Source organism: Tachyglossus aculeatus, chromosome 6, assembly GCF_015852505.1.
Source record: "Tachyglossus aculeatus isolate mTacAcu1 chromosome 6, mTacAcu1.pri, whole genome shotgun sequence".
NCBI lineage: Eukaryota > Metazoa > Chordata > Mammalia > Monotremata > Tachyglossidae > Tachyglossus > Tachyglossus aculeatus.
The window spans coordinates 44,462,899-44,602,573 of NC_052071.1; the positions used below are offsets into that span (position 1 = coordinate 44,462,899).

A 139,675-nucleotide genomic window follows, 5' to 3' on the forward strand; every position below is an offset into this window, starting at 1 on the left:
TTCCTATTTTGTCCCAAAAGGTAAAGCCGATCAAAATCAGTTCAGGCTGGGATGGAAAGGATGACTTTTTCTGGGGAAGGGAAAGACATTGTTCCTCCTATGAGAACGCAGATGCTACACCCTTCAAACCCCTTTTAGACTGTGAGCCCACTGTTGGGTAGGGACAGTCTCTTTATGTTGCCATCTTGTACTTCCCAAGCGCTTAGTACAGTGCTCTGCACACAGTAAGCGCTCAATAAATACAATTGATTGATTCAAACGATAGAGTACACTTCCCTTCAAAGCCTCTCAAGGGCCCATCTCCTCCAAGAGGCCTTCCCTGACTAAGCCCTCCGTTCCTCTTCTATTCCCTTCTGCATCACCCTGGACTTGCTGCTTCTATTCATCCCTTTATTCATAGAAGCAGCATGGCTTAGTGGAAAGAGCACATGCTGGGGAATCAGAGGATGTGGGTTCTAATAATAATAATAATAATAATAATAATGATGATGGCATTTATTAAGCCCTTACTATGTGCAAAGCACTGTTCTAAGCACTGGGGAGGTTACAAGGTGATCAGGTTGTCCCACGGGGAGCTCACAGTCTTCATCCCCATTTTACAGATGAGGGAACTGAGGCACAGAGAAGTGAAGTGACTTGCCCAAAGTCACACAGCTGACAATTGATGGAGCTGGGATTTGAACCCATGACCATTGGCTCCGAAACCCATGCCCTTTCCACTGAGCCATGCTGCTTCTCTAAATACCTGAGCTCTTTCCACTGAGCCACGCTGCTTCTCACACTGCTTCTAATCCCAGCTCTGCCACTTGTCAGCTGTGTGACTTTGGGCAAGGCACTTAACTTCTCTGTGCCTCAGTTCCCTCATCTCTAAAATGGGGATTATGATTTTGAGCCCCACGTGGGGCCACCTGATTACCTTGTATCTACCCCGGCTCTTAGAACAGTGCTTGGCACTTAATAAGTGCCGGCTCTTAGAACAGTGCTTGGCACTTAATAAGCGCTTCACAGATACCATCATTATTATTATTATCTCCACTCCCAGCCCCACTGCACTTACATCCATATCTGCAATTTATTTATATTAATGTCTGTCTACCCCTCTAGGCTGTAAGCTCATTGTGGGCAGGAAATGTGTTTGTTCATGGTTATATTGTACTTTCCCGAGTGCTTAGTACAGTGCTCTGCACAAAGTAAGCACTCAATAAATACAACTGACTGACTGACTGACTTCCTGCTATGTTTTAGTGGACAGGACCCCTCCTGGGCTCCAAAATTGCTGTGTCTCTGACCCTTTTGGGGGGTGAAGGCTGTGGGGTCTCCTATCTATAGAGAAGGCAGCAGGATACAGGGGGTGTAGCCAGATGCCACTGTGGGAAATGAAACTCTTCTGCTTTCTTATTTCTCCAATTGAGATGATACATGAGCCATTCTACTTCCTTATTTCACCAATTGAAATGATACACAAACCATCCTACTTCTCCTTTTTTTTTATTTTTGCTTTGAGCACTGTGGGGGATGTTAAGTGGACTAACAAGGAGACCCATGATCATATGGTTCCCAGAGGGGGCCCAGCCCAGGGTGGAGCAGAAGAGAACCAGGAAAGAGGCAAGGAGTGCATTGCCCTGGGGATTTTCCTGGAGGTCCTGTGCTCTATTACACTCTGGAGGTTGTATACCTGGAGGCTGAGCTAGCCTAGCTGCCTTTCAGACCTTAGGTCAGTGGCCTACTCCACTGGACTACTAGCCCTGAGTTTGTGTCTGTCCCGCTTTGCTCCAACTTACCTACCCAATTTTCTTCTAGAATCCTGCTCACTTCTAATGCCAACCTGCTCGCTGTACTGCCAATCTGTCGATCTCACTGCCAACCCCTCACCCACATCCTGCCTCTGGTCTGGAGCTCCTTCCCTTTCATATATGATTACACAAACTCTCCACCTTCAAAGCCTTATTAAAATCACGCCTCCTCCAAGATGCCTTCCCCATTTAAGGCCTCATTTCTCCTACTCCCTCTCCCTTCCATGGTCCTTCCACTTTGATTTGGACCCTTTACTCATCTTCACTTCAGCCCCTCAACACTTGCGCACCTATCCTTAATTTATTTTACTGCCTCTCTCCCCCTCTAGATTGTAAACTGCTTGTGAGCAGGGAACAGGTCGACCAACTCTGTTATATTGTACTCTCTCAAGGGCTTAGTACAGTGCTGTGCGCACAGTAAGTGCTCAATAAATATAATTGATCAATTGAAAGGCCTCTGACTTTTAAAGGCTTTCTGAAGTAGGTTATTTGTCGATCTTGGTTGTTAGATTTTTAGAGTTGGATTTTTTTTTTCTCCCACTGGTTGCTTTCTCTGCCAATTTCAAATTGTTAGAAGATTGGGCTATGCCTACTTTGTTGTGTATTCTCTAGTGGTATGGTGCTTCCTATATGCAGTGTGGTTAGTGATTATGCTGGGCAGATTATTCTTTTTCTCAATCAATCAATCGTATTTATTGAGCACTTACTGTGCATAGAGCATTGTACTAAGTGCTTGGGAGAGTACCATATAACAATATAACAGCCACGTTCCCTGCCCACAACAACTCAGTATAGCGGCACACAGCATCAAATATCAAGTCCCCTCTCCTCTCCTACACATCTATCTTGACTCTGCTTGATCCTTGTTATCTTCCAGAGGCTCCTACCCCCATCCCAGCCCCTCCTCTTTCCTTTTTGTTATGGTATTTAAGTGCTTACTACATGCTAAACACTGTACAAAGTGTCGGGGTAGATACAAGCTAATCAGGTTGGACTCAGTCCACGTCCCACGTGGGGTTCACAGTCTTAATCCCTGTTTTACAGATGAAGTAACTGAGGCACAGAGAAGTGAAGTGACAATAATGATAATAATGATGGCATTTATTAAGCACTTACTGTGTGCAAAGCACTGTTCTAAGTGCTGGGGAGGTTACAAGGTGATCAGGTTGTCCCACAGGGGGATCACAGTCTTAATCCCCATTTTACAGATGAGGTAACTGAGGCACAGAGAAGTTAAGTGACTTGCCCAAAGTCACACAGCTGACAATTGGCGGAGCCGGGATTTGAACCCCTGACCTCTGACTCCAAAGCCCGTGCTCTTTCCACTGAGCCATGCTGCTTCCCAAGGTCACACGGCAGACAAGTGGTGGAGCCAGGATTAGAACCCAGGCCAATCAATCAATCATATTTATTGAGCACTTACTGTGTTTCAATCAATCATATTTATTGAGCACTTACTGTGTTCAGAGCACTGTACTAAGGTCTTGGCAGAGTGCAAAATAACAAAGTTGGAAGACATGTTACCTACCCATAACAAATTTACAGTCTAGAAGGGGAGATGGATATTTATATAAATAAAGAAATTACCGATGTATATATATATATATATATATACATCGGTAATTTCTTTATTTATATAAATATCCATATTATATATTATCCATATCCACTTATATATATGTATATATATACATATATATAAGTGCTGTGCGGCTGTTGTGGCAAGACAGTGTTAAAAGGAGCCAATCCAAGCACAAGGGTGACACAGAAGGGAATAGAAGAAGAGGAATTGAAGTCATAGTCGGGGAAGGTCTATTGAACACAGGCCTGAGAGTCAGAAGGTCATGAGTTCTATTCCAGCCCTAGCCACCTGTAAGCGCTTAGTACAGTGCTAAGCACTTCGTACGGTGCTCTGCACACGGTAAGTGCTCAATAAATATGATTGAATGAATGAATGCTGTGTGACCTTGGGCAAGTCACTTTACTTCTCTGCTTCAGTTACCTCATCTGTAAAATGGGGATTAAGACAGTGAGCCCCAAGTTGGCCAGGGACTGTGTCCAAACTGATGTGCTTGTATCTACCCCAGAGCTTAGTACAGTGTCTGGTTCATAGGAAGTGCTTAACAAATACCATCATTATTATTATTATTATTATCATTAAGAAGTGTGGTGCCGGGGATGACTTTTGTCCCTATTTTTCTACTGAGTTTCCTCTAATTTGCCTAATCATCTCCTAATACACAGGTACTAGCTTTGTGTTTCCACATAATCATATCTCTGACCCTCCACCCATATTTTTACAGTTTCCCCATCTTGTTTTACTGTAGCCATTGTCATTCACTCCTCCTTCTCCATGGTCTCGCCTCTCCCACGACCCAACAGAGCTTATTTGTGGGGAATGGGCTACTCCAAAGACTAATCAGAACACTCCAGCACTTCAAACAGTGCTTTGCACATAGTAAGCGCTTAATAAATGCCATCATTATTATTATTACTTATGTGTGAATGAGTGGGGTTGCCCTCTGATTCCAAGACCTGACACTGTCCACTGCTCTGGGACTGCAAACTCGTTAGGGGCAGGGAATATTTCAGCTACTTCTGTTGCACACTCCCAAATGCTTAGTACAGTGCTCTGCACATAGTAAGCCATCAGTAAATACCACTGATTGATTTATTGTTCCGTTGGATCTGTCCTGGAGTAGCCACAGAGCCCAAGAAACAACTAGACAAAAGTTCTCCAAACATCAGGGCCACATTAGTGTCGGGGCCAGTGAAGGAAAACAGTACTTAACTGCTAGAGAGGTTGTTGTGTTAATTAGGGTATTGAGAATTAACAACCACATTGGTGGTTCAGTGGTAGATTTCTCACCTGCCACGTCGGAGGCCCAGGTTTGATTGCCAGTAATGCAAAGCATTTCATTTTCTCCCCCTCTAGACTGTAAGTTTGTTGTGTGCAAGTAATGTCTATTTATTGTTATATTGTACACTCCCAAGTGCTTAGTATGGTGCTCCACACACAGTAGGTGCTCAGTGAATATGATTGGATGAATGAGAATTAATGATTAATCAGGAGGGCTTCTGAAAGAGGAGGATTTTGAAGTTGGGGAATGCTGCAGGTTGGGAAGATTTGGGAAGATCTGGGCAGGGGAAACCCTATAAGGGAGGGATTGGAGGCAGAAAAATTGAGGGTGATTCACTTATAACCCATAAATTCATTTTTTTTAAGTAACTACTTTGGAGCACCCATCATTTAAAGAAGAAACCCCCATCCAATGAAAAAGAAAAATCATAGAATAAGGAATGATTCTAATGAGTGTTTAAATTAGAGAGGACAGTCTTAAATGTTCCCACCCACTCAAACATGGAGACTATTAATTCATTTCCTTTCCAGGAGGAATTTCATGCAATGCATTTTTACACTTAATCCTGCCATTGTGGCAATACTGTAGTTACCCGCTGTTATCAGGAGGTACAAAACAATAGCACCTCGGTGGATTGGCTCCAAGTCCTTGGAGACCGTTGTGAAAAGATTGCATCCAATGGGTAGATTGTAGGCCTGACAATAAGGTGAACGTAAAGTCTTTCCTTCACATTCAGTAGCAGCACCAAAGATGTGATCAGTTTCAACACAATGGCAAAATCATACGACTTCACTGGGGAAGTACAGTGGCAGCCTATTTATATAACCCTGAGCAAATAGAAATCTTGTTTTTTAAACATAATCCATTGCAGCCCAACTTTTGTTTACTCATTTTAGGGAAAGACTGTAACAGACTATACTCTCCGCATCACAAGTAGCTTGCATCAGAACCAGGCAAGTTCAGATTCAATCAGCTCTTTCATCCGGGCCCAGATTCACTTACCTTAGAGAAGCAGCGTGGCTCAGTGGAAAGAGCCTGGGTTTTGGAGTCAGAGGTCATGGGTTCGAATCCCGACTCCGCCACATGTCTGCTGTGTGACCTTGGGCAAGCCACTTAACTTCTCTGAGCCTCAGTTCCCTCATCTGTAAAATGGGGATGAAGACTGTGAGCCCCAAGTAGGACAACTTGATCACCTTGTATCCCCCCCAGCGCTTAGAACAGTGCTCTGCACATAGTAAGCGCTTAACAAATGCCATCATTAATTAATTAATTAATTACCTTCCTATTGACTCGTTTTCCTAGAATAAGTATAGATCTCGATCGTGCATACGAGAGAGAGGGAAGAGAAAAGGAAAGAAGCTTGGGGCAACAACTGGGCTGTTAATCTAGGTTTAATATGTCCTGAATGAAAAACAGCCATCCCACACCTCTTCTCCCGGTGCAGTTTTGAGAGCTGGAAGGGGACAGGGGAGGGGACTAGTGAGAGGAGGAGGAGGAGAGAAGTCGTTGAAGAGTGGAGGTTGTGTTACCACTACCCTCTGTGCTGGGTCTTCTTATTGAGAGGTCTAGAAACCTGGATGGGCATTTCAATTCTCCCTCCATCTCCCATTCCCCTTCGCCTGCCATGGATTTTTCCAAAAAGGTCCGGGGCTCTGGAGTAGGAGGCCTGAGGCTCTGAGGCTCTCCAGCACAAATTAAGCTCCAGCTGAAATGCCCAGGATTGGAATTACAAGCATTCCTGAGCAATTTCTTCATCTCAGCTTCCTTCCAGTAATGATAAACTAAATCTCACTTTTCTCTGATTTCCCTCTGGAAACTAATTACAATTTTTTCTTCACAAATCCAACCTTCTGGCTCCTGCAAGACATCCAGCTTCTTTTTTTACTTCTGAAAGTCAAGACTTTTCTCATCCACTGAGAACCAAATTGAAAACAAAATGGGTTCAAATGGTTGGTGCATGAAAAATCAACCTTAAAATGTTTGGGAGCGGGTTCCATTTGGACTGAAACAATAAGAAATAAAGCAATCACAAGTCAAGCAAACTCAGCAGAGTCTTGGAAACTTTAGAAATTAATTTCCTTCCTGTCTGTTAACGGCTGAGAACTTACGCCCATGACATTTCCACAGACAGGTATTCAAAACAACCCAAGCATTAAGACTGTAGCGAAGGAGCTGATGGAGTCTTTGCCTCATTGTTTGCGATGAAAATTCTGAACAGGTGACATTGTGGTATCACTGACTGATGAGTTTGATTCCAGAAGTGGTTCTGTTTGGACAGTCATTTAAAAGGGGTTTTCATTCGGGGCGGCAGATGTGATGGGAGGGGAGAACTGAGAGAGCATAAAAGAAGAAGAAAGAAGGAAAGTCAATTTTCATTTCAGGAAGAGCCCCCAGAAAGCATATCAGAGAACCCCAAGAGACAAGCTAATAACCCTTTCCCCCCGCTTTCAGAAGTTTTACCTGGGATTAGTAAGCACTAGAGAAAGAAGGTTGCTATTCAAGACCCTCTTTGTAAATATAATAATTAATTATTATGGTATTTATTAAGCACTTACTATGTGCCGGACACTGTACTAAGCACTGGCGTGGTGGATACAAGCAAATCGGATTGGATTCAGTCCCCGTCCCAAGTGAGGCTCACAGTCTCAATCCCCATTTCCCAGATGAGGTAACTGAGGCACAGAGGAGTGAAGTGACTTGTCCAAGGTCACACGGCTGACAAATGTTGTTGCCAGGATTAGAACCCATGACCTTCTGATTCCCAGGACTGTGCTTTATCCATTATGCCATGCTGCTTCTCCAGTGAGGATATAGTGAGGATAAAGTAGGTTAGATCTAAATAGTTTAGGTTGGCCTTCTATACTAATCTAATTCTTAGTATACTTACTAATTCTCCCCAGTGTAAACAGAGTTTGAGGAGGGAACTGGAATAGGAAACTTGTGGTGTAACTACACATTTTTGTACCCGATTCAGATTTCTCCCTGAATTTTCACACTTTCGCTGTCAGCTGGGGAACAGGGGAAGCAGAAACTGCTAAAGCAAGGGAGAATAGCATCTACGAGAGATGGGACATCTACAACCTGTCTGCTATGTGAGTTTGGGCAAGTCACTTCACTTCTCTGTGCCTCAGTTACCTCATCTGTAAAATGGGGGTTGAGACTGTCAGCCCCTCGTGGGACAAGGGATTGTGTCCAACATGATCCATCCCAGCGTTTAGTAAAGTGCCTGGCACATAGCGCTTAACAAATATCATTATTATTATCATCCCAGCTGTGACTCAAAATCACCTTGTAAACTCCCCAGCGCTTTGAACAGTGTTTGCATATAGTAAGCACTTAATAAATGCCATCGTTATTATTATTATTATTGTTATTATTATTTAGACATGCTATTCCCAGCTTCCTCTTCTTTCTACCACCACCCCAGATCTCACCTATGTTGCTCAGGCATAGAGAGGATGGGGGACTGATGCGGATGAGGGATCTTCAGCCCCTTTATGTCACTCTTCCATGTCAAATGCATTTCCCTTAAGCTCCCTCTCTAGCTGGCCCGGTAACTGGCAGCCCATTTAAGGGCTGATGGCTGGGAGAGTAATACCACTCTGTCCCTGATGATTGTATTTGGAGAAGAAACAGAATGTCATTCCTGTTTCCCAGTTGATAAGGGTGGCTAGATCTCCTACAGGAAACTGCATAGTGGAATATCCTCCCTCTATAAACTGCAGGTCAACAAGTGTCCGAGAGCGGATGGGGGTTTCATCGACTCGCCCAGTTAGATTGTCTCATCACTTAACGACACATATCAGGACATCGTGTGAGATTACAGACTCTTCAACTCTGGGCAACATAGGCCAGGGTCAAACTTCAAAGTCACCACCACGTTAAATGGCAGCACAAATCACTCACCCTTCATCTGAACCACGACTTAACTATGAGGAAAAGCACAAAGATAGATGGAGGTCTGTCTGTCCCAAGTCTTGGTGGGGAGCAGGTTGTGGTGGAATGATCCCACTCAAGGGGAAACAGGATTGGAGGAATGCCAGCAGGGAAGCGGTGAAACAATCGTGATGATTCCTAGAGACTGATGTGAATCTTGTGGTCCCGGGGGTTAGGTCCATAGGTGTGGTGAGAGGGTGGAGGGGGTAGGGAGGAAGGCCTTTAAGGGAGCCTCAGACCAAGAAAATGGCGGTCATTGGCTAAATGACCTCCAAGACCTCTCATGTTTCCATCCTACTTGCTAGATTTATCATGAAAATGCAGATGTTCAGCAATTAATTCTCCCTTTTATCATTTTCCCACTTCAGCGTTTCACCCTTTCACTTCCCCTGCCTATTCTGTTAATGTTTCATCTAGAAAAGCAATAAAGAGCTACTTCTCTGAGCCCACTAGCTTCTCACTGCATTGCGCGATGCAGGGAAATGCAGCCAAGCCCGAGGTAGCTTTGGGAGTCTAATGCAGTATCTGCAGACCTGCAGTAACATTAGGGATTCTGCTCCGCACCAGGTTCTGGCCAAAGGAACTGTCAGAAGGGAAAGGGCAATTCTGAAGAACCCACCATCTACCCCAGAACTTAGTATAGTGCCTGGCATGTATTTAAGTGCTTAGCAAATGCGAGAGAGAGAAAGGAAGAAAGAGAGAAAGAAAGAAAGAAAGGAAGGAAGAAGGAAAGAAAAGAAGAAACAGATAGAGAGAAATGAAGCCTAAGGCAGAGCTTGATGAAAACTGAGTCAACCGTAAACTAAGACCGTCTTTGTTGCTGCCCCAAACCTGGTCCAATCCTGATTCAAGTGGCGATTTTGCCTGCATGAAAGTAATAATAGTAATCGTGGGAGTTGTGTACCAGCAAAGGCCAGTGAGTTTCAGAGGAGTTCGCACTGTAAAAATAGGTTGTCAAATCACTGGGGTAAGATTTGTATTCTGCTGAGAAAGGAGGAAGTTGGATAGTGAACATTTTAGGAATGGATTCCCCTCAGTTGAGAGACCGACAGCTTCATTAACAACAGGAAAGCCTCTGGATGGGGGAGAAAGTTGGAGGGGAAATGGAATGTTTCGACTTTTGTGAAGAGCTTTGACAGTTGACCTTGATCTCACCTTCTGGTTTCTGGAGTCGTAGAAGTGGAAGAACTTGAACTTGTTATCAGAGATTGACAACCTCCCACATCACCTTAACAAGCAAAAGTCAAAAATATCCAGTGCAGTAGTGCCCGCGCCATTGCTAGAGAAACTCTCAGTTCTGTATTTGCTCCAGAATTGAAGTTCTGAACAGTAAGCATGCTTCAGTATTTTTTGCCCAAGTCAGATATTCTGTGACATCACAGCTCTTGGCTGGGAAATGTAGGTGGAGGGAGGATGCTACTCGAACCTGACTAAAATGTTGAACTTTTCTTCCAAGAGTCCACGATGTTAAAATAGGAAATCAGGCAACATCATGAAGAGGAGGAGGCCTAGTGAGTTCTCTGTTGGTAGCTTGGAACACCCTTTCTCTAAACAATGGTGGAATCTTGATTTTCCCCTGCTTAGGAAACTTCCAGGGAAACTAGTTGTTGGTGAAAATTCTTCCATTTTGGTCATTCCTCAGTCAGGAGGGCTAACAAGGTGGAAATAGTGGGAGCCCTTTTTCACAGAGACTGTTCCTGGAGGAGATAATAATAACAATAATGGTATTTGTTGAGCACTTACTATGTGCCACTATTCTAAGCACTGGGGTAGATACAAGGTAATCGGGTTGGACTCAGTCCTAGCCCCACATTGAGTTCACAATCTCAATCCCCACTTTACAGATGAGGTAACTGAGGAAATGCGAAGTGAAGTGACTTGCCCAAGGTCACACAGCAGTCAAGTGGGAGAGCCGGAATTAGAATCCAGGCCCTTCTGACACACAGGCCCGGGCTGCGTCCCTCAGTGCCACCACAAGCCAAGAATTCATGTACTCCTGGCTCAGATCGTGCAGATCTGTTTTACTCTCCCAAGTGCTTAGTACAGTGTTCTGCACACAGTAAGTACTCGATAAATACCACTGACTGATTGAGTCTTCTAAAGAATTCAGGGAACTTAACACATACTCCTATAGGTCCTTCTTAAAAGCCTCAGATCACGGGGTCCTTTCCACGATGCAGATCGTGGGTTCCTTCCTCTGGTGAGCAGCTCAGATTCCAGTTCACAGGATATATCTCCTTATACAGTCAGACATTAGTCTGTCTCCCCCTCTAGACTATAAACTCATCATAGTCTATCAACTCTGTTTTGTACTCTCCCAAGTGCTCAATACAGTGCTCTGCACATAGTAAGTTTTCAATAAAACATGTGAGCCCCATGTGGGACAACCTGATAACCTTGCCCCAGTGCTTAGAACAGTGCTTGGCACGTAGAAAGCACTTAACAAATACCATCATTATTATAAAGAAGCAGCATGGCTTAGTGGAAAGAGCACAGGCTTGGATGTCAGAGTTCATGGGTTCTAATCCCAGTTCTGCCATTTGTCAGCTGTGTGACTTTGGGCAAGTCACTTCACTTCTCTGGGCCACAGTTACCTCATCTGTAAAACAGGGATTAAAACTTGTGAGCCCCACGTGGGACAACCTGATACCCTTGTATCTACCACAGTGCTTAGAACCGTGCACAGAGCACATAGTAAGTGCTTAACAAATACCATCATTATTATTATTATTATTAATAAATGCCACTGATTGATTAATTGTTACAATTCTGCTTCAGCCTCAAAGGTTATACAAGCAGGAGTTTTCGTTGAAGATTTGCTCCACTCTTTTTACAGTTTGTGCAACTTCCATCTGGCTAGGAATTTCTTAGGAGCTGGCAATTTCACCTAAATTGCTATTTATGAGGGATCATTATTTTTAAAAACTGGTCTTCCAAGACGCATCTTGGTTGAAACTAACAATCCCGGTTTAGAGCCAATATCACATTGGATGTTATAATATCATTTTCACTAAGGCTTTTAAGAAGGACCTATAGGGGCATGTGTCAAGTTCCCTGAATTCTTTAGAAGACTCAATCAGTCAGTGGTATTTATCGAGTACTTACTGTGTGCAGAACACTGTACTAAGCACTTGGGAGAGTATTGTAAAACAGAGTTAGTAGACCTCTTCCCTGCCCTGAATGAGATTACAGTCTAGAAGAGACAGAGTTCTTTTATCACACAGTTTTCACTACACACTTTGGGTGGAACATGATATCTGGAACATAAGAACATGAGAACATGAGAAGCAGTGTGGCTCAGTGGAAAGAGCACGGGCTTGGGAGACAGAGGTTGTGGGTTCTAATCCCGGCTCTGCCACTTGCCTGCTGTGTGACCTTGGGCAAGTCATTAACTTCTCTGTGCCTCAGTTCCCTCATCTGTAAAATGGGGGATGAAGACTGTGAGGCCCACGTGGGACAACCTGATGACCTTGTATCTCCCCCAGCGCTTAGAATAGTTCTTGGCATATAATAAGCACTTAATAAATACCACCATTATTATTATTATTATATCTGAATTCAGTAGTGTTCTTCTGAAATGCACATTCATCTGAATCAAGTCTGAAGAGGTGTCCAGAGATGCAGCTAGACATGTACATGGGCTGCTTAAGTACCACAACACAAATTTTCCTCAAGACTTTACCGAAGAAGCGGTGTGACCTCATGGAAAGAGCACAGGCCTGAGAGTCAGAGGCCCTGGGTTCTATGCAGGCTCTGCCTTGGTAAGCAAGTTATTTAACTTCTCTGTGCCTCAGTTACCTCATCTGTAAAATGGGAATTAAAGCTGTGAACCCCATGTGGGACATGGACTGTGTCCAGCCTGATTAGCTTGTATCTACCCTGGCTCTTTGTACAGTGCCTGGCACATAGGAAGTGCCAAATAAATGCTACAAGAAAAGAGAGAACTGACTCTAATAATGATGGCATTTGTTAAGCGCTTACTAATCTATCAATCAATCAATTGTATTTATTGAGCACTTACTGTGTGCAGAGCACTGTACTAAGCGCTTGGGAAGTACAAGCACTACATGTGAGGCACTGTTCTAAGCGCTGGGGGGGATACAAGGTGATCAGGTTGTCCCATGTGGGGCTCACAGTCTTCATCCCCATTTTACAGATGAGGTAACTGAAGCTCAGAGAAGTTAAGTGACTTGCCCAAGCAGACGTAGTGGAGCCGGGATTAGAACACGACCTCTGACTCACAAGCCTGGGCTCTTTCCGCCGAGCCACGTTTGTGAAGTGTTTACTTTATGTGCTATCCACTGTGCAAAGTGCTGGGGTAGATACAAGCTAATCAGGTTGGGCATAGCCCTGACCCACATGGAGCTCCCAGTGGAAGTAGGAGGTTGAATGGGTATCACATCCCTATTTTAGAGATGAAGAAACTGAGGCTCAGATAATTAAATTGCACAAGGTCACACGAGAGGCAAGGGGCAGAGCTGTGATTAGCATCCCGGTGTCTTGAAGTCCTGTGCTTTTCCACTAAGCTGTTGCTCCTAATAGTAGCACTATTGACATCTTCAAGGACCCAGGCCTCAGCTCTGCAGCAAATGTTACCAACTAGCATCTGACAGGACCTAACTTGCAGGCTGTCTTATTTAGAGCTCTATTCTTTGTCAATCAATCAATCAATCATATTTATTGAGCGCTTAGTGTGTGCAGAGCACTGTACTAAGCGCTTGGGAAGTACAAGTTGGCAACATATAGAGATGGTCCCTACCCAACAGTGGGCTCACAGTCTAGAAGGGGGAGACAGAGAACAAAACCAAACATATTAACAAAATAAAATAAATAGAATAGATATGTACAAGTAAAATAAATAAATAAATAGAGTAATAAATATGTACAAACATATATACATATATACAGGTGCTGTGGGGAAGGGAAGTGTTTTGTACAATGCAAGACACCAAGCCAATAAATGATGATGGCATTTGTTAAATGCTTACTATGTGCAAAGCACTGCTCTAAGCGCTGGGGAGGATACAAGGTGATCAGGTTGTCCCACGTGGGGCTCACAGTCTTAATCCCCATTTTCCAGATGAGGTAACTGAGGCACAGGGAAGTTAAGTGACTTGCCCAAAGTCACACAGCTGACAATTGGTGGGGTCCGGATTAGAACCCATGACCTCTGGCTCTCAAGCCCGGGCTCTTTCCACTGAGCCACGCTGCTTCTCTTAAATCTGAAATGCTTCCACTACTGTTACTACTACAGGTGACTGAGGTTCTAACTTGTCTCCCCCCCTAAACTGAAAGCTCGTTGTGGGTAGGGAATGTGTCTGTTGTATGGTACTCTCCCTAGCACTTAGTACAGTGCTCTGCTCACAGTAAGCACTCAATAAATATGATTGACTGGCTGACTAGCTCTTCTGCTAATTCCTGCTTAGCTGTCTCCAATCCTGACTCTCCTGAAAGGCCTGTTCTGATTCTTCCACCTGCTGTACTGCTTGAAGCTAGACCAGACCACTCCATGTGTGACCACTTTTTTTATAATAATAATAATAATGGCATTTATTAAGCGCTTACTATGTGCAAAGCACTGTTCTAAGCGCTGAGGAGGTTACAAGGTGATCAGGTTGTCCCACGTGGGGCTCACAGTCTCAATCCCCATTTCACAGATGAGGTAACTGAGGCCCAGAGAAGTTAAGTGACTTGCCCAAAGTCACACAGCTGACAATTGGCGGAGCTGGGGTTTGAACCCATGACCTCTGACTCCAAAGCCCGTGCTCTTCTCCACTGAGCCACACTGCTGGTATTTGTTAAGCGCTTACTATGTGCCAGGCACTATACTAAGCACTGGGGTAGATACAAGCTAATCAGGTTGGGCACAATCCATGCCCCACATGGATCTCAAAATCTTATTCCCCATTTTACAGATGATGGAGAAGCAGTGTGGCTTAGTGGAAAGAGCCCAGGCTTGGGAGTCAGAGGATGTGGCTTTTAATCCCACCTCTGCCACATATCTGCTGTGTGCCCTTGGGCAAGTCACTTCACTTCTCTGGGTCTCAGTTACCTCATCTCTAAAATGGGAATTAAAAGTGTGAGCCCCACCTGGGACAACCTGATTACCCTGTGTCTACTCCAGCACTTAGAACAGTGCTTGGCACTTAGTGCTTAACTAATACCATCATTATGGAAGCAGCATGGCTCAGTGGAAAGAGCACGGGCTTTGGAGTCAGAGGTCAGGGGTCCAAATCCTGGCTCTGCCACTTATCAGCTGTGTGTCTTTGGGCAAGTCACTTAACTTCCCTGTGCCTCAGTTACCTCATCTGTAAAATGGGGATTAAGACTGTGAGCCCCCCATGGGACAACCTGATCACCTTGTGACTTCCCCAGTGCTTAGGACAGTGCTTTGCACATAGTAAGTGCTTAATAAATGCCATTATTATTATTATTATCATGTAACTGGAGCACAGAGAAGTTGAGTTGTCCAAGATCACACAGCAGACTTGGGACAGAGCCAGAATTGGAACCCAGGTCCTCCCATCTCCAGGTCTTTCTTTGTTCTGGCTACCCAACTCCACCAATGCCTCACTGCTCCAATTAGTGAGGGATGTCGGCTCCAGAAGGAAGTCAGAGTCCTTCTCGGAGTCTTTAACGTGATTCTCATTCTCATTTCTTTCATGTCATCAGGGCTTTGCTCTGACTCTGGGAGACTCATGGAATAAGATATGAAGAAGATGTATGACCTGTGATTACTGCCAAGCCAGCCCCGACTCACTGCAAGTTAGTTGCTGTTTGTTTTTCTTTACCAGGGCCTTTTTGAAGCCATAAACCAGGAAAGAAGATCTGTCTTGCTGTCAATGATGTGCCGGATTAGATGGCTATGAATCAAAAGGAGGAAAGTAAGGGGTTGAGAGACAGTCCAGGAATGAAAATGATTCAAAATGTCTGCCCGTGTTTCTGCCCAGCCTTAATGAAGTTGACAATGTAGCCCAGGTAATCAGCGGAAGGAACAGGAATCTTAAGTGCTAAGAATCCTGTTGTTTGAACTCTATAAAGGACTTGATACAGGATGGACAGTAGACTGATATCAGCCCCTTAGCCTTCCATGTTCCAGAATCTTCACGTTGGAGTAAATTTTTCCTTTTCTCATCTCCTCCTCTTATTTTCTTATGCTGCAAGATGGTAGAATCCAGGACAGTTGGAGTGGAGAAGGGGATAGGCCAAGAGGAAAAGAGCTCATACAAGTGAAACCATACAACCCTTCCCACCAGGGACATGGGTCCCCCACTTCCTCTCTCCTTAACTCCCTCTTCTTCCTGGTCACTACTACAGCTCAGAGTTGAGAAGCAGTAATGACTGGAGTAGATGTTTCCAGTCTTCCTCACCTCCTGGACAGACCCTAATTTGACTCATTAATCAATCAATCAATCAGTCGTATTTATTGAGCGCTTACTATGTGCATAGCACTGTACTAAGCGCTTGGGAAGTACAAATTGGCATCACATAGAGACAGTCCCTACCCAACAGTGGGCTCACAGTCTAAAAGGGGGAGACAGAGAACAGAACCAAACATACCAACAAAATAAAATAAGTAGGATAGAAATGTACAAGTAAAATAAATAAATAAATAAATAGAGTAATAAATATGTACAACCATATATACATATATACAGGTGCTGTGGGGAAGGGAAGGAGGTAAGACGGGGGGATGGAGAGGGGGACGAGGGGGAGAGGAAAGAAGGGGCTCAGTCTGGGAAGGCCTCCTGGAGGAGGTGAGCTCTCAGCAGGGCCTTGAAGGGAGGAAGAGAGCTAGCTTGGCGGATGGGCAGAGGGAGGGCATTCCAGGCCCGGGGGATGACGTGGGCCGGGGGTCGACGGCGGGACAGGCGAGAGCGAGGTACAGTGAGGAGATTAGTGGTGGAGGAGCGGAGGGTGCGGGCTGGGCAGTAGAAGGAGAGAAGGGAGGTGAGGTAGGAGGGGGCGAGGTGATGGAGAGCCTTGAAGCCCAGGGTGAGGAGTTTCTGCTTGATGCGCAGATTGATCGGTAGCCATTGGAGGTTTTTGAGGAGGGGAGTAATATGTCCAGAGCGTTTCTGGACAAAGATAATCCGGGCAGCAGCATGAAGTATGGATTGAAGTGGAGAGAGACACGAGGATGGGAGATCAGAGAGAAGGCTAGTGCAGTAGTCCAGACGGGATAGGATGAGAGCTTGAATGAGCAGGGTAGCGGTTTGGATGGAGGGGAAAGGGCGGATCTTGGCAATGTTGCGGAGCTGAGACCGGCAGGTTTTGGTGACGGCTTGGATGTGAGGGGTGAATGAGAGAGCGGAGTCGAGGATGACACCAAGGTTGCGGGCTTGTGAGACGGGAAGGATGGTAGTGCCGTCAACAGAGATGGGAAAGTCAGGGAGAGGACAAGGTTTGGGAGGGAAGACAAGGAGCTCAGTCTTCGACATGTTGAGCTTTAGGTGGCGGGCGGAAATCCAGATGGAGATGTCCTGAAGGCAGGAGGAGATGCGAGCCTGGAGGGAGGGGGAGAGAGCAGGAGCAGAGATGTAGATCTGGGTGTCATCAGCGTAGAGATGATAGTTGAAGCCGTGGGAGCGAATGAGGTCACCAAGGGAGTGAGTGTAGATTGAGAACAGAAGGGGACCAAGCACTGAACCTTGGGGAACCCCCACAGTAAGAGGATGGGAGGGGGAGGAGGAGCCTGCAAAAGAGACTGAGAAAGAACGACCGGAGAGATAAGAGGAGAACCAGGAGAGGACGGAGTCTGTGAAGCCAAGGTCAGATAACGTGTTGAGGAGAAGGGGGTGGTCCACAGTGTCAAAGGCAGCTGAGAGGTCGAGGAGGATTAGGACAGAGTATGAGCCGTTGGATTTGGCAAGCAGGAGGTCATTGGTGACCTTTGAGAGCGCAGTTTCCGTGGAATGAAGGGGACGGAAGCCAGACTGGAGGGGGTCGAGGAGAGAGTTGTTGTTGAGGAATTCTAGGCAGCGCGTGTAGACAACTCGTTCAAGGAGTTTGGAAAGGAATGGTAGGAGGGATATGGGACGATAACTAGAAGGTGAGGTGGGGTCAAGAGAGGGTTTTTTTTAGGATGGGAGAGACATGGGCATGTTTGAAGGCAGAGGGGAAGGAACCAGTGGAGAGTGAGCGGTTGAAGATGGAAGTTAAGGAGGGGAGAAGGGATGGAGCGAGAGATTTCATAAGATGAGAGGGAATGGGGTCAGAAGCACAGGTGGCCGGAGTAGCACTTGAGAGGAGGGAGGAGAGTTCCTCTGAGGATACCGCTGGGAAGGATGGGAGAGTAGCAGAGAGTGTTGAGAGCCGGGGGGTTGGAGAAAGGGGGGAAGAGACTTTGGGGAGGTCGGACCTGATGGATTTAATTTTGTTAATGAAGTAGGAGGCCAGATCGTTGGGGGTGAGGGAAGGAGGAGGCGGAGGAACCGGGGGCCTGAGAAGGGAGTTGAATGTACGGAAGAGCTGGCGGGGGTGATGGGCATGGGTGTCAATAAGGGAGGAGAAATAGTTTTGTCTGGCAGAAGAGAGGGCTGAGTTAAGGCAGGAAAGGATAAACTTGAAGTGAACGAGGTTGGCATGGTGTTTAGACTTTCGCCAGCAGCGTTCAGCAGCTCGAGCATAAGAGCGAAGGAGGCGGACAGTGGCAGTGATCCAGGGCTGTGGGTTAGTGGTGCGAGAGCGGCAAAGGGAAAGGGGAGCGAGCGAGTCTAGCTGAGTAGAAATTAATGTACCCCATGCATAATACAAAAGAGGTGGCATTTCATAGGGAAGCCACATGGCTCAGTGGAAAGAGCCTGGGTTTGGGAGTCAGAGGTCATGGGTTCTAATCCCAGCTCCACCACTTGTCAGCTGTGTGACTTTGGGCAAGTCACTTCACTTCTCTGTGCCTCAGTGACCTCATCTGTAAAATGGGAATTAAAACTCTGAGCCCCACGTGGGACAACCTGGTTACCTTGTATCCCCCCCCCCCCCAGCGCTTAGAACAGTGCTTGGCACATAGTAAGCACTTAACAAATGCCATCATTATTATTACTCCCCCTCCCCGCCTCACAGCACTTGATTGTATATATGTACATGTAATTCTATTGTATTAATGATGTGTTTATTATCTATAATTCTATTTATATTGATGCTATTGATGCCTGTTTACTTGTTTTGATGTCTGTCTTCCCCCTTCCAGACTGTGAGCCCATTGTGGGCAGGGATTGTCTCTGTTGCTGAAATGTACTTTCCAAGCACTTAGTACGGTACTCTGCGCACATTAAGCGCTCAGTAAATACGATTGAATGAATGAATGAATGAAAATGGGGATTAGGACTGTGGACCCCATGTGGGTCATAGACTGTGGAAAATTTGAGAATACTGCAGTTTCCCAAAACCCCTGGTCCAAAGAAAACTCATCTTTCCAAGGGCAGAGGAGGGGGAAGGAGAGAGCAACTTAAGACCTGATTTCCTTTGGCACAGCAACCCACGGAGATTTCTCACTGCTTCCATACCTCCAACTCCTTCAGAAAATAGACTGTGCCAACACAACTCAAACCCCCTCTTTTCTTCCGCCCTCTCCCACAGCTGATTTTATCTCTGGCCTGCCCACCTTCTCTGCTGTTTGTGAGCTGCACCTGTTTTCTGAAGCTCTGACTGGAGGTAAATGTCGGCAGTTTCCTGTCTCTGCCCACCCCCAGGACTTCTTTTCAGTTTCACCATTAAGAGACTTCAGACTTCCTGTTTGGTGGGTGTTTTGGTTTTTTCTTTTCTTTTAGTATAAATCTCTTAGGTTTTTTTTTAAAAAAAGCTATTTCCTGTATTCAGACTTCTTGCTGCTAAAAAAAACAAACCCAGTTCAATTCTCGGCAAGGCCCCGACTGGTAACATCTCCAAATCTTCTTCCAAATCTTGCCTTTTTATTTTCCCACTCTCCTCCCTATAAGCTTTCCACCTTCCCCTTCCCTCCCCACCACCCAGTTCTCCTTCCCCTTTTCCCTGTGTATTCAACTGACCTCTCTCCACCTGGTTTAGGGAGGAACCTGTCTGGCTTGTGCATGATAACTTCCTAAATGCTTATCTATTACGAGCAGGTATGTACAGTAGAGGTGACGTTTCGGTGATAGATTTAAAGCCTAATCCAGGTCACGTCAGTGAACAGACAGACTCCGTAAGGGTAAGGAAGTGTTAAAATAGCCCCAGTTTAGGTGGCTTTTGCAACGAAGACTTAGGATGCAGCCGAGAACTGTCTTGTTAGGCCGCTTCAATATAACTGCTTCTCTTTACTTTGCAACTAGGTGCCGGTGGGATGGATGGTGATCCGGTGCTTGAAAGCCATCCGAGGGAATAATCCATTTGGCCTGAAGCCTGACCTCTATGATGCCTTTGATAAATTACTGGAGAAGTCAAGGATAGAATAGACTGAAAGCAGGCTATCGAGGAGTCAGACTCATCCATAAATTGCGTCCCATAGGTGAAGGAATTTTTACCAAAGACAAGATTTCATCCTCGCTAATAGGCCCGAACTTAGCATCTCAGTATCTCTCCCAGATTGGCTTATGTTTAGAGTTTCATTTCAGATACTGCACGACAACTTAGATGCATGTTTCCCATTTAGCTTAAGAAATTGCCAAACCCTCTTGGGAAGCTAAAGAATATTCTAATTTGGAAAAAAAAATAGTTTCTGCCTCATCTATTTGCTAAATTTCTTCCCTGGTGTTTTTTTATTGCTAAAGTCATTTGCGTGAGGCATCATTTTGACTTTCTAAGTGTGCGTCGGCTTTTGCTGATTGTTCCCCTTTGGACGGCTGCACCCTCTATTTGTGCCATGACAGTTCCTTGCTGGAGAGATGATTGTGTTTCCACTAAGAGATTATGATTTCAGGTGGGAAGGAAGCAACGGGAGCAACAAAGAGATGAAGTTCTGGGGAAGTACAATTTATTTTCTTCCAGGGTCCCCAGTAACAAGAAAATTGAAGTCTTGAAAATGCAGGGCATAGAAGGAAGATTGGCATCCAAACAGGATGTTTTGCCAAGGAGGGATTTGCTCGCTACCTCCCTGCATTGATTATTCATCCTTAAATGCCCTGCTTTCAATGGTCACGTCGTAGAATTTCAAATGAACCGTTCTGATGTTGCCGTGGTTCTCATAACCATCACTCTCGGCTTTTGGGAGTGCTTAATCCATCCCGGCTCTGCCACTTGTCAGCTGTGTGACTTTGGGCAAGTCACTTAACTTCTCTGTGCCTCAGTTCCCTCATCTGCAAAATGGGGATGAAGACTGTGAGTCCCCCATGGGACAACCTGATCACCTTGTAACCTTCCCAGTGCTTAGAACAGTGCTTTGCACATAGTAAGTGCTTAATAAATGTCATCATCATTATTATTATTATCATCCCAAAAAACGATTTGAAATCCTACCCCAGGAACATATTTTAGCTTTGCTGTGTAGACATGGCTTGTGGAAGGATTGTTAAACTTGTTTTAATAACATTTAATCTCCTATCCTGTATTCCCTGCTGTGGTAATCTTTACTCCCTTCCCAGTGAATGTCTGAGAAACCCACTTTTTTCCTTAGCCAAGCACTGTTTCCCTGGGGATTTTTTTTATGGTGTTTGTTAAGTAATTACCATGCGTCAAGCACTGTTCTAAGTGTTGAGGTAGATTCATTCATTCATTCAATCAATCATATTTATTGAGCACTTACTGTGTGCAGAGCACTGTACTAAGCGCTTGGGAAGTACAAGTTGGCAACATGTAGAGACGGTCCTTAGGTAGATGCAAATTCATCAGGTCAGAGAGAATCCCTGTCCCACACAGGGCTCAAAGTCTAAGTATTGTTTTCTCTCTGGGGAATCCTGTGTCCTCTTTTCCTTTTTATTTGAAGTTGGTCAGGACTGTTTTCTTTGAATCATACTTTTTCAGGTTTGTGATTCCCCAATTAAGCCTTCTTTTCCAGACTCTTTCCTTTCTGCTTCATCTTGGATCTCTTGGATACCCTTGGATCTCTAACCTTTGGGCACTTGGTATTCATCCCACCCTCAGCCTCACAGCACTTATATACATATCTCTAATTTATTCATATTAATGTCTGTCTCCCCCTCTAGACTGTAAGTTTAATGTGGGCAGGGAATGTGTCTACCAACTGTACGCTCTCAAGTGCTTAGTACAGTACTTTGCACACAGTAAGAGCTCAATAAATACCATTGGCCGATCGATTGATTGGTTGACTAATTTGAGAGAGTGCTACTTGCTCTGAGGAAAGATAACATTTCCTCACCTACCTCATGAGTAGCAGGCCTGCCACATAACATCCTTTCTTATTTTTATTCTTCCAAGAAAAAAAGGATGACCTCTGAGACTCAAAGTGGCCTCTAACAGTCTCTTATGAAACAGCGAATGATTGGGGTCTTTTTCTGTAGAAAAGAATGGGGAAGAAGAGTGATAGGAGATATCACTAAGCAGTCAACAGTAAAGGAAGATCAGTCAGTGCTATCTACTGAGCATTTACTCTGTGAGAGTACTGGACTAAGCCCTTGGAAATGTACAAAGACTAAGCAGTAGCCTCAGGAAGAAGACATTTTAGAGAGTCAATCTGTCTCTGCCACTTCTGGGCCCCTTCTCTGCTTCTCCAGCCCTTTTCTCTGAGACCAGTATCATTAAGAAACCTCCAAACCCTTTCTTCTCATCCGCCCGTTTCCAGGCAGGCTCAGATGCGGATAGTAGAGGATCCAGGTCCTTTCTCTCCCCTCTCTGATCCTCTCTCTCCTCTTTCTTGTAGCCCATCATGGCTTCCACTTGGAATATACTACAGAGAGATGTCTTCACCCCTTCGGGTGAAAAACTTCTGGAAATAGCCCATGTTTGGAAGACTGGGAAGAAAAAAAAGACCGCGGTACTCTGTATCATAGGTAAGTATCCTGATGCATGGATGGAATGGAAAGTGCTCTGGTGCTTAGAGCAGTGCTTTGCACATAGTAAGAGCTTAACAAATGCCATTATTATCCTTATTATTATTATTATTATTAAAAAGTCAGCGGTGAGAGGGATGTTGCTTTAGAGACTTAGATCACTGTGACTGGGAAGTCAGCAAGGAAATATGAAAGCCACATAGCGTTGACAGAGTGAAGGAATGGGAGTCAAGAATGCTGACTGGTCACTATATGACTATGACCAAATCTCTTAATTTCTCTGGGCCTCAGTTCCCTCAACTATATAACAGGGATAATATATCCCTGCCTCTCCCTATCTCACAGGAATATCGAGAGGGCAAATGGTGAATGCAGAGCTTTGAAATAGGGAGGTAAAATTAATCGACCAGTCAGTGGTATTTATAGAGCACTTACTGTGTGCAGGGCACTGACTACGCATTTGATAAATGGTGAAGTTATTAATGAGAAACACTGTTATTAGTGATTATGACCATCTGATCTGGCCACCTTGATTTTTGCCTTGCTCTTTTTGAGAGTCAGTCTTGCCTCAGAGGCCTGGCTCATTTCCATTTGTCCCTCTGGATTTCCTAGGAGATCGTGCAGTGTTGCATCCCTCAGTTCAGTATACAACTCAGTTCAGGTAAAAGACTCAAGATTTTTCCTTTGGTAATAATAATAACAATATTAAAAATCACAGCATTCAAGTGCTAATTATGCACCACTTTACTTTGCACTGGAGTAGAAATGAAGTCAGGTGAGACACAATTCCTGTCCTGCATGGGGCTCGCTGTCTATGAGGAACTGAATCCCCATTTTACACATGAAGAAACTGAGGCCCAGAGAAATGATGAAGCAGGAAGGCCTCGTGGATAGAGGTTGGGCCTAGGAGTCAGAAGGTCCTGCCAATCCTAGTTTCACATCTTGTCTGCTGTATGACCTTGGAAAGGTCACTTAACTTCTCTTGCCTCAGTTCCCTCATCTGTAAAATAGAGATGCAGACTGTGAGCCCCATGTGGAACAGGGACTGTGTTCAACTTGATTACCTTGCAATCAAGTAGCAAAATAGCATGGTTCAGTGGAAAGAGCATGGGCTTAGGAGTCAGTGGTCATGGGCTCAAATCCCAGCTCCGCCAATTGTCAGCTGTGTGACTTTGGGTAAGTCACTTCACTTCTCTGTGCCTCAGTTCCCTCATCTGTAAAATGGGGATTAAGACCGTGAGCCCCCCGTGGGACAACCTGATCACCTGGTAACCACCCCAGCGCTTAGAACAGTGCTTGGCGCATAGTAAGCACTTAATAAATGCCATCATCATCATCATTATCTACCCCAGTGCATAGAGCAGTGCTTGACACATCATCATCAATCATATTTATTGAGCACTTACTGTGTGCAGAGCACTGTACTAAGCACTTGGGAAGAACAAGTTGGCAACATATAGAGACAGTCCCTACCCAACAGTGGGCTCACAGTCTAAAAGGGGGAGACAGAGAACAAAACCAAACATACTAACAAAATAAAATAGAATAGATATGTACAAGTAAAATAAATAAATAAATAAATAAATAGAGTAACAAATATGTACAAACATATATACATATATACAGGTGCTGTAGGGAAGGGAAGGAGGTAAGATGGGGGGGATGAAGAGGGGGATGAGGGGGAGAGGAAGGAAGGGGCTCAGTCTGGGAAGGCATCCTGGAGTAGGTGAGCTCTCAGTAGGGCCTTGAAGGGAGGAAGAGAGCTAGCTTGGCGGATGGGCAGAGGGAGGGCATTCCAGGCCCGGGGGATGACGTGGGCCGGGGGTCGATGGCGGGACAGGCGATAACGAGGTAAGACACATAGTAAGTGCTGAACCATACTTGACATATAGTAAGCACTTAACAAATGCTATTATTATTATTATTATTATTATTATTGTTATCTGCTTTTCCCATCTTCATCACTCCAAGTCACACATTCCCTGGTTTTTGACTTTCCTTCTTAGTGGGTGCCAGTCTGCCTATGCAATTGTTCCTGGTGAAAGTGAGAAGGGCAGATAGAGGTGAGCAGTATAAGAGGACTGACAAGTGGCCCTTGAAAGACCTGAAGCTGGTAGATGGAAAGCAAGCCAATCAGGTATTGTACCAGAGACAACTGTTTCTTAAATGACGAGGAGGAATGTAGAGTCCTCCAGAGGTAATGACTAGATTGAAAAGCAGCGTGGCTTAGTGGACAGAGCATAGAGGATAGTGGATAGTGGGAATCAGGAGGACCTGGGTTCTGCTGTGTGACCTTGGGCAAATCACTTAACATCTCTGGGCCTCAGTCACCTCATCTGTAAAATGGGGATTAAAAGTGTGAGCCCCAGGTGGGACAGGGACTGGGTTCAACCTGATTAACTTGTAGATACCCTAGTGATTAGAACAGAGCTTGGCACATAGAAAGTGGTTAACAAGACCTTCCCATTATGAGCCCACTGTTGGGTAGGGACTGTCTCTATATGTTGCCAACTTATACTTCCCAAGCGCTTAGTACAGTGCTTTGCACACAGTAAGCGCTCAATAAATATGATTGATTGATGCAGCGTGGCTCAGTGGAAAGAGCACGGGCTTTGGAGTCAGAGGTCATGGGTTCAAATCCCGGCTCTGCCACTTGTCAGCTGTGTGGCCTTGGGCAAGTCGCTTCACTTCTCTGGGCCTCAGTTACCTCATCTGTAAAATGGGGATTAAAACTGTGAGCCCCCTGTGGGACAACCTGATCACCTTGTAACCTCCCCAGCGCTTAGAACAGTGCTTTGCACACAGTAAGCGCTTAATAAATGTCATTATAAAAAAAAAGCCAGCCTGACCCTGCAGTGTGAATCTATAATAATGTGGATTATTATTAGTAATGATTATAATAATAATGACAATATTGGTTAAGTGCTTACTCCGTGGCAAGCACTATTCTAATATACAAATTAAACAGTCCCTGCCTCACATGGGGCTTATAGTCTAAGTAGGAGAGAACAGGCATTGAATCCCGATTTGACAGAAGAGGAAGATGAAGCCTGGAGAAGTTAAGTGACTTGCCCAAGGTCACACAGCAAACTGGCAGAGGCAGAATTAGAACTCAGATCCTCTGACTCCCAGGCCTGTTTTCTTTCTAGTAGGCTACACTGCTCCTGAGGAATTACATGGTTAGGAGAACTGAGGAGGGCTGATATGAGATGGGAGAGGAAATGTGGGTTCTCCCCACTGGCACACTTTTTCAGGTCTGGACCCTAATGCTCAGGCCCGTTCGGAGGTCTCATTAATGCAACAGACTGCAAATCAGCTTCAGAAATCTTTTGGGAATGGACCCACAGCTCCTTTCACTTCCTATGACTCCACTGCATGAGAAGAATCAGTCCACTCTGTTTGGACCTCCCTTTGATGAGTCTGTTGCTTCTGTGTGTGGAAACCACCCCCAAAATATTGTCTCCGGTCCTCCCTCATTGTAAAACACTCAGTGAGCCCATATTCTAAACTGCATCCTCCAGAGGAACCCATAAACCCAGCTAGGGTGGAATTGATACCTGGGTGAATTTCAGCTTCTTCAAAAGATGGGATTCATATTTATGAGGGGATTGGAAGCTGCAGGCCCCTGAGTCTTGCAAGCTCATTAAGCAACCTCCCAACAACCGTACTGGTGATAAATTCTCCCCAGGCCGGGAAGGATTAATCTATCCAGAAGCCCTTTGTCTCCACTATGTAAAACCAGGCGGGAGGCAGGAAGCATGCATCACTTAGTGGTGTTTGGACAGCCCCTGCAGTAAAGTGAAGGGTAACTGAGTCAATAAAGTGTTGGTAAATACGGCTTCATTAGGAATAAGAGAAAAAGACATGTTACCTCCAATAAAGCTTTTCCCCCTTTGACCAATAGGAACTTCCCAGAGGAAGATTTCAAGCTGTACTGAACGGCTAATGAGATAAGCATAAGCATAAGCAATGAGATAACGGCTTAGAGAAGCAGTGGAAAGGGCCCGGGCTTTGGAGTCAGACGTCATGGGTTCGAATTCTGGCTCAACCACAAGTCTGCTGTGTGACCTTGGGCAAGTCACTTAACTTCTCTGAGCCTCAGTTCCCTCATCTGTAAAAATGGGGATTAAGACTGTGAGCCCCACGTGGGACAACTTGATTACATTGTATCCCCCCAGCGCTTAGAACAGTGTTTTGCACATAGTAAGCACTTAACAAATGCCATCATTATTATTATTATTATTATAAGGACTATAAAATGAGGCTTCTATTCAGACATCTTCCCTCTGGAGTTCTGTCCTCTGCCTCCCTGCTCCTTCTGTTGACATGCCCATCAGCAAATTTCAGCTGCCGGGTTGGTTAAGAGAAGGAAGTGTGGCCTACTGGAAAGAGGATGGGCCTGGGACACAGAGGACACGGGTTCTCATTTTGGCTCTGCCGCTTCCTTGCTTTATGGTCTTGGACCACTCGGCTTCCCGTTGTCTCACCTTCCTCATCTGTAAAATGGGGATTCAAAACCTGTTCTCCATTCTAGACTGTGAGCCCCGTGCAGGAGAGGGCTGGATTGTCTTGTAAATCCTGTAAGATTGTCTTGTAAGTGCTTATGCATACCACTGCTTAGAAAAGCAGAGTGGTTCAGTGGAAAGAGCATGGGCTTGGGAGTCAGAGGTCATGGGTTCTAATCCTGGCTCTGCCAATTGTCAGCTGTGTGACTTTGGGCAAGTCACTTAACTTCTCTGTACCTCAGTTACCTCATCTGTAAAATGGGGATTAAGATTGTGAGCCCCCCGTGGGACAATCCGATCACCTTGTAACCTCCCCAGCGCTTAGAACAGTGCTTTGCACATAGTAAGTGCTTAATAAATATCATTATTATTATTCTCTGTGCCTCAATTACCTCATCTGGAAAATGGGGATTAAGACTGTGAGACCCATGTGGGACAACCTGATTACCTTATATCTCCCCCAGTGCTTAAAACAGTGCTTGGCACATAGTAAGCACTTAACAAATACCAAAATTATTATTAACAAGTACTATTATGATTATTATGCCCTAGTCTGTGCTGAAAAAGCAAAGTCTTTCCTGCTCTGGCATTGGCACGGTCAGAGGGTGGGAACTGGTGAGACTTAGGAGTCCTTTATGTGCTCTTTACTAGTCAAGATGGGAATACTGCAGAATCTAGCACATGCCAATGGTCTCTGGGCCCTTTGCCTTTCCTTGGGGAAAGGCCACGGATATAAAAACTTTAAAATATGAAAGCCCATAACCCAGACTAATAAAGGAAAAGGTCCCTGCAAATATATGCAGAACAATGAATCTCCTTCAGGAGCAGCTGGGATATGTTTTGCAAGATGCACCTTGTGTTTGGGCTTTCTACTTCCATCTTTAGAGCGATTTTCTTAAGATGTCCAGGGAGGGTACATAGCTCACTGTAAAGTGATTAAACTATTCAGGTTTTGAGACAGGTATTTGGAGCTTCTCTGAGGTCCACTAATTTTGAATCCAAAGTGGGAAACAGCGTGGTCTAGTAGAAAGAGCACAGGCCTGAGAGTTAGAGGACCTTGGTTTTAATCCCAGAAATGTTTTGTGACCCTGGATGGGTCACTTAACTTCTCTGGGCCTCGGTTTCCTTAGTGGTAAAATGGGGAATTCAAAACCTGTTCTTTTTTTATGGTATTTGTTAAGCACTAACTATGTGGCAAACACTGTTCTAAGAGCTGGGTTAGATACAACTTAATTAGGTCGGACATGGTCCCTGTCCCTTGGGGGGCTCACAGTCTAAGTAGGAGGGAGAACAAGAGAACTGAGGCACAGTAATTTGTTCTAGTCACACAGCAAGCAATTGGCAGAGCCGGGATTTTGAACCCAGATCCTCTGACTTCCAGGACCACGGTCTTTCCACTAGGCCATGCTGCTTCTTCCTACTTAGAGTGTGAGCCCCACGGGGGGGGGACAGGGACTGTGTCCAATCTGATTAACTCATATCTACCCCAGAGCTTATTTGACACATAATAAGTGCTTAACAAATATAATAATAATAATAATATTTGCATGAGGAACTTCAGTTTGGTTTCTCCGGCGGCCCATCTAGCAGCTGCTATCAGAAGCTCTCAGTCTTTGTTCATCTACACAGCTTGCCCAACCTTCATCAACATGCAGAGGATGCAGTTAATAGATGTGGGGGTCAGCCGCTGCCGTTTGCAGTGTCAGGTTAATTTCACCAAGAGGTTCTTTGGAAACAGAGAACTCTGAGGGGAAAAAAATCTGCTTTGGTTGCTGACAGCAAAAAAGCAGATCCGCCTATGACAAGAGGTCTCACGAGTATCTCTGAGGATGAGATTAAGTATTCAGGAGATTACACAGGGCTTGCTGGAGCCCCCTGGTAAAATGAAACTTGGGTGAAAGGGAGGGAGGAAAAATCCAGGTCATCATTTTTCTTTAAAGGACAGGGAGGAAGCACTGGGGAATATCTGCCTTTTTCCGGCTTCAGAGAGAGGTCAGATGACCTCACAAGTTATCTGGTGGGCGGGAGGGGGTTCGGAGGAACTTAAAGCCGGGGGATGTTCTTACCAGAACAACAGGCAGAGGATTAATATATGGACACAAAAGAAGATTTCCCAAAGACAGAAAAGATATATGAATCAGTAGTGTGTGTACCGAAGAAGCAGACCCTAGAGCTGAGACCATGTAGAAAGTAAATGCCTAAGGCTTATTAGTCAACCAGTCAGTGGTATTCACTGAGCACTTACTGTGTGCAGAGAACTGTACTAAGTGCTTGAGAGAATATAATAAAGTTGGTAGATGCGTTTCTTGCCCACAAAGAGCTTATAGCCGAGAGGAGGTTAACACAGTAGTGGCTAATCTACAGAGAAGGAGCTTAGCTTAGTGAAAAAGGCACAGCTTGGGAGTCAGAGGTCGTGGGTTCTAATCCCGGCTCTGCCACTTGTCAGCTGTGTGACCTTGGGCAAGTCACTTCACTTCTCTGGGCCTCAGTTATCTCATCTGTAAAATGGAGATGAAGATTGTGAGCCCCACCTGGGACAACCTGATTACCTTGTATCTACCCCAGCGCTTAGAACAGTGTTTGGCACTTAGTAAGCGCTTAACAAATACCAACATTATTATTATTAATCTGTGGTTTTTGTAGTGCTGAAGTGTGTCCCAGGAGAGGTAAGGCAACCTTGAATGTCTGCATCTTTCTCAGTCTCCATCCCACTTAGTTACACCCAGCTTTCTGGGGTTATGGGGTTAAGTCCCTGATGAACTCCACGATCAGCCAAAACTCATGTTTAGACCACAGACTTCTCCAATCCCTTGAGTGTGCTCAGAGCAGTTCTTCCAGCAACAGCTCTTGTTCTATCCAGGTATACAAACTTTGTTGCAAGAAAGTTCCCTAATTCTCAAGCAGCGTTTTATCCAAAACACCTCGTGATCATGTGGGTTATTGAAGACCTGAGTGCCCCAGTTCTAGGAGCAAGACACAGGGGAAAAAGAAAATGGGATAAAAACAGAAACTCTTCAATTCCCTTGATGGAGTGATCTGGTCTCAGATAGTCTATTATTCCTTCTCAAGTAGAGTAGAGGCAAGCGTGTAAAGTCCGTTAAGATTGCTGTTGGCTGGGAACATGTCTCCCTACTCTGGTGTATTATACTTTCATCATCATCATCATCAATCATATTTATTGAGCGCTTACTGTGTGCAGAGCACTGTACTAAGCGCTTGGGAAGTACAAATTGGCAACATATAGAGACAGTCCCTACCCAACAGTGGGCTCACAGTCTAAAAGGGGGAGACAAAGAACAAAACCAAACATACTAACAAAATAAAATAAATAGAATAGATATGTACAAATAAAATAAATAAATAGAGTAATAAATATGTACAAACATATATACATATATACAGGTGCTGTGGGGAAGGGAAGGAGGTAAGATGGGGGGAATGGAGAGAGGGGTGAGGGGGAGAGGAAGGAAGGGGCTCAGTCTGGGAAGGCCTCTCCCAAGAGTTTAGGACAGTTCCCTCAGAATTTAGTATAGTGCTTGGCACGTAGAAAGACTTTAACAAATACAATAATAATTATTATTATGTTATTCACTTTGCTCGTTGTGGGCAGAGAACGTGACTACCAGCTCTATTGTACCGCATTCTCCAAAGTGCTTAGGACAGTGCTCTGCACATAGTAAGTGCTCAGTAAATAGCATTGATGATGATGAGTTTCTTTTAAGGTTACCAGGAGTGGGTAGACTCAGAGCTCAGCACAGGTAAAAACTAACCGTTTACTTGTTCTGTTTTCCATACCCTTCCTGAAGCCAGCATTCTGTTGGCTTTTTCTGCCGCCACAATTCATGTTAGTTTCCTTGGATTATTGGCACCCAGGGAGCTGAGACTAAGCCTGTTTTATGTTATAGGTTCCATATGAGTCCCAGATAGTAGATATTTTTGATGATGATGGGTTGGTGACTAAGATCAACCTCTATTCTTTACCAATAACCTCAATGTCTCCCATTGGGATCTGTTGTTAGGGCCAAGTAACTACTACTACTAATAGTAATAATGATGGCATTTGTTAAGCACTTACTATGTGCAAAACACTGACTATCAGCAGCTCAACCTTCTGATGCCAATCTCATTCCAGATAAGCATGGTTTCTAAAATAAAATTTCATTTCTGGAGTTTCTCGTTTGATGGGGAAAAAAAGTCCTGATTTATGTTACCAAGTCCAGGTTTCTTAGACCGTATTGTCTTTTAGAACAGGTAGCAGGAATATAACTCATAACCTTTGTATGATTTAGTCACGGGAGAGATTCTGATTGTCTGAGTGACTTGGTAATGGTCTTCTGGCCACAACTTAATTTTCATCCAGTAGTTGTGAATTTTTTAGACTTATTTTCCTCAAAATTAAAATTATGACATCCCAAACCTGGAATTGAGTTATACTAGCCAGAGCAAGAAGGATTATTTTTCAAAACTAAATAAGGGCTATGGATCCTAAAATCCAGGGAAACCAAAAGTGGTATTCCTGCTTTCCACTGCCAAGGCCAGAAGAGTTTGTAGCTGGGGCTTTCTAGCTGAAAGGAAGGTAATCTCAGGACATATTTGAATTGAGGGGACTGGAGAAAGAATAGAACTCAAGTTCCCTTCCCTGACTGAAACTCAATTACATTCAGGTTTAGGAATGGAGGATAATTGACTAAACAATTTTTAATTACTCACAAGTGTCTAGGAAACTCTCTTGCCTGGTCTCATTAGTGCAGGAGGAAAAACAGGGATGTCACTTTCCTCACAGAATATTAATCACTTGAGTTTGTCCAGGGTGCTTTCTCCATCTCAGTACCTAACCTCCAGATTTATTCAATCGTATGCCAGCAATCTCTTCAATAGTGAACACCTGATGAAGCAGAGAGCAGCAGTGTGGCAGTCCAGCACTTAGAACAGTGCTTCCAGCGCTTAGAACAGTGCTTTGCACATAGTAAGCACTTAACAAATGCCATTATTATTATTATATTATAGTGGAAAGAGGAATCTCAGCTCTACCAATTTCTTGCTATGGGACCGTGGGCAAGTCACTTCACCGCTCTGTGCCTCAGTTGCCTCATCTGTAAAATGGGGATTAAACCCACCTCCCACCAACTGAGATGGTGAGCCCCATATAGGACAGGGATAGTGTCAAACCTGATCTACTGGTATCTACTCCACCACTTAGAATGGTGTTTGACACGTAGTAAGCACTTAACAAATACCATAAAAAAAAATGCCTAGGCCAGAAATTAACTTGTGGAGAATTTAATTTTTCACATTCCTATTGTTGAAAACTGGTTGGGCTGGGATGGTAAACCAAGATTTCAAGTTCAAACCACAGGTTTCAACTCCATCTTCAAGTTTAGAGTGAAATTGACTGCTTTCTTGCTGAAAGTCAGCTCCTCTCTCCTCCTGCTTCCCCTCCTTCCATTACCAAAATCTTCCATTTCCAAAACTGGATTTCTCTTGTATATTAAAAATGACAAGAAGCTCATAAACACCCCATCCAAACACCTTTGGGAGATATTACTGTAAATTAATCTCAAATATAGGGGAGTAGCATGGCTTAGTGAGGAAAGCACTTGCCTGGGAGTCAGGAGGACCTGGGTTCTAATCCCGGCTCCTCCGCTTGTCTGCTGAGTGAACTTGGGCAAGTCACTTCACTTCTCTGGGCCTCTGTTACCTCATCTGGAAAAATGGGGATTAAGACTTTGAGCCCCATGTGGGACAGGGGTAATGACCAACCTGATTAGTTTGTATCTACCCTAGCGCTTAGAATAGTGCTTGACACATAGCAAGAGTTTAACAAATACCATCATCATCATCATTACCCACCCAAGAGAGATAAGCAGGCTCTGACCTAGAGACACTTATTTGTGTTTTGGGGGAAGAAATAGAATTCAAGTTTTCCATGTGGTGTGAATTCAGAATGCCAACCGTGCTCTAACGAAGAAACGGGGACTCTTCCACAACTAGGATGACCCCATCAATGAGGCAGCTCAGATTTAAATTCTGCCCTGGGATAGACTAATGTTGACTCAGCTGACCCACTGAATGACATAACCTGAAGACTTCTTTTTTTTTAATGATACTTAATAACTTAATGAGTGCCAAGCACTGAACTAAGTGCTGGGGTAGATAGAAGGTAATCACGTTGGGCACAGTCTTTGTCCCACATGGGGCTCATGGTTTAAGTAGCAGGGAGTAGGATTTAATTTCCATTTCACAGATGAGGAAATTGAGACAGAGAGATGTTAAGTGAGCCCTGATGTGAAACAGGGACTGTGTCCAAACTAATTAGCTTATATTTGCCCCAGCGCTTAGTACAGTGCCTGGTATATATTAAGCACTTAACAAAAGCCACAATTATTATTATTATTATCAATATTGTCATTGTTACTATTATTTGCCCAAGATCACACAGCAGACAATTAGTGGAGCTGGAATTAGAATGTGCTCTTTCCACTAGGCCAAAGCAGAAATTAAATCTAAAACTCAGAGTGATGGGCTCATCCTCAGCGTGAAGAGTCCCCTTTGTTTTGTAGGAAGGGAACCTAGAAGAAGAAAACCGAATTTCTGTTGAAAGGGATGACTGTACATTAAAAATGAAATCTCCCACACCACCCAAACACTTACTCCTCACCCTCCTCCTCACCCTCGGCTTCCAGGCTGTCCATCACCTCGCCCCCTCCTACCTCACCTCCCTTCTTTCCTTCTACAGCCCAGCCCGCACCCTCCGCTCCTCTGCCGCTAATCTCCTCACCATGCCTCGTTCTCGCCTGTCCCGCCATCAACCCCCGGCCCACGTCATCCTCCGAGCCTGGAATGCCTCCCTCCGCCCATCCGCCAAGCTAGCTCTCTTCCTCCCTTCAGGGCCCTACTGAGAGCTCACCTCCTCCAGGAGGCCTTCCCACACTGAGCCCCTTCTTTCCTCTCCCCCTCGTCCCCCCCTCCATCCCCCCAACTTACCTCCTTCCCTTCCCCACAGCACCTGTATATATGTATATATGTTTGTACGTATTTATTACTCTATTTATTTATTTTACTTGTGCATATCTATTCTATTTATTTTATTTTGTTAGTATGTTTGGTTTTGTTCTCTGTCGCCCCCTTTTAGACTGTGAACCCACTGTTGGGTAGGGACTGTCTCTATATGTTGCCAACTTGTACTTCCCAAGCGCTTAGTACAGTGCTCTGCACACAGTAAGCACTCAATAAATATGATTGATTGATTGATTGATTTAGAAGGCCACTTTGTAGTTACAGATCTGACATCATCCTTCCTAGACTGGCATGGAGCAATCCCTTTAAGGTCTTAATTCTTCTGGACCTGGGAATGTGACCCAAAAATAGTGATTTGATATTGTCAAAATATCAACATTTACCAAGCAACAACACCAATAGCATTGGTTAAGCACTATGTGCCAAACACTATACAAAGAGCTGGGGTAGATACAAGACAATCAGTGGAGACACAGATTCTGCCTCACATGGAACTCAGTCTGAGGGTACAAGAACATGCTGCTCCTCTATAAATGAGATTAATTTTACAGTGATATCTCCTGAAGATGTTTGGGTGATGTGGGAGATGTTATTTTTAATGAGCTTCTTGTCATTTTTAATGTATAGTCATCCCGTTCAACAGAAATTCAGTTTTCTTCCTTTAGGTTCCCTTCCTCTCCCTCTGGACTAATGCCAGCCTTTGGGATGTGTACGCGTACACAATCTAACATATGTCGTCTCCCAAAAATATCCGTGTTACACGATGCGAGTGCGACTGGACTTTCCCAGTCACTTAATGTGGCTGCTTTGTGCCCAGGAGGATTCTGAGTTTTTGTGCTCCTTCCATGGCACCTAGGAAACTCCCGAATTTGATCTGCAGTTCGATAAGATCTACAAATGGACAGCCGGCAGCTCTGATGAGAAGAACACGCTCCTCCGCTGCTTGTGGAAGCTGAACAAGCGTCACCTCTCGGGCAGGATTGCATTTATCAATGTTCCCTTGGAATCGGTGGAAGGTAATTATGGCACGTTGCCACGAGGACGGGTGAGTGGCACTTTTCCAAAAGTCAAATGCGTTCTCTGATTCTCGCCCGTTTGCTGTGCTCGGAAAACATCTCCTTTGCCTTTCGATTAGCTCTTTCTCAATTCTGTCTGCAGCCAAAACAGGGGAAATAGAACTAGAGCTTCTGCTTTTTGATAATAATAATAATAACAATAATAATAATAATAATAATAATGTCATTTGTTAAGCGATTACTAGGTGCAAAACACTGTTCTAAGTGCTGGGGAGGATACAAGTTGATCAGATTGTCCCACGTGGGGCTCACAGTCTTCATCCCCATTTTACAGATGAGGTAACAGGCACAGAGAAGTGAAAAGTGATTTGCCCAAAGTCACACAGCTGACAAGTGGAGGAGCCGGGATTTGAACCCATGACCTCTGACTCCCAAGCCCATGCTCTTTCCACTGAGCCATGCTGCTCTGGGCTCCTTGGTGTCTGGAATCTGAGCTCAGAACTTTTGGATTCCTTTTGGAAAATCCTGGACACCAGTTGTGGTCCTAGCAGTGGTGATTGTCACTCAAATATGAGACAGTTTTGTATCCCCTCCCGGCTGGGAAAACAGGTCAAAGCATTGAAATAAGGGAGCAGCCCCATTCATTCGGTGTGTACTATGTATCCAGGAAACAGTGTGGTTAACTTATAGTTCATACTCTATCCTAATCCTCCTCGACCTCTCAACTGCCTTCGACACTGTGGACCACCCCCTTCTCCTCAACACGCTATCCAACCTTGGCTTCACAGACTCCGTCCTCTCCTGGTTCTCCTCTTATCTCTCCGGTTGTTCATTCTCAGTCTCTTTTTCAGGCTCCTCCTCCCCCTCCCATCCCCTTACTGTAGGGGTTCCTCAAGGTTCAGTTCTTGGTCCCCTTCTGTTCTTGATCTACACTCACTCCCTTGGTGACCTCATTCGCTCCCATGGCTTCAACTATCATCTCTACGCTGATAACACCCAAATCTACATCTCTGCCCCTGCTCTCTCTCCCTCCCTCCAGGCTCGCATCTCCTGCTGCCTTCAGGACATCACCATCTAGATGCCTGCCCACCACCTAAAACTCAACATGTCCAAGACTGAACTCCTTGTCTTCCCTCCCAAACCCTGCCCTCTCCCTGACTTTCCCATCACTGTTGACGGCACTACCATCCTTCCCGTCTCACAAGTCCGCAACCTTGTTGTCATCCTCGACTCCGCTCTCTCATTCACCCCTCAAATCCAAGCCGTCACCAAAACCTGCCGGTCTCAGCTCCGCAACATTGCCAAGATCCGCCCTTTCCTCTCCATCCAAACCGCTACCCTGCTCGTTCAAGCTCTCATCCTATCCCATCTGGATTACTGTATCAGCCTCCTCTCCGATCTCCCATCCTCCTGTCTCTCCCCTCTTCAATCCATACTTCACACCACTGCCCAGATTGTGTTTGTCCAGAAACGCTCTGGGCATGTTACTCCCCTCCTCAAAAATCTTCAGTGGCTACCAATCAACCTACGCATCAGGCAGAAACTCTTCACCCTCGGCTTCAAGGCTGTCCATCATCTCTCCCCCTCACCTCACCTCCCTTCTCTCCTTCTACAGCCCAGCCCACACCCTCTGCTCCTCTGCCTCTAATCTCCTCACCATGCCTTGTTCTCACCTGTCCCGCCGTCGACCCCTGGCCCACATCATCCCCCTGGCCTGAAATGCTCTCCCTCCCCACATCTGCCAAGCTAGCTCTCTTCCTCCCTTCAAGGCCTTACTGTTAGCTCACCTCCTCCAGGAGGCCTTCCCACACTGAGCCCCCTCCTTCCTCTCCCCCTCCTCCCTCTCTCCATCCTCCCCGCATTACCTTCTTCCCCTCCCCACAGCACCTGTATATATGTATATATGTTTGTACATATTTATTACTCTATTTGTTTATTTATTTTACTTGTACATATTTATTCGATTTATTTTATTTTGTTAATATGTTTTGTTTTGTTCTCTGTCTCCCCCTTCTAGACTGTGAGCCCACTGTTGGGTAGGGACCATCTCTGTATGTTGCCAACTTGGACTTTCCAAGTGCTTAGTACAGTGCTCTGCACACAGTAAGTGCTCAATAAATATGACTGAATGAATGAATGAACAAGTACCATTAAAAAAAACAAACTGGAGAAGGGAAAAGGTCAGATCATTAGATGATCTGCTCCTTGAGACAGGGACTACTTCTCTTCTAGTGTGTAAGTCACCAAGCACCTGCTTTGCTCAGTAAAGCTGTTGTCATGATGATAACCTTCTGAACTAAGATCCTTTGCTCATCAAATAATTTTAGCAACCTCTCTGGTCATCATTCTGCTTAAATTGCCCCAAAACTGCAGTGGACTGGATAATACGGTCCCAGGTCATAGAGTCTTGCACAGTCCAGGCCTTTGTTTTGAAAACTGAACCCAGGCTTTTTTTTTCCAACAGGAATGCATCAGAATAAAGGCTTGGTATTTCTCATAGCTGGGGAGATGATAAGCACCAGGCGCCAGTGAGAGTCAAAAAACAGGAAAGCAAAACCCCTAAACTAGGAAAGATAAGTGGAGGAAGGAGGCTTTTTTTTTTTGGTTTAAGGACTTTCACCTGCCTCTGCTACCACCACTTGTTTTGATTTCTAACACTACTAGTAAACTATCGCAGAGATGCAGCATGGCCTAGTGGAAAGAACATGGGCTTGGAAGTCTGACGGCCGAGGTTCTAATCCCAGTTCCTCCAACTGCGTGCTGTGTGACCTTGGGCAAGTCACTTTGCCATGCCTCAGTATCCTCATCTGTAAAATGGGGATTCAAAACCTGTCCTCCTTCCCCCTTAGGCTGTACCCCATGTGGGACAGAAACTGTGTCTGGTCTGATCAGCTTGTATCTACCCCCATTTTAGAACAGTGCTTGACACATAGTAAGCACTTACCAAATGCCATAATTAATTATTATTATAATTTTATAGTCGTTGTAGTAGTAGTCGTAATAACATTAATTAAATGCCCACTAAGCTCAATGCACTTTGATTAGCACTTGGAAAGTACCAAATGAAGATGTGACATACATGCTCCCTGCCCACAAGGCACTTAACAAGACTTGAACAGGGGGAGAAGGACATAAATTGAATTACAAATATTTAATTAACACCTATACATAAATCAATTGACCATATTGAGTCTTGGAGTAATAGTAGGGATGGTGTTTATTAAGCACTTACCATATGCAGAGCACTGTACTGAACGCTGGGAGAGAATACACAGGTGAGAATTACCCATGGCCCCTGTCCCTCAGGGTTGGGGGCAGGAGGGACTGTGAGCCAGCTGTTGGGTAGGGACCGTCTCTATATGTTGCCAACTTGTACTTCCCAAGCGCTTAGTACAGTGCTCTGCACACAGTAAGTGCTCAATAAATACGATTGAATGAATGAATGAGGGCTCACAGCCTAAGAAGGCTAAGAAGGACTGAAGTAAACAATTCTAGGACTTTTCCGTGAAAGAAAATAAAAAAAAAACCACCTCTGGCCTTAGAAATAGTCTACTCCCATTGCTTATATGTAGTCTAGGAAAATCACCATCAATCAATCAATCATATTTATTGACAGCTTACTATATGCAGAACATTGTACCGAGTACTTGGGAGAGTACAAAATAATAAACAAGACACATTCCCTGCCCACAGTGAGTTTAAAGTCTAGAGGGGGAGACAGACATTAATGTGAATAAATAAATTATGGATAGATACATAAGTGTTGAGGTGCTAAGGAGAGGTGAACAAAGGGTGAAAATCCAAATATAAGAGCAACACAGATGAACCATCCATCAGGTTCATTTCAAGGGAGACAATTTGTGAGCTAGGACAGGAGGTGGGGCAGAACAATAATAATAATGATTATTGTATTTGTTAAGCGCTTACTGTGTGCCAAACAGTGGGGGTACATACAAGGTAATCAAGTTGGACATATGGGGCTCACACTCTTATCCTTATTTTACAGCTGGAGTAACTGAGGCCCAGAGAAGTAAAGTGACCTTCCCCAGGTCACACAGCAGATGTGGAATTCATGTTGACAGATTTGGTCGCCCAGGCCACTACTTCTCAGTCACCATTCTAGTCCCATTTTGCATTTACCTAGTGCTTTGCACTCACATTGTACAACCTTTGACCCCATTAGCCCTTACAAGTTAGTTGGAAGTTATGTTATCAAGTGTAGCAGTGATGGAAATACTAATTTCTTACACCAGGAGTCTTGATTTTATACTGTTCCATAGACTTTATGGAAATCATAGAACAAGAAGCAGATGAAGCAGCAAGGCCTAGGGAAAAGAGCTCAGGCCTGGGAATCAGAGGCCCTGCGTTCAAAACCTGGCTCTGCCACCTACCTGCTGAATGATCTTGGGCAAGTCACGTATCTTCTTTGTGCTCAGTTCCCTCATCTGCAAAATAGGGATTCAATGCCTTTCTCCCTCCTACTTAGACAGTGAGCCCTATGTGGGACCTGATTATCTTATATGTACCCCAGCGCTTAGTACAGTGCTTGGCACATAGGAAACACTTAACATATACCACAATTATCATTATCATTACAATAATAGTGATTATTATTAGCGGCTAGGAGGACTCCAAATTTATTTGCAGCTGTTCCCTACCCAGAATCAGATTTCCATGTTGTCCACATTCCAACCCTCTTCCACTCAGTATTCCACCTGAGTGTATGTATGTGGGGGATACTGGAGTGTCCAGGGCTCTGTGGGGGGAATCCCTTGACCATAAAAATTGACCCCCTCAAAGTCCCAGGACCAAGGGGAAGTTTCCCCACCCACCCCAATATTTGTTTGGCCCCATTCTTCACTCTCATTTCCATCCCTATTATTTCCTAGATGTGGAACAAAGTCCGAGATATAAAGAATTTGTTCAAGGAGACAGAATTTGGATTGGAATTTAGCCCCGCTGAGCTGGTGGGGCTCCTAAACTAACGTCTTTTCTCTCTATGAATTTTGAGCACATCTGTACTTTCCTCCTTGCTCCCTTTATGCCTTCACCCAGTAGTCTGTTTTACTGAAATTATTTCAACTGCAAAGAAAACGAAGCACTCTCGAGAGACCGGGAAGAACATGTGAAGAACCGATCACCGCCCTGGTCTTTCCACAAGAATGAAAAGCAGAAGTCAGCTGGGTGGAAAGTTAATTTATTCCCTATGACAGTTCTACTTCCCAGAGGCAGAGAAGAACAGGGATGAGTTCTTTGGACAAGGTTTGGGGTGAAAGCCCCAGGGACATTGTGGTAAGTGGAGGAGTCGTTTGAGAAGAAAGAAGATGTAAAGATTAGGAAGTCTTCATCCCACGAAGGTCATGTTTACAGGAAGCTTTATAGAGCAGACTAATCTCACTGCCCTGACCTGTGCTACTTATGAACAACCTTGCCACTGCTGGCTGAGGTGAAAAACGGGCAGTTTAACTTGCCTTTAATAGCCGTAACTGTAAACCATAGGCTATTGAGGTGAGAAAGTATTGTGGCTTACAAATTGCTTGGCCTGAGAGCAGACTTCTAGTGGGGCATTGACCTATCATTGCTTCTGTTCCCCCTTTTGACAGGAAAAAGGAACTGATCCTGACTAGCTACCCTGTAAATATGCCACTAAAATGTCCAGTCTTTGACGAATTTGCCAAACTGGAAGTTCTCTGTCCGTAAAGTCAGATTGGCTTCTTGGCTCCTGTCCAGTCCCTAATTCAAGATCTTCATATGTGCTTTCCATAAATACTGCTATCTGTGGGCTAGGAAACATAATTTCCGAATTATTTCAGCTCCTCCTATAGCGCGTAAGCTCCTTTGTTTTTAATGGTATTTTTTAAATGGGATTTGTTAAGCACTTACTATGTGCCAGGCACTGTACTAAGCCCTGGTGTTGATACAAGCTAATCAGGATTATAATGATAATGATGGCAGTTATTAAGCGCTTACTATGTGCAAAGCACTTTTCCAAGCACTGGGGAGGTTACAAGGTGATCAGGTTGTCCCACAGGGGGCTCACAGTCTTAATCCCCATTTTACAGATGAGGTAACTGAGGCCCAGAGAAGTTAAGTGACTTGCCCAAAGTCACACAGCTGACAACTGGCAGAGCCAGGATTAGAACCCACGACCCCTGACTCCAAAGCCCATGCTCTTTCCACTGAGCCAAGCTGCTTCCCTGGGCACAGTCCATGTTGCACGTGGAACTAACAGTCTTAATCCCCATTTTAAAGATGAGGTAACTGAGGCACAGAGAAATTAAGTGACTTGCCCGAGGTCACACAGCAGACAAGTGACAGAGCCTTGTGGGCAGAATTCATGACAGTAAACACTATTGCACCGTACTTCCCCGTGCACTTAGTACAGTGCCCTGCACCCAATAAGCAATCGATAAATGCCACTGATTGACTTTTTTTCTGCTTTCAAAATGTTTTAATTTAATATCCAGCTGGACAGTGGGAAGCTGTTTTCAGTTTGCTTTTATTGCTGCAGGGTTGCTTCTTATATTTCTGTTTGAGGGTGGAATTGTGGATATAGCTGTCAGCATCCAAATGATAAGCAGGATAATTTTCTTACTGCCTACAGGGAGCACAATCCTGGATGAGGTGCTAGGGGATGGAGCGTTAAAATTCAGTCCCACAGGGCTCCATTAGTGCTTTCCCAGTGTACGAGGAAAACCTATAGAAAAATTAACAGCTCATCATTAGAGATGCACCTGTTGACAGTGAAAACAGTGCTACCTGATGAGAGCCCCCTGAACAGCAGGATAGATTTCCCTCCCTTTCTCATCCACAGCTCCATAGTCCAGGAAATAGAAGATCGTAGATTTATTGCACCTTTGTAAAGTTTATAAAGTAGTACTAATGGTGTTTATGCTGAATGTTATGCCTTGAACTGAGGGCTTGGGATGGTAGAGCACTGCTGTCTGACTTTGGGCAAGTCACTTCACTTTTCTGTCCCTCAGTTATTTCATCTGTAAAATGGGGATTGAGACTGTGAGCCCCACGTTGGTCAGGGGCTGCGTCCAACCCGATTTGCTTTGTATCCACCCCTTAAGCGCTTAGTACAGTGCCTGGCATAGTGTAAGTGCTTAACAAATACCATTATTATTATTATTTCCAAACCGTCTGTTCCTCTGGGGGGGAACTGGGGGGTGACCATCTAATGAGGGGAGGGGACCTTTACAGAACCTTTAGAGAAACAGCATGGCTCGGTGGAAAGGGCATGGGCTTTGGATTCAGAGATCATGGGTTCAAATCCTGGCTCCGCCAATTGTCAGCTGTGTGACTTTGCACAAGTCACGTAACTTCTCTGTGCCTCAGTGACCTCATCTGTAAAATGGGGATTAAGACTGTGAGCCCCCCTGTGGGACAACCTGATCATCTTGTAACCACCCCAGCACATAGGAGAGTGCTTTGCACATAGTAAGCACTTAATAAATGCTATCATTTTTATTATTATTACCTGGGGGTTCTTGTTTGTACTTCCCAAGCGCTTAGTACAGTGCTCTGCACACAGTAAGCCCTCAATAAATACGATTGATTGATTGATTCTCTGTGCCTCAGTTACCTCACTTGTAAAATGGAGACTTAAATGTAACCTTGGGCAAATCACTTCACTTCTCTGTGCCTCAGTTACCTCACTTGTAAAATGGAGACTTAAACTGAGCCCTAAGTGGGACAGAGACCATATCCAACCTGATTAACTTGTATCTACCCCAGCACTTAGTACAGTGCCTGGCACATAGTAAGTGCTTATCGAGCACCATTAAAAAAGTGAGTCCAATCAGTAGTATTTACTGAGTGTCTACTGTGTGCGGGGCACTGTACTAAGGGGCTGGGAAAGTCTCTGGCGGACCTGGGGACTTGTTTCAGGTCTTTGCTCTCTCTATCCAGGATACCATAGGCTACAGGAAGAGCGAAAGGCAAATTCAGAGTTCGCAGTACAGGAAGAAGAGACAGAGTACCAGGAGATGACCCCGAAAGAATCTGCTGATATGCTGAAACTGATGGAGGAGTACGAACCGCTAGTGAGCAACTCGGTAGCTTTCGTGGAGCGCCTTAGTCGAGATCTTCAGCTGTTGGATGAGGTAAGGAAGGAATAAAGAGTTTGGATGGCCCTGAGATCCACCTTCTTTCCAGGCTCCTGAAATGGTTTCTTGAAAACTCTTAGTTGGCCTAGAGGATAGAGCACGGGCCTGGGAGTTGGAAGGCCCTGGCATCTAATGCCGGCTCCACTGCATGTCTGCTGCATGACCTTGGGCAAGTCAGTTCACTTCTCTGCCTCATCTTCCTCATCTGTAAAATGGGGATTAAGGCTGTGAGCCACATGTGGGACAAGGGACTGTGTCCAACGTGATTACCTTGTTTCTATCCCACTGCTTTGTACGGTGCCTGGCACATAGCAAGCACTCAACAAACACCACAATTATTATTATTATTAGTCAATCATATTTATTGAGTGCCTACTGTTTTCAGAGCACTATACTAAGCACTTGGGAGAGTACAATATAACAATAAATAGACATATCACCTGCCCACAACATACTTGGTTCCACCACAGATCTCAGAAGCGGATTGCATCTCTTTATAATTTATGTGATGTTTGGTAAGAGCTTACTATATTCATTCATTCATTCAATCGTATTTATTGAGCGCTTACAGTGCAGAGCACTGTACTAAGCACTTGGGAAGAACAAATTGGCAACATATAGAGACGGTCCCTACCTAACAATGGGCTCACAGTGTAGAAGCGGAAGAGTGCAGAGCACTGTACTAAGCACTTGGGAAGAACAAATCGGCAACATATAGAGACGGTCCCTACCCAACAATGGGCTCACAGTCTAGAAGCGGAAGACAGACAACAACACAAAACAAGTAGACAGGTGTCAATACCATCAGAATAAATAGAATTATAGCTATTTACACATCATTATATGCCAGACACTGTTCTAAGCACTGGGGTAGATATAAGTTAATTAAGTTGGACATAGACCCTGCCTCTCAAGGGGCTCACAGTCTAAGTAGGAGGGAGAACAGGTATTGAATCTCCATTTTACAGCTGAGGGAATTGAGGCCCAGAGAAGTGAAGCAACTTTCCCAGTCACACAGCAAGCAATTGGCAGAGCCGAGTTGGTGACCCAGGTACTCTGACTCCCGCTAGGCCACCAAACTGCTTCCCTAAATGGTTTCTCCCATTTCTTCCTCCCAATGGAACAAGCAAAAATGATCTTAAGAATAGGGGAGTGCCCTCTGGTTTAAAGGAAGAATGAAAGTGATACTGAGACCACAGCACACTGGAATGCACAGAAGCCCACTGAGAATTGGGAAAAACAAAGTAAGAAATCTAGTGTCATCCTCTCCTACCTCAGTCTACTGCTCCTGTGGTCTGAGGCCCAAGAACTGACCCGTTCCAAGGACCTTGTGACTATAATTTGAGGTTATGTAGCTATGCAGTCACATAAATCTGATATTTATGGGTGCACAAATGCTGGCAAAAGAAAAATGGCGGTATTTGTACTGTTTGTGATACCTGGAGCCCAAGCTTCTAATTTAATATGGTTTACCATGGGCCTCTCCGGGGAATTTAAATCCTCATGCTTTTCAGAGAGACGGCTTCTTTGGAAGGAGTAGAATTATAATCATTACCTATGCAGTTCTTCTCCAGAGATCAGACCCTGTTCACTACTCCCAAGCCATTTTGCTTCCTGCTGCTTTCACTTACGCATGGAGGGAAATCAGAAAGTTCAGGATTAATAGATTCGTTAGCCTTCTAGGGCTATAATTTATTAACAGGTGACCATTTTTAATAGTTTCCACTGGGCGAAGGAGACCCTCTGTGCAAAATTAATAATAATGATGGGATTTGTTTAGCGCTTACTATGTGCCAAGCACTGTTCAAAGCACTGGGTTAGATACAAGGTAATCAGGTTGTCCCACGTGGGGCTCACAGTCTTAGTCCCCATTTTACAGATGAGGTAACTGAGGCACAGAGAAGTTAAGTGACTTGCCCAAAGTGCAAAACCAAAGTATATGTGCTGAAAAGATTTAGTCAGATACTGAGACACGAGCAATGGAAAAAAAGTTTGTTCTTGTTGTTTAGTATTTACATAACAACTTTAGTTGATATGGGCTCAAGGGACGCAGCATGGCGTGGTGGATAGAGCACAGGCCTGGGGGTCAGAAGGTCATGGGTTCTAATCCTGTCTCCAACACTTGTCTGCTGTGTGACCTTGGGCAAGTCACTAAACTTTCTATGCCTCAGTTGCCTCATTTGTAAAATTGGGATTGAGACTGCGAGCCCCACATGGGACGGCAACTGTGTCCAACCCAATTTGCATGTATCCAGCCCAGTGCTTAGTACAGTGCCTGGCACGTAGTAAGCACCTAACAAATACCATAATCATTATTATTACTATTATTAGTAGTATTAGTAATAGTAGTAGTAATATCGGTCTTCTCCAAAATGATGATCTCTCCTCTCTAAGGGCTGAGAATTAATAATGATGGTATTTGTTAAGCACTTACTATGTGCTAAGCATGGTTCTAAGCATTGGGGTAGATACAAGGTAATCAGGTTGTCCCATGTGCTACTGAATGCTATCAATAGTATTTATTGAGAGCTCAATCTGTGCAGAGCATTGTAGGAAGCACTGCGGAGAGCACAATAGTGTCAGTAGACATGATCGCTGCCCTCAAGAAATTTACAATCTTCTGGATTTAATTTAAGCTCTAGATAATTCTGTGATTAATTATCAGTGTGTACATTGTCCAGGCATTTTGGTTTTTCCTCCATCTACTTTTCAGCCATTTGGCTAACCAGGTAGCCCTCAGCTAATGAGAGCGCAAGAAAATGAAGAAGATATGTCTCTTGGTAACGTAGAGAGGTTCCCTGCCCACAACAAGCTTATAGTCTACTTAGGTGAATGGGACCTCACCAGAAGATTAAACTCAGTAATGATTTTGTGGATTTTGTTCCCAAATACTGAGAGGAGGTCAACAGCATACATATATATGGTTTAGAAATGAATGACCTTTCTATGCTTTGCCCTTCCCCTGGGATTTATAACCTGCAATTTTCATTGAGTCTTAATTTGCTTTTACTTTTCCTGCTACTTTTATTTTTTTTTTACTTTAAAAAGAGACTCTGGGAGGAAAGAGAGAAGCCTTATTAGACTACATCTTTGATTTCCCAAGTGTTCTGGGGGAATCTTCTGACTCCTTTTCAAGGGTGAAGGCTGGGTTGGAGTCAGAGAGATTTTTATTTTTAATGGTTATTTAAGTGCTTACTATATGCCAGAAACTGTACTAAGTGCTGGGATAGATACAAACAAGCTAAAGAAGCAGTGTGGCTCAGTGGAAAGAGCCCGGGCTTTGGAGTCAGAGGTCATGGGTTCAAATCCCGGCTCACCCACTTGTCAGCTGTTTGACTTTGGGCAAGTCGCTTCACTTCTCTGGGCCTCAGTTCCCTCATCTGTAAAATGGGGATTAAGACTGTGAGCCCCACGTGGGACAACCTGATCACCTTGTAACCTCCCCAGCGCTTAGAACAGTGCTTTGCACATAGTAAGCGCTTAATAAATGCCATCATTATTATTATTATTAATCAGGTTGGAAGCAGTCCATGTCTCACATGGAACTCACAGCCTTACTCTACATTTTACAGATGAGGTGACTGAGGCACAGAGAATTCAAGCGACTTGCCCGAAGTCACACAGCAGAGGGTGGAGGAGCCACTATTAGAACCCAGGACCTTCTGACACCAGGCCCATGCTAGATCCACTAGGCCAAGCAGCTTCTCAATTTTTCCTGAGATGTCAGGCTGATAGCTCACTGTGGGCAGGGAATGTGTCTACCAACTCTGTTCTACTGTATTCTCTCAAGCGCTTAGCACAGTGCTCTGCACACAGTTAGCGCTCAGTCAGTACAGTAGATGGAAAACAATTGGGTGCCAACTTGGAGACAAACTGTTACCAGATCGACATCAGCCATTGACATTAGCCTGCCCTAAGCCTATAGAAAACTCAGGACTGCAGCATTAATGTTCTGCAATGCAGCAGTCGGAGCAATGTAATTAAAAACCTCATAGAAACGGTTTAGCATATATGCCCAGGCGACAGTGATTAAACTGCGAGTGACTTAATGCCATTCCAACAGATTTTTCTTCCAACTTGAAACACTGATTACCTCTCACAGGGGACTAACTATATGCAGAGTTCGCACTCTTTAGACTTTAGTAGATTTTTGAATTATTTCTGGGGCTAAATACACTGAAATGAGAAGATTTCTTTTCCCCGTCAGAAACAGCTGAATGAATTCGACTGCAACTTTTCACAATAAGAAATCATTTTGATGCTGAAATAAAGTTTCAGCTATAAAGGAGATTAATTTTGTAAAGTTTTCGGCAAGTGAAAATGAGGATTTGGAGTAGGAGTGACATTAGAGCCTAGAGTATTGTTTTGCTTCTTTGAACAATATCAATCACTAGCAAAAATAACATTGTCATAACCAGCAAGCTCACGTAAACACACAGAAAAGCCTCATTCAATTGTAAACACAGTACTTATCAGCAAAATGTTCTGTCCTGCAGGAAAATAACCCTTTCTTACAGCTCGCAGCTGCCAAAGGCATAATAGAAATATACCAAATTAATAGGCAACAGCTAGAGTTAGGTATTTTTAAACATGGGTTGTTTTAAAACACTGGATTGTAAGTAAGTTCCTCAAGGTGAGTTATGTCTACCAACTCTCGTCTATTGTACTCTCTCAAACACTTAGGACAGTTCTGCCCACAGTAAGCACTCAATAGATACCACTGATTGGTAGACAACTCTGTTGTGTTATACTTTCCCAAATGCTTAGTGCAGTGCTCTGCACCCAGTAAATGCCAATAAACACTACTGATCAATTGACAACTCTGTTGTAATGTTCTCTCTGGAGCATTTAGTACAATGCTCTGCGCTCACTAAGCACTCATATACCATTGATTGATTGATAGAGAACTTCGTTGCACTCCCCCAAGTGTTTAGTTATAATAATAATAAGGATGAGGGTATTTGTTAAGCACTTACTATGTGCCAGGCACTGTTCTAAGCGCTCAGGTAGATACCAGGTAAGCAGGTTGTCCTACGTGTGGCTCACAGTCATAATCCCCATTTTACAGATGAGGGAACTGAGGCCCAGAGAAGTTAAGTGGCTTGCCCAAGGTCACACAACAGACAAGTGGTGGAGCCGGGATTAGAACTCATGACCTCTGACTCCCAAGCACGTGTTTTTTCTTTCTTTCTTTCTTTCTTTCTTTCTTTCTTTCTTTCTTTTTCTTTCTTTCTTTCTTTCTTTCTTTCTCTTCTTACTTTCTTTCTTTCCTTTCTTTTTCTTTCTTTCCTTCCTTCCTTCCTTCCTTCCTCCCTCCCTCCCTCCCTTCCTTCCTCCCTCCCTTCCTTCCTTCCTTCCTTCCTTCCTTCCTTCCTTCCTTCCTTCCTTCCTTCCTTCTTTCTTTTTTTTTCATGTGGTACATATGGACACAGATTGCTTCCTTCTGGCTTTTGTTTATTTTGTGACTGTAATATTTTCCTTAGAGCTCCATTTAAATGGCAGACGAGAGAGGGGCCATATTTACAGTGCCACCATTTCCTGCTCCGTCCATTCTGGGGGTTGTCTACCAGTTTGCTGCTACTGCAGTGACACCACTTACCCCAGAGCCTGTGAGAAAAAAGACCTTGGCATCCCCATCAATCAATCAGTGGTATTTATTGAGTGTTTACTGATCCAGGGAGGGAGGAGGCGACAAGAGGCGCTGTCCCAGGACAATCCTCTGGCTTGGTGGTGGAAATTAAGAGACTCTTGGGGATCGAAACAAGCTGACCCTCTTTACTCTTCATGGCTCCTGTGAGGACAAACTTAAATCAACCCCTTAGGCTAAGCAGCATAGCCTAGCTGAAAGAGATTGGGCCTGGGTTTCAGAGGACCTGGGTTCTAATATCCTCTGCCACTTACCTGCTGTGTGACCTCAGGCAAGTCACTTTGCTTCTCTGGGCCTCAGTTTCCTCATCAATAAAACGGAGATGCAAAACCTGTCCTCCCTCCCTCTTATACCGTGAGCCCCAGGTGGGACAGGGACTGTGTCCAACCTGATAAATTTAAATCTACCCCAGCCCATAGAACAGTTCTTGACACATAGTAAGTACCTCAAAAATATAAAAATAATAATATGAATTCTGACAGAACTGAATGCATTTCTGTCCTCTTCACTCTTACTTTAGGTTAATGTCAGGTGTATGCCTTTCTTTTAACGCTTCCATTAGCTGGTATTGCTTTATCACGTGGCTGGGTTTCGAATAACTCCAAGTGCTTCACAGGAGGAAGGGGACAGACATTTTTAAAGAGAGGAAATAAAAAAGAAACATGCAGAAATCGATTTCCTCAACGAAGGTGTTAATCCAGTGAATAGCACACAATTAGCATTTGGAAGCCAGTCATTAATCTCTGATAGTTCTTGTCAAAGGTAACTAGCAAGTATTGATTCCACCTTTCCAGATAATGGGGGTCCGCTTTCCTTCAAGCTGTATCACCTTAGGTTTCCTCTACAGCCTTAGGGACTAAACTGTTCAGTAATGTTACTAGAACAGTTCAGCAAACAAGGAAACACAAATTAAGCAATCACTGGAGAAATGAATCACAGAGAGATGGGGATATGGGGGGTAGCCACGCATTTACCTTTTTGCTAACGCGGTGAAAATGCCATTGTATTAACAAACGGAGACCATCAACCCGTTTTAGTCATTATCATCAGCGGTATTTATTCAGCTCTTACTATGCGCAGAGCACTGAACTAACTGCTTGAAAGAGTACAATAAAACAGAGTTGGTAGACACACTCCCTGCCCATAATGAGTTGTCATAGAATTAAGTCTAAGAGGTTTTTTTTTTAATTCAGTGCTTTTTATTTTTAAGACAAAGCAATAGTATAATCCCTGCTACGCAGTTGTGCTTTATTCTGACATTAAAAAAAAATCGGCATTATTGGGTGGAGGAGACTGGGCTTTGAAGGCCTTCAGGGAGCGGGTTCCCGTTTGCCCCTGAGACTCTACACATCAGCTGATACTGATGAAACTGCTTGAGAAACAGTCATATTTATTGAGCACTTACTGCATGCAAAGCACTGTACTAAGCGCTTGGGAGAGTACAGTACAACAATTAACAGACACATTCCCTGCCCACTACAAGCTTACAGTCTTGAGAAGCTATATATAGCCTCATGAAAGGCCTGAGCATCTGGTGTTAGGCTTCTAGAAGCTTAAGTTATAGACTTTCAATTGGGTATGAATCTCGAAACCCTTTGGATAGCAAATTTTGACTACCAAGCTCGCAAAGAACGCAATCACTTTCTTGAATTTGTTTCACTTTCTTTAACCTCTCCATCAATCGATCATATTTATTGAGTGCTTAATGTGTGCAGAGTACTGTACTGAATGCTTGGCACTATGCTGAGCTATTGCGAGAGTACAACATAACAAAGTTGGTAGAAACATTCCCTGCCCACAACGGGCTTACAATCTAGAGGAGGAGACAAACATTCATATAAATAAATAAATTCCGGATTTGAATTCCAGATAAGTGCTGTGGGGTTGAGGGTGGGCTGAAAAACAGAGAGCAAATCCAAGTGTGTGATGCATCATGATGAATCTGTTATTTAGTGGATACAGCATGGGCTTGGGGGTCAGAAGGACCTGGGTTCTAATCCTGCCTCCACCACTTGTCTGCTTTACTACCTTGGGCAAGCCATTTCACTTCCCTGCACCTCACTTCCGTCATCTGTAAAATGGGGACAAAGAATGAGAGCCCTATGTGGGACAGGGACCGCATCCAATCAGATTAGCTTTTGAGCCCGCTGTTGGGTAGGGACCGTCTCTATATGTTGCCAACTTGTACTTCCCAAGCACCTAGTACAGTGCTCTGCACACAGTAAGAGCTCAATAAATATGATTGAATGAATGAATGAGTCTACCTCAGAGTTTAGAACAGTGCCTGGAACATAGTAAGTGCTTAACAAATACTACAATTACTATTAATAATAATAATAACAATAATAATGATGGTATTTGTTAGGCGCTTATTTTGTGCCAAGCACTGGGGTAGATACAAGGTAATCATCATCATCAATCGTATTTATTGAGCGCTTACTGTGTGCAGAGCACACAGCGCGTGGGAAGCGCGTGAGAAGTACAAGTTGGCAACACACAAAGACAGTCCCTACCCAACAGTGGGCTCACAGTCTTTATCCCCATTTTACAGGTGAGATACCTGAAGCACAGGGAAGTTGTGACTTGCCCAAAGTCACACAGCTGACAAGTGGTGGAGGAACCCGCTTCCTCTGCCTGCCAAGGCCGGGCTCTTTCAACTAAGACACGTTAATATTCACTGGAGGGTGTTCTCCATAGTAGAGTATAGAAGGAGGATAAAAGCCTCCATTTTGCCAACCCACTTGAGCCTCCCGTTCTGAAATTTCCAGGGGTTTTGTTTGCCCTCTCCTTTCTGTTGTACAGGCCAACCTGCAGTCTGTCATCTCCTCTGAGCATCAGGTGGCCCAGCTCATGGGCTTCATTGACGAAGCCCTCGAGGAGGTCGCCGGCGTGGAGGAAACCTTGCAAGTCTACGAGAAGCTCCTGGGCACCATGAAAGAGCAGATGGATCACATTCAGCAGCGGAACTCCTTTCTGCAGCTCATAGATACCAACCAAGAGAAACTGAAGAATGAGATCCTTTTCCTTGTGGTATGAACTTGTACTTCCCAAGCGCTTAGTACAGTGCTCTGCACAAATAAGCGCTCAATAAGTACAATTGGATGAATGAATGAATGAATGAAAGAATGAGGAGAGTGGCGAAGGAAACTTCTACAGTCATCCCCACCACCCACTCCCGGCCCAGGGAATTCTTAATCTATTACTGGCTGGGAAGTGAAAGTTGATGTCAATATTCATTCAGTCGTACTTATTGAGTGCTTACTGTGTGCAAAGCACTGTACTGATCGCTCTGGAGAGTACAGTGCAACAATAAAAAGACATAGTAAAGCAGACTGGGGAATTTGGGCTTCAGTGTTACCCAATTGACAAATTTTCCCTGGGCAGAAATTGTATCCAACTCATTTTGGGTTTTTTTTTTTTAATGATATTGTCAGTCCACCCCAGAGTTAGTAGATGGGTATTTTTGCCAGCAGTTAAAAGGCAGTGACCAAAGGGATAAAACACTGTCCTTCTCACAGAGCGAACTCAATGAGGAATGAGATCTGCTCGTGGGTACCTGGGACTGAGGGTCTTGAGTTAGACAAGCAGCATGGCGTAGCGGATAGAGCACGGGCCTCGGAGTCGGAAGGTCACGTGTTCTAATCCTGGCTCTGCCACTAGTCTGCTGTGTGACTTTGGGCAAATCACTTCACTTCTCTAGGATTCAGTTCCTTCAGCTGTAAAATGGGGATTGGGTCTGCGAGCCCCAAGAGGGACCAGGATTGTGTCCAACCTGATTTGCTTGTATCTGCCCCAGGACTTAGTATAGCACAGAGTATGCACTTGACAAATTATATTAGTAGTAGCAGTAATATTATCATTATGGCATAGTGGATAGAGTATGGGTCTGGGACTCAGAAGGTCTGGTGTGGGACCTTGGGCAAGTCACTTCACTTCTCTGAGCCTCACTTACCTCCTCTGTCAGGGATTGAGACTGTGAGTCCCTTGTGGAACAGGGACCGTGTCCATCCAGCCCGATTTGCTCATATTCACCCTAATGCCTATTAAAGTGCCTGAAACATAAAAAGCACTTAACAAATATCATAATAATCATTATTGTTGTTATTATGAAAAGAGTGTTTAATTGAACTGTTTGGGTGTCCTACTAGAATAAACTGAACCTTAGCAAGAAGCACTACGAGGCGCTGAGAAGCGGGGATCTGTCCACTCCCAAAAAAGTGAAGGCCTGCAGTGCTGCCGTGGGAGCCTTCACATCCTGCATGAATGTCGAGATTCAGCCGGGTAAGCACTGCCCAAACCATCACTCTTTCCGTCTCATACGGGTTGACCTCTCAATAATTCATTCATTCGATCGTATTTACTGAGCACTTATGGTGTGCAGAGCACTGTACTAAGTGTGCGCTTGCAACATTCAACAGAGACACTCCCTGCCCACAACAAGCTTACAGTCTAGAGTGGGGGACACAGACATGAATACAAATAAATAAAATGACGGATATGTACGTAAGTGCTATGGGGCTGGGAGAGGGGGGAGAGCAAAAGGAGCAAGGTAGGGCGATGCAAATATTGGTGTAAGACTGTAAGCTCACTGTGGGCAGAGAATGTGCCTGTTATATTGCTAGATTGTACTCTCCCAAGCACTTAGTACAGTGTAGATTAAGCACTCAATAAAGGCCACCGACACACTGACTTGTGTTTTAAACCATATAAGTACTTCTCACCTGACAATTCACAGTAAACCCATTGCATAATAATAATTATTGAGCACTTACTGTGTGCAGAGCACTGTACTAAGCGTGCGCTTGAGAGAGTGCAATGCAACATTCAACAGGCACACTCCCTGCCCACCACGAGCTTACAGTCTAGAGTGGGGGAGACAGACATTAATACAAATAAATAAAATGATGGTTATGTACGTAAGTGCTATGGGGCTGGGAGGGGGGTAGAGCAAAAGGAGCAAGTCAGGGCAAGGCAAATGTTGGTGTAAGACTGTAAGCTCATTGTAGGCAGAGAGTGTGCCTGTTATATTGCTAGATTGTACTCTCCCAAGCACTTACTACAGTGTAGAGTAAGCACTCAATAAATGCCACTGATACACTGACTTGTGTTTTAAACCATATAAGTACCTCTCACCTGACAATTCACAGTAAACCCATTGCATAATAATAATTATTGTGGTCAGTCAACCAATCAATCAATCAATTAATCGTATTTATTGAGCACTTACTGTGTGCAGAGCACTGTACTAAGCGCTTGGGAAGTACAACTTGGCAACATATAGAGACAGTCCCTACCCAACAGTGGGCTCACAGTCTAAAAGGGGGAGACAGAGAACAAAACCTAACATACTAACAAAATAAAATAAATAGAATAGATACGTACAAGTAAAATAAATAAATAAATAGAGTAATAAATATGTACAAACATATATACATCTATACAGGTGCTGTGGGGAAGGGAAGGAGGTAAGATGAGGGGGATGGAGAGGTCAACCAGTCAATCAGTGGTATTTATTGAGTGCTTCCTGCTTGCAGAGCACTGCAGTAAGTGCTTGGGGGAATACAATATAACAGAGCTGGTAGACATGTTCCCTGCCCACTGTGAGCTCACAGTCTAGAAGGGGAAAAAGACACTAGTATAAATAAATTATGAATACATACGTAAACACTGTGGGGCTGAGAGAGGGGTGAATAAAGAGAGCAAATCCAAGTACAAAAGTGATGCAGGAGGTTGTGGGGGAAGAGGAAATGATGGTTTAGTTGCGGGGAGAACTGTTGGAGGAGATGTGATGTAAGGCTTGAAGGTGGGGAGAGTTAGTGTCTGTCGGGTTTGAAGAGGGAGGGCATTCCAGGAGGCAGAGGCAGGATGTGAGTGAGAGGTTGGTGGTAAGATAGAGAAGATTGGGATACAGTGCGTAGGATGTCACTAGAGGAACAAAGTTTGCCGGCTGAGTTGTAGTACTGAGAGCTCACCTCCTCCAGGAGGCCTTCCCAGACTGAGCCCCCTCCTTCCTCTCCCCCTCGTCCCCATCTCCATCCCCCCATCTTACCTCCTGCCCTTCCCCACAGCACCTGTATATATGTATATATGTTTGTACATATTTATTACTCTATTTTGCTTGTACATATCTGTTCTATTTTATTTTGTTAATATGTTTGGTTTTGTTCTCTGTCTCCTGCTTCTAGACTGGGAGCCCACTGTTGGGTAGGGACTGTCTCTATATGTTGCCGACTTGTACTTCCCAAGCGCTTAGTACAGCGCTCTGCAAACAGTAAGCACTCAATAAATACGATTGAATGAATGAATGAATGTGAGCCTGTTGTTGGGTAGGGACCGTCTCTCTATGTTGCCAACTTGTACTTCTCAAGTGCTTAGTACAGTGCTCTGCACACAGTAAGTGCTCAATAAATCTGATTGAATGAATGAATTAAGCATTTGGCAGGTCAGTTGTTATATTGGGATTGGAAACTAAATCACTCCGTCCCTTCTGTTTTCTCTCCAGGTCTAAAAGAGCATTAATAATAATAGTAATAGTAATAATTGTGGCCTACATTAAGCATTTACTGTGTGCCAAACGCTGTACTAAGCACTGGGGTAGAAACAAGATCATCACATGAAGTTCATATGGGGTTCACAATCTAAACAGGAGGAAGAATCCCCGTTTTGCAAATGAGTGAAATGAAGCATAGAGAAGTTAATTGGCATACGGAGGAGCAGCATGACTCAGTGGAAAGGGCACGGGCTTTGGAGTCAGAGGTCATGGGTTCAAATCCCGGCTCCACCACTTGTCAGCTGTGTGACTTTGGGCAAGTCACTTAACTTATCTGTGCCTCAGTTACCTCATCTGGAAAATGGGGATTAAGACTGTGAGCCCCCCGTGGGACAACCTGATCACTTGTAACCTCCCCAGTGCTTAGAACAGAGCTTGCACATAGTAAGCACTTAATAAATGCCATCATTATATAAGTAGCAGAGCCGGGATTAGAACTCAGGTCATCTCACTCCCAGGCCCATGATCTTTCCACTAGGCCACGCTGCTTCTCAGTAAAGAGAGAATTATGGATGTGTTCTTTACAATGAATAAAACCAGGGCAAGGTCTAACATGGACTTTGAAGTTCCAGAAAGGCAGTGTTCTGGGCCCTCCCTGTGGGTTACCTGAGGAGGGTTAAAAATGTTGAAATAAGAGGAAGAAACAGTAACTGACTAGTGGACACATTAACGAACTCTTCAAGATTGTAGAATGGAAACTAGTCGTGGTCAGGGAATGTCTCTACCAATTCTGCTACATTGTACTCTCCCGAGCACTTAGTACAATGTTCTGTACACAATAAGCTCTCAATACATATGCCTGATAACCTGATCAATTGATTCTCCAAGCGGAAGTTAGCATAAGTAATAAGAAAACCAGTTTCAGTTAAATCAAAAATTACTTTAACTACAAATACACAGCCTATTTTGGAAATATCCCAGGTCCTGATTTTAAGGTCTGTTTTAATCTGGATAAGGTACTTAGAGTCCCAAGTTTGAATTTTATATGTGGCTTAAGTGAATGTTGCGTGTTGATAATGTAACATTGTGGGTAAGATTGGATATGTGTGGATCATTCTTAAGGGAACGTCTTGTGCATTGATATACAACATGAAAGCTCACGATCATGGAGAGTCTTTTGTTTGTTCTGGTCAATTATTTAGGAGCAGGAAAATCAAGGTCAAAAATAGAGAAAATCCAGCTTGTTTGAAAACATCAAAAATCATTTTCCTTTTCTGTCCAGCCTTTGTATAAATTTGGGTGTGGGCACGCTTTGCTTCCTTTATTATAACATAATTCATTGTGTTTAATGCACAAATGTGAGTTAATTTAGGTGGGGCCTTGAGATATAAATGGAAACATATTATTGCTTTGGGTCCCACACTGAAAAAGAGGTGGGACCAAGCGTGATTTATTTCTCCTTGTTTTTCAGCTTACAGGAAGCTGCAGGCCGTAGCAGAACAACTAATCAAGTTTGAAACTCTCCGACAAAACTTCGAAATCAGCTTTGTCAGCCACGTTGTCAACATTTTCGAACAGCAGGTAGATTAGCCCAGCAGTCCTGTTGAGAGAACTTTCTGTGGGTTCTTTAAATTGTTTCTTGACCGAAAAATGAGGTAATACCATCCATGCACACAGCCTCTTTTGGCAGACTTTCTTTTTTAAGAGCAGGCCACCTACTTTGGACTAGCCCCCCGGTAATAATAATAATTTTGGTATTTGTTGAAGACTTACTATGGGCCAAGAACTGCACTGAGAGCTGGGATTGACACAACTCAATTAGAGCAGGCAGTCCCCGTTGGACGTGGAAATTCACAAACTAAAGGGAAGGGAGAGCGGGTATTTAATCCCCATGAAAAGATCAGGAAACTGAGACAGAAAATGTAGCTGATTTGTCCAAGGTAATACAGTAGGCGAGTGGCGGAGCCGGGATTAGAATCCATGTCTCCTGACTTCTAGTCCTGTCTTCTTTCCCCTAGGCTGCATTTCCTCCATCACAAGAGGTGTTCTGTTATCTCCTTCCACAAGCAAGTCAGTCTCTCATGCATCAATCAATCAATCAACCTCTAAATTTGTTTTTCTACCTATGGCCTTTAAGGCCGGAAAAGAGAACATTTGAGGAGTTAAAGGAAATATGACCCACATGCAGATTTCCTCTTTTTTTTAACCATCTCAGCCTTACCATCCTTATATTTTATTCTAAGATTGTGAGTCCCTGGAGGACCAGGGATCATGTCTAACTCTCACTTGTGTATTTTTTCCCCCAGTAATAATAATAATAATAATGATAATGCCATTTATTAAGCACTTACTATGTGCAAAGCACTGTTTTAAGCGCTGGCGAGGTTACAAGGTGATCAGGTTGTCCCACGGGGGGCTTACAATCTTAATCCCCATCTTCCAGATGAGGTAACTGAGGCCCAGAGAAGTTAAGTGACTTGCCCAAAGTTACACAGCTGACAATTGGCGGAGCCCGGATTTGAACCCATGAACTCTGACTCCAAAGCCTGTTCTCTTTCCACTGAGCCACGAGCTCTACACACAGTAGTTGTTTAATAAATACTATTGCTATTACTACTACTATTACTCCTCCTCCTCCTATGTTGCTGACTTGTACTTCCCAAGCGCTTAGTACAGTGCTTTGCACACAGTAAGTGCTCAATAAATACTATTGAATGAATAAATTAATCTCCGGTATTTACTGATCTCCTACTGAATGCCAGGCACTGTACTAGGACTTGGGAGAGTAAAATGGAGGAAAAGGACGAGACCCCTGCCCTTGAGGATTAGTTTAAAAATATATGTAATTTTAAAGGGAGGTCAGAGAATAAACAGTGCCCATGATGACGTCTTCTTTGATTTTGTTTTTGTTTTTAATGGTGTCTGTTAAGCGCTTACTATGTGCCAAGCACTGTACTAAGTACTGGCGTAGATACAATTTTATCAGCTCAGACACAGTCCCTGTCCCACATGAGGCTCACAGTCTAAATTGGAGGGGGGAAGATTTAATCCCCATTTTACAGATGAGGTAACTGAGGCACAGAGAAGTTAAGTGACTTGCCCAGGACCACGCAGCAAGCTATTGACAGAGCCAGGATTAGAACCCAAGTCATCTGACTCCGAGGCCCATGCTGTTTTGACTAGGCCACGCTGTTTCTCCATGCTGGTAAAATAGACAGGCTTGTCCAACAGAGTGCTATATATTTGAGACAAATGGATTCATTCACAGAGGGAACTTCATTTTTAATCTATTTGGGATTCTGCATAGACTCCCATTGTGAGGGATTGGTGAGGTTCGTGGGAAATAACCACCATCTTGTTTTTAGAAGAAAATTTCTGGGTGTTTACCTCCTTGCGTTCTGGAGATATTTCACCTTGGGCTTTCTTTGTGGTTCCTTCTAGAACAGTAGGAGGTCTTGAACTGGTCCCCACAATCCAACTTGTATTTTCTCTTCCCCCACTGAAGACTGTGGCCTAATGAATAGAGCCCAGGCCTAGGAGTCAGAATGTTAATAATAATAATTATGATTATGTTATTTGTTAAGCACCTACAACGTGCCAGGCACTGTACTAAGCACTGGAGTGGATACAAGCAAGTAATAATAATGTTGGTATTTGTTAAGCGCTTACTATGTGCCAAGCACTGTTCTAAATGCCAGGGGGGATACAAGGTAATCAAGGTTGTTCCACGTGGGGCTCACAGTCTTCATCCCCATTTTGCAGATGAGGGAACTGAGGCACAGAGAAGTGAAGTGACTTGCCCAAAGTCACACAGCTGACAAGTGGTGGAGCCGGGATTCGAACCCATGACCTCTGACTCCTAAGAATAATAATAGTAATAATAATAATAATAATGGCATTTATTAAGCACTTACTCTGTGCAAAGCACTGTTCTAAGTGCTGGGGAGGTTACAAGGTGATCAGGTTGTCCCACGGGGGGCTTACAGACTTAACCCCTGTTTTACAGATGAGGGAACTGAGGCCCAGAGAAATGAAGTGACTTGCCCAAAGTCACACAGCTGACAAGCGGTGGAGCTGGGATTTAAGCCCCTGACCTATGACTCCCAAGCCTGGGCTCTTTCCATTGAGCCTCGCTGCTTCTCTTCAGGTTGAACACAGTCCCCCTTCCACATGGGGCTCGCAATCTCAATCCCCATTTTACAGATGAGGTAACTGAGGCACAGGGAAGTGAATTGCTCAATTTCACACAGCAGACCAGTGGCAGAGCTGGGATTAGAACCCATGACCTTCTGACTGTCAAACCTGTGCTCTATCCACGATGCCATGCTGCTTTTCTCAAAGACAACTGCAATGGCTGGGAATTGAACCTGGGCCTCCCACGTGGCAGGCGAGATTTCTACCACTGAACCACTAATGGACCTGGGTTCTAATCCCGGTTCTGCCATTTGCCTGCTGTGTGACCTTGGGCAAGTCTTTTCACTTCTCTGTTTCTCAGTTCCCTCATCTGGAAAATGGGGATTAAGACTGCGAGTCTATGTGGGACATGGACTGTGTCCAACCTTGGGCAAGTCATTTCACTTCTCTGTTCCTCAGTTCCCTCATCTGTAAAATGGGGATTAAGACTGTGAATCTATGTGGGACATGGACTGTGTCCAACCTTGTATTTAACCCAGCACTTAGAATGGTGCCTGGCACATAGTAAGTGCTTAGCAGATACCATAAAAAAAAGTCCATGTTGACTTTCGAAGTCCTTCCTTTAATAGAACAAGGCTGCTTCCCCGCCAGAGCAGTGATAATCTCAATTTAAATAATTTGATTCCCAAGTTGCCCAGTGTCTCCTGCCTATAAAAGAAGCTTGACTTCCAGCATATTTCCACCCACTCCCTCACCTGGTCCTCCTCCCCTCTTTTATTTTTAACTTGCGTTTGGACATCTTGACAGTTGTGGCTTGCAGATTTTTGGATACTGCTCCTCTGAGTCACCCTCCCTAATCGAGATCCACGTTTGCAGAGACCTTGCGGTTTCTAATGAAAGATGCGCACACGCACATAAACACACACACACAAATAACACACACAACCCCCCAGGGAGTCATCTGACCAGGCCCTCAGCTGTAATATTCCATGGCTCTTCGGGTTACCCTACATCCTGTTTCCACTGGAAAGAAGAACCTCCCTTCCCCCACCTCAGCCAGCCACACCACGATTTTCAGGAAGGTCGGTGTTTTCCCTCTTTATTCCCACAAATGAGTTGTGTCAGAAGCACACTGGAAGTTTGGAGACTTGGAGCTCTGAGAGAAATGAAGCAAGGGCCACGGACTAGATAAAATTGGAGTGCCTTGCTTGGACTAGATAAAATTGGAGTGCCTTGCTGTCATTTTAGGGGACGGGTCACGTCTCCAGGGTAACACAACCAGAGAGGAAGCTGATCATCCCTACCCATGGGGACCACCACCAGGATCTGTTGCTCTTTGTCCCTCTTATGACTTGGCTGAAGAATACCAACCCGGCCCTGTTTCAAGACTTGCCAAAGGTACACAGGTGACAGAATATTTCCCGTGCACTCCGGAGGCGAGACGGCAACACTGACCGTGTGGCTGTGTTGAGTTCAGTCTACTGATATTTATTGAGTGTTTCCTGCATGCAGAGCACTGTACTAAGCAGTTGGGAGAGCACAATACAGAGAGGCAGCATGGCCTAGTGGAAAGAGCAAGGGTCTGGGAATCAGAGGACCTGGGCTCTACCAAGGTGTCACCTTGGGCAAATCACTTATCTGTCCCTCAGTTCTCCCATTCTAATAATAATAATAATGGTATTTGTTTAGCCCTTACCATTTGCCAAGCACCATTCTAAACTCTGGGGTAGCTACAATAATAATAATAATGATGGCATTTATTAAGCGCTTACTATGTGCAAAGCACTGTTCTAAGCGCTGGGGAGGTTACAAGGTGATCAGGTTGTCCCTCGTGGGGCTCACAGATTTAATCCCCATTTTCCAGATGAGGGAACTGAGGCCCGGAGAAGTTAAGTGACTTGCCCAAAGTCACACAGCTGACAATTGGTGGAGCCGGGATTTGAACCCATGACCTCTGACTCCAAAGCCCGTGCTCTTTCCTACTGAGCCACGCTGCTTCTGAAGGTAATTAGGTTGGACATATAAGTGCTTAACAAATAATATTAAAAAAATGCAACCAGAGTTGGTAAATATGTTCCCAGTCTAGAGAAGGAGCTTACAGTCTAGAGGTCAGTAAAATCCAACACAGCAGATATTTACCTAATGGTCTATGTTAAACTCCACTTCACCTCTAGACTATAAATGCTTTGTGGGCAGGGAAAGTGCCTACCAACTCTATTGTGTTATACTCTCCCAAACACTTAATACAGTGCTCGGCACACATTAATTGTTCAATAAATACCACTGATTGATTGATTGATTGACCATTCCATTCTAATCCCATCCACCCTAGTGGCATCACACAATCATCAATCATCAATCGAGAAGCAGCATGGCTCAGTGGAAAGAGCCCGGGCTTTGGAGTCAGAGGTCATGGGTTCAAATCCTGTCTCCACCAATTGTCAGCTGTGTGACTTTGGGCAAGTCACTTCACTATTCTGTGCCTCAGTTACCTCATCTGTAAAATGGGGATGAAGACTGTGAGCCCTACGAGGGACAACCTGATCACCTTGTAACCTCTCCAGTGCTTAGAACAGTGCTTTGCACATAGTAAGCACTTAATAAATGCCATCATTATTATTGTTATTATTATCAATCCCTGGAATTCCTAGTCAATTTCTAGTCAGATTTACCCCAATATGTGTTGGGCATTGGGAGTCAATAAATGTGGCTACTTCTACTACTAATCCAACCCAATTAACACAGACAGGGTTTTTCTAGGTAGTACCTTTTTACATTAACATTCTTTCGCATGCCTTAGCCATCAGAAAACAAGACCTTATCCTAGAGTGGCCATAAAATAATAATAATAGTATTTGTTAAGTGCTTACTCTGTGCCAAGCACTGTTCTAAGCACTGGGGTAGATACAAGATAATCGGGTTGTTCCACGTGGGGCTCACAGTCTTAATCCCCATTTTACAGATGGGGTAACTGAGGCACAGAGAAGTGTAGTGACTTGTCCAAGGTCACACAACAGACAAGTGGCAGAGCTGGGATTAGAAACCAGGTCTGTCTGACCCCTGGACCCATGCTCTATCCACTCACCACGCTGCTGCTGTATATTGAGCAATCAATCAATCAATGGCATCTATTAAGTGCTTTCTGTGTGCAGAGCACCATACTAAGCACTTGGGAGAGTACAATTCAACAGTCAGTTAATAGTATTTATTTATCACTTACTGTATGCACAGCACTATGCTAAACACATGGGAGAGTACAATATAACAATAAACAGACACATACCCTCCCCACAACGAGCTTACAGTCTTGAGGACTGATGGACATGATCCCTGCCCTCAAGAAACTTACAATCTGACGGGGGAAACAGACATGAAAATAAATTACAGATAGGGAAGTGGCAGAGCATAAGGATATGTACTCGCTGTGGGCGTGAGTATGGAAGCGCTTAAGATGTTTAAAAGACACAGAAAGGAGGGCAAATAGGGTGGGGAAAGGCAGGTTAGTCGGGGAAGGCTTCTTGGAGGAGATATGATTTTATTAATAGATCTTTGAAGGTGGGACAAGTGGTGGTCTGTCAGATATGAAAAATTTAGTTACATTAATGTCCATCTCCACCGCTAAATTGTAAGATCTTTGTGGGCAGGGAATGCATCCACTCATTGTTATATTGTACTCTTCCATGCCCTCAGGAAAGTGCACTGCGCACACAGTATGAGCTCAGTAAATACAATTGAATGAATGAATGAGTGAATGAATAATAAGAGCTTGGGAAAGTACCACCAAATTAGTAGATATAATTCTTGCCCTCAAAGCGTTTACAATCTAGCAGACTGTGATTGAAAATGTATTTGGGTAAGAATGCATCCATTCAGAGTTGACCAGAGACAATGGGTGTTGAATATTCTGCCCGATTCTCTTCGGAAATATAGCCCTCTTTTAGTTATGGCGGGCACGGAGGCAGAGTCTTTCTAGTTTCCTCCATTTCCCAACTTTTCCCTCTTATGGCTTCTTTGGATTTCTTCCCTTGCCATTTGCTTCAAATTTCTGACTTCTCTCTCCCCTCCACCCCTTTCCTATTCCGAGCAGCTGAGAATAGTTTGCAGCCCCCACTTCTTTACCCATTTTGGATAGAATAATATGCTGAGTTAAACTCCTGTCACCCCCATAAGAAAGATACGGTTAGAAAAATACAGTATCTGGAAGCATTTCTGAAGTATTCTCCTGCAGTTGCAGTATAAATGCCAAGAATGTAAGACAGGCTAGTGATAATGTAATGAGGAAAGTGTCGAAATCACAAGAAAGTAATGATCTTAGACAAACATCTTGGGAAGCAGGCAAATCTGTCTCTTTCACTACCAGGCGTGAATTATAGAGATGGAGGTGTGGGGAAGGATTAATTATTCTGGAAGCATCTGATTGTAGCAGATTCATCCCAAATCTAAGGCCGTCTTGGTTTCTGAGCTGTATGGGTTGCTAGCAAAAGGGATGTGGGTCCCAGTCTATGAATCCACTGCCAGAGGATTGCTATCTCTGCGCTGCTTAAAGCTATCTCTGCCCATCATTCTAGAAACTTCTCTGCAGTCTTTTGCCACACTGAAGGGCAGTGGATCAGTGAATGAGAGGAAGCTGTGGAAATGCAGAGAAGGCACCTTCTCAGTCTTGAGGGTGATGAGGAGGTGGGCAAGATATTAATAAATGAGAGTAATTGGTATTTCCATCTTTATTCCCTCCCAGATCTATACCAGAAACCTCAGCAAACTCTACGAGAGGCAAATCAGGATGTTTTTTGAGCGGGCGAGAATGCTGCTAGAGAGAACAAAAGAAAGTAAGAAGTATCATGTTGGGGACTTTGAAATAGGACAAGTGTTTCTATGATGGGGAAGGAAGATGTGGAAAGTTCATGATAAGCAATCAATCTTTATTTGGCATTTACTGTATGAGGAGCACTATACTAAGTACTTGGGAGAGTATAATATAACAATAGAACAGATACATTCCCTGCCCACAATGAACTTACACTCTAGAGGGGGAGACAGACATTAATATGAATAATAGATACATACATAAACATTGTGGGGCTGAGATGGAGGGAGTAAATCAGAGCATCTAATGGGAATATCTAAAAGACAGATAACACGAGCATAATTCTAGCTCTCTGTGTGCTAATGTAAGACCACATTCAGCTCCAGGTGACCTCTCCCCTTCTAGACTGTAAGTTTGTTGTGGGCATGGAATGTTTCTGCTAATTCTGCTGTACTGTACTCTCTGAAGTGCTTAGTATAGTGTTCTGCAGGTAGTAAGTGCTCGATAAATACTATTGATTGATTGATCAGTTCTGCTTGATGGATGAAACGATGTCACCCGTTCAGCTTACCTGGTTAGGAAGCATCTGCTCTCTCTTCTAGAAATCTTCATAGTGAAAGCTCTGGGCTTTTCTGTAATTATGCAGGATGAAGGTGCAATGTGGTGGTGTCCTTCAAATTCAAGGATGCTAATGCTCGTGGCATATTAGCATTATTTTCCAATCCATATCAATAGCACGAGCCCAGCCAAAGGGAGCTCAGTGGGAATTGAAAGGCATCAGAGACGATCAGTTGCTGTGCAGTGAACATCGGTGTAGACTTGCTGACTCCTACAGGAAAATTTCTCCCAGGTCAAGAGACCAGGCAAAGGGGTGCTAAAGGGGAGGAATAATAATAATAATAATGGCATTTATTAAGTGCTTACTATGTGCATAAACATCACAGAAGGCAGTAAAGCAGCTAGGGAGAATTCAGCTCTCTCTAATTTGAGTATTTGGGGGCATCAGCTTGATTAACTTCTACTACTCTTGCGCTTAGAACAGTGCCCATCACATAATAAGCATTCAAAAAATATCAAAATAATAATTTAATGGATACCAAAAGATTTATGTAGAAAAAAATCATCAGGATGAGGGAGTTTATGGAGTCTCCTTCTCCAGAGATTTTAAAGAAAAAGATAGAGAAGTTTTCCTTCAATCAGGGGGATGGAAACAGGGTGAATTTTCAAGGTTCTTTTTAGCTGTTTGGCTCTGGGTTCTGACTGACCTTTCTGGATTCAGGCCACCCTGTTCTATTTACTCCTCAGAATGGGATAACTTGCTGATTCCCCACTCTGAACACCCCCTCTCCCCCCGCCATCTCCATGTACACTGGTTATTTTTCTTTTATCAATCAATGGAATTGATTATTGTGGGCCAAGCATTTGGGAGAGCACAGCACAACAGAGTTGATAGATATTTTCCCTGCCCCCAAGAAGCTTACAATCTAGAGGAGGAGAAACATATTAAAGGCATCCAATATTCCTTCTCCCTTATCCTCTGTGTCACCTGTGGTTTACTTGCCCTTAGGCTTCTACATCTTCCCACATCCTCCTCTCTAGAATAATTATGGTATTTGTTAATCACTTACTGTGTGTCAAACAGTGTTCTAAGCATTAGTTTGGTTAGGAGATAGTCAGGTCCCACAGTCCAAATGGGAGGGAAAATGGGCATCGAATCCCATTTTGCGAAGAGGGAACTGAGGCACAGAGAAGTTATGTGACTTGCCCAAGGTCACCCAGGAAAGTGATGGAGCAGGGATTAGAACCCAGGTCCTCTTACTCCCAGGCCTGCCCACTTTCCACTAGCCCATGCTGTGTCTCAAAATCTGTGTTTTCCCTCTTTTTCTGGCAAGAGTCTGAACCCTCGTCTGAGATTACTTCTTACCCCAGCAATATGGACATTCTTGCTCGTTGTGGTCAGATAAATTTGTCTGTTCATTGTATATTGTACTCTCCCAAGTGCTTAGTACAGTGCTCTGCACACAGTAACCTCTCAATAAATACAATCGAATGAATGAAAGTTTCCAAATAGATTGGGTTTCCCTGGTTTCATTACTCATCGCCTCCTCCTCTTGTCTTGTCCAAATGCCATCTTCAGCCTCAGATTTTAGAAATCCAGATTTCTTCCCTCTCCCTGCTTTTTGATGTGCTTTCATCATATAACTAAAATAAAAATAACAACAACTTGGTTAGTTGTCATCTGACAGCTTCAGAGATAGTTTCCAGATGAATTCAGGGCACCTGATGAGAGCAGGCATCTACCACTGCTATTCCTATGTTGGGCGTTTTCCCAGAGTTCAGACAAAATGCAGTGTTGAATTTGCCCTCTCGGGCCGAGTTGAATAACTTTGCTGAGCCCGGTTGCTCTGGTTAAGTCATCCTGGAAAGCACTAATCAGGCATGAGGGCAGACAAGGACACCCTTGTCCACAATTCATTCATTCATTCAATTATATTTATTGAGCGCTTACTGTGTGCAGAGCACTGTACTAAGCACTTGGGAAGTACAAGTCGGCAACATATAGAGACGGTCCCGACCCAACAAAGGGCTCACAGTCTAGAAGGGGGAGACAGAGAACAAAACAAAACATGTGGACAGGTGTCAAGTCATCAGAACAAATGGAAATAAAGCTAGATGCACATCATTAACAAAATAAATAGAATAGTAAGTATGTACAAGTAAATTAAATAGAGTAATAAATATATATATATATAAAGTGCTATGGGGAGGGGAAGGAGGTGGGGCGGGGGGGATGGGGAGGAGGAGAGGAAAAAGGGGGCTCAGTCTGGGAAGGCCTTCTGGAGGAGGCGAGCTCTCAGTAGGGCTTTGAAGGGAGGAAGAGAGCTAGCTTGGCAGATGTGTGGAGGGAGAGCACTCCAGGCCAGGGGGAGGATGTGGGCCGGGGGTCGACGGCGGGACAGGCGAGAACGAGGTACATTGAGGAGGTTAGTGGCAGAGAAGCGGAGGGTGCGGGCTGAGCTGTAGAAAGAAAGAAGAGAGGTGAGGTCTTGTCTCTGCCTGTGTTCCTCTCTCCAAGTTTCCCAAGTGGGTATTTTATTCTTCCTCTTGCAGCTGTTTCCTTCAGGGTGGCTTTCTCTTCCTCTTTGGTTTGAACCTGCTACTCCGCTGTTATAGATTTCTCCTCTTCTATAGTGGCTTCCCCTCACCTCGCTCATTTAGTATCCTGCTCATGGTCTTGGCTCTGCCCAAGCTAACCTGTCTCAGTCCCTCGCCACTTGCCCACCAACTCTGCTCCACTTAAACCACATTCCTTCCTGTTCGTTCATTCGATCGCATTTATTGAACACTTACCGTGTGCAAAGCACTGTACTAGGTGCTTGGGAGAGTGTGATACCACAACAAACTAACACATTCCCTGGCCACAGTGAGCTCATAGTCTAGAGGTTTCCTTCAAAACCCAGTACTTACACAAGGTCTTCCCTGGCTAATCCCTGGTCACATGGTCCACCATAGCATTTAGTAATTTAAATTCATGTTGTGGGTTCTAGTTCAATCAGTTGATCAGACCATGAGCTCCTTGTGGGCAGGGAATGCGACTACTATTTCATTGCATCCTCCCAAGAACAGCGCTCTGCACACAGTACGTGTTCAATAAATATGACTTAATGATATATTAATTGAGTGCGTACTTGTGTGCACAGCACTGTAGTAAGCACTTGGGAAAGTACAATATAATAGAATTGGTAGCTGTGATCCCTGCCCTCAAGGAGCTTCCAGTGTCCAGGGGGAGACAGACATTAAAATAAAATAAATTTATATTAGCCCCCTCATTAAAATATAAGATCTTATATATAAGATCTTATTACTTTTTGTAATAATAATAATTATGGTACTTGTTAAGCACTTACTGTGTGTCAAACACTGTTCCAAGAGCTGGGGTAGATACAAATTAATCAGGCTGGACACCGTCCCTGTCTCACATAGGGCCCACCCTCTTAATCCCCATTTGTATATGGGCCACAGTCAAATACACTGCACAAGGGCCCATATTTAAGTGACAACTCTCCAATCAATTAATCGATCAGATCTATTGAGCACTTGTATGCAGAGCACTGTACTAAGTACTTGGGAGAGTACACAGTAAGTGCTCAACAAATACAACTGAATGGATACAACACAACAATGTCACTGACACATTCCCTGCCCAAGGTGAGCCCACAATCTAATAGGGGAGACAGACATTAATACAAATAAATAAATTATGGATATGAACATAATTGCCGTGGGGTTGGGTGGGGGTGTGTGAATAAAGGGATCAAGTCAGGATGACCCAGAAGGGAGTGAGAGGAAAGGAAATGAAGGCTTAGGGAAGCCCTCTTGGAGGAGATAAATAAGGCTTTGAAGGTGGGGAGAATAATTGTCTGTCAGATAGGAAGAGGGAGGGCATTCCAGGCCAGAGGCAGGACATGGACGAGAGTTTGGCTGTGAGAGAGATGAGATGGAGGTACAGTGACTAGGTTGGCATAAGAAAAAGACAGAGAAGCAGCGTGGCTTAGTAGAAAAAGCATGGTCATGGAAGTCAGAGGTTTTGGGTTCTAATCCCGGCTCCGCCACTTGTCAGCTGGGTGATTTTGGGCAAGTCACTCAACTCCTCTGTTCCTCAGTTACCTCATCTGTAAAATGGGGATTAAGATATGAGCCCCACATGGGACAACCTGATCACCTTGTATCTACCCCAGTGCTTATAACAGCGCTTGGCACGTAGTAAGTGCTTTACAAATGCCAGCATTATTTTCTAGACTGTGAGCCCGTTGTTGGGTAGGGACCATCTCTATCTGTTGTCGATGTATACTTCCCAAGTGCTTAGTACAGTGCTCTGCACACAGTAAGTGCTCAATAAATATGATTGAATGAATGAATGAAGGGGAACAAAGCGTGTGAGCAGAGTTGTAGTAGGAGAGTAATAATAATAATAATAATGATGGCATTTATTAAGCACTTACTCTGTGCAAAGCAATCAATCGTATTTGTTGAGCGCTTACTGTGTGCAGAGCACTGTACTAAGTGCTTGGGAAGTATAAGTTGTCAACATATAGAGACCGTCCCTACCCAACAGTGGGCTCACAGTCTAGAAGGGGGAAAAAGCACTGTTCTAAGTGCTGGGGATGTTACAAGTAATCAGGTTGTCCCACGGGGGGCTCACAGTCTCAATCCCCATTTTACAGATGAGGTAACTGAGGCACAGAGAAGTTAAGTGACTTGCCCAAAGTCACACAGCTGATAATTGGCAGAGCGGGGATTTAAACCCATGACCGCTAACTCCAAAGCCCGTGCTCTTTCCACTGAGCCATGCTGAGTAGCGAGGTGAGGTAGCAAGGTAATTGAGTGAATTATCAAAGCTGTTGCTAAACCGCCTATTCCAGAATCTTATTTCTGGACTGTGAGTTGAAGCTGCTTTGTTTTGCAAGTTTATGTCGGCATTATATTCAAAGCTTGTTCTCTAGAGATAGAAAGAAGTGGAGTAGGGCCAGACTCTATTGCAGTGGGGCTTTGACAGCCATGGCAGGAAACAGAAGCAGCTTGCTAGGAAGCTGCCAAGAAGGAATACATATAACACACACTGTCTTGAAAGCTAACCCTCTGTGCTGGAGCCATTCTGAAGATCCCAAAGCAAGGGCACTGCCTTTATTAATATTACTGATGATGATGATAATGATGACGGTATTTGTTCAAGGGTTTTCTAGGTTCCAGGTACTATGAAGTATGGGAACTATGAAGTGACTCTCCTGGCTTCCTCTTCCACAGCCTAAGTGTGGGGCCCATCCAGATCGGCTGTCCCTCGAGGCATCAGTGGAGCTGGGATAGGACATTTAAGTGTTTTTGGGAAGATAAACCCGTATAACGTTTCTGGGTTTCACCAAGATGGAATTGCATGGGCTTCCCCAGGCCCCCATGAAAATTTTACAACCTCGATCTCTGCAGTTGTCGAGACAGCTGCATCCAATGTTGTGGTAGAGAAAAGGGCTCTTCTATTCACGTAACTCAGCCCTGGCAGCTTTGAGGCTTCTTCTTCTTTGCAGGGGAGAATCGGGTTTTTTCCAAGTTCATCAAGGCGATGTAGACCCATGGCCAGGGCAAATGCTCTTTCTCAGCTTTGAGAGTGGTTTTGCCCAGCTGAGCATCTCTCCCAAACACCTTTGGGTTCAGTTACTCCTGCCTGGAAGCAAAGGATTTGGGGTCAGCTGGTCTCTCCAGGCTGGGGTAGATACAAGTTAATCAGGTAGGACACAGTCCCTGTCATCAGCACCATCATCAATCGTATTTATTGAGCACTTACTGTGTGCAGAGCACTGTACTAAGCGCTTGGGAAGTACAGATTGGCAACATATAGAGACAGTCCCTACCCAACAGTGTGCTCACAGTCTAAAAGGGGGAGACAAACCAAACATACTAACAAAATAAAATAAATAGAATAGATATGTACAAGTAAAATAAATAAATAAGTAGAGTAATAAATATGTACAAACATGTATACATATATACAGGTATATACATATATACAGGTCCCTATGGGACTCACAGTCTTAACCCTCATTTTACAGATGAGGTAAGTGAGGCCCAGAGAAGTGAATTGACTTGCCCAAGGTCATGCAGCAGACAAGTGGAAGAGCTGGGTTTAGAACCCACATCACTCCCAGGCCCATGCTCTATCCATTAGGTCATAATTATCATTATTATTACTGTTCTTATTATATTTGTTAAGAGCTTACTAGGTGTCAAGCACTGTTCTAAGTTCTGGGGTAGATACAAGTCAATAAGGAAAGCAGCATAGCCTAGTGGAAAGATCACAGGCCTGGGAGCCAAAGTACCTGGGTTCTAATACTTCTCCACTTCTCTGCTGTTTGAGCTTAGGCAAGTCAGTTCCCTCACCTGTCAAATCATCATCATCATCATCATCATCAATCGTATTTATTGAGCGCTTGCTATGTGCAGAGCACTGTACTAAGCGCTTGGGAAGTACAAATTGGCAACATATAGAGACAGTCCCTACCCAATAGTGGGCTCACAGTCTAAAAGACTGTGGGGATTAAGACTGTGAGCCCCATGTGGGACAGGGATTGTGACCAACCTGATTATCTTGTAACTACCCCAGTGCTTAGTACAGTGCCTGGCACATAGTAAAATGCTTAACAAATACCATAAATGAATAAAAATTGAGTCAGACAGAGAAGCCCAGTCCTTCAGGGGGCTCGCAATCTAAGCAGGAGGGAGAGCAGGTATTGAAAGCTCATTTTACAGTTCAGTTAAGTGACTTGCCCAAGGTCACACAACAGACAAATGGTATATATTCTGTCCTCCAGACCTGTGCTCTTTCCAATCAATCCATCAATCGTATTTACTGAGCGCTTACTGTGTGCAGAGCACATGCTGCTTCTCAACCTTTTGAGGAAGGGTTGAAGGAACAAGGATTAGTCAGATTGGAAAAGACAAGGTGGAGGGTCAGTTTAACAATTGTCTTTGAGAACATAAAACTTCTACACTGAGGAAATCGGTCAGTCACTTTATTGAGAGCTTACTGCGTGCAGAGTGTTGTACGAAGTGCTAGGGAGAGTACACTATAACAATAAATAGACACATTCCCTGCCCACGACGAGCTACAGGAAGAGACCAGTGTTTTGACAGTTTCTTTCCCTTTAGCTACCAGTTAGTGTGGCAACAAAAATCCTAGTATGGTCCTGGAAAACTGGGACTTCAGATTCTTATTTCATAAGACTCTCGTGGGCTGTGAACTTTGCCGTCTCGTCTCGTTCTCCCTGAGCCAAGCAGGTCAGACTGTAACCAACCTAATTATCTTGTATCTACCCCAATGCTCAGCACAGTGCTTGGGACATAGTAAGAGCTTAACAAATGCAACTGTTACTGTTATTGTTGTTATTATTAATAATGAAAACATGGGGCATTTGGAAATATCCCATGAGCCTCAGTCTCATAATATAGATATAAGAAGCCATTTGTATAGTTGAAATAATGCTTTGGAAGAGTAATTAATTAATTATGGTATTTATTAAGCACTTACTAGGTGCCAAAGACTGTACTAAGTGCCAGGATGATACAAGATAATCAGGTTGGACACTATCCCTGTCCCAAATGGAATTCACGGTCTAAGTAGGAAGAAGTAGGATTTAATCCCCAATTTACAGAGGAGGTAATTGAGGCCCTGAATAGTTAAGAAATGTGCCCAAGGTCACACAGCAGACAAGTTACGGAGCTGGATTTAGAACCCAGGTCCTCTGACTCTCTGTCCTTTGCTCTTTCCACGGAGCCACAAGTACATGCCTGAAAGGTAGTTTTTAATCCAATTGAGTCAAAGACCAACTTTGGGAATTGGGGGACCAACAAAGTGCATTATTTGCATCTCCAGATAGATGTTTTTAAATGTTTTGCCTTCAGTATCTTGAGATTAATGATTCAGCTGTTCTCTTCCCCTGCAACAGTACTGCATAGTTCTTTTTCTTCTCATTCAATCCGTGGCTTTTATTGAGCTCTTCTTGTGTGAGCAGTGTGCTAAAGATTTAGGAGAGTACAATAGAGTAAGGAGACATAATTCCTGCCCTCAAGGAGCTTAGACCCTAGTCATCTACCCTTCAGTAGCCAGTCATTGCCTTCTAACTTTGCATTGGACCGTCTTGTCCTCCCACCTCCCCGAAAGGTGTGTTAAAATTTAGCTCTCAACTGCCGATAGATTCATGGTCAAGTCTCCAGATCTCTTTCTCTCTCTACACAGATAAATGGACAACAAAAATCCAATCGTCTTTCATGCTTTCTCCTTAAACCAATTCCCATTAAGGTATTTTTAGTAATCACTTAATTTTTAATATCAAAACTTGGCTTCAAATGACAGAAGGGAAAGTCTCGGGATGGATTGATATTCTATCTTATTAAATGTAAATCTATAACTCTGGATTTGGAAAGCCACTATTTACAGAAATGTGAGTTAAACTAATGGCATTTGTAAATGCACTGGCCAACAGTTGCACTGTAATTCCTTCACTGATAATGCCACAGGTTTATTTCCTTGTCTTTTTTTAGATAGCACTTACCAATTAGAAGTTTTCTTCAGAAACTTCTGAAGGACTCTGAGAAATGTTCTCAACTGTCTTATTCCTTTAAAATTAGGTCTTAGTACTCCTGCAAATCAAAATATGAGAAACAGGATTAGCAAGGAGAAGTCCATTTTTATTAGTAGGATCAGATCAATATTTTAAATTAGCTTGAATAATATTGAGATAATGTAATTAGATTTTTTTCCACATGAGGTGTTTGGTGGAAAAAACTATGGGTAAAATCCTCTTTAGCCCATACTTTACTTTAAAAATCAATAAATAAGACAAAACTAAAAGTTTTATGTTTTAAAAACTTCTGTTTTAAATCTATAAACTGATGGGCAGAAAAGGAACTAGAGTCCTCTGAAATATAAAACCAGTTTGTGATACTGTGTAACATATAAAAAGTGAGTCTGTGTAATTTAAGTGTTATGGAAAAATTAGAATATCAAGTTAAATATTTTTTCAGTTTATGAAGTGCGTTTGTCTCTTGAAAGTCTTCAGCAAATATCAATTCAGCATACAGGTGAAGGGAGAATGTTAATATTATCACTGTTTCAGAGATGACGCTCGCAGAACTGGTGGATGTGAGAGAGAAGGTAAATACCTTGTCTAAGGCACCAAAGACAGTTAATATTAAAACGGCCAAGTTCTTGAATTCCGGGTTGATAAACCAGTCCTGGTCAATGTTAGTTCAATGAACAACTCCTTCCTTCTGCAGGGTTTAAGTTTTTAGGGGTGTTTTTATGGTATTTGTTAAGCACTTACTATGTTCTAAGCTCTGTGATAAATACAAGGTAATCAGGTTGGACACAGTCCCTGTCCTACATAAGGCTCATAGTCAAATAGGGAGGGAGGCTACAGGTATTGAATCCCCATTTTACAGATGAGGTAACTGAGGCACAGAGAAGTGAAGTGACTTGCCCAAGGTCACACAGCAGACAAGTGGCAAAGCTGGGATTAGAACCCAGGTCTTTTGACTAGCAGGACTATGCTCTTGCTAGTAGGTCAAATTGCTTCTAAGGATAGTAAAAGGCAGTTCACTGATGGAGAGTGGGATGTTAACTATGATGGTACTTTTCCCGACTAGATTGTAGGCTCTTTGTGGGCGGGAATCATGTCTACAGTGATGTCTATTGCACTCTCCCAAGTGCGTAGTACAGTGCTCAGCGGAGTAAGCACTCAATAACTGCTATTACTTCTATTCCTTGATTGATTGTATCTTCCTTTAAGTGGCTTGCCCAAGGTCAAGTGGAGGACCTGGGATTAGAACCCAGGTCATCCGAGGTCATGGGTTCAAATCCCGGCTCTGCTACTTGTCGGCCATGTGACTTTGGGCAAGTCACTTCACTTCTCTGTGCCTCAGTTACCTCATCTATAAAATGGGGATGAAGACTGTGAGCCCCATATGGGACAATCTGATCACCTTGTGTGTACCCCAGCGCTTAGAACAGTGTTTTGCACGTAGTAAGCACTTAACAAATACCATCATCATCATTGTTATATTATTATCATTATTTAGAAGGTCGTGGGTTCCAATCCAGCTCCACCACATGTTTGCTGGGTGGGCTTGGGCAATTGCTTCACTTCTCTGGACCTCAGTTACCATCTGTAAAATGGGGATTAAGAGTGTGAGTCCTGGGCAGGACAGGAACTGTGTCCAACCTAACTTGAATCTACCTCAGTGTTTAGAACAGTGCTTGGCACATAGTAAGAACTTAACACGTACCATAATTATTATCATTATTATTATTATTATTAGTTCCCGCACCTGCAGATTGGGGATGCAATTCCTGTTCTCCCATCTACTTAGACCAAAAGCCCCATTTGGGACCGAATTACCTCGCATCTTCCCCAGTGTTTAATACAGTGCTTGGGACATAGCAAGCTCTTTACAGATACCGCAACTTGATTGAATTGGGTAGCTAGGCAAAACATTTGATGGATTAGATAAGCTTCTAAAAATGATATGTATGACTGCCTTAGAACCACACTTTATGATTCAGTGCTCAACAAGGAAAATGAAGGTACTAGAAACTGTGAGTATCTGAAACGTTCTAAACTTGAAGAAAGATAGCAATCGGAGGGAAAGCCAACTGGCTTCACAGCCAAAGATTTCACCTGGAATGAAGATAACGGGGAGATGAATAGCAGCAACAGTTGCTGGAACATCTAATTCATTCATTTCATTCAATCGTATTTATTGAGTGCTTACTGTGTGCAGAGCACTATACTAAGTGCTTAGGAAGTACAAGTTGGCAAGATATAGAGACGGTCCCTACCCAACAGTGGGCTCACAGTCTAGGAGGGGGAGACAGAGAAGAATACCAAACATACTAACAAAATAAAATAAATAGAATAGATATGTACAAGTAAAATAAATAGAGTAATAAATATGTACAAACATATATACAATTATAGATATATACACATCATTAATCAAATCACAGTCTAGAAGGGGGGAGACGGACAACAAAACAAAACATATTAACAAAATAAAATAAATAGAATAAATATGTACAAATAAAATAAACAAATAGAGTAATAAATACGTACAAACATTTATACATATATACAGGTGCTGTGGGGAGAGGAAGGATGTAAGGTGATGGGGAGGGGGAGGAGGAGGATCTAATCCGGCATTAGACACACCAACTGAATTTTCACTGATGCTAAGATCACTGTGTTGAGGGGTCTGTGGGTAATGACTGTCACAGAGCGAGGTGACATCCCATTAAAGGCAGATTCATGCTGGGATGATGCTAGAATGGGTGAAGAGGAGGAAAGAGAGTTGTAGAAATGGCTTGCAGGTGGAATACAATGCTCCTTTGTGCAAATTATTAGCAAAAATCAGGAAGAGAATGCAAGGAAATTGCCCTCTAGACTGTTAGATTTCGCCCAAACGTTTTGTTAGCCCTCTAGACTGTAAGATCCTTGTGGACAGGGAATTTGTCTATCAGCTCTACTGCACTATTCTCTCCTAATCACCTAGTACATTGCTCAGCACACAGAAAGTGCTCAATAAAGACCATAGATTGATTACAGCAGTCTTGAAGTCCCACGATATCTTTGGTTCCCTCCTCTCTATAATAATAATGATAATGATAGTAGGAATGGTACTTGTTAAGGGCTTACTATGTGTCAAGCACTGTCCTAAGCCCTGGGGTAGATACAAATTAATCAGGTCGGCCACAGTCCCTGTTCCACGTGGGGCTCACACTCTTAATCTCCATTTTACAGACAAGGTAACTGAGGTCCAGAGAAGTGAAGTGACTTGTCCAAGGTCACATGGCAGAGATGTGGCAGAGCTGGGATTAGAACCCAGGTCCCTCTGACACCCAGGACTGTGTTTGATTCACTAAGCCATGTTGCCAAGGTTCAAAAATCTGGGACAAGTAAAATCTCCACTAGCCCTTAAAATGGACTCCATCTCCACCCACGTGGGTCAATGTCAGCTCCTGCTCCTCACGCAGTGTGGTTTAGTGGAAAGAGCCCAGGCTTGGGAGTCAGATGTCATGGGTTCTAATCTCCGCTCTGCCACTTGTCTGTTGTGTGACCTTGAACAAAGTCACTTGACTTCTGTGTGCCCCAGTTACCTCATCTGTAACACAGAGATTAATCAGTCAATCAATCAATCGTATTTATTGAGCACTTACTGTGTGCAGAGCACTGTACTAAGCGCTTGGGCAGTACAAGTAGGCAACATATAGAGACAGTCCCTACCCAACAGTAGGCTGTGAGCCCCACGTGGGGCAACCTGATCACCTTGTATCTGCCCCAGTGCTTAGAACAGTGCTTGGCACATAGTAAGTGCTTAACAAATTCCATCATCATTATTATTATATCCAGAATAGCCCCTATTAATAATGATAATAATAATAATAATGATGGTATTTGTTAAGCGCTTACTATGTGCAAAGCACTGTTCTAAGCACTGGGGGCATACAAGGTGATCACATTGTCCCACGTGGGGCTCACAGTCTTCATCCCCATTTTACAAATGAGGGAACTGAGGCCCAGAGAAGTTAAGTGACTTGCCCAAAGTCACACAGCTGACAATTGGCAGAGCTGGGATTTGAACCCATGACCTCTGACTCCAAAGCCCGTGCTCTTTCCACTGAGCCACGCTGCTTCTCTGTTGGTCAGTGGGGATCTCTGATCATCCCCCTCTTGGTCCAGACCAATTTGCCCGGTCCATTCCCACATCCAAGTGCCCAAAGGCGCTGCTTCCGAGCCATGGAACATGGCAGTAAGCACTTGGGCCGAGGCGGGGGCTGGGAACCCTCTCACTTGGCTTTCACTTTTACTGTGTTAGAGAGTCACTGGGCCAGTGAAAGGCCAGAAATTGTTATGCTTCCAATTGGGTACGTTTGGGCCAAAACCAGCTCTTTAAATACACCAAAGCAAGCTGTGAACTGCAGCTCGACAGTCAAACCTCAGCAGGATTTCAAGACTGATGCTATAATTAGCAGCAACAGCTTGAAGGAAGACAGACCAGTCACTAGAAATCTGAAATGAAGCCAGCACTGAGAGAGAAAGAGAGATTCGCTGGTCGATCCAGACTTCCCAAAGGAAACTTGGTGGCGTAGTGGAGAGAGCACTGGCTTGGGAAGCAGAAGGTCAAGGGTTCTAATCCTGACTCTGCTACTGTTGCTGAGTGACCTTGGGAAAGTCACTTCACTTCTGTGAGCCTCAGCTGTATCATCTGTAAAACGGGGATCGAGACCTTGAGTCCCATGTGGGACAGGGACTGTGTCCAACCTGATCTGCTTGTATCCACCACAGCGTTTAGTACAGTGCCTGGCACAGAATAAGCACATAACAAATACCATAATTATTATCATTATTGTTATTATATACTATTTCCTTTGGGTTCCATGCGGAACAGGGACTGTCTGATCTGATTAACTTGTATCTACCCCAGTGCTTAGAACAGTGCTTGACACACAGTAAGCCCTTAACAAGTACCATTCTTACTATCATTATCATTATTATGATTATTATTACAGAGAGGAGGGAATCAAAGATATCATGGGACTTCTTTCCCACAGACATTAAGCTTTATTTCAGTAGTTTGTTTATTGTTTCTTTGGAACAATTTAAATTGTCACATCGCCAGCTCCTAAGAAGAATGGAATACATTAAAGTGCTTACTATGCAGTGAGCATTGTGCTCAGCACTAATGTAGATACAGGATAGTCAGATTGAATTTAGTGCCTATCCAAGAAGGGCTCACAGTCTAAGGGAAAGAGAGAACAGGCATTTAATCCCCATATTATAATAATGATGGCATTTGTTAAGCGCTTACTATGTGCAAAGCACTGTTCTATGGATGATGAAGCTGAGGTGCAGAGGAGTTAAATAACTTGCCCACAGTCACACAGCAGGCAAGTGGCGGGACTGGGATTAGAACCCAGATCCTCTGTCAGGCCTGTTCTCTTACCACTAGATCATGCAGTTCTTGCCTCCCTAATCTTTCATTCATTCAATTGTATTTATTGAGCGCTTACTGTGTGCAGAGCACTGTACTAAGCACTTGGGAAGTACAAGTCGGCAACATGTAGAGATGGTCCCTACCCAACAACGGGCTCACAGTCTAGATGAACCAGACTGGGAAAGGGGTAATGGTCAGCAGCAATGAAAGATCTTTCCAGAATATTTGGAGGCTTTCCTTCACTTCTTTCAATCTTATTTATTCATTCATTCAATCGATCATATTTATTGAGCACTTACTGGCTGCAGAGCACTGTACTAAGTGCTTGGGAAGTACAAGTTACTCATCGCCTCCTCTTGTCTTGTCCAAATGCCATCTTCAGCCTCAGATTTTAGAAATCCAGATTTCTTCCCTCTCCCTGCTTTTTGATGTGCTTTCATCATATAACTAAAATAAAAATAACAACTTGGTTAGTTGTCATCTGACTCAGCTTCAGAGATAGTTTCCAGATGAATTCAGGGCACCTGATGAGAGCAAGCATCTACCACTGCTATTTCTATGCCGGGCATTTTCCCAGAGTTCAGACAAAATGCGGTGTTGAATTTGCCCTCTCGGGCCAAGTTGAATAATTTTGCTGAGCCCGGTTGCTCTGGTTAAGTCATCCCGGAAAGCACTAATCAGGCATGAAGGCAGGCAAGGACACCCTTGTCCACAATTCATTCATTCATTCAATTGTATTTATTGAGCGCTTACTGTGTGCAGAGCACTTTACTAAGCACTTGGGAAATACAAGTCGGCAACACATAGAGATGGTCCCTACCCAACAACGGGCTCACAGTCTAGATGAACCAGACTGAGAAAGGGGTAATGGTCAGCAGCAATGAAAGATCTTTCCAGAATATTTGGAGACTTCCATTCACTTCTTTCAATCTTATTTATTTCTTCATTCTATCGTATTTATTGAGCGCTTACTGCATGCAGAGCACTGTACTAAGTGCTTGGGAAGTACGAGTCGGAAACATATGGAGACAGTCTCTACCCAACAACGGTCTCACCGTCTAGAAAAGAGAGACAGACAACAAAACAAAACATATAGACAGGTGTCAGAATCGTCAGAACAAGTAGAATTGTAGCTATATACACATCATTACCAAAATAGAATAGTAAATATGTACAATTAAAATAAATAGAGTAAAAAATCTGTACAAATATATACAAGTGCTGTGGGGAGGGGAAGGAGGTAGGACTTTGAGTGCTTACTGTGTGCAAAGCACTGTACTTAGAGAAGCAGCATGGCTCAGTGGAAAGAGCATGGGCTTTGGAGTCAGAGGTCATGGGTTCAAATCCCTGCTCCGCCAATTGTCAGCTGTGTGACTTTGGGCAAGTCACTTCACTTTTCTGGGCCTCAGTTTCCTCATCTGTAAAATGGGGATTAAGACTGTGAGCCCCCCGTGGGACAACCTGATCACCTTGTACCCTCCCCAGTGCTTAGAACAATGCTTTGCACATAGTAAGCGCTTAACAAATGCCATTTTTTAAAAAGTGCTTGATTCAATCTAAGACTTGACTCTGCCTTCTGAGTTTGGGGCTGGAGTTGGTGGTAATATCTATAGCAGGAATGAGAAATATTGCTGAGAAGAGAGCTGCTTTGTATGGAAGCAGTGTGGCCTAGTAGAAAGAACATAGGCCTGGGTGTCAGGGGTCCTGGGTTCAAATCCCAACTCTGCCATTTACCTACTGTGTGACCTGGAGAGGTCTCTTCACTTCTCTGTGCCTCAGCTTCCTCAGCTGTAAAATGGGGATTCAATATCTGCTTTGCTTCCTACTTATGTGGGACAGGGATTGTGTCCAATCTGATTGATTTGTATCTACACCAGTGCTTAGTACAGTGTTGAGCACATAGACAAGCAGCGTGGCTCAGTGGAAAGAGCAGGGGCTCAGGAGTCAGAGATCATAAGTTCTAATCCCGGCTCTGCCACTTGTCAGCTGTATGACTTTGGGCAAGTCACTTCACTTCTCTGTGCCTCAGTTACCTCATCAGAAAATGGGGATTAAAGACTGTGAGTCCCAAGTGGGACAACCTGATTACCTTGTATCTCCCTCAGTGCTTAGGACAGTGCTTGACACAGAGTAAGCGCTTAACAAATACCATTACTATTATTATAGTGAGGGCTTAACAAATAGCATTAAAAAAATCCCCTAGCCATATTAGCCCTGATCTCTCAAGTCAGGCAAACTCTAAAGGTTGTCTCTTCAAACTGGGTTAAGAAGTATTAGATATACTGGTTGGCTCTTCTTACGATGCAAGAAATTAAGAAAAGTTTGGCTGTTGGCCACGACAATTAGTCACTTTAACGGAAAGAATGATAATCAGAGGTTTGCAAGATAATGAACCAATTTTCTTCCTTGCTGACAGACCAATGCCGTCTTTTTTAAGCGAATCAAGAAAAGCATCAGGCCTAGGGTAAGCTCACTCTGTCCACTGAGAAAGATGCACTACGTCTGATGAGCAAGTGAATTGTGTTTTTACCTCCTCTTGTGCCTCTCTCAGACAATTAGTTCCTGGACAAAAGAGCCAGGGAGAGAAACGGATCGGTACCATGTAAGAGCCTTTTATGAAAAATTATATTTATTCATTGAAAGGAAAGGAGTGCATGGTCCTTGTTCTGTCTCTCTGAAACCAAATGTCTCTGAAGCAAGAGTTTCTGTTGAGGTTGGGTGGGGCCCGTGGTGGAAGAAAACTAACATTTAACGAGGCTGAACCTGAGAAAGAAGCAGACTGAGGAAAGACCAGTTCTAATTTCTTATGTCTTCATTTCATGTCACACTTGGCTAATATCCCCTTTGTGCCATGCTTACGAAGATATCAGTTGCTCCTGAATGTAAAGATGAGTAACTCGATATACAATCTGATATCTTTCAGATAAACAAAAGAGCAGCTAACCTCATGTACAAGTATGGAGTGTACAGTACAGAACGCATTTGCCATTTGGCTTAGTCCATGAAAACAAACAGCTATCTCCATCTGCTCCTGACCAGGCTTAGGGCCAGGCACTTGGTGTTGCTTCCTGTCTTTTTGAACAAAAAGCTATTTCCCCAGCCCATGTTCTCCCGGAATGTTAGGAACAAGCCTCAATGAATTCCATGTCAAAAGTTCCATTTTAAAAGTTAAATGAAATGAACATAAAAAGTCTGGAGTTGTACCTAGCCAGGATTGATATTAATGATCTCACTTCAAATTCAACTCTGTTATATTTTACTCTCCCAAGCACTTCTATCAGTGAGAATAATAATAATAATACTCGTTAAGCACTTACTAAGTACCGGCACTGTACTAAGAGCTGGGATGGATACGAGTTAATCGGTTTGGACACATTTCCTGTCCCACATAGGGATCCCAGTCTTAATCCCCATTTTGCAGATGAGGTAAGTGAAGCCCAGAAAAGTGAAGTGACTTACCTAAGGTCACACAGCAGATAAGTGGAGGAACCGGGAATAGAACCCAGGTCCTTCTGAGTCCCAGGCCCATGCTCTATCCACTAGGCCATGCTGTTGTTGTATCCAGTGCTTAGAACAGTGCTCCAGCACTTAGAACAGTGCTTTGAACATAGTAAGCGCTTAGCAAATACCAAAATTATTATTATTATTATTATTATTATTATTATTATTATTATTATTATTATCAGGTCACAATCACCCTTGGAATTCATGAATTCAGGCTCCACAGTCTACAAGTGGCAGAGTGCTCTAGCTTCCCCCTGAATTTTCCAGAATAGAAATGATCCTCTACCTTGAGGTGAGAACATTCCCCAATGCCACTACCCATTCAGTCGTAGTTCAGATCATCATCTTTCATCATCTCCCTCTCCATCAACTTGACTGGAGCAAGGCCAATCACCCATAATGAAGGAGCAGATTGGATTTTTCCAAGTACTGAGACGCAATGACCCCTTCCCTCAGCAGATCGAGCTACTAGATTCGGAATCCTTTGTCTGACCATCGCAGGAGCCACGGTCACAAGCTGAGCTACCAAAATCCAAAATAACAGGTTAAAAAGCCTCCCTGAAGGCCCTCCACTTTCTCCTTTGTGTAGGAGCACAGAGGGGGTTGGCGAGAGATTTGCACCCTTACTATTTCTTATGAAAACTTCTAGGACATCACCAAGGGGTTTGGGCGAGTTAGCAGGTTTTGCACTCTCCTGCGGTGATCGCAAGCCAATTTTCCTTCTTAGAGTCCGGACAGAAATGAGAATGTTCCTGATTAGGGAACAGGATAACAAACAGTTCAGCACAGCCCTCTACAGGTCTAAGAACTACACAGCTGAATAGAAAGTACAAATTATATTTCCTTTCCTCTTCAAGGAAGCAGTAATCATCCAATTCCCTTTAATGGTCCACGACCTGCAGCGGGCAGGAGGGAGGAAAAGAGTGGTTGTTATTTATTTTTGTTGATTTTTCTCCGGCTAAGCAGAGCTTTTTACTGAAGTTTCCTTTGTGCTTTGAGTTTCCCTAGTGAAAAGTGACAAGGGAAACTCAAGATAGAAAAATCACCCCAGCCATAAGCCAACAACCATCTTAACCATCTGCTATTGAACAGACTTTTCTCGCTTTAGTGGTGTCTTGGGCACTGAGGGGGTGGAGGTGAAGGAGTGGTGAGTTTTTTTTATATTATCAGTCAGTCAATTAGTGGTATTTATTGAGCACTTATTGGGTGTGCAGGGTACTGTACTAAGTGCTTGGGAGATTACCATACAATACAGTTGGTAGATAATGCCCACATGGAGATTATGGACTCCTCTCCCCCTCCTCCCCCTCTCCATCCCCCTCATCTTACCTCCTTCCCTTCCCCACAGCACCTGTATATTTGTATATATGTTTGTACATATTTATTACTCTATTTATTTATTTATTTTACTTGTACATATCTATTCTATTTATTTTATTTCGTTAGTATGTTTGGTTTTGTTCTCTGTCTCCCCCTTTTCGACTGTGAGCCCACTGTTGGGTAGGGACTGTCTCTATATGTTGCCAACTTGTACTTCCCAAGCGCTTAGTACAGTGCTCTGCACACAGTAAGTGCTCAATAAATACGATTGATTGATCTAAATTGGCCTCACAATGATTTGGCGGATCAAGGCAGATGTCACTATTTACATTTTACAGATGGAGAAATTGAGGCACGGAATGATTTAGTAATTTGCTGTATGTGCTGGTCTGAAGTGCAAATCCTGCTGTGCCACCAAGTCTGTGACCTTAAGTAAATACTACTATTGCTAACTGGTTTAGTAGAGGTCGGGAGGGATGCTAGCAATCAGTCAGTCAGTCAGTGTTTGTGGAGCCCCCATTTAGGGCAAAGCAGGGAAGAAGGAAGGAAGATACCACTGATTGATTGATTGAAAAGCGTCTTGGCCTAGCTATAGGTGCCCACCAAAATGTGGGCCTTTCCTGGGGTAGGTAAGAGAGAGAAAGAGAGAGAGAGAGAGGGAGAGAGAGGAATGGAAGGAGGACAAGTAACTAGGATTTACCGCTTTAATAATAATAATAATGATGGCATTTATTAAGCGCTTACTATGTGCAAAGCACTGTTCTAAGTACCATGTTTAGGATAATAGCGTTTAGGGTAACTGCTTTAACATAATAATAATAATAATGTCATTTGTTAAGCACTTACTATGTGCAAAGCACTGTTCCAAGTGCTGGGGGGGATACAAGGTGATCAAGTTGTCCCACGTGAGGCTCACATCTTAATCCCCATTTTACAGATGAGGTAACTGAGGCTCAGAGAAGTGAAGTGACTTGCCCCAAGGTCACACAGCAGACATGTGGCGGAGCCTGGATTAGAACCCATGACTTCTGACTCCCAAGCCTGTGCTCTTTCCACTGAGCCATGCTGCTTCTCTAGGGAGGGGTCTTTTGAACTGTGCAGTCCCTGGGGGTTGAGACGGACTTGGGGCTGATTTGACCAGTCCTCGAGGGTCTGCCAGCCCTGCCCACCACCCCCGTCACCCACCCCCAGCTCCCCGGAGGCTCTCCACCTCCCTTGGCTCAGGGACAATTCCCTGGGAGGGGAAGGAAGCACGAACTGTTGTTGCAACCCTGCCCTCCTCTGGGAAGACTTGTAAGCCTACTGATAATAATAATAATGATAATGATGGCATTTGTTAAGCGCTTATTCATTCATTCATTCATTCATTCAATCGTATTCATTGAGCGCTTCCTGTGTGCAGAGCACTGTACTAAGCGCTTGGGAAGTCCAAGTTGGCAACATATAGAGATGGTCCCTACCCAACAGCAGGCTCACAGTCTAGAAGGGGGAGACGGACGACAAAGCAAAACATATCAACAAAATAAAATAAATAGAATAAATATGTACAAATAAAATAAAGAAATAAATAGAGTCATAAATACGTACAAACATAGATACATATATACAGGTGATGTGGGGAGGGGAAGGAGGTAAGGTGGGGGGGAGGGGGAGGGGGGAGGAGGGGAAGAGGAAGGAGGGGGCTTCGATTGTGCTTGGCACATAGTAAGCACTTAATAGATGCCATCATTATTACCCACTGAGCCTATGGGCAAAGCACTGTTCTAAGCGCTGGGGGGGATACACAGTGATCAAGTTGTCCACGTGGGGTTCACAGTCTTCATCCCCATTTTCCAGATGAGGGAACTGAGGCTCTGAGAAGTTAAGTGACTTGCCCAAGGTCACACAGCGGACATGTGGTGGAGCCGGAATTCGAACCCATGGCCTCTGACTCCAAAGCCCATGTTCTTTCCACTGAGCCATGCTGCTTCTTCCACTGAGCCATGCTGCTCCTCGGGGTTCTCAAGTTCCGGGGTTCTGATCCGAGTTCTAAAGTTCCGGCTGACCCTCCAGGTCCCCTGCATGTGTTCAGCTGAGAGATTCCAGCTGAGAGAAGCAGTGTGGCTCAGTGGAAAGAGCCCGGGCTTGGGAGTTACAGGTCATGGGTTCAAATCCAGATTCCGCCACTTGTCAGCTGTGAGACTTTAGGCAAGTCACTTGACTTCTCTGTGCCTCGGTTACCTCATCTGTAAAATGGGGATTAAGACTGTGAGCCCCATGTGGAACAACCTGATCACCTTCTATCCTCCCCAGTGCTTAGAACAGTGCTTGGCACATAGTGCTTAACAAATGCCATCATTATTATTATTAACAACAATGATAATAATAGTGGCATTTGTTGTATGCTGACTATGTGCAAACCACTGTACTAAGCGCTGGGGTAGGTATGAAGTAGTCAGGTTGGACAGAGTCCCTGTCCCATGTAAGGCTCACAGTCTAACTAGGAGGGAGAGCAGAAATTGAATCCCCATTTTGCAGATGGAAAACTGAGGCACAGAAAAGTTAAGTGACTTGCCCAAGGTCACACAACAGGTATGTGGTAAAGCCAGCATTAGAACCCAGCTCCTCTGACTTCGAGGAGCGTGCACTTGTGGGAAGGGATAGTACCTACTAACTCTATTGTAGTGTACTTTCCCAATCAATCAATCATATTTGTTAAGCGCTTACTGTGTGCAGAGCACTGTACCAAATGCTTACTACAGTGCTCTGCACAGTGTAAGTGCTCGATAAGTATCACTGATTAATTGGTAATTAGTTATATAGGCTATAAAGCATCCATACATGATAAATTCTGTTCACAGCCAAGTATCTTCATCAGTGAGCTGAATGCCCCTGTGAATTCTGCTACCAAGGTGGCAGACTTTACAGCAATGCAAAGATAAACAAAGATTTACAAGCAAAGTGTATTTTCCTGCTCTCTTTTGCCTGTGAGACCTGCATCTATCACAAACACCACTTCCAACTTCCAGAGATTTTCCACTAATGCCATCTACAGGCGGATCACACAGTCCATCAATATAATATTAATAAAATAATAACGGTATTTGTTAAGTGCTTACCATATGCCAAGCACTGTACCAAATGCTGGGATAGATACAAGATAATGAGGTCCCAAATGGGGCTCGAAGTCAAGGTAGGAGGGAGAACAATCAATCAATCAATCAATTGTATTTATTGAATGCTTACTGTGTGCAGAGCACTGTACTAAGTGCTTGGGAAGTACAAGTTGGCAACAGAGACAGTCCCTACCCAACAGTGGGCTCACAGTCTAGAAGGGGGAGACAGAGAACAAAACCAAACATATTAACAACATAGAATAGATATGTACAAGTAAAATAAATAAATAAATAAATAGAGTAACAAATATGTACAAACATATATACATATACATATTTAAAAAAAAAAATCCTGTACCAAATTTGACTCCACCTAGTCTCACTTTTTTCCCTGAAGTGTGTTTCTAATTTACCAAGGGAGTCTTCCAGACCTCCGTCAACAGATTGGCCCAGGGGTTAATTTCTTCCCCATAACGTACCTTTTCCAGCCCCAAGTAGTCAAATCTTGAGGAGGAAAATGATTTGTGAAGCACAACACACTCTGGAATTTTTTTTTTAATGGTATTTGTTAAGTGCTTACTAAGTGCCGGTCACAGTAACTAAGTGTTAGGGTGGATACAAGATAATCAGGTATCTTATAATCAGATAATCAGAACAAGTATTGAATCCCCATTTTGCAGATGAGGGATCTGAGAGACAGAGAAGTGAAGTGACTTACCCAAGGTCCCACCGTCACAGCAACGCTTGTGAGATCATACCTTTTCTGAGTAGGATAGGTGAAGCGAATGGGCAAAGGTAGGATTTCCAAAGAGCTGCTCTGTGGAGAGCTGAAATGGGGTAATAATGATAATAGTGGTATTTGCTAAGCTTCTACTCTATTGCAAGCACTTTACTAAGTGCTGGTGTAGATGTAAAATAAACAGGTCAGACCCAATCCCAGGCCCCGTCCCAATCTAAATGGGAAGGAATACAAGTCAGTCAGTCAGGGAGTCAGTTGTACTTATTGAACACTTACTGTGTGCAAAGTACTGTACTAAGCATTTGGGAGAGTACAACATAACAATAAAACAAGTGCTGAATCCCTATCTTGCAGATGAGGAAATTGATCCTCAGAAAAATTAAATGACAGGCCCAAGGTCTCACAGTAAGTAAGTGATAGACCTGAGATTAGAACCCAGGCCCTCTGCCTCCCAAGCGTGTGCTCTTTCCATTAGGCTATACTGCTTCCAAGAAGCTCTAAGACTCACTGAAACAAGACCCCAAATGCTGTGCTATACAGGTAGACAAGTTGGAAGACAGCCACAAAAGGCAGTTATACATAATGTACAGCACTTAGAACAGAGACAGAGAAAATAATGACATCATGAGGGAACGATGAAAACTCCACCAAGCACTGGGGGTACAAAACTCATCTGGCCCCCAAGGGACAATTTTATAAGTGCATGTTGTTAAAGCGATTGTCCGTGTTGCATGGGTTTTATTGTTACACTCCCACCAATAAAACAATCTTATTCCTAGTGCCATTTCCTAATTCAAAGGTAGATATATATGGACAAAAGAAAATATAGAGAGCCATATCTTTCATGTTTAGCTTTTTACTACCCCACGAAGAATTGCAAACCCAGAGCCCCTTCCTCTTTTGTGCTTATTTCTTACACCGCCCTCATTTCTCTTCATGTTTTCTCATTTTTCCTTTTATTTCACAAGTATCAGATTTCTCCAGTTACAATATGTAAGACATCCCCGCAGGAAGAAATTGATGAATTGCTCCGCGTATGACTTATATTTTGCTAGAGTTCTCCGGTTCTTGAAGAAAATAACCCTGCTATGCCTGTCTTCTCCCTGCTCTTCTTTTTTTAATTGAAAGCTTAGAGGGCAGCTGCTTCATGCTTTTCAGACTTCCAAGGCTTGATCCCAGGTGGTTCCTTGGCTTGGAATTCTTCAAAGAGCTAGAAATCCACCTTTCATTTCTCTGGGAGATGGGTGATTCAAGAAGTGGTGACGGAGATCCTGTGTGTAGGACCAAAGATACTCTTGGCAAATAAGCAGTCCATGGCACATAAGAATGTTTGCTATGTGGGAGATGTGGCTTTGACAAAAGGGGTTGAATAAAGCATATGAGGCTGAGAGGCAGCTGGGAAATGTAGCAGCTTATAGACAAGACTTACAGACTCAGCTTAACCAGCTCTCCTATGGCAAAGGAGAGGAGAGCCTTTTGGGCAAAAATCCAAATTATGGCAGCCAAACGTCTGCTTTTATCTGAACCACCAAGCCGCAGATCTGGGAACCAGAGTGTTCCTTTTGAAGCAGCTCCTGTCATTCTGCATTTGGATGTTTTCTACCAACAAATTCACCTCCAGCCCATACTTATAATAAGGCTACCCTATTGCTTTTCTCCAGTTAGAGGACATTTGTTTTGCATATTTTTACTTACAATTGTTTGTTGAATTGAAGGCAATATAAGATGAAGTAAAATTAGTATACAACATTTCACCTACAACAAATTTATTCAAATCCAGTGTTTCTAGTTTGATACCCTGAAATTCACAGCAGCGACTGTAGGTTTCTTGAGGGCAGGAATCACGTTGACTCATTCTACTGCACTCTCCCAAGCAATTGGAGAAGCAGTGTGGCCTATTGGAAAAAGAGAGTCAGAGGAGCTGAATTCTAGCCCCTGCTCCACCACTTGCCTTCTGTGTGATCTTGGACAAGTCACTTAACTGTTCTGTGCCTCAGTTTCCTCATCTGTAAAATGGGAATTAAATGTTCTTCCTCCCCCTTAGACTGTGAACCCCATGTGATATAGGGTTAGTATGTTTGGTTTTGTTCTGTCTCCCCCTTCTAGACTGTGAGCCCACTGTTGGGTAGGGACTGTCTCTATATGTTGCCAGCTTGTACTTCCCAAGCGCTTAGTACAGTGCTCTGCACACAGTAAGCGCTCAATAAATACAATTGAATGAATTAATGAATGAATGTGTCCAACTGGATTAGCCAGTATCTACCTGAGTGCTTTGTATAGCCCTTGGCACATACTAAATGTTGATAAATACCATAATTATTATTAATACAGTGCTTGCTACTAAATACTGTTGATTGATTCTTAATGTGGAGGATTGCCATGTGAGTGGGTAAGGAATAGATAGGTCCTCTAAGCACCTCAATCCAGTGTATCATCAATCAAACAATGTTTTTTTTTTTGAGTGTTTACCATACGCACTGTGCTACATGCTTGGGAGAGTAATAATAACAATAATGTTGATGGTATTTGCGAAGAACTGTTCTAAGTGCTGAGTACAGTGCAGCCGAGTTGGTGGAGCCGTTCCCTGCCCACAAGGAGCTTACAGTCCTTTAAAGAGGGACACAGACATCAATATGCATAAACGTTTTATGGTGAATGAGATTTCTGTTTTAGGTTCACATGAAGGATTAGACAAACTGGCGAATTCACCAACCAATGATCCGAGACCACCCCGGAGAACCTCCTTAGCTGACAGCGTGGACGGAGAGGCAGATGAATCAGACCAAGGAAAGATTGGAAAAGTAAGGTCAGAGCTGAGCATCTCTGATGGTCAGAGCTAAAAATCTCAAAGAAATTCTCACACTGTAGTCACAACGGACTGCCAATGCAGTTTTGGCCTAATTTCACCACTCAAACCATCCAGCCCGTTCAGTAAGAGTCACAGGTTTTCTGGGTTGGTCCATGTTCAGCTCCCAGTCAGTCAGTCAGTCGCATTTATTGAGTGCTTATTGTGTGCTGAGCACTGTACTAAGCACTTGGGAGAGGACATTATAACAATCAATGGACACATGACCTGCCTGCAACGAGCTCCCAGCTCTCCAAACTACTTGGGCAGCTCTACTTCACTTCCCAGCAGGGACTCATGTCTTCTCTTCTACCCTATCCCATGATGTCCTCTTACACAACATGATGAACAAAGTTTCCTTGTATATCCAAATCTAAGGGAGAAGGAAATCAACTGAAACTCGAACAAAAGCATTGTCATTACCGGTTCAGACTAATGATCTTCCCTAGTATTCTGTCCTTAAGAGTGGCCACAGGATACTTGAAAGAACTGAAGCAGCATAGTGGCTTAGTGGATAGAGCACGGGTCTGGGACTCAGAAAGACCTGGGTTCTATCCCGGCTCCATCCCTTTCTTCTCCTTCTACGGCCCCCTCTTCCCCCTTAATAATAATAATAATAATAATGATGGCATTTATTAAGCGCTTATTATGTGCAAAGCACTGTTCTAAGCACTGGGGAGGTTACAAGGTGATCAGGTTGTCCCACAGGGGGCTCACAGTCTTAATCCCCATTTTACAGATGAGGTAACTGAGGCACAGAGATGTTAAGTGACTTGCCCAAAGTCACACAGCTGGCAATTGGCGGAGCCAGGATTTGAACCCATGAACTCTGACTCCAAAGCCCGGGCTCTTTCCACTGAGCCACGCTGCTTCCCCTTAGCTGGGTGTTTTCTAGTTTCTCTATGCAACCACTGCTGAAACTTCCACCTTTAACACTTCATCTCATTTACAGCTGTAACTATTATCAAAAAAATTTAGCCAGCCTTCCTATTTGTGTTTTAAATTCAACTCTTCTAGGGCCCAGTAAAATCCAAGACTGGCTTGATATAGTAGCGCAGAATTCTGGCTACAGTAGGTTGGGGAGCTTAGGACTCTCTGCTATTGAGGTCTTTAAAGAGACTGGGTGGGACTTGTAATGACTTTTGGTTTCTGTGCAGATCTTGGAGCATGGTCTGAGAGAGTTGGAACCTTTGTACACGGCTGAGCAGAAGTTTATCACCGAGTTCTTCTTGCTGAACCAAGACGGCCACCAAGAAGGGCTGGAGGAGGTAGGTCAGTGTAAGTGGAAAATGGTATAGAAGGTGGCTTTGCCTTTTTGAGGCCTTAAATAAAGTCGTCAAGAGAAGCAGAGATGATTAATGACCAACAAGTGACTATAACATATCTAATGTAGTCTCCTAACTGCTTAGTACAGTGCTCTGCATACAGTGAATGCTAAATAAATACCATGGACTGATTGGTTGTATCCTACAACTGAAAACAAAACAAAACAGAAATCAGAGGGATGGAGAACCTTCTAAATGAAGATCGACAGAAAAATTTGGGGCTCTTTAATCTCTAAAGATGGTGGCTGATAAGAGACTGTGAGCCCGTTGTTGGGTAGGGACTGTCTCTATATGTTGCCGATTTGTACTTCCCAAGCGCTTAGTACAGTGCTCTGCACACAGTAAGGGCTCAATAAATACGATTGAATGAACAAACACGAATGAAGTGGATGAAATCAGGGTGAAGAAATACCCACTACATTTTAAGGGGAAAGCTCAGTTAAACAAGAGGAAGTACACATCTACCCTCAGAGAACAGCAAACACGTGAAAATTGTTAGCTTGGGAAGTTGTGAAGCTGCAAAAACCAGTATCAATCAGTGATATTTATTGAGCACTTACTGCACGCAGAGCACTGCGCCAAGCACCAGGAAGAGTACAATACAGGGGAATTGGTAAAAAGATCCCGGCCTACAAGGATTTTACAGTCTAGAGGAGGAGGCAAACATTAACATAAATTATGGCTAAGTGCATAAGTGCTGTGGGGCTGTGGGTAAAGTGATCAAGTGGTTAAATGGTAATAATAATAATGATGATGGCATTTATTAAGCACTTACTGTGTGCAAAGCACTGTTCTAAGTGCCGGGGAGGTTACAAGGTGATCAGATTGTCCCATGGTGGGCTCACAGTCTTAATCCCCATTTACAGATGAGGTAACTGAGGCCCAGAGAAGTTAAACGAGTTGCCCAAAGTCACACAGCTGACAATTGGAGGAGCTGGAATCTGCACCCATGTCCTCTGACTCCAAAGCCCTGGCTCTTTCCACTGAGCCACGCTGCTTCTCTAATGGTATTGATCTAAGTGCATGAGTGATGCAGAAGGGAGAGGGAATCTGGGAAATGAGAACTTAAACGGATAAGGCTTCTTGGAGGAGGTGTGATTTTAATAAGGCTGGACAAATTCATACATGATCAATCACCAGTGGAATGTATCGAGCGCTTACCGTGTGCAGAGCAGTGTGCTAAAGGCTTGGGAAAGTGCAATATAATAGAGTTGGTAGACACGGTCCCTTCCCTCAAGGAGCTTTCAATCTAGTGGAGAAAACAGACATTAAAATAAATTATAGATACGGAAAGCAGCAGAGCATGAGGATATGTATCTGTGGGAATGAGATACCAGCATTGAGCTATTAGAGGGAAAATTAGGTAGGCTGGATGTCAGAGAGAACCACCATGACTCAGTTAGTAATAATAATAATAGTTATAAATAGTACTTGTTAAGTGCTTACTGTGGGCCAGGCACTGTTCTAAAAGCTGGGCTAGATCCAAGCTAATCAGGTTGGACACAGTCCCCATCCCACATGGGGCTCAGACTCTTAATCCTCTTTTAGAGATGTGGTATCTGAGGCCCAGAGAAGTGAAGTGACTTATCCAAGGTCACAGAGCAGACATGTGGTGGAGGCGGGATAGAACCCAGGTCCTTCTGAGTCCCAGGCCTGTGCTCTATCCACTAAGCCACTGTGCTGCTTCAGTTCTTTCAAGTAGCCTGTGGCCACTCTTAAGGACAGAATACTAGGGAAGATCATTGGTCTGAACCAGTAATGACAATGCTTTTGTTCGAGTTTCAGTTGATTTCCTTCTCCCTTAGATTTGCTTCTTGGAGGGATCCCTTTTTTATCCTCCCCTCCTAAGACCCATTGCTGTTCCATTAACTTTCCTCTTGCTATGATTCCTGGCTCTCTTGGGTTGGAAATGAGGAATTTCCCTTCAGAAGCTTGGTGTGCTTCAGGGTTTCCTCTCAGAGCAGCTCCTCAGGGGACGTGACAAACCACTGCTTGGGAAGAAGCAACCCAGTCCCAGGTAGCACTGAACACAGGCAATCAATCAATCAATCATATTTATCGAGCACTTACTGTGTGCAGGAGCACTATACTAAACACTTGGGAGAGTACAAATCACAGAGTTGGTAGACACCTTCCCTGTCCATAATGAACTTACAGTGTAGAAGGGGAGACAGACATTAATATAAAAACATGAATGACAGATATGTGTGTAAGTACTGTGGGGCTGAGGGAAGGGTAATTGAAAGGTTGCAAATCAAAGTGCAAGGGTGATACGGAAGGGAGTGGGAGAAAGGAAAATAAGGACTTGGGCAGGGAAGGCCTCTTGGAGGTGATGTGCATTCAATAAGGCTTTGAAAGTGGAAAGAGTGACTGTCCGATATGAAGAGGGAGGGCGGGCCGAGCCAGAGACGGGATGTGTTCAAGGGGTCAGTTCAAGGCAGGCCATGGCCACAACTTTCTGGATTTCACGGTGAAGGAGCAGGCATAGATTTTGAATTACTTCTTGGGGACTTATTCTGTGGATTTTCTCCATGGTACGAGAAAATCTCTCTGGAGCATCTTTAGGTTTATCAAAGAGAGCAGAAGGTCACACTCTTTCCATCCTCTAGAAACCACAAAAAATGGCAGCAAGGCATGAGGGAGGCTTATCAATTCCAGGTAGGGGGAAACACCCAAATTTAAAGGTCTGGACAGGAGTCCTGTGGAGGGGGCAGGGGGCAAGTTACCCAAGTGCCTAGGTGATGTAGAACTGCCAAAGTGGAAGTAGGAGTGGGAAATAGGGTGGGGGAGATGAGAGGTGAATCCAGGAAGGCCTCCTGGAGGAGCTGGGCTTTCAGAAGGGCTTTGAAAGGGCAGTAGCATTGGCAGAAATCCAGACATCAGGCCAACGTCTGCAACTTCAAATTTACCCTCACTTGGGTTGTCCCCCGTGGGACAACCTGATCTCCTTGTAACCTCCCCAGCACTTAGAACAGTGCTTTGCACATAGTGAGCACTTAATAAATGCCATTATTCTTCTTCTTCTTATTATTATTATTAGATTAGTGTTAGTGGAATTAGTGGCAGGGACCACAAACAGAATTATTATTATTTTTATTATTCATTGTATTTATTGAGCACTGTACTAAGTGCTTGAGAGAGGACAATATAACATCACATTCCCTGCCAACAACGAGCTCACAGTCCAGAGAGTTCTGCTCCCTTTAATCATCAGTCAAAGGTACTTTTTGAGGGTTTACTAGGTACAGAGCACTGTACTAAATGCTTGGGAGAGTACAAAACTACAGAGTTGGTACCCCATTCCCAGCCCACAACCAATTTATAGTCTAGAGGGGGAGACAGACATTATTATAAATAAATCACTAATAATAATAATAATAATGGTATTTGTTATGTGCTTACTGTATGCCAAGCAGTGTTCTAAGTGCTGGGGTAGATACAAGATTATTAAGTTGTCCTACATGGGGCTTACAGCCTTAATCCCCATTTTCCAGATAAAGTAACTGAGGCACAGAGAAGCTAAGTGACTTGCCCAAAGTCACACAGATGACAATTGGTGGAGCCGGGATTATAACCCACGACCTCTGACTCCCAAGCCTGTGCTCTTTCCACTAAGCCATGCTGCTTCTCATAATTATGGTATTTATTACGTGCTTAGTATGTGCCAGGCACTGTTCTAATCACTGGGGTGGATACAAGCAAATCGGACTGGACACAGTCCCTGTCCCACATGGGGCTCACAATCCCAATCCCCATTTTCCAGGTGAGGTAACTGTGGAACGGAGAAGTGAAGTGACTTGCCCAAGGTCACAGAGCGGACAAATGGCAGAGCCAGAATTAGAACCCATGACCTTCGGACTCCCAAGACTGTGCTCTATCCACTATGCCAAATTGTTTTGTAATTCATAGCAGATCATTTATAAATGTGTATATAAGTACATGACCTTCTTTTTAGATCCTTGATCCCAGTGAGGTGAACCTGGCATCATTGGCAGCATCTCGCCACACCAGAACAACACCCCAGTAAGTATGTAAATGACCAATAAAAATGGGCATAGCTTGATGTACGATCCATCGTACATGGGGTTGTTCGGTAATGAAGGTTTGGCAACCTCAGCGTAGGCCATCAACAAGGCCAAGCTTCTTCCTCGACCCTTCCTGAGACACTGAGCAAGTCCAAAAAGAAACTCAGAAGAATGAACCTCATCGACATACTTCAATTTGGAAAGTAGAATGTCTCTCCTTTTCCCTTGAGAGGAGGAATTGTGGAGGACGGAGAGAGGGGAGAGAAGAATCCCAGTCACCCAATCAGACCTCAGCAGGATATTAGCTGACGGGTCGTCTTGCTGATTTGTCTGATTGAATCCTGGTGTGCAAGATGGACATGATTTGCAAATAATAGTCATAATAATAATGATGGCATTTATTAAGCGCTATGTGCAAAGCACTGTTCTAAGCACTGGGAAGGCTACAAGGTGATCAGGTTGTCCCACGGGGGGCTCACAGTCTTAATCCCCATTTTACAGATGAGGTAACTGAGGCACAGAGGAGTTAAGTGACTTGCCCAAAGTCACACAGCTGACAATTGGCAGAGCCGCAAACCAACAAGGCCGCTGTGCTGTCTGATGCCTGCTGTGTCAACATGAACAAGTCTCTTAACTTCTCTATTTCTCAGTTTCCTCCTCATCTGTAAAGTGAGGATTCAATAACTGCTCTCTATATGATGATGATGATGGTATTTGTTAAGCGCTTACTATGTGCAAAGCACTGTTCTAAGCGCTGGGGAGGTTACAAGGTGATCAAGTTGTCCCATGGGGGGCTCAAAGTCTTAATCCCCATTTTACAGATGAGGTAACTGAGGCACAGAGAAGTAAAGTGACTTGCCCAAAGTCACACAGCTGACAACTGGCGGAGCTGAGATTTGAACCCATGACCTCTGACTCCAAAGCCTGGGCTCTTTCCACTGAGTATATCCCTCAGACTATAAGCCCCCTGTAGACAGGGACTGTCTGACCTATTGCATATACCCCAGCTCTTACAACAGTGGTTCATTCATTCAATCGTATTTATTGAACGCTTACTGCGTGCAGAGCACTGTACTAAGTGCTTGGGAAGTACAAATCAAGCGGTTAGCACATTGTAAGTGCTTCACAACTTACAAGTGCTTAGAACAGTGCTCAGCGCTTAGAACAGTGCTCAGCGCTTAGAACAGTGCTTCAACGCTTCGAACAGTACTTTGCACATAGTAAGCGCTTAACAAATGCCATCATTATTATTATTATTCACAAGTGACACTCTTATTTTTGTTATTACTTTTAACTCAGGCTTGATGAAGGCATAATCCAGATGCTGAAAGAGATCTTTAGTTCTCTTGAGTCGGAACTGAAAAACTTTATCAGCGCTTGCCAAAGAGTTCACCAGTTCAGCTTCCTTCAAATCCTGGTCACCTTGAACGATTATTCATCTGATGCCCGCGCCTCTGCCTCGACTTCCTCCTCAGCTTTCTTCATCTCCATCCTCAGTCAGATCCTTCACCAGGCCCGATCTACCTTCTATAACTGTGTGGTGAGTGCCCATCCATTCATTCATTCATTCAATCATATTTATTGAGTGCTTACTGTGTGCAGAGCACTGTACTAAGCGCTTGGGAAGTACAAGCTGGCAACATAATTGCCCAGTTCCTCTGAAAGGATTTTCAGGTGAAGATGTCAGCAGAAAACACCTGTCCCTGTGGCAACGAAGATGACTGTGGGTTTTTTTGCATATGGGAGCGTGTGCTGGTATGGACAGTGTCTAGTGAGATGAGGAGACTTCAAGCGGTTCAGTAGAATAGCAGTGTGGCTCAGTGGAAAGAGCCCAGGCTTTGGAGTCACAGGTCATGGGTTCAAACCCCAGCTCTGCCAATTATCAGCCGTGTGACTTTGGGCAAGTCACTTAACTTCTCTGGGCCTCAGTTCCCTAAAACTGTAAAATGGGGATTAAGACTGTGAGCTCCCCGTGGGACAACCTGGTCACCCTGTAACCTCCCCAGTGCTTAGAACAGTACTTTGCACATAGTAAGTGCTTAATAAATGTCATTATTATCATTATTATTATTATTCAGTAGAAGAAATGGGCTCTGTTCGGTTTAATCCTGGATGAGATTGACAGTGGTCATAGTGGAAGTCATCTGGTCTAGTGGATAGAGCACAGGCTTGGGAGTCAGAAGGACTTGGGTTCTAATCCCCATTCCACCACTTGTCTTCCATAAGACTTTGGGCAAATCACTTCACTTCTCGTGTCTCAGTTCCCTCATCTGTAAAATGGGGATTAAGACTGTGAGTCCCATGTGGGACAGGGACTGTGTCCAATTTGATTAGAAGAGTGCCTGGAAAATAGTAAACACTTAACAAAGACCGTGAAAAAGTGGTGGGGTTGATGGCTGCTTGTTGGCCTGTTTGCAGTAACATGAGAACTCACTGAGCACTAGGAGTTGTGGCTCCATTGTACCTGAAAACTTCAGTAGGTCACCTGGTTCAAAGTTTTCTCACAAAGCCATTATCACAGCCAGCCCTGGACTGAGCAGAGCACCGAAAGATGGAGCAGATCTTGGAAAGTGGAAGAATATATCAAACTGAATGTGGGGGCTCCTGGGTCCCTTCAGAATTGAGGCACACTGGCCAGAAGTATTAAGGGGGGAAGCTGGGATGGCCAATTTCAGAGGTTTGCTTCCCCACTGTAGGGCAAAAAAAGACATCTTAGATCTTGAGAACCCTAGTTACATCAACATAATGGAGCTTGACACTTCAATCATCAGCATCAGGATCGGGAAAGAAGTTTTAGTGACCCATGCGCTATTTCTCATTCTGCAGCAGTCAGGGGAGCTGGGTGGGAAGTAGATGCTTAAAAAAGAAAAATACTCACTACGGCAACTCCCCTTGGCAGGCTGGAAAGCCATTGTATTGCTTAATGGAATTCTAAAGAGTACTGGAACATTACAGAAAGCTGCAAAGCCGAGATACAGTCCTGACACCCCACCCAATACTCTATCCATCAGCCAGGGTCATTAGAACATCAGTATAATATAATAATATAGTATAATAATAGTAATGATGGTATTCGTTAAGTGCTTACTATGTGCAAAGCACTGTTCTAAGCACTGGGGGGATACAAGGTGATCAGGTTGTCCCATGTGGGGCTCACAATCTTAATCTTCATTTTACAGATGAGGTAACTGAGGCCCAGAGAAGTTAAGTGACTTGCCCAAAGTCACACAGCCTATAAGTGGTGGAGCTGGGATTAGAACCCATGACCTCCGACTCCCAAGCCCGTGCTCTTTCCACTGAGCCACGCTGCTTCTCTATCTTCACATAATAAGCACTTAACAAATACCACCATTATTATTACTATCTGGTACAATTTCCACTGGTGTGTCATGTTACATTGTCACCCAACGGTTAGGTGTTGTACTTTTCTCTCTCTCCGGTTAGTGACACGGATTGGGATTGAGAGAATTGTTCTCTAACAACCTCCTTGCGGGCTGGGATCATGTCTCCAATTTCTAGTGTATTGTAGTACAGATCAGTGCAGTCAACTCTCAATAAATGCATTTGATTGATTAATGAATTAATTAATGCTCCCCTGCCTTTGAGACAAAATGTAAAGGAATCTCTCTGACACTTCAAGCTCCCACATTATGGGGATAGGAGGAGTAGTAGTAGCAGTAGTCATTATAGTAGTAATTAGTAGTAGTAGTACTACTTAGTACTCTTTTAGACTTAGTAGTCTTAGTAGTCTTTTAGACTGTGAGCCCACTGTTGGGTAGGGACTGTCTCTATATGTTGCCAATTTGTACTTCCCAAGCGCTTAGTACAGTGCTCTGCACATAGTAAGCACTCAATAAATACAATTGATGATAGTAGTAATGATATTTATTAAGCATCTACAGAGTGCTATGTACTGTTGGAGGTGCTTGGGAAAGTACAACACAAACACAAGACGTATACCCTGCCCATAAGGAGCTAATAATCTAATGGGAGAGACAGATGTAAAAATTATTTAAAATAGCGGAAGCATTAAGAAGAAGAATAAGACTACGATTGAAATTTCTACATATGTGTTTTGTTGTGGGCAGGGAAGATGCTTACGCATAACAGTGCTCCTCACACCGTACGTGCTCAAGTAAATGCCACTGATTAATGGGTCATGAGGAAATAGGAAAATAAATAAGAATAGATAATATTAGAAGGCACACCTGAAAATTGATATGTATAAGCGAGCTCAGAAGATGGGTATAAGTAAGTACATAAAAATTAGGGTCAGCCCAACTCCAACTACATCAGAACGAAGCAGAGTGTCTCAGTGGAAAGACCATGGGTTTTGGGGTCAGAGGTCATGGGTTCAAATCCTGGCTCCGCCAACTGTCAGCTGTGTGACTTTGGGCAAGTCACTTCACTTCTCTGTGCCTCGGTTACCTCATCTGTAAAATGGGGATTAAAACTGTGAGCCCCCCATGGGACAACCTGATCATCTTGTAACCTCTCTAGCGCTTAGAACAGTGCTTTGCACATAGTAAGCGCTTAACAAATACCATCAGCAGCAGCAACAGCATCATCATCAGTAAGAGAATCTACTCTCAACATCCTCTGCCTGCATTTCTAATTTCCTTTGGAGCAGTGACCTTAATGTCCTCTAACAATAGGCAAAGAGTTTGCATTGGTCTTGCGTTCTCAAGAAAATCTATTGAATAAACTTCCCACAGAACAATTTGTGATTTTTGTTTTGTTTGTAAAGATGATCTTCTTTCCTCAGAGGGTTCGCCTATGAAATTGTTAAGCATCGGAAGCTCTGAAGAAGGCTAGAATCTGCTTCCCTGGTGCTATAAAAAACAACAGCTATCCTGCCTGGGGTGGTTTAGGAACGATGAAACTAATGCAGCTTTATAGCTATGATTATAGCTTTATCTATAACATATACTTGAGTTTAAGGCCATCCAAGACCCTTTTGCGTTCTTAAGATGAGCACAAGCCAGTTCTCTCTCCCTTCTTTGTCCCCTGTTTTCCCTTCGATTCCCCACTCATCATCATCATTAATATCGCCAGTGACATTTACTGAGCATTTACTATGTGAAGAGCACTGTACTAAGCACTTGGGAGAGTATAACACAACAGAGTTGGCACACACGTTCCCTGCCCACAGTGAGTTTACAGTCCAGAGGGGGAGACAGACATTAATGTAAATAGGTGCTGTGGAGATCAGAGTGGGGTGAATATCAAATGCCCAAAGGTCACAGATCTAAGTGTATAGACAACACTTAGAGAGAATCAGCTAGAGAAAAGAGGTCTTAATCTTGGGGAGGCCTCTTGGAGGAGATGTAACCTTAATAATGCTTTGAAGGTGGAGGGAGTGGTGATCCGGTGTATATGGATGGGTAGGGAATTTCAGGCTGGGGGAGGACATGGGAAAGAAGTTGGGAGCTGGGTAGATGAGATAGCTGGCTGTAGAAGAGCAAAGTGCTTGGACTGGGCTAAAATAGGAAATAAGTGAGGCAAGGTCTGTGGGAGAGCTGAATGAGTGCTTTAAAGCCGATGGTAAGGAATTTCTGTTTGATGTAGAGGTTCTTCAGGAGTGTGAAAGACATGGACTGAAAGTCTTTTTAGAAAATGATCCACACAGCAGAGGAAAGTAAGGACTGGAGTGGGGAAAGACTCCAGTGACAGGGAGGTCAGCAAGGAGATGGATAACAACAATAATAATGATAATAATGGCATTTGTTAAGTGCTTTCTGTGTGCCAGGCACTGTACTGGGGTGAATACAAGCAAATGGGGTTGGACACAGTCCCTGTCCCATGTGGGGCTCCCAGTCTCAATCTCCATTTTACAGATGAGGTAACTGAGGCACAGAGAAGTGAAGTGATTTGCCCAAGGTCACAGAGCAGACAAGTGGTGTAATGGGGATTAGAACCCATGACCTTCTGACTCCGAGGCCTGTGCTCCATCAGCAGGATAGAGCTCTTCCTCTCTTCCTCCCTTCAAAGCCCTACTGAGAGCTCACCTCCTCCAGGAGGCCTTCCCACACTGAGCCCCCTCCTTCCTCTCCCCCACCTCCCCCTCCCCATCCCCCCGCCTTACCTCCTTCCCCTCCCCACAGAACCTGTATAGATGTTTGTACATATTTATTACTCTATTTATTTTGCTTGTACATATTTACTATTCTATTTATTTTATTTTGTTAATATGTTTTGTTTTGTTGTCTGTCTCCCCCTTCTAGACTGTGAGCCCGCTGTTGGGTAGGGACCGTCTCTATATGTTTCCAACCTGTACTTCCCAAGTGCTTAGTACAGTGCTGTGCACACAGTAAGTGCTCAATAAATACGATTGAGTGAATAAATGAATAAGTTCTTGGATCAGTGTGGTAGCAGTTTGGAAGCAGTTAGCTGCAGAGAAGAAGCAGAGAAGAGCACAGGCTTGGGAGTTATAGGTCATGGATTCTAACCCCAGCTCTGCGATTTGTCTGCTGTGTGACTTCGGGCAGGCCCCTTAGCTTCTCTGTGCCTGAGTTACCGGATTTGTAAAATAGGGATTAAGACTGTGACCCCCAATGTGGGACATCCTGATTATTGTGTCTACCCCAGCGCTTAGAACAGTGCTTGGCACATAGTATAAGTGCTTAACAAATGCCATAATTATTATTATTATTATTTGAATGGAGAGGAAAGGGTGGATTTCAGCCATGTTGCGAAGATAGAACCACAGGATTTGGTAACAGATTGAAGTTGTGGATTGAATGAGAGATAAATCGAAGACAATGCCTAGGTTACCAGCTTGTGAGATACTGAAGGTAGTGTTATTGTCTGCAGTGAGGGGAAAGATGGGGGAGGACAGGATTTGTGGGAAGGTCAGGAGTTCAGTTTGGGGCATTTTAAGTTTGAGGTGTCGGTGGGACGGCCAGGTAGTTATGTCCTAAAGCAGGAGGAAATGTGAAAATGCAGAGAAGAGAAGTCAGAGTTGAAGATGGAGATTTGGGAATCATCTGAATAGAGATGGTAGTTGAAGCCAGGGAAACAAATGATTTCTCCAAGTGTGAAGATGGAGAATAGAAGGGGACCTAGAACTGAGCCTTGGGGGACCCCCACTATCAGAGAGTGGGAGGCAAAAGAGATTGAGAAAGCATGGTCAGAGACGTAGGATGAGAACCACTGGAAGTCAGAAGGGACTATGCCTGGCCCATACTAAATGCATAACAAATGCCATAATAATAATGGAAAGAGTGTGATCATGATAGAAATTCTCCCCCTTTTCTCACACAGTCTGTTTGACATGTCATGTGCTCAGGGCAAGCTTCCTGCTTTTTCTTTTTGTCTTCCCATTACCCAATTCAGCTCCTTCATTGACAGAATCTTGTTTGTCTTGATACAATAATTGCAAGCATGCTTGTTTCATTGTTTCAATACTTACCTTCATGTAATTTGGAGAGCCAGAAAAACAAGCTATTGGTGACATCTGCTCTTCCCGGGCACTGGAACCAAAGGAGCAGTTTTGCACTTGTGGTTAAAAGACAACAGTTCATTCATCAATCATTTGTATTCGATGAGTGCCTATTGTGTGCAGAGCACTGTAATCTCAGGCCAGGCTTAGCTCTAGGTAGATTTCATATCAAAAAGAGTTACTTAGACTGTGAGCTCCTTTGGGACTGGGAATTTATCAAACCTGATTGTCGTATATTTATCTTAGCTCTCAGTACAATGCTTGGCACATAGTAATTGCTTAAAAAATGCCACCATTACTATCAGTCTTCCAAACACGGATCTACTTGATTCTTATGAGAGCGGATACAGTCCAGACCTAAAAGTCAGAAGGACCTGGATTCTAATCCCAGCTCTGCCATTTGTCTGCTGTGTGACCTTGGGCAAGTCACTTAACTTCTCTGTGCCTCAGTTACCTCATCTGTAAAATGGGGATTGTGACTGATGAGTCGTCAACCAGGCAAATGTGTTTGTCTTCTTGCCTCTAGGCTTCCCTGTGCAAGGAGATTGAGGATGTGAAGGTTTCTGGCAAGGTGAAGCTTGGTGTTCTGCCGTTCATCAGTCGCTTTGAGGAATTTGTCACTGTTTCCGAAGATGCGTTCAAATCGACTAAGAGGAGAGAAGATCTGGACAGGGCTCATGGCAAGCTGATAGACTTGGTCTTCAAGAGCAGTGAGTGAACAGAAGCCCCATTTCAGCCAACTCTTAAAATGAAAATCCCTAAATAAATGACTATAGTTTGAGTGAATGTCAAGTCAAAAGTCGAAGGTTTTCAAGAATCCTGGAATATTACCCTTTATTTCACGTTGGTTATTTTGTTCTAATGACTTCTTTCAATATTTCTCACTCCGAACTTCCCCTTTATCAGATTAATTCAGAGATTTATATATCAAAGTACCTTTTTTCCTGAGGAATGTTAATCACTTTTAAATCCCATTTGTCCCTGTAACATCTCTGTGAAATAAGTAGAAGGATATAACGTATTATATTCTTCATACAAATGTTAATTAATTATTATGATATTTGTTAAGTGCTTATTATAGCCTAGCACTGTGCTAAGCATGGGGGATAATCAATGCAGCATATCAGACACAACCCCTGTCCCACAAAGAACTCACATTTTACAGACGGGCAAACTGAAGCACAGAGAAGTTAAGTGACTTGCCCAAGATCACATGGTAGGCCAGGATTAGAACCCAGGGCTCCTGACTCTGAGACTTGAGCTCTATCCACTGTGCCATTTTCATATGGGGAAACTAAAGCAGAAATACATTAAGTGACTTTACCATATGGTGAGTTATTGGAAGATCCAGGACTAAAATATAGATAACCTTCTTCCCATCTCAGTGGTATGACTCCTTTCCTTTCATTCTTGCCTTTGGACTTTACATTTCATTCCTTTTCACAGTTGATAAGCTGTCCTCCGCAAACCTGAAGATCAATGCGGACATGGTCAAGATGGAAAATTTCCACCACATTTATTGCTTTCTCTCCCAAACGAAAATCCAGATCTTGGAAGACAGAAGGAAGGAGGCGAAGAAAAGGTACAGTGAGCATTTGGACAGGTATGTCATCAAATACCTGGGCCAGCCACTGGAGAAGCTAAATGTAAGTTTTAAAATTATCAATCAATCAATAACATTTATTGAACACTTCATTCATTCGGTTGTATTAATTGAGTGCTTACCATGTGCAGAGCACTTGGAAGAGTACAATATAATGATAAACAGACATATTTCCTGCCCACAGTGAGCTTAGTGTGTGCAGAGCACTCTACTATATGCTTGGGAGAGTATAATATGACAGAGTTGGTAGACACATTCCCTTCCCACAATGAGCTCACAGTTTAGTCAGATCCCCTCAATCGTCACCTGCTTTTTAACAGGGTTTACAGAGGTGCAGTTCTGAAGCACTGGCATTCCATGACTTGGCTGAGTGTTTTCATGGGTAGCTCCTACTATGGGGAAGACCCCTTCTCCACCAGCTGGGATTTACCTCCTGGAATATCATGCATCTGAAAACTGTAAAGCTCTTTTAAACCTCCCTGCTTCTCTCTCGGTGAGCAGGGACAGGGATAGAGTGTAAACTCATTGTGGGCAGAGAATGTGTCTGTTCTATTGTACTCTCCCAAGCACTTAGTACAATGCTCTGTACACAATAATTGCTCAACAAATACGATTGACTGACTGAGACAGAAGGGGAGAGAGAAAAAAGTAAGAAAATGAAATAGAAATGACCATTTCAGATCTCTATGAACTTTGGGCCCTAATTTTCAATCCTACTACTTTTTTATGGTGTTTGTTAAGCGCTTACTATGTGTCATCCCTTTACTAAGCGCTGGGGTATACACAAGCTCATTAGGTTGTACACCAAGCGTGTCCCACATTGGAGTCACGGTCTTAGTCCCCATTTTACAGATTAGGTAACTGAGGCACGGAGAAGTGAAGTGACTTGTCCAAGGTAACACAACAGAAAAGGGGTGGAGCTGGAATTAGAACTCAGATCTTTCTGATTTCCAGGTCAGTGCTCTATCCTCTATCTATCAATAATAAACTTGTACTTCCCAAGTGCTTAATACAGTGCTCTGCACACAGTAAGTGCTCAATAAATACAATTGAATGAATGAATGAATGCTGCTATCTTCTTGTTCACACACATACATTATAGAGGATTGACTGGTGTCATTTTTTCCTGCCCCAGACCTTCTGGAAATCATTCTAAAACAAATACTACCCTTCTCTTTTGGCCATCAAGCAGAAGAAAACTGTCCCATCAGCTCCATGGGACCACGATTCCCTCCCTTATCTCAGGGTCATGCCTAACTCTGGCAATGAAACTTGGCTCTTTTTCCCATTGGCTCGTGACTCAATGCTCATATGATTTGATTGAAATTTGAATTCTCCTGCTTTGGAAAATAAACAGACCTCCAGGGGCCCACTCACCACAACTGTCCACTTATCATCTCTTTTTCCATTCTTCCTCAATCTGATTTCAACTGTTGATTATGTCAAGGGGCATTTCCATTGATACGGTGATGCACAATCTATTTGCTTCTTTTATTTATTTATTCTCATCACTGAGAATTTGATGTTTGTAGCATCCTGAAAGGCCTGGTATAATCACTGTAAACATGGCTGATGCCTTCTCTGTGTTTTATAAGCTTGTGGTGGGCAGGGAACATATCTACCAACTCTATTGTTTTGTACTCTCCCTAGCGCTTAGTACAGTGCTCCTCACATGGTAGACACTCAATAAATACCATGGATTGATTTTCCTCAGGGAGAGCTGTACCATGGTTAAATGGTGTGCTGCACCCTGTGAGTTTGATCAGAGTTGTGGTTATCAGAAAAGTCCCCTTGATAGAGATGATTCACATTTTCTCGCAAGTGTCTTCTGAGTCATTAACCGCAGTTTATTGACTTGAACAATTCTTACTGTTGGCAGCAACCCTAAGTCAGTGTCTTAGGGATTCTACTTAATGTCATGGAATGACAAAATGCCAAAAAAAATCAATTTTCTTCCGCACCAGTAATTTTATTGTTGGTGACCAGGTACACAAAACAAAAGGGCTCTCTTATCAGTCAGTCAACCTTATTTCTTGAGCACTTACTGTGTGCAGAGCACTGTACTAAGCGCTTGGGAGAGCACAATATAACAGACACGTTCCCTGCTCTCTTCCCCTCTTCAAAGCCCTACTGAGAGCTCACCTCCTCCAGGAGGCCTTCCCAGACTGAGCCCCCCTTTTCTCTGCTCCTCCCCTTCCCCATCGCCCCTACTCCCTCCCTCTACTCCACCCCCTTCCCCTCCCCACAGCACTTGTGTATATTTATACATATTTATTACTCTGATTAATGATGTGTATATATCTATAATTGTATACATGAATATATGTTTGTACATATTTATTACTCTATTTATTTTGCTTGTACATATCTATTCTATTTATTTTATTTTGTTAGTATGTTTGGTTTTGTTCTCTATCTCCCCCTTTTAGACTGTGAGCCCACTGTTGGGTAGGGACTGTCTCTATATGTTGCCAATTTGTACTTCCCAAGCGCTTAGTACAGTGCTCTGCACACAGTAAGTGCTCAATAAATATGATTGATGATGATGATAATTGTATTTATCTATTTTGATGGTTTTGATGCCGGTCTACTTATTTTGTTATGTTGCCTGTCTCCCCCTTCTAGAGTGTGAGCCCCTTGTTGTGTAGGGATTGTCTCTGTTGCCAAACTGTCCTTTCCAAGAGCTTAGTACAGTGCTCTTCACACAGTAAGCACTCAATAAATATGACTGAATGAATGAATGAATGAATGAATGCCCATAATCATCTTATAGTCTAGAGCTCTCTTGGCTCTGTAAGTGACTTGATTGCCTTAGTTAAGCAGAAACTTTGGTATTCATCGTTACAGTATTTATTAAATGCTTACCATGTGCTATGCTCCATGATAAACACTGGGGTAAATATGAGATACTTAGTCCGAATCTTGTAGGCCTAATTTTCTCCCCTGAATGAGGTCTGCTATAGCAGGGGACAGACATTCTGTCTGTCAAGGGAATAAACCAAGGAAGGGCTGCTAATTTGACCGTTTTCTCTGTCTCCGCAGTGCTTCTTCGATGGCGTGAAAACCCGTTTGGCCCAGGGGGTGAAAGAGGAGGAAGTGAGTTTCCAGCTAGCATACAGCAAGCAAGAACTCCGGAAGGTGATTGAAAAGTATCCTGGCAAGGAAGTGAAGAGGTCCTTAGAGGTGCTTTATAAAAAGATTATCAAACATCTCTCCCCAGAAGAAAACCTGCTACCGGTACGTTTTCCTTTGATGTTGCATATCTGAGGATTTCACTTTCTTTCTTTAATCAGTCGGTCAATCAATGGTATTTATTGAGTGCTTACTAAGTGTACAGCACTGTACTAAGAGTTTGGGAGAATACAGTACAACAGAGTTGGCAGACATGTTCCCTGCCCACAATGAGCTTACAGTCTAGAGGGAGAAACAGGAATTAATAAAAATAATATATAACGTAATTTAAGGATCTATGAATATAAGCACCATGGGGTTGAGAGTGGGAAGCAGCATGGCATAGCAGATACAGCATGGGCTTGAGAGTCAGAAAGTCATGGATTCTAATCCCTGTTCTGCCACTTATCTGCTGTGTGATCTTGGGCAAGTCACTTAACTTTGCTGTGCCTCAGTGACCTCATCTGTAAAATGGGGATTGAGATTGTGAGCCCCACATGGGACAGGGATTGTGTCCAACCCAATTTTCTTGTATCCACTCCAGTGCTTAATACAGTGCCTGGCACATAGTAAGTGCTTAACAAATACTGTCAGCTGTGTGACTTTGGGCAAGTCACTTCACTTCTCTGGGCCTCAGTTACCTCCTCTGTAAAATGGGGATGAAGACTGTGAGCCCCGTGGGGGCCAATCTGATCACCTTGTAACCCCCCAGCGCTTAGGACAGTGCTCATTCATTCATTCATTCATTCCATCGTATTTATCGAGCGCTTACTGTGTGCAGAGCACTGTACTAAGTGCTTGGGAAGTAGGGAAGCAGCGTGGCTCAGCGGAAAGAGCCCGGGCTTTGAAGTCAGAGGTCATCGGTTCAAATCCCGGCTCTGCCACTTGTCAGCTGTGTGACTTTCAGCAAGTCACTTCACTTCTCTGGGCCTCAGTTACCTCCTCTGTAAAATGGGGATTAAGACTGTGAGCCCCACGTGGGACAACCTGATCACCTTGTAAATTCCCCAGAGCTTAGAACAGTGCTTTGCACATAGTAAGTGCTTAATAAATGCCATTATTATTATTATTATTATTATTATTATTATTATATAATCACCTTACCTCCTTCCCCTCCCCAGCGCACCTGTATATATGTATATATGCTTGTACATATTTATTACTCTATTTATTTATTTTACTTGTACATATTTATTCTATTTATTTTATTTTGTTAATATGTTCTGTTTTGTTGTCTGTCTCCCCCTTGTAGACTGTGAACCCGCTGTTGGGTAGGGACCCTCTCTATATGTTGCCAACTTGTACTTCCCAAGTGCTTAGTACAGTGCTCTGCACACAGTAAGGGCTCAATAAATACGATTGAGTGAATGAATATTATTATTATTATTATTATTATTATTATTATTATTATATGTCCAAGGATCACAGATCCAATTTCAGGGTCTTGGGCTGATTTCCCAGGGTTGGCTGAAGGATGAAAGAGATTTATGAACAGTAGTGGTCCTACTTATGCTTCTGTAGTATCCATTTTATTATTCTTAATTATAATGTTAAAAATGTATGATTATTAATAACAACAACATGAATAATAGATTTTGTTAAGTGCTTACTATATATCAAACACTGGGTTAGATTAAAAAATAATCAGGTTGGACACAATCACAGCCTAAGTAGGAGGAATTCACCATCTTACAGATGAGGAAACTAAGTTACAGAGAAGTTCAGTGAATTGCCCAAGGTCATAGAACAGGAAGATGGGAGATCCAGGATTAAAACTCAGGTCTTCTGACTGCCAAGTCCATCCTCTTTCCATTAGGCTCCAGTACCTTTGTTTCCCTCTCTGGATTACCTTCCAAAGTTTTCCATTTTCCTGGCTAATGGAGTCTTCTCACTATGATCTACTCCATTCCCTTCAGGAAAAGGAAGCCTTTTCCTGCTTTGTATCATTTGAGCTTGAGAACCAAATGGACTGCTAGGGGCCAGATGAACAGTCTAGAGAGCTGGATTTCAGTGGGTGTCAAACTTTTACTCATATATACTGTGTGGACTGTAACTCAAGATCTTGAAAAACAAAAGAAAAATGATTTTGGCCTGAGGGAATACTCAATTTGGTAGAACGTTTCTCTGATTGTCAACCCAGCTTAGCGTTTCTATAGGACATTGCCTATCCCAGAACTATTTCTAGAGATGCTTCCTAGCTGCATGGCCTGGTTAAAGGAGGCATTTCCTACAGTATCAATCAATCCATCATATTTACTGATCGCTCACTGTGTGCAGAGCACTGAACTAAACTCTTGGGAGAATAAAATATTACAGTCGGTAGACACATTCCCTGCCCACAAGTTTACAGTCTAGAGGTGAAGACATATATTGATATAAATAAATACATTTTTAATCTATTCATAAGTTCTGTGAGCCTGAGGGAAATTTAGGTGAAGGAAATAACACTCTATTGGGCTAGATATAGCAGGCCAAGCATCCAGCAGATGCAGACAAAATAAGCTAAAGTAGAGCGTGCCTTAAAAAATGAGTATAAGGGGCAGGGTATTCTTGGAATGGATTGCTGACTCCTCTAGACTGTAAGCTCATTTTGGGCAGGGAATGTGTCTGTTATATTGTTATATTGTACTCCCCCAAGCATTCATATATTCTTTCAATCTTATTTATTGAGCACTTACTGTGTTTACAGCACTGTTCTAAGTGCTTGGGAGAGTACAATACAACAATAAACAGTGACATTCCCCACCCACAACGGACTTACAGTCTAGAGTGGGGGAGACAGACATCAATACAAATAAATAAAATTACAGATTGGCACATAAGTGCTGTGGGGCTGGGATGGGGGGAGAGAAAAGGGAGCAAGTCTGGGTGATGCAGAAGGGAGTGGGAGATGAGGAAAAGTGGGCACTTAGTAAAGTGCTCAGCATACAGTAAGTGCTCAATAAATATGATTGATTGACTGAATGAGGATTTTCCTTGCAGTTGGTCTGGCACGCCATGGAGAAAGAAGTCCTGCAGCAGTACCATGAGTTTGACCATCTGATCCATCGCTGCTATCAGGGATCAGGAATCACCCTGGACTTCTCAGTGGAGGACTTACTTGAATACTTTGAGACCATCACTCAATCCAATTTGTAGCCATCCCATTTCTGGGAAGTCTGCCATTCCTCATTCAGGTCAGAACTCGGCTCATGGCGGGCAAGGGAATGTGTCTTTTATTGTTGCATTGTACTCTCCCAAGAGCTTTGTATGGTGCTCTGCACATGGTAAGCACTCAATAAATATGATTGAATGAATGAATGAACTGCTTTCTGGAGCTGGTGGATCTTTTTGCCCAGGATAAGTCCAGATCGGGGATCATTTCTCTCCATATGGAATGCCCCCCCGCATGTTATTTCAAGAATTATTAATAATGATAATAATAAAAATTATTATTATTATTATTACGTCATTTTTTAAGCTCTTACTATGTGCCAGGCACTGTATTAAGCGCTGGGGAGGATACAAGCAAATTGAGTTGGACATAGTCCCTGTCCCGCATAGGGCTCACAGTCTTAATCCTCATTTTACAGATGAGGTAACTGAGGCACCGAGAAGTGAAGTGACTTGCCCAAGGCCACACAGCAGACTACCGGCGGATCCTGGAATAGAACCCATGACCCAGTCTTCTAGACTGTGAGCCCACTGTTGGGTAGGGACTGTCTCTATATGTTGCCAACTTGTACTTCCCAAGCGCTTAGTACAGTGTTCTGCACACAGTAAGCTCTCAATAAATATGATTGATTGATCGATTGATTCATTGATTGACCTCTGACTCTCAGAATTGTCTGCTATCCACTGCACCTTGCTGCTTCCCTCATCCCAGGATTGTGCTGAGCTGATGCCTGTGGTTGCATTTTCACAAGCCACATTTCAGATGCGTATAATCTACCCTCTCCAGCCCTCTGCTCTTAACAACTTTTCATGTTGCTGTTCGTGCCAGACATCCCAGATACTCTTTAATGTTTCACTTGGGGCACGTGGAGAGTCAGAAGACTTTAAAATAAAAGATATTTAAATGTGATTTTCAACGGTTGCTATTAATAGTCTCGAAAGGGCTTAATTTTCAAAGGTCAAGAAAGTGCAGCGCTTTTTTTTTCCTTTATCTGATTGTTCCTGCCCTCCTGATCTTTTAATGAGCGGCTCTCGGTGGCCCCGATCGGCAGATTCCAGCCGAGAGTTCGGCGATAATGACATCTTCCAGTCTGTTCCAGTTGTGGTCCTGCTCAGGGGCTATTTCATCCTGATTGGGCTGACCAGCCCTCATGTGAGGCTGAAATGGAAAATATGATTCACCGGCTGGAACAAAGGGGAGAAAAGGTGGTCATGTATTATTTTTACTTTGTATTTCATCCTCCTGAAAGGGAAGCAAATAGAAGCCAGACTCGAACAATGTAAATGACCCGGTTGAAAGCTTGACAATGGTAGCGTGACAAATGGTCACAATTAATTGAGTGACCCTTTGGCACCCTCCACTTGCTGCTTGGCAATCAGCCAAAGGTGCTTTGAAGGGTTCCGCACCAGACTGGCACAGATGAACAGAGAGCCCCTTATATTAATAATAATGATGGTATTTGTTAAGCGCTTACTATGTGCCAAGCACTATTCTAAGCACTGGGGTAGATACAAGGTAATCAGGTTGCTCCACATGGAGCTCAGTCTTAATCTTCATTTTCCAGATGAGGTAACTGAGGCACAGAGAAGTGAAGTGACTTGCTCAAAGTCACACAGCTGACAAGTGGCGGAAGCCAGGATTAGAACCCATGACCTCTGACTCCGAAGCCTGGGTTCTTTCCACTAAGCCCTTATCTTCCCACGTACACTCCGGGCTGAAGGGGAAAGGAGGACCTATTCTGGAAATATCTGGCTCCAGAAGGGAAGAGGGAGAGTGGATGAAGAAAGAAGGTTGTGGATGGTTAGGATTTGCCGGGGATCATTGGAGGAGCATGGAATCCAAAAGAAGCATGGCCGAGTGGAAAGAGCATGGGCGTGAGTTTTCTGCTGCTTGCCTGCTGTGTGACCTTGGGCAAGTTCCTTCATTTATCCATTCAATCATACTTATTGAGCGCTTACTGTGTGCAAAGCACTTGTACTAAGCGCTTGGGAGAGTACAACTACAAACAGACACATTCCCTGCCCACAACGAGCTCACAGTCTAGAGAGAAGTCCCTTAACTTCTCTAGTTCCTCAGTTTCTTGTCTGTGAAATGGGGTTGAAATACCTGTCCTCCATCCGCCTTAGAATGTAAGCCCCATGTGGGACAGGGACTGCGGCCAACCCGATCAGTTTGTAATAAGTGCTGTGGGGCTGAGGGTGTGGTGAATATCAAGGTCCTTCCGACTCCTAAGCCCTTGCTCTATCCAGTAGGTCATACTGCTTCTCTAATCAACCCTGGAAGTTTTAGCGACTTTGTCCTCTGACAATACACTGCCTTTCCAGTTTGATTTCTTTCTCCTGCAGATGGAGACAGGCGAGATGGAGGCCCAGGGAGAAGGTTAGCGGCACCAGAGGAGCAAAGTTGTAGAAGGAGAGAAGGGAGGTGAGGCAGGAGGGAGGAAGATAATGGAGAACTTTAAATAGGCATTAAGTCCCAGCTCAGACTGTGAGCTGGGAGCAACGGTATACAGTCTCACAAAAGCAGAGAAGCACCGATCGTGGAGTTTGGCCCCTGAGGCAGGCGGCACCATGATCCTGCAGCCCCTAGCACTGATTCACACTACCCTCAGAGCTGGTGGCCAGAAGCTCAAATGTTCCCTTTCTTAGCTAGCCCAGGTGAGAGGGGGTGAGGAGGCCAGGAAAGCCAACATGGGGCAGTCCAGCATGGAAGAGGCCCCAGGCTCCACCCTCTCCTTATCCCGCGCCTTTTGGACTCCAAACTTCGGACCGCAGGGAGCCAGGCCGCAGCGGCAGAAGCTTGTGGGGACGGCTCTCTCAAGAAGTACTGGAGGGCAGGTGAGGAAGGGCAGAGAGACCCCGCTCCCTGCGGCATGGAGTCAGCACACTGGGATCTGGAATTTCCGGAGGAGGGACAGAGTGATTCGGTGTTCCCTGGGTTCCCTACCAACTTTCTGGCATACTGAGATTGATTTGCCCCTTTACCACAAGCAGTTCTGTCCCTCCTCCTTGGGAAATAATGATGGCATTTATTAACTGCTTACGATGTGCGAAGCACTGTTCTAAGCGCTGGGGAGGTTAACAAGGTGATCAGGTTGTCCCACGGGGGGCTCACAGTCTTCATCCCCATTTTACAGATGAGGTAACTGAGGCCCAGAGAAGTTAAGTGACTTGCCCACAGTCACACAGCTGATAAGTGGTGGAGCCGGGATTTGAACCCATGACCTCTGACTCCAAAGCCCGGGCTCTTTCCACTGCCCACTGTTGGGTAGGGACTGTCTCTATATGTTGCCAACTTGTACTTCCCAAGCGCTTAGTACAGTGCTCTGCACACAGTAAGCGCTCAATAAATACGATTGATGATGATGATGATGATGAGCCACGCTGCTTCTAAATAGGGTGTGAGAGATTGGAGGTACAATGGAGAATTGCGTGACTCAGTGGAAAGAGCATGGGCTTTAGAGTAAGAGGTCATGAGTTCAAATCCCGGCTCCGCCAACTGTCAGCTGTGTGACTTTGGGCAAGTCACTTCAATTCTCTGTGCCTCAGTTTCCTCATTTGTAAAATGGGGATTAAGGCTGTGAGCCCCCCTTGGGATAACCTGATCACCTTGTAATGTCCCCAGCACTTAGAACAGTGCTTTGCACATAGTAAGTGCTTAATAAATGCCATCATTATTATTATTAATGGTTGCCCCTTAGGACTCTTGATTCTTCTCTTTTGGGGGTGTTTGTTAAGCACTTTCTCTGTGCCTGCAATGGAGTAAATTCAAGTTAATCAGTATGAACACAGTCCTTGTCCCACATGGGGCTCAAAGTCTTCATCCCAATTTGACAGATGAGGTGTCTGAGGCACCGGAGTGACTTGCCCAAGGTCACACAGCAGATAAGTGGAAGAGCTGGGATTAGAACCCAGGCTCCGACATAAAGCTGCTGTGTGACCTTGGGCAAGTCCCTTAACTTCTCTGTGCCTCAGTTATCTAATCAGTAAAATGGGAATTTAAGACTGTGAGCCCTATTTGGGACAGGGGCTGTGTTTAACCCAATTATCTTGAATCCATTCATTCACTCAATTGTATTTACTGAGTGTTTACTGTGTGCAGAGCACTGTACTAAGCGCTTGGGAAGTACAAATCAGTAACGTAAGTGTTCCATAACACAGTGTTCCAGTGTGTAATACAGTGACTGGCACATAGTAAGTGTTTAACAAATACCACAATTATTATCATTATTGTTGGTATTATTATCATTATTAATATTAAAATCATTTTGAGGTGAAGGGCACTTAAAGAGCTGTCAGTTCCAAATTCTGAACACTTGGGCCCATAAAAGACAGCTTAAACCAGTTTACAATTCTTAGCAGTGCAAGCAGACCAAACTCTGGAAATAAGTCTGGAAATAAGACTCCTTTAGCTAACTCATCTGGCCAAATGTTTGGGTTTTCTTTCTCTCTCTGAGTCCTAACCTTTCAGTGAAAGTAGAGAGCCCAAACATTTTCAGGAACCTCTTAAAATTAAGATCAAGTTTTTAAAAAATGTTTAAAAAAAACACTTACTATGTGCCAGTCACTGTATTAAACACTGGAACACTACGTTATGGAACACTTACGTTACATGTGTCATGAACAGGACTTTCGAGTTGTCGTAACGTGTCTTTTAATTCTGTTGTAATGTACTCCCGCAAGTGTTTAGAACAGTGCTCTTCACATAGCAAGTGCTCAATAAATGTGATTGATTGATTGGCAGCTGGAGTGAGGAGAGATTAGTGAATATAAGGGGCTGGAACACAGGGAAGGGCCTTCTTTGGGTGGAGACCTGGAATCAATAATCGGTGGCATTTACGAGCACTTACTGTGTGCAGAGTACTCCACTGAATGCTTGGGAGAGTACAATATAACAGAGTTGGTAGATACAACAAGTTTTCAGTCTGCCGAGGAATAAAAGTAGCTTTGAGAAGTGTGCATTGTCCTGGAGGAGAGCAGAGAATCAGACATATCCAAGGATTGCTAGTCACCAGCAGGGGTTAAGTGGGGCATTTAAAGAGCTTGTATAATATATGTATTTTCTGGCTAGAGCATATATTTTTATTGGTTTTCTTTATCATCCACATTACTTGGAACAGGGAAATCGGAAAGCTTTGAATTTTGGCAACCAGAAGTTCAACCTCCACGAGGCCGGGAAAAAGTTCGAACCCAAAGCTCGCAATCCAGTTCCTGGTTCCACCGACGTTTGCCTGATCACAGAAACTCCTCTGCATGTGGTGATGGAACACCTAAAGGTTTGTCAAATATCCTTCACGGACACTGAGCAGCGGTATTTGATTCTAGGATGCTAAGAACAGGAGCACCATCTAGGGCTTGGTGGTGTATCCTCCCAGTAAATTTGGCTACGTTTCTGTGGAAACTTTTAAACACTGAAATGTTGGTTTGGGTCACAAGTGAAATTCAAGGATTCTGAGAAATGTTTCAAGTTTTTTTTTTTCCTTTTCATGATAGGAGAAGCAGCGTGGCTCAATGGAAAGAGCACGGGCTTTGGAGTCAGAGGTCATGGGTTCAAGTCCTGGCTATGCCAATTGTCAGCTGTGTGACTTTGGGGAAGTCACTTAATCAATCAATCAGTCGTATTTATTGAGCGCTTACTGTGTGCAGAGCACTGTACTAAGCACTTGGGAAGCGCAAGCTGGCAACGTATAGAGACAGTCCCTACCCAACAGTGGGCTCACAGTCTAGAAGGGGGAGACAGAGAAAAAATAACAAAACATATTAACAAAATAAAATAAATAGAATAGATAGAATAACTTCTCTGTGCCTCAGTTACCTCATCTGTAAAAAGAGAATTAAGACTGTGAGCCCCCCATGGGACAACCTGCTCTCCTTGTAATCTCCTCAGTGCTTAGAACAGTGCTTTGCACATAGTAAGCACTTAATAAATGTCATCATTATTATTATGATGAATTTTTTCACTCTAAATCGATTAGGGACAAGTGACCGTATACCTGGCTTGTTCTCTCCCTTTTGACAGGCCTGTGATGTTCCTGTTGAAGAAGGCCCTGTGTCTAGAACTGGCGCTGTGGGGAAAATCCTGTCTGTCTATTTCCGGGACCCTGACGGAAACCTAATTGAGGTTTCCAACTACACCACAGAAGTGAACTCTAGTTTTCAATAGCAGAAGGGTTGTCTTTCCATTCAAAAAAGACACGGCAGAGTTTCAAATAACCAATCAATCAATTGTAGTTATTGAGCACATCCTGTGTACAGAGCACTCACTGTACTAACCGGTTGGGGGAGTGAAATATAAAATGTAGTAGGCATATTTCATTCATTCATTCAATCCTATTTATTGAGCGCTTACTATGTGCAGAGCACTGTACTAAGCTCTGCAGAACAATCTTACAGTCTAGGGGGACAAACATTAATTAATGTGCCCTTTCCTCTCCATCCAAACTGCTACGACTTTAATACAATCACTCATCCATTAGAGAAGCAGCGTGGCTCAGTGGAAAGCGCACGGGCTTTGGAGTCAGGGGTCATGGGTTAGAATCCAGGCCCTGCCAATTGTCAGCTGTGTGACTTTGGGCAAGTCACTTAACTTCTCTGTGCCTCAGTTCCCTCATCTGTAAAATGGGGATTAAGACTGTGAGACCCCATGGGACCTCACTGTTGGGTAAGGACTGTCTCTATATGTTGCCAACTTGTACTTCCCAAGCGCTTAGTACAGTGCTCTGCACACAGTAAGCGCTCAATAAATATCATTGATGATGATGACAACCTGCACTCTTCGTAACCTCCTCAGTGCTTAGAACAGTGCTTTGCACGTAGTAAGCACTTAATAAATGCCATCATTAATATTATTATTATTCTATCCCACTTGGATTACCACGTCAGCCTCCTTGCTGACCTCCCAGTCTCCTGTGTCTCCCCACTCCAGTCCTTACTTCACTCTGCTGCCTGGATCATTATTCTACAAAAATGTTCAGGACATGTTTCCCGACTCCCCAAGAAACTCCAGTGACTGCCCATCCATCTCCTCATCATACAAAAACTCCTCACCATTGGCTTTAAAGAAGTCAGGCACCTCGCCCTCTCCTACCTCATCTCACTATTCTCCCACTACAACCCAACCCGCATCCTTCGCTTCTCTAATAATAATAATAATAATATTTATTAAGGGTTTACTATGTGCAAAACACTGTTTTAAGCACTGGGGAGGTTACAAGGTGATCAGGTTGTCCCATGGGGGGCTCACAGTCTTCATCCCCATTTTCCAGATGAGGTAACTGAGGCCCGGAGAAGTTAAGTGACTTGCCCAAAGTCACACAGCTTCTCACTGTTTCCTGATCTTGTCTATCTTGCCACCAACCCCTTGCCTGTGTCCTGCCTCTGTCCTGGAATACTCTCTCCACAAATCCGACAGACAATTATTCCCCTCCCTGGAAGCCTTACTGAGGGCACCTATCCTGAAGAAGGCCTGACCTGACTAAAGCCTTCTTCCACTCCCTTCTGCATTGCCCTGACATTTTCCCTTTGTTCATCCACCTGCCAGCCCCCCAGCACTTATGTCCATATCAGTAATTTATTTATTTATATTAATGTCTCTCTCCCTGCCTGTAAACTGTAAACTCATTGTGGGCAGGGAATGTATAATAATAATGGTGGTATTTGCTAAGTGCTTACTATGTGCGAAGCACTGTTCTAAGCGCCTGAGGAATACAAGGTGATCAGGTTGTCCCACGTGGGGCTCACAGTCTAAAACCCCATTTTACAGATGAGGTAATTGAGGAACAGAGAAGTTAAGTGGCTTGCCCAAGGTCACACAGCTGACAAGTGGAGGAGCCGGGATTCGAACCCATGACTTCTGACCCCCAAGCCTGGGCTCTTTCATTCATTCATTCAATCGTATTTATTGAGCGCTTACTATGTGCAGAGCACTGTTCTAAGCACTTGGGAAGTACAAGTTGGCAACATATAGAGACGGTCCCTACCCAACAGGGGGCTCACAGTCTAGAAGGCTCTTTCCACTGTTTCCAATGTATCTGTTTATCGTTGTATTATACTCTCCCAAGTGCTTAGTACAGTGCTCTGCACACAGTAAGTGTTCAATAAATATGATTAAATGAATGAATAGGAATAAAAACTTGTGCATAGGTACGGAAGTGCGGTGGGACTGTGAGGGGAAATGAATAGAGGGAACAAATCAGGGAGACACAGAAGGGAGTGGAAGAAAAGGAAAAGAGGGTTTAGTCAGGGAAGGCCTCTTGGAAGAAATGTGCCTTCAATAAAGCTTTGAAGTCAGCGGGAAGAATAACTATCTGTCAGATATGAACGGGGGGAGGTTGGGGGGGAGTGATCCAAGCAGCAGAATGAAGTATGGACTGGAATGGGGAGAGACAGGAGACAGGGAGGTCAGCAAGAAGGCTGATACAGTAATCAAGGCAGGAGAGGATAAGTGCTTGGATTAACAATTTTGAATCACATCTACCTTCCCCCATCACTGTCCCGCAGTCTCCTTCTTTTTTTTTGATGGCATTTATTAAGCGCTTACTATGTGCAAAGCACTGTTCTAAGAGCTGGGAGGTTACAAGGTGATCAGGTTGTCCCACGGGGGGCTCACAGTCTTAATCCCCATTTTACAGATGAGGTAACTGAGGCCCAGATTATAATAATAATAATAATAGTGATTTTTGTTAAGCACTTACTATGTGCAAAGCACTGTTCTAAGCGCTGGGGAGGTTACAAGGTGATCAGGTTGTCCCACAGGAGGCTCACAGTCTTAATCCCCATTTTACAGATGAGGGAACTGAGGCCCAGAGAATAATAATAATAATAATAGTGATTTTTGTTAAGCGCTTACTATGTGCAAAGCACTGTTCTAAGTGCTGGGGAGGTTACAAGGTGATCAGGTTGTCCCACGTGGGGCTCACAGTCTTAATCCCCATTTTACAGATGAGGTAACTGAGGCACAGAGAAGTTAAGTGACTTGCCCAAAGTCACGCAGCTGAAAATTGGCGAAGCCGGGATTTGAACCCATGACCTCTGACTCTAAAGCCCATGCTCTTTCCACTGAGCTACGCTGCTTATCTGTCTCTCTGTCTCTTTTTTCTTTATAGCTCTCTCTCTTTTTCTTGCTCCCTCCCCCCTACCATTTTACGGTGACATTTTGCCTTCTCTTGATTCAAATGAGGTAGAGTCCTGTCAATCATGCAGCTTCTAAATATTGTCAGAAATCAGGGAACATGTCCCTTTTCATGAGATGCACTCAAACGTGGGTTTGCAGCAGACATGAGTAATGAAGACTCTAATGCTCCATTTCTTGGGGGTTTGACTGACAGCTCACTAATGAGGAAAGTAGTTGGAATCTAAACATCTGCTTTACACTGATGTCAGGGACGTAACAGTGAGGGAGGGGGAAGGTTTAGCCGTTCCATCAATCCCCCCTTGAAGAAGAGTACTCACGCTCATAGTTAAATTAAAGCTTTCTCTTTTGTTCTGAAAAAGTAAAAAGATGACAAATACAGCAGAGTGGTGAACTTGTAGGGTGAAAATCAAAATTGGCAATCTAATGATATTTTCTAATCTAATAATCTCTTTATTGCTCTATTGAATTTTCCAAGCGCTTAGTACAGTGCTCTGCACACAGTGAGTGCTCAGTAAGAATGATTAAATTAATGACAATAATTAATGTTATTATTGAATAATAACAGGTTTTATTCAGGTTTTCTATCCTGGATCATCCAATCCTTATCACTGTCAGGTGGACTTTCTGTGGGCACGGGTTGGGAGGGAAAAGATGTTCTTGGTAGCCTGTTGATTGACATGAAGAAGCCATCGACTTGTACTTCCTGAGTGATTAGTACAGTGCTCTGCACACCGTAAGTGCTCAATAATAATAATAATGATGGCATTTATTAAGTGCTTACTATGTGCAAAGCACTGTTCTAAGTGCTGGGGAGGTTACAAGGTGATCAGGTTGTCCCTCGGGGGGCTCACAGTCTTAATCCCCATTTTCCAGATGAGGTAACTGAGGCACAGAGAAGTGAAGTGACTTGCTCAAAGTCACACAGCTGACAATTGGTGGAGCTGGGATTTGAACCCATGACCTCTGACTCCAAAGCCCGTGCTCTTTCCACCGAGCCACGCTGCTTCTCAAAAAATACGATTGAATGGATGAATGAATTATAACCCCATTTCAATTTACCCTGGCTAAAGATCTACTTAGTAGAAATAGTAGTAGGTCTTTCAGGACAAGGTGCCTTTTAGTTGAAAAAAATGTTAGAGAACATTTTGACAACTAAGTGTCGTACACTTACACAGAGAACTCTCATTTAAAATCCATCATTCCCCAAGTTTTCATTGATCCCGTTTACACTCACTAATGCAAAAAGTCAATATCCCCTTCTCTTCTGTTTCTCTGGTCACTAGCAGGCTACGTGGATAAAAGGAACATCATATACCCATAGATCAATTAATCAGTGGCATTTATTGAGTGCCTTCTGTGTGCACAGCGTTAACTAAGCTGTTGGGAGAGTACAATAGAGTTACCTGTCCTCCAGGAGCTTACAGTCTTAGACATTAAAAATATGTCCAATAAACCTGACACATGAGTAGGAGAGATTATTAAATTTGCTTTAGACCTTGGGTGTGGGCTTATTGGCACCAAGGTGAAAGAACTGGTGTGAAGAATATGCCTAAGATAGCCGAAAGGAGAGGGTCTAGTGGAAATATCACGGGCCTGGGAGCCAAGGCACTTGGCTTCTAAACCCACCTCCATCAATTGCCTGTTGTGGAACTTTGGGCAAGTCAATTAATTTCTCTGTAGCTCAGTTTCCTCATCTGTAAAATGGGGATTAAATACCTTTACCCTCTCCTCTTTATCAATCAACAAGTGGTATTTATTGAGTGTTTACTATCATCATCATCAATCGTATTTATTGAACACTTACTATGTGCAGAGCACTGTACTAAGCGCTTGGGAAATACAAATGGGCAACATATAGAGACAGTCCCTACCCAACAGTGGGCTCACAGTCTAAAAGGTTTACTATGTGCAGAGCACCGTTCTAAGTGGTTGGAAGAATGCAGTACAAGAGAATAAGCAGGTACTTTCCCTGCCCATAATGAGCTTAACGAGCTTAACTAGTACAGTGCACTGCTCACAGTAAGCGCTCAATAAATACGATTGAGTGAATGAATGAATAGGAGACCAATGTGGGACAGACCCTTATTATTAACAAATATCATTATCATCATCTTTATTATTATCACTATTAGGGACTGGGGAGTTGTGGGAGGAGGGAACCTAGAACTGAGCCCAGGATAAAATTGGGTGGGTAGCTAGGAGTAAGGGATTTGGGGAAAAGGAGAAACTGGGGCACCTTTATGGGAAAGGGGATATGGAAAAAATGTCTTGAGAAAATAGTGTTTTTCTCCTCAGGTCTCGGATTGTAGGATCTGATTCTCCATCGGGGTACTAGGTGGCCTCACTCTGCTTGTGGTGGAATATATTGACGGAGGCAGTGAGTACTAGCAGATGGGAAGACCTTGATATTAGGCTTTGGAGGAGAATTCAATAGCCTTCATGAAAACAGGTTTCTGAGGAGAATTCAGTACCCTTCATGAAAACACAACCTGAGAGGCTAAATTCAGGGAAACAAGATTCCAGTTTAGGTCAAAACAGTAGTTCAGCTAGCTACTTAATTACAATATATTTCATTCTGGCAATCTGCTGTTAATCACAACTCTGGGGATTACTGCAAAAAATCTTTGAGTCCCGAAGACAAAATCACCTGTCGGGAAAATCACTCCATCCTCTGTGTTGACATGGATCGCACATGAGAAGCAGCGTGGCTCAGTGGAAAGAGCCCGAGCTTTGGAGTCAGAGGTCACAGGTTCAAATCCCAGCTCCGCCAACTGTCAGCTGTATGACTTTGGGCAAGTCACTTCATTTTTTGGGGCCTCAGTTCCCTCATCTATAAAATGGGGATTTAGACTGTGAGCCCCCCCGTGGGACAACCTGATCACCTCGTAACCTCCCCAGCGCTTAGAACAGTGCTTTGCACATAGTAAGGGCTTAATAAATGCCATTATTATTATTATTATTATTACCTGGAGCAGTGGCCCTTCTGCATTATGTTCTTCTTGGCAGTAAGATTTCATGTAGTTGGGGGTAAATAAATATTAATGGCATTTATTAAGCACTTACTATTTGCAAAGCACTGTTCTAAGCTCTTGGGAGGTTACAAGGTGATCAGGTTGTCCCATGGGGGGCTCACAGTCTTCATGCCCAGTTTACAGATGAGGAAACTGAGGCACAATTAAGTGACTTGCCCAGAGTCACACAGCTGACAATTGGCGGAGCTGGGATTTGAACTCATGACCTCTGACTCCAAAGCCCGTGCTCTTTCCACTGAACCATGCAATGCAGAAGTCAATGGGGGCCTTTCCTTAAGACTGAAGAATCATTCTTGAGCTTCAAGACCAAGAATCTGCATGAAAAATTAGATTTAAGTAAGTATAGGGGGAAGAAAATTATCACCCTGTGTTTTGTAGGAAATGTACATTCCTTCTGAGGAAGACAGTCAAACTTCACCATTAGCCACACTACAATTTCTATTTTGCCCAGATTTGTGCTTAGGAAGGATAGCAGTGCTTTTTGTCTCAGGCATCTGGAGACGTAAATAAGAACCCTGTGTAGAGCAGTAGTGTTGCCTAGTGGATAGAACACGGGCCTCGGAGTCAGAAGGACCTGAGTTCTAATCCCTGCTCCACCACGTGTCTGCTGTGTGACCCTGGGCAAGTCTTTTAACTTATCTGTGCCTCAGTTACTGCATCCGTAAAATGGAGATTAAGACTTTGAACCCCATGTGGGACAGGGACTGTGTCCAACCTGATTAGTTTGCATATGCCCCAGGGCTTAGAAAGGTGCTTAACACATAGTAGGTGCTTAACAAATACCATTATTATTATTTTTATTACTATTTATCGGGTGCTCATTGAGTAAAAGGCACTGGGTAAGCTGCTTGTTGGGCAGGAATATGATGGGCAGACAAATGCATTGCCAGGTTCAGTCTGTGTGGAAAAAAGCAGGAAACCAGAGAATTATTATTACTATTATTATGTTTCTTAAAGCCCTCACTATGTGTCAAGCACTGTTCTAAACACTGGGGTAGATACAAGTCAATCAATGTTATTTAGGGAGTGCTTATTGTGTACAGAGCACTGTAATAATAATGATAATTGCGGTATTTCTTAAGCAGCTACTGTGTGTCAAGAAATATATTAAGGTGCTGGGAGAGATACAAGATAATCAGGTCTCGCATGGAGCTCAGAGTTTAAATGGCAGGGAGAACAGGTATTGAATCCCCATTTTGAAGATGAGGGAACTGAGGCACAGAGAAGTTAAGTGATTTGCCCAAGGTCACACAGCAGAAGAGGAGTGGAGCAGGAATTGGAACCCAGGTCCTCTGTGTGATTCCCAAGCCGATGCTTTTTGTGTGTGTGTGTGTGTGTGTGTGTGTGGTATTTGTTAAACACTTACTATGTGCCAGGCACTGCACTAAGCTCTTGAATAGATAAAAGGCTAATCAGATTGGTCACAGTTAATGTCCCACATGAGGCTCACTGTCTTAATCCCCATTTTCCAGATGGGAAACTGAGGTACAGAGAAGTGAAGCGATTTGTCCAAAGTTCCCCAGCAAACGGGTGGTAGAACCAGGAGTAGAACCCAGGTCCTTCTGACTCTTTCTTTCTTTCTGGCCACGCTGCTTCTGTATTAAGCGCTTGGGAGAGCGCAGCACAACAGAGTTGACAGCCACATTCTCTGCCCACAATGATCTTATCGTCATCATCATCATCATCAATCGTATTTATTGAGTGCTTACTATGTGCAGAGCACTGTACCAAGTGCTTGGGAAGTACAAATTGGCAACATATACAGTCCCTACCCAACAGTGGGCTCACAGTCTAAAAGGGGGAGACAGAGAACAAAACCAAACATACCAACAGAATAAAATAAATAGAATAGATATGTACAAGTAAAATAAATAAATAAATAGAGTACTAAATATGTACAAACATATATACATATATACAGGTGCTGTGGGGAAGGGAAGGAGGTAAGATGGGGGGATGGAGAGGGGGATGAGGGAGGAAGGGGCTCAGTCTGGGAAGGCCTAGAGACAGATATTAACAGTAATAAATAATTTATAGATGGGTACATAGCTGGAGTCCCCCTCTCAGCGTCGCACCTGGAGAGTTTCCAGTCCTCTATCAGTCTCGACTATGAGAGGGAGAGTCAAGCAGAGGCCTATCCATTCCATCCCTAGCTTGGGCAGGGGCTAGCGAGTGGAAGGCCATCTGCTACAACTCAAAACTCACCCGTGCTGGGCAGCAGCGGCATCTGAGGGAGTCGAGGGCGGAGACTTGGGTTTACTGCGCGGAAGGAGGCCGTGGTCAACCGCTTCCATATTTTGATCAAGAAAACTCTCTGGATCCACTACCAGAACGATTGGAGATGGAGAGCGGGGCGTTCTGGGACAGGAGTGTCCGTGGTCTCGCTCTGGGTCGGAAACGACTCGATGGCATAAGACAAGAGAGGGGTGAATTCCAAGTTCCCAAAGAAAACAGATCCGACACAGAAGAGCCACCAGGTTGGAATAATGCACTTTGGATACCCTCCTCACCCCTCTTGCCCTTTTTCCCCTAACCTTTCCACTGGAGCCACTCAGCTGGCATAGTGGATAAATCAATCAATCAATCAATCAATCAATCGATCGTATTTATTGAGCGCTTACTGTGTGCAGAGCACTGTACTAAGCACTTGGGAAGTACAAGTTGGCAACATATAGAGACAGTCCCTACCCAACAGTGGGTTCACAGTCTAGAAGGGGGAGACAGAGAACAAAACAAAACATATTAACAAAATAAAATAAATAGAAGAAATATGTACTAATAAAATAGAGTAATAAATACGTATAAACATATGTACAGGTGCTGTGGGGAAGGGAAGGAGGTAAGGCGGGGATTGGGAGGGGGAGGGGGAAGGGGAGAGGAAGGAGGGGGTTCAGTCTGGGAAGGCCTAGTCTGGGAAGGCCTTCACTTTTCTGTGCCTCAGTTACCTCATCTGTAAACTCCACTTGTCAGCTGTGTGACTTTGGGCAAGTCACTTAATTTCTCTCTGCCTCAGTTATCTCATCTGTAAAATGGGGATTAAGTCCGTGACCCCCACGTGGGACAGCTTGATTACCTTGTATCTACCCCAGCACTTAGAACAGTGCCTTGCTCATAGTAAGCGCTTAATAAATACCATCATTATTATTATTATTATTATTATTAAAATGGAGACCGTGGGCCCCAGATGGGACAGGGATTGGGTCCAACCCGATTTGCTTGTAACCACTCCAGTGCTTAATACAGTGCCTGGCATATAGTAAGCTCTGAATAAATACCATTATTATTATCATTATTACTATTAATAATAATAATAATAATGAAAAGTCTAGCTAGCAACAAGCAGTGAGTCAAGAGGACTCTAGACAACTACCTAGAACAGCTTATGGGGCTGGGGACAAACATATGAAAATTGTGGCCCATGAACACATGTTGGAGACAGCGGAATTTTTTTTTTAATCTTTTCCTAGCCTGTAGGGAAGTCATTGCCTAGGCCCGTTTGCAGTCACACCACACCGTCATCCTTCCGGTGCACATTTAGAGCACCTGAAGAATAAATTTTTCATGACACGCTTGAGGCTAGTACCCAGAAAACAGGTTGCAAATGTGCTTTCTAAAAGCCATGTGCTCAGCAGTTTGACAAACTCCAGCGGTAATTTTTACTCCAGGCCTTGATGGTCAAATCAGTGCAGGTTCATTGGTGTTAATTCTGTTCATTCTGACATCTCCATTACCAGGCTTAAATACAGTCAACTCATTGCCAAAAGCCAAGCTTTCTTCAGGGTAATAAGTTCTCCCAAGCAAAGTAAAAAACAGCCAGAACCTAGGACAGCGTGATCGAAATCCAAAGATCTCTGTGGAAATTTTCCTGCACCTATATGTGTTTGGTTGGGTTTTAGAGCAGTCCAGTGGATCTCCTTGGGTTGTTGCTAGGGCTTTAATCCTTTAGGAATACATAGGTAGAGCCATCCTGCCTCCAATCCCTCCCCAAGGACACTGATGTCAGCGGGCACGCCTGATTGAGAAGTGGCAAAATGCACTTTCCCACATTCATTCATTCAATGGTATTTATTGAGCACTTACTGTGTGCAGAGCACTGTACTAGGCACTTGGGAAGTACAAGTTGGCAACATATAGAGACGGTCCCTACCCAACAACGGGCTCACAGTCTAGAAGGGGGGGACAGACAACAAAATGAAACATATTAACAAAATAAAATAAATAGAATAGTAAATATGTACAAGTAAAATAGAGTAATAAATCTGTACAAACATATATACAGGTGATGTGGGGAGGAGAAGGAGGTAGGGCGGGGGGGGATGGGGAGGGGGAGAGGAAGGAGGGGGCTCAGTTTGGGAAGGCCTCCTGGAGGAGGCGAGCTCTCAGTAGGGTTTTGATGGGAGGAAGAGAGCTAGCTTGGTGGATGTGCGGAGGGAGGGCATTCCAGGCCAGGGGGAGGATGTGGGCTGGGGGTCGACGGCGAGACAGGCGAAAACGAGGCACAGTGAGAAGTTGAGCGGCAGAGGAGCGGAGGGTGTGGGCTGGGCTGGAGAAGGAGAGAAGGGAGCTGAGGTAGGAGGAGGCGAGATGATGGAGAGGCTTGAAGCCGAGAGTGAGGAGTTTTTGCCTGATGCGTAGGTTGACTGGTAGCCACTGGAGATTTTTGAGAAGCGGAGTAACATGCCCAGAGCGTTTCTGCACAAAGATGATCCAGGCAGCAGCGTGAAGTATAGACTGAAGTGGGGAGAGACAGGAGGATGGGAGATCAGAGAGGAGGCTGATGCAGTAATCCAGTCAGGATAGGATGAGAGATTGAACCAGCAGGGTAGCAGTTTGGATGGAGAGGAAAGGGCGGATCTTGGTGATGTTGCGGAGGTGAGACTGGCAGTTTTTGGTGACGGATTGGATGTGAGGGATCTTTCCCTAGTTTTGTCCCCCTGCCCAGTAGCAGCATGAAGCAGGGTGGTCTAGTGGGAAGAGCCCAGGCCCAGAAACCAGAGGACCTGGGTTCTAATACAGCCTCTGCTACTTGTCTGCTCTGTGAACTTGGGCAAATCACTCAACTTCTCTGTACCTCAGTTTCCTCATCTGTAAAATGGGGATTAAGACTGTGAGTCCCATGTGTGACAGGGACTGAGTCCAACTGGATTATCTTATATCTACCCCAAAATGTAATACAGTGCTTGGCACATAGTAAGCGCTTAACAAATACCACACTTCGTAAGGGACACTTCCACAGCTTCTGCTGTTATGCCGTTCTTCCTTTGAAAAATAGCAAGTGCTTAGAACAGTTCTCCAGTACTTGACTGTGAGCCCGTTGCTGGGTAGGGACCGTCTTTATATGTTGCCGACTTGTACTTCCCAAGCACTTAGTACAGTGAAGCAGTGTGGCTCAGAGGAAAGAGCACGGGCTTTGGAGTCAGAGGCCATGGGTTCAAATCCTGGCTCTGCCACTTGTCAGCTGTGTGACTTTGGGCAAGTCACTTCACTTCTCTGGGCCTCAGTTCCCTCATCTGTAAAATGGGGATGAAGACTGTGAGCTCCTCGTGGGACAACCTGATTACCTTGTATCTACCCCAGCGCTTAGAACAGTGCTTTGCACATAGTAAGCGCTTAACAAATACCAACATTATCATTATTATTATTACAGTGCTCTTCACACAGTAAGTGCTCAATAAATGCGATTAAATGAATGAATGAATGCTTGGCGCATAGTAAGTGCTTAACCATAATAATACCATCATTATTATTATATATGTATATATGTTTGTACATATTTATTACTCTATTTATTTATTTATTTATTTTACCTGTACATATCTATTCTATTTATTTTATTTTGTTAGTATGTTTGGTTTTGTTCTCTGTCTCCCCCTTTTAGACTGTGAGCCCACTGTTGGGTAGGGACTGTCTCTATATGTTGCCAACTTGTACTTCCCAAGTGCTTAGTACAGTGCTCTGCACATAGTAAGCGCTCAATAAATACGATTGAGGATGATGATGATAAACTTATTTTGTAGAACGCTTTGCCTGCACTTAAATGGATAAGGAGTATTTAATGCTACATTAGGGTTTCCCATCAATCAGTTAATGACATTTATTGAGCACTTGCTGAATGCAGATCACTGTACTTAGCACTTGAGAGACTACAATATAATAGCTTTGTTAGACATGTTCCCTGTCCTCAAGGAGCTTACGGACATTAGAGGGAGAGATGGATATTAAAATAAATTACAGATCTGTACATAGGTGCTGTGGGGCTGAGGGCGGGTCGAATACAGCATACAAAGAGGAAAAGATCGAATGAGCTTTCATTCAGAAAAGCCTTTCCTGTGGGTGGAATGAAAAGGCAGCAGTGGCACGTATTGGGTTTCTAGTACTTATATTTGGCTTTAGAGGTTGGAATGAGGGGGAGGTGAAACTGGTGTGCCCCTGGACATTCTAGAACTTCCAATGGAAAATCATTTCCAAGAAATTTAAAGGAGTACATCAGGGCCCTCAGTCTCTGAAGCCCATCCAAAAAACCCTGCCCATCTATGAAACTGTTTATGTATACTGAACAACCATAAAGCTTTATAAGCTTCTCTGGGCAAGCCTGAAATCTTTTAGTTTGGAAATACTGACCCTCCATACGCATGTCCGCCATATTTTATGATTTTACATAGCGATCTAACTTGTAATAGCAGCAAAGCAGAAAACAATGCTAATTTCCCTAACATTTATTATTCCACTATCTTTCTCTTTCAAAGCAGCACCCCCGGAAACCGAGCAATAATTAAGCTTGCTGTTTCAATTTTATCTCAGCTCCCATGCCTGCTCTCCTGGCAACAGCCAGAATCATCTAACTTTCATGCAAGCTGCCGTTCCATCATGGGTTCTGAGTGTAAAGTGCATTTAGAAGATTGAAATGCAATGCAAATCTAAGAGAAGGAACAGCTTCTTATGGGATCTAATAAGTTGAAAATTGATGCCATAAGGGGAATGAAACAAAGAACAAGTCTGAATGGGATCAGGTATGAAAGATAAACAGCACCCATATTTTTCACAGTGGCCTGGAGCGTAAAGTTTGTGGGAACCTTAAATTCCCCCACGCCATGACATTGGTACATCTAATCAGCTAACATATCATGGAAACTGCAGTCAGCATCCTCCCCTCCTCCCACCCCCCCCATTCAAATCAATCAATCAATCAATCTCTGATATTTACTGAGCACTCAGTGTGTGCTGAGCACTGTTCTAGATAACTGGGAGAGTATAATATAGCAGAGTTGGTAAACACATCCCCTGCCGACAACAAATTTACAGTCTACAGGGGGACATGAATATAAATAATCATTCGTGGATAAGTACGTAGGCGTTATAGGAATCAGGTTGAGAAGAATAGCAAACACCCAGAGGGCAAAGATCCAAGTACATAGATGACGCAGAAGGGAGAGGGGGTCAGGGAAACAAGAGCTTAATCAGGGAAGGCTTCTTGGAGGAGATTTAAACTTAATAAGGCTTTGAATAGTGGTGGAGAGTGGTGGTTTGGTGTATATGGGGGCTCCAGGCATAGAGGGAGGATGTGGGCTGGGCTGTAATAGGAAATCAGTGAGTTAATATAGGAAGTGGCAAGTTAATTGAGTGTTTGAAAGCCAATGGTAAAGAGGTTTTTTTTTGGTGTGGAGGTGGATGGGCAACCACCGGAGGTTCTTGAGGAATGGGGAGACATGGACCGAATTTTTTTTAGAAAAATGATCCAGATAGTGGAGTGAACTATGGACTGGAGTGGGGAGAAACAAGACGCAAGGAGGTCAGCAAGGAGGCAGATGCAGTAGTCGAGGCAAGATAGTGATTGGATGAGCATAGTGGCAGTTTGGATGGAGAGGAAATGGTGGATTTTAGTGATGATGCGAAGGTAGAACCAACAGGATTTGGTGATAGACTGAATACATTGGTTGAATGGGAGAGAAACCTCAAGATTAGCACCATGGTTACTGGATTGTGAGGCAGGGAAGATAGTGGTATTGTCTACAGTAATGGGAAAGACTGGAGAGAATAGGATTTGGGTGGGAAGATAAGAAGGCCTGTTTTGGACATAATAATAATAATAATAGCATTTATTAAGCACTTACTACGTGCAAAGCACTTTCTAAGCGCTGGGGAGGTTACAAGGTGATCAGGTTGTCCCATGGGGGGCTCACAGTCTTAATCCCCATTTTACAGATGAGGTAACTGAGGCACAGAGAAGTTAAGTGACTTGTCCACACAGCTGACAAGTGGTGGAGCCGGGGTTTGAACCCATGACCTCTGACTCCAAAGCCTGTGCTCTTTCCACTGAGCCACGCTGCTTCTCACACTGCTGGACATGTTAAATTTGAGGTGTCAGTGGGTCATCCAGGTAGAGAGGTCTTGAAGTCAGGAGGAAATAAAAGACTGAGAGAAAGAGAGAGCTCAGAGCTGGGGTTGTAGATTTGGGAATCATCCACATAGAGATGGTAGTTGAAGCCATGGGAGCAAATGATTTCTCCCAGGGAGTGGGTATAAATTGAGAATAGGAGACCTAAAAAATGAGCTCTGAAAGACCCTCACTGTCTGAGGATGGGAGGCAGAGGGGGAGTCTGAAAAGGAGACTGAGAAGGAGGGGTTAGAGAATGAAGAGAGGGTAGTGTCAGTGAAGCCAAGGTTGGATAAAGGTTCAAGGCCAGAGAGTGGTCCACAGTGTTAATGACAGATGAAAGATCGAGGAGGAATAGGATGGAGCAGAGGCTGTCAAATTTGGCAAGAAGGAGGTCATATATGTCTACTGACTGGGCGTTCAGTTATTTATTTTGACTGCTAAAAGCATTTTTATATTTTTTTCCCAATGCTGAAAGTATGTTTGCATTTCCTATATATATTCTATAGAGTACCCAAAATTCAGTTGTGCATCTGAAATAGGAGATTTAAAAGTTGATTTGAAAATAGTTTCCCACAGCTTCTTGCTAGGTAATTTTAAAGATAAAATTCCACTGTTGCTTCCTTGAGGGAATTTCATTGCTTGATTTTTTTTTTTGTCTCCTTGTGACTCACTCACTCCAAGTGATCCAGACCCCTAGATCGGAAGTATGTGGCGAAGGAGCAGGAAAGGGAATAAATCAATCAATCAATCAGTAGTATTTAATGAGTGCCTACTGTGTCTTCAGAACACTGTACTAAGCGCTTCAGAACAGTAGAGTTGGTAATAATAATAATAATAATGGCATTTATTAAGCAGTTACTATGTGCAAAGCATTGCTCTAAGCGCTGGGGAGGTTACAAGGTGATCAGGTTGTCCCACGGGGGGCTCACAGACTTAATCCCCATTTTACAGATGAGATAACTGAGTCGCAGAGAAGTGAAGTGACTTGCCCAAAGTCACACAGCTGACAATTGGTGGAGCAGGGATTTGAATCCATGATGACCTCTGACTCCAAAGCCCAGGGTCTTTCCGCTGAGCCATGCTGCTTCTCCAACATGGTAGACATGTTTCCGGCCAACAAGGAGCTGACAGTCTAGAGTGGGAGACAAATAGGGGACATCATGAAGGTCACCTGAAATCTTTCCTAAGTCTCTGGCATTCCCAGTTATAACCCAGAGAATAGTATCCCTTTCCACTCTACGCATTCCCTGGATATGAATCGACCCATCTGAAATCTTTTTCCCAGTGTTTTCCAATGATGTGGTTTTGAGGGCATACAAATTAAAGCCCCGAAAATATTCCTTTCTGAAATATTCTAAGAATAAACCCTTCTAAGATTTTTTTAAAAGTATCTAATTTCTGTTGACACTGCCCATGCTCATTTGAAAAACAGTTTCTTTTCTTCTGAGTTTAAAATCTCTCTGCATAGATGATTTATTCATGATTCACTACTGATAGCAAAAATCTACAGTTGAAGAGAGATCAAGGCATCTCAAAGGAGAAAAAAAAAAAGAATTCCGAAACTCAAATAGGGGAGTAATGAATTCTATTGCTCTCGGCATATAATTGCTAAAAATATCCCCAAATTCCTTTTCATGAAATAGGATGGAAGCTTTAAAATTGTCACTAAGAGTATATATTTGCAGGTCCTCCCTAGAATTGCTGAGAAGGGAGATGGAAACTGATAATAAGTAAAGACCAGGGAGTTGGGGGTATTATATTGTTATAATATAACAATTATATTATAATGATATTATAATACACATTATAATAATATAATATATAATAATATAATATAATATATAATAATACAATAGAATACAATATAATATATTATATTATAATTCCCAAGTGCTCAATAAATGCTAATGGATGACTGACTGGCTGTCCGATTCAGGTGTGTTTCCTCAGTAAACATTAATATCTTTATTGGGATGCGTTCTGAAAGCTAACAGTGATCTGGAGTGCATGGATTGTCCTGGAGCAATGAAGAAGCAGATTATGAGAGGAAAATGAAGTAGCTTCCATTTGGACTGATGTTAATCTCTAGCTATTATGTGTCCCTAAAGATCCCTTGGGGATTTGGGTTTTTAATCCTCCTATTCTCTCCTGGAGGATCACCCAACAATGCCGCATCAATCAATCTTGTCTCTACCACAATTTAGTACAGTGCTTGATTGATAGTAACTGCTTAATAAATACCACAATAACAATTATTGTTATCATTAATCAAACAATCAATGGTATATAGTAAACACTTACAGTGCACAGAGCACTGTACTAAGTGCTCGGGAGAGCACAATACAATAGAGTAGGTATTATCCCTGCTCATAAGGTGCTTCCGTCTAGAAGGGGAAACATGCTGGAATAAATTACAGTACAGACAGGTTATTCCATGAAGGACATCGCTAGGTCTCTCTCTGATTGCCCTGGTCACAACACATAGAACAGCAGCTTTCTCCACTTAATAATAATAATAATAACGGTACTTGTTAAGCATTTACTAAGCACTGGGATATATACAAGTTAATCGTGTTGGACACAGTCTCTGTCCCATATGGGGCTCACAGTCTTATTCCCCATTTTTATAGATGAGGTAACTGAGGCACAGAGAAATGAAGTGACTCACCCAAGGTCACACAGCAGACATGTGTCAGAGCCAGGATTAGAATCCAGGTCCTGCTGACTCCTATGCCCAGGTTCTATCCACTAAGTCACATATTCCCTGGAGAAGCAGTATAGCCTCATGGATAAAGCACAGGCTTGAGAGTCAGAAGGAACTGGATTCTATTCCCTGCTCTGCCGTTTGTCTTCTGTGTGATCCTGGGCATGTCACTTCACTCTTCTGTGGCTCAGTTACCTCATCTTTAAAGTGGGGATTAAGACCGCGAGCCTCATGTGGAACATGGATTGTGTCCAACCTGCTTAGCTTGTATCTACCCCAGCACTTAGTACAGTGCCTGGCACATAATAAACACTTAACAAATACCACTAGAATAAAAAAGAGTGAGCCTCATGTGGGACAAGGACATTGTCTAACATGATTATCCTGTATCCACCTCAGTGATAAGTACAGTGCTTTGCACCTACAAATGCCACAATTATATTAGTAGTGGCAGAGCAAGAGGTAGACATTAAACTAAATTACAGATGGATAAGTACATAGGCACTGTGGAAGTGGGGTGTAGATTAAGGTGTTTTAGGATACCATACCCAAGTGCATAGGTAATACAGGAGGAAGAGCAAATAGTGGAAGTAAGGACTCAATCACGGAAAGTCTCTTGGGGGAAATGTGATTTTAGCAGGACTTTAAGACAGGGAGAGTGGTGGTCTCAGGGAGTGAGTTCCAGGCCAGAGGAAGGGTGCAGACAAGGAGTCAGTAGCAAGAAAGATGAGACATGTGCAGTGAGTAGGTTGGTGTTAGAGGACCAAAGTACGCATGTTGGGTTGTACTGGGAGATGAGCAAGGTGAGCTAGCTTAGAACAGTGCTTGGCACATAGTAAGCGCTTAATGAATACCATTATTATTATTAATAATAATAAAAATAATGCCATTTGGTAAGCACTATGTTCAAAACACAGTTCTAAGCACTGGGGGGATACAAGGTGATCAGGTTGTCCCACGTGGGGCTCACAGTCTTATTCCCCATTTTACAAATGAGGGAACTGAGGCTCAGAGACGCTAAGTGACTTGCCCAAAGTCACACAGCAGACAAGTGGTGGAGCCGGGGTTTGAACCCATGACCTCTGACTCCAAAACCCGTGCTCTTTTCCACCGAGCCACGCTTATGTACTTATCCATCTGTAATTTAGTTTAATGTCTACCTCTTGCTCTGCCACTACTGCTGACAAGCTGCAGAGCCGAGATTAGAACCCATGACCTCTGACTCCCAAAGCCGTGCTCTTTCCACTAAACACGCTGCTTCTCCAATAATAATAATAACAATAATAATAGAGAAGGAGCATGGCTCAGTGGAAAGAGCATGGGCTTGGGAGTCAGAGGTCATGGGTTCTAATCCCGGCTCCCCTGCTTGTCTGCTGTGTGACTTTGGGCAAGTCACTTAACTTCTCTGGGCCTTAGTTCCCTCACCTGTAAAACGGGAATTAAGACTGTGAGCCCCATGTGGGACAACCTGATTACCTTGTATCCCCTCCAGAGCTTAGAACAGTGCTGGGCACATAGGAGCGCTTAACAAAAGCCATCATTATTTATTATTATTTATTTAATAATAATTGCAGTATTTGCGCTTTCTATGTGCTTACTTTGCTCACTATTCATTCATTCATTCATTCAATCGTATTTATTGAGCGCTTACTGTGTGCACAGCACTGTACTAAGCACTTGGGAAGTGCAAGTTGGCAACATATAGAGATGGTCCCTACCCAACAGCGGGCTCACAGTCTAGAAGGGGGACAGACAACAAAACAAAACATATTAACAAAATAAAATAAATAGAATGAATATGTACAAGTAAAATAGAGTAATAAATATGTACATACATATATATAGGTGCTGTGGGGAGGCAGGCACTGTACTAAGCACTGGGGTGGATACAAGCAAATTGAGTTGGACAGAGTCCCTGTCCCATCTGGGTCTCACGGTCTCAATCCTCATTTTACAGATGAGGTAACTGAAGTTCAGAGAAGTTAATTGACTTGTCCAAGGTCACACAGTACATAAGTGGTAGAGCCAGAATTAGAATTAATGACCTTCTGAATCCCAGGCCTATGCTCTACTTACTACACTATGCTGCTTCCCCAGTGAGATTGTGTCTATCAACTCTGTTTTAGTGCACTCTCCCAAGCACTTAGAACAACGCTCTGTATGCAATCACTGGTCAATAAATATGATTGATAAATGTGATTGAGCTATTAGTCTTGGAGGAGATATGATGTTAGTAGGGCTTTAAAGATAAGGAGAGTGATGGTCTGTTGGCTCTGAAGAGGGAGGGACTTATATAGCCCGGTGGTAGGGTGACCAATGAGTACGGTGATAAAATAGTCTAATAACATTTCGGCAAGAACTTGGATTAGAATTACAGTGGCTTGGGTGGAGCGGAATGAGAAGGTCTGGAATATCCCCAGAACAATTATTTGTGACCATTTAAAAATGCTCAATTATTCTAGGTATTGCTCACCCCAATCAAAGTTGATTTATCGACAAAACAGGAGATAATGGTGATTCACTATGATTACGGCAGAATTAAATTGGTTTAAATGCATTTTATTAGAGAAGATGTTGAAAAAAGCTTATAATTTTTAAAATTAAATATGGGGGTAAGGAAGTTGGTGAACTTTGGGTTTACCCTAATTTTTAAACATGTTCAGAGAAGAGAAATTAGGCTAAATTGGGTAAAGCCCTAAAGATAAATTTCTTAACATATTGAATTTGAATGGTGCTTTTATTTTTTCAAATCCTTTTCTCATTGCTTAACTCATTTTGCCCTCCCAAAATTCCTGAGTTAGTGTGAGGCAGGTAATTCATTCAGTTGTATTTATTGAGTGCTTACTGTGTGCAGAGCACTGTACTAAGCGCTTGGGAAGTACAAGTCGACAACATATAGAGATGGTCCCTACCCAACAACGGGCTCATTCATTCATTCATTCATTCAATCGTATTTATTGAGCACTTACTGTGTGCAGAGCACTGTACTAAGCGCTTGGGAAGTACAAGTTGGCAACATAAAGAGACGGTCCCTACCCAACAGCGGGCTCACAGCCTAGAATATTATCCCCAATTTACAGATGAGGAAATGGAGGCCCAGGAAGATTAACTGACCTAATTAAGGTCATTCAAAACTGTAATTAGGAATCAGGTTCTCTGTTCCCCACACCCATGTCCTTTCCATTAGACTTAAATAATAAAGTTCACATATCCTTCTTTAAAGAGCCGTGCAGGTGTTTGTAAGGATTAGTAGCTGTCCATTGTAATGAAACTATGTTCACTTTCTTCACTCGATTCTTTGTGGCTAGATGTGTCTGCTCTCCTGCCCTTTCCTAATTGGTTTGATAAGTCTATCCAGGAAAATGCAATGTTTTTGCCCAAAATGCTCATCTTGGAAAACATAAAGGCGTCTTCGATTGTAGCTCTCAGAAAAATTAACCCTGTAGTGATCAAAGCAAGGACAGTTGTTCTTTTAAATGCTTAGTACCTAGTTGTCAGTGTATGACAATGTACGGTTCTGAAAGTTGGACAGTGAAAAAAAACAACAGGATAGAAAGAACATCGATTCTTTTTAAATGTGGTGTTGGAGAAGGCTTTCGTAAATACCATGGACTGCCTGAAAAACAAACAAGCGTTTTTTAGAACAAATTATGCCAAAGTGGTCTTTGGAAGGCCAAATGATTCGACTTAAATTAGCATTTTTCGGATACATAATCAGAAGGACTAATAATCTGGAGAAGACACTAATGCTAGGAAAAGTCCAGGAAAATGAGGAAGAGGCAGACCCGCAGCTAGATGGATATAGTCCATAACAACGATAAAGGAAGAACCGTAAGAAAGGTTGCAGATTATAGCAGAGGGCAGGATGTTCTGGAGAAAGTATATCCATGGAGTCACTATGAATCAGAATCGACTCGACGACACTTAATACTAATAACCTAGTTGACCCCCGGGACACGCTTGCCGACGCACTTGTTCCAGGCGCCTTAGAAACAAACTTCTGGGTACTTGATGGAGAAGAGCATTGAGTGAAAACTTATAAATATATTTAGGAAGGTAAATCAACAAGGTGAAGTTTTCATTTGAAGGTGAGCTTATTTTTTTTCTTGATCTGAAGCAGGCTTCAGAATGATCACGTTTTTTTTTTCTTGTGTCTGGCCCATTAAAGCCTACATTGGGATGACATCCTCAGTGACTTGTTTTTGATTGATTACAGAGAAAGTTCTTGCTTCTCCTCTTATTCATTTGCATATTTAAAGGACTTTGTTCCTGGAAGCTTCTTTTTCTTGGAAACTCCATTTTATCTTCTATTTTAGTTTCATTAAATCATGTGTAATCCACCCTTTGTGCCAAATTCATCCCACATGGAAATCACCGGTTGGATGAGGTGGATGTGAGGGTTATCCTGGGATAGAGCATTTGATCCTTTATTTCTGAGGACTGTTTGCTGGAATTATTCTTACTGCCTATCAACCCACCAACCTGACGGCTACCCAACACCTATTAGCAAAGACACTCAATATTTTGAATATCCCGTTTCGTGCTGAGTAATTTTTTAGGTGGAGAATCCCTTGTCCAAGCAAACACCAAAATAGTTTTACTTTTGAAAGTCTCCCATCTCCTATGGATTTTATTGGTCAGTTCCTCAAGGAAATGGAATGGACACTGTGCTATTGTCCAGATTCCACTTCTCTAGCTGTTAGAGATTTCTTCATATTTGACCACTCTGACCTAAGCACTTAAATTCTTTAGCAGTGCTTAAATGCTTAATCCCATGGATTAGACTATAGACCCAAGATCAGAAGGTCAGGCTCACTGTCATAGACACTATATTGCAAGCATCTTCTTGCCTCTTAACCTGAAGAAACTATTTCTTGATGAATTAAGAGGAAATGGTTTTTTCTGCTTCCTTCCACACATCAAAGAGTGTCCCTATGATCTCTCTAGCCCATTAGCCAAGAATTTGAATTTTAAGATCAGGATCTTTCTTTCCAGTGTATTCTAAGAATACATAGCTATAGAACGCATAGCTGAATGCTCAGATCAACATCTTTCTTCTGAAATAGTTCATTAATTTAGGGAATGGCAGACAAAGAATTCCTCTTCTAGATAAGATCAGAGTACTTTAATTCAACAATACAGTTTTGTGCAAAGGAAACTTTATTAGAATCATTCAAAATTGAAAAACAAATGATTTGTATTCTGAGAATGAAAAAGAGTGTTACAAAATTGGATCCCTGAAAAAAATAACATCAATTTTTCCTTTTCTAGTAAATCACCCAACAATGAAAGACAGCCGTGGTATAAAATTGCATATAATAAACTGTGGTGATGCCTTATATCACCCAGCATATTAATGTACTAGTGATGAGAAGCAGCATGGCTTAGTGAAAAGAGCACGGGCTTGGGAGTCAGAGGACGTGAGTTCTAATCCTGGTTCTGCCACTTGTCTGCT

The 139,675-nt window shown here is 43.6% G+C and overlaps 2 protein-coding genes and 1 non-coding gene across 3 annotated transcripts; all 3 read left to right on the forward strand.

The window, feature by feature from the left end:
- Positions 1-22,367: 22,367 nt before the first annotated feature.
- Positions 22,368-111,011, forward strand: LOC119930037 (exocyst complex component 1-like). Its single transcript, XM_038748461.1, has 17 exons — positions 22,368-22,491; positions 24,498-24,628; positions 34,870-35,029; positions 42,944-43,137; positions 51,590-51,817; positions 52,936-53,068; positions 56,749-56,858; positions 60,660-60,809; positions 64,147-64,237; positions 90,085-90,212; positions 91,414-91,524; positions 95,537-95,604; positions 96,906-97,146; positions 103,574-103,757; positions 104,494-104,693; positions 107,693-107,887; positions 110,804-111,011. The coding sequence occupies exons 1-17, from the start codon at positions 22,368-22,370 to the stop codon at positions 110,957-110,959; spliced, it is 2,604 nt and encodes an 867-aa protein (XP_038604389.1). The 3' UTR covers positions 110,960-111,011.
- A 2,654-nt stretch (positions 111,012-113,665) lies between these two features.
- Positions 113,666-117,137, forward strand: GLOD5 (glyoxalase domain containing 5). The gene is made up of 3 exons (XM_038747769.1): positions 113,666-113,812; positions 116,095-116,250; positions 116,994-117,137. The coding sequence occupies exons 1-3, from the start codon at positions 113,666-113,668 to the stop codon at positions 117,135-117,137; spliced, it is 447 nt and encodes a 148-aa protein (XP_038603697.1).
- An 8,059-nt stretch (positions 117,138-125,196) lies between these two features.
- LOC119930195 lies at positions 125,197-125,334 on the forward strand. Its single transcript, XR_005451683.1, has one exon. It is a non-coding gene; the product is annotated as a small nucleolar RNA SNORA7 (small nucleolar RNA).
- Positions 125,335-139,675: the final 14,341 nt, after the last annotated feature.

Coding starts and splice junctions, on each gene's coding strand:
- LOC119930037 (XM_038748461.1), top strand. CDS start 22,368: ATGGCTTCCACTTGGAATATACTACAGAGAGATGTCTTCACCCCTTCG. Junction 90,213..91,413: donor ACCAAGGAAAGATTGGAAAA/GTAAGGTCAGAG, acceptor GTTTCTGTGCAG/ATCTTGGAGCATGGTCTGAG. Junction 104,694..107,692: donor AGCCACTGGAGAAGCTAAAT/GTAAGTTTTAAA, acceptor CTGTCTCCGCAG/TGCTTCTTCGATGGCGTGAA.
- GLOD5 (XM_038747769.1), top strand. CDS start 113,666: ATGGGGCAGTCCAGCATGGAAGAGGCCCCAGGCTCCACCCTCTCCTTA. Junction 113,813..116,094: donor CAAGAAGTACTGGAGGGCAG/GTGAGGAAGGGC, acceptor TACTTGGAACAG/GGAAATCGGAAAGCTTTGAA. Junction 116,251..116,993: donor TGGTGATGGAACACCTAAAG/GTTTGTCAAATA, acceptor CCCTTTTGACAG/GCCTGTGATGTTCCTGTTGA.